The sequence below is a fragment of the Schistocerca americana genome, chromosome 3 (assembly GCF_021461395.2).
Source record: "Schistocerca americana isolate TAMUIC-IGC-003095 chromosome 3, iqSchAmer2.1, whole genome shotgun sequence".
Classification (NCBI taxonomy): Eukaryota; Metazoa; Arthropoda; class Insecta; order Orthoptera; family Acrididae; genus Schistocerca; species Schistocerca americana.
The window spans coordinates 960,939,749-961,083,927 of NC_060121.1; the positions used below are offsets into that span (position 1 = coordinate 960,939,749).

General features: G+C 43.3%; 1 protein-coding gene across 1 annotated transcript; it reads right to left on the reverse strand.

The window, feature by feature from the left end:
• Window positions 1–20,605: 20,605 nt before the first annotated feature.
• On the reverse strand, window positions 20,606–99,723 carry LOC124605699 (facilitated trehalose transporter Tret1-like). Its single transcript, XM_047137560.1, has 6 exons — window positions 99,541–99,723; window positions 75,381–75,736; window positions 70,408–70,677; window positions 52,218–52,526; window positions 41,234–41,339; window positions 20,606–21,197 (listed from the first exon to the last, which is right to left on the reverse strand). Exons 1-6 carry the CDS (start codon window positions 99,584–99,586, stop codon window positions 20,926–20,928), a joined length of 1,359 nt encoding a protein of 452 aa, XP_046993516.1. The 5' UTR covers window positions 99,587–99,723; the 3' UTR covers window positions 20,606–20,925.
• Between the last annotated feature and the right edge of the window lie 44,456 nt (window positions 99,724–144,179).

The window sequence follows — 144,179 nt, forward strand, 5'->3', positions numbered from 1 at the left end:
ATACCTGTGCTGAGTGCAGCACTGCGTGAAGAATGGGCCCAAGAAATCTGACTGAACGTATGCCTGCGAGAGTGGCAGCTGTCATCAAGGCTAAAGGTGGGTCAACCTCATATTGAATTCCAGCATTACCAACGGAGGGTGCTACGAACTTTTAAGTCATTTTCAGCCAGATGTCCGGATGCTTTTGATCACATAGTGTATATTGCACGAAAGGACCACGAAGATAAGATGCGAGAAACTAGCGCTCGTACGGAGACGTATAGATAATCGTTTTTACATCGCTGTATTTGTGTGTGGAACAGAAAAGGAAATGACTTGTAGTGGTACAGGGTAGCAGGATCGCTGATATTTTCAAAAATATCCGATACATCGATATTTAGAAAAATATCATTACCGGCTCTAGATGTATCGAAAAAATTATCGGTATATTGACGGAAGAAAATATCGACGTAACAGCCTATAAAAATATCGGCTACACATTGTAAATATACTGTCTTTTTTAGAGTTGTTTATTTAAGTATTGATATGTTATTAGATACTCTGTACATCAACCTGTCAGCAGTCTGCTTATCCCCCCTTAGAGCAAGAATTGAAATAAAAACGATACATGATCACACCTGGCGATAACCAGTTTGCTAACAACGACAACTGCTTGTCAGTGGATAAATGAAAGGTGTACGATGGGTCCGTAGTTCGGTTTCTTCACATATCACATCTGTTCGGAACACTTCATGTCGACTCCTCTGTTTTCTTCATTTCTGCCAACGCCAGCGATCTACCAGTTGTACTGACAAAATTGCGTGGTGAAGCTAAAGGTTGCAGTTTATGTTGGTACCGCCGAGCGCCGATTACGTCAGCATTTTCCCTCACACGTCTCCGCCCACCGCAAAGACCAGTCTTGTCATTCAGATTTTTGTTCTTCATTTACAGAAACTGTTGAGAAGCTGTGAAGAAATAGCACACTAGCTGCGTTAAAAATTGGCTATGTAACGCATCTGGTGAGCTAGTTCTTCACGTAGGAAATCTTGTTATTCCATTCACACCGTCACCCACCAGTACAATCGGACTTCTTCTTTCGTACCACTTACACTTGCTTCTCGCATTCAAAGAGAAAGATTGGACGTGATGAAAGCTCAACAAATAGTAATACTCCTTCACCCAGTGAAAGTAACATTATCTCTTACTACAATTTCAAAACAACTACTTGAAATATTTACCGAAAATCGTGAAAAAAATATAATATAAAAAAAATCGATACTCGAGATTGCCATTTGATATCGATACACTATCGCTCATTATTTTCAATACACTCTGGTATTTCAGATTAACAACACAAATCAAACGTTATTCCTCTCAAAATATAATTATATTAACTTCCACATCTATAATTCAAACACATTCATTAACAGAGTTGTTCCTTGCTGGATATATTAAGTTCCCTGACACATCTGTCCATTTCATCCCAGGCCATTATCAAGGGATTACAATCGAGGCTTCGGAACGGCCATTCCATATCATTCAGTGCTTTCTGTTTTTCTTTTGGTGCAATATAGTTCGTGCAGTATGCTGACTGATGCTTTGGATCATTATCCTGCTGTAAGGAGAACCCTTTCCCTATGAAGCGCAATCCACTTCGTATTGCATGATACTGAAGTATGCAGTAGTACTGCTTCTGATCCATACATCTTTCTATTTTCACGATGTCGCCAACTCTATCTCCGGCAAAACATCCCTAAACCATAATAGTGTAAGAGGTACGAGCAGATGTAATTTCGATGTATTGCTCATGCCCTGCCTGCGATATGCCAGGTATAAGAGAATCTCTGACCAGAGTGCAGTGTTGACTGCAGTAGGAACTGTGTAGCTGTAGCAGTAAGTTGTTGCTAGTCTGCAGTCTGCTCTGGTCTGGTCTGGTGTATCGTGTTGGCTGGGCCGGTCGCGGTGCAGCGATGCCGGAGCCTGAGTATTATTGTATAAGGTAAAAAGCAGCCTCGCGCATATGTAGTAATGTCATCTCAAGTCCCATGTAAATGTTTTAAAAATCTAGTAATAATAATCTTTCTCACAAAAAGTAACTTTTAACAACTATTAATTTAAAGAATTTACTAATTTCTCCCATCCATGACCATCCCGATTGTTGCAAAAGAAAAATCTTGTTACATTTTGACATCATTAGACACTTTCATTTTATTTAAAGATTGGTATGTAGTATTTCTTAAAATTTATCCACAGGTCTGATGATGGTTTTGTAAAAAGAATCGAAAACGGTTACCTATATCATTAAAACATAAATGATGTGATCAAGACTGAACTTTAGTCAAAATATAACAATTAGTTGATCACTGTTTTCCAAAAACGTTTACCAAATAAAAATCAGTTGCTTCCTTTCATAAATGACAAATCTATCGGCCAGCATTGCACAGGGCTGTGCCAGAAAACATTATTTTAAGAGCAGATATATATGTGTTATCCGGCGACTTCATTGAGGTAACAGTTTTCCTCTTTTTTATTCAGAATGATCTTTCAGGGCCATGACGCAGCACTGCTGACGTCCAAAACTTACCAGGTTAAATTCACAGTCAATTATTGAAAAATTATAAGTGAATGACAATTTAATTGAGAGGTTAGTTACATTGTATTATCACCAGGTTACTGAATTTTTTTTTTTTTTGTTGGGACATTACACTGAATGTGAACGACATAATGATAATTTTTTACTGTTGAGAGGTTTAGGAATTTTTCTGTTTTGAGGTTACACTAAACGTGAATATTATTTATGTTAATATTTTCTGTTGAGAGGTTGCGGTGAATTATTTTGTGGGGAGATTACACTTGGCGACAATCGGCCAGGATCGTATTCCTTTGTGAATTTCTGAGAAGTAGTCATATATCTGCTCTTATTTACTTAAATGTAGTTTGCATCTGGCGCAATGCATTTACTAATTTGTTACTCTTTCTTTCACAGATCATCGGCAATTTATTGCTCTTTGTTGTAATTGTGTTTGTTCCATTTTTGCTTTGTCTTTGTTTCATTTTTGTGCATATTTTTGATTTGTGAAAAATGCCGCGAAAAACTGTTAACAGTACATCGTGATGTGCAATGAGTGAAATAGCCGATTCGAATAATTTGACCGATAATACTTGCGACACTCAGTGTAATAGCGTTAATCCTCTAATTACTGATAATCAGTGTGTACCGATCACTAGTAATGATTTTAATTCTAATGATGAGCAAACAAATTCAACTATGTCCACAGTAAATGTAACAACTGATGACGCGGCACGTTCCATTACAATGAACGCTGCTCAGTTTGACACACCTGGTTTGCAAAATTTGAATTGTGAACAGATAATTGTTTCTAACGAAGGTGAACAATGTAGTCAAAGTACGTCAGATTTGTTTGATTCCGATGTAGTGGCCAACAGTGCACATCCGATTGGCAAACCTTTTCAAGATTCCCAGAATGACCAAATGGTTACACAAAACGTGACAGATACATCATCACACAGCACAGAGAATACAGTAGCTAATTTTGGTATGGATCGAGTTATAGCATTAATGCTACAACTTAATGAAAATCTCAAACAACAAATTAATGAAAATAATGAAAAACAAAACAACAATTACAAACAAATCTACGAAAATCTCAAACAGTCTAAGAAAGAACAAGACGACAATTTAAAACAACCTAATGAAAAACAAGACAACCTTAATGAACAGAACAAACAACTTAGTGAACAGATTGCAGCCGTTGCCGCGCAATGTCATGATAGTAAAGAACAATTACGTGAGGAAATTAAGGCTTGTGCTAGGAATAGCAGTGAAGAAATTAGATCTGTGGCACAAGAATTAAGTATTACACATGCAGCCACAACTAAATTACTTACAGACGAAATTAGTGCAGTCGCTAAACAATGTTCCGAAAACGCAACACAGTTACGCGACGAGTTTAAATTAATGTCAGCAGAACTTTCACGCACACTGGATGCGAAAGTAGACCCGAAATTTGACCAACAAAACAGACAAATTGACGAACGTTTTAACCACCACTTACAAAGCAGTGAAACGCGTTACCGTAAATTTATACAGGAACAGAATAAAGTAAAGCAACAAGTCATGGAAACAATTACTGCACAGAGACAGGAAGATAAGCGTAAATTGTTTACGAAAGCGAAAACATACGTAGACAACAATATTGCTACAGTATCGGACGAAATCAAACAGTTGAACACCGAATTGCATCATGAAATCTCCGATCTTAAAACAAAAACAGACACACATACATTAGACTTTCAGACAATGACCAACAGACTTGAAAAGTTGGAACTAATACAGGATCCCGATGCCATCAAAGCAGATGTTAAGAAATTGAACAAAACCACACGTAAAATACAAAAACAAATTAATGCTTGTGACACTAAAAACGACGATCACGTAAAAGCACTGACTGAAAAATATGATGAATTGGCCAGTCGTATTGACGTTATCGAAAGTAATAATGACACCAAATCAGATGATACGTCACCTGTTTCGTTTAATCAAACACCCGAATTCCAAAATTTACAGCAGACGATCAGTGAGATAGGTTCGTCCAGTAATACATTACGTAGAAAATTGTCATCTTTACAGCAAGAAGTGACGGAGATGAAAAATATTTCAGCCTTTAACACATCACAGCATACGCCACTTTCCGAACATTTGTCAGACTCACACGTCAGTATAATTTAGGTAATTTACAGAGAGTACGTGAGTTAGATTCCGAACAGTCACAGACAAATAGATTCTCATACAATCCTGAACCTGTTCAGACATACAGAGACGATAATTTTGATTACAAGCACTTTCTATCCATGAGCAAATTTAAGGTATTTAAAAATGACGGAACACAGATTCACCCCTTGGATTGGATACAACAACTTGCTTTTGAATTTTCACCGGCATTGCCTGTAACGCAGAAACTAAAATTTATTTGTAGCGCGTAATAGACCTCAGGGGATTCATTACACTTCAATGAATATGTGCCGTAGCGTGCACAGGGCCCCGAGCCGTGCTATTTCATCTTTAGTCTTCTGCACTGCTGCCTTCTCTTCTACTATCCTTTATATCTATCAAAAGAGCTCTTCGACTATCGACCTATCTACAATTAGGAATTAGTAAAGAAACCTGATACGACAAGTTTTCCCTGAAAGTGACAGTTATCATTATACGCTCCAGAAATGACAACCATCAGAACTTCAATAACAGACAAAATTTTAGTTATCAGTATCATCAAAATTATCAGCAACAGGTTCAAATGGTTTAAATGGCTCTGAGCACTATGGGACTTAACAGCTGTGGTCTTCAGTCCCCTAGAACTTAGAACTACTTAAACCTAACTAACCTAAGGACATCACACACATCCATGCCCGAGGCAGGATTCGAACCTGCGACCGTAGCAGTCGCGCGGTTCCGGATTGCGCACCTAGAACCGCGAGACCACCGCGGCCGGTTCAGCAACAGGAACCACATTTTGGTAACAATAGAGGTTTTTCCCCACAACAGCAACAAAACCAGCCGATTAGCATACCTGACCAACAATGTAATGTGCAAGGTCAACCAAGCTTTAATGTTTCGCCGCCTACACGTATAGCGTCGGCTCCGCCAAATAGCAACGCACAGCAATAAGGAAATCACTACGTACGGAAGACACATCATTTAAATTCCTATCGCAACGCGCCGTATAGCAATGATTATTATGACAGACGTAAAAGTAATGAGCACAATTTTCAGCGTACATTTAATAACAGTCGGTCTTACCAGCAGCAAAATCATCCGCAACAACAGATTATCATGAATGAACCAGACAGTAGATATCATCCCGAACGTAATACGTCAGGAAGAAATAACAGAACAGTACAAATAGTTGAAATGCCACAGCATCCTCCCGAAAATAACAGCACGTCAGAAAGAATTTGACTAGATACAGTGCAGAATAAATCTTCCAGCAACGCAAGCAATACTTTTGACACAGAGAATCTTGTTCATGAAAATGTTATTACTTTTGACGACATCTGAGACACACTTTTACATGAAAAACCAATAGTCTTAATTTTGCTAATCTGAAACAAGCTTTGTTGAACGCACCACTTTTATCACATCCAGATCTTACTAGAAATTTTTTCATTGCCACCGACAGTTCTAACACAACTTTAGGCGTACATATTTTTCAGGAAATTGAAGAAGACGGTAATACAGTAATTAAAAACATCGCCTTTGCGATTCGCATTCTGTCACCTGCTGAACGCAATTATTCTGTTACAGAACTTGAACATTATGTGTTGTATGGGCATTTACGAGATTTAGGCATTTTCTTTATGGAAGACAGATCATAGATCATAGAGCGATACAGTTTTTACTTTCAGCAAAATTTACGCGTGACAGGTCAAGCAAATGGAAACTTTATTTACAGTAAGACATCGCAACCAACTTCTGCCATGCAAATTCTAGCGTCATGTATATTCAACAAGTTGCATTCGAAAATTTTATTTCGGCATCATTACGAGATATAGCACAAGAGCAGAGTAAAGACAACGTGTGGAAAGAAATTAAACACCTTTGGCAAGATAGAAATAATGTTACCATCAGAAACCATTACACTGTACGCAATAATATTCTGTTTCGCCGCTCTCACCCTGACAGCAACAACTGGTTATTATGTATTCCTGACGAGCTTGTTAACAAATTAATTTGGTATACTCATTTAAGTTACGCACGTTACGGAGCCAGAAAGTGTTTTCTTATTCTGAGACAGAACTGTTATTTTGCCAACATGGAGAAACGTATTCGACGAGTTTTAGCGTCATGTAAAATCTGCCAGAAAGCTAAGTCAGACACGACTTCACATATTCCTCCGTTACATCCCATTGTACCTGTTAAATTGAGACACATGGCCGCTGTAGACATTTTTGGTCCGATTCCCAGAACTAATAGAGGTTTTTGCTACATCTTTGTCGCTGTTGAACTCACTTCAAAATTTGTAACCTTCACTTCGTTAAGCAAAGCTACTGCTAAATCGATTTCGAATGCATTTGTAAAACGTTTTTCATTTCATGTAGGGCATGTATTGAAAGTAATTTCCGACAATGGACCACAGTTTCGATCTGCTATATGGACACGTATGTTACGAGCAAGAAACATTTCTCCGATCTATATATCCAGGTACCACGCTTCTTCAAACCCTTCTGAACGTCTAATGAAAGAAATTGGTAAACTATGTAGAATATACTGCCATAAAAAACATATTGATTGGGACACACACATACTCTCATTCCAGGATGTAATCAACTCCATACCAAATGAATCTACTATGCTATCTCTGACTGTTATACTGAAAAGTGTTGAACCACCTAACAAAATTAAAGAATTAGTATCCTTTCCTACCTCTCGTCGACTACGACAACGTGAAATAATTGACATTGCACTCAACAACATCAAACGTGTCGCAGAGCGCCGAAGAAGACAGCAAAAGCAGGTTTGTACACGCCGTGACTTTAACATTGGACAGAAGATATTAGTACGCACACATTATTTATCCAACAGAAAAAAGAGTAGATGTAGTAAATTTGAGCTTCTATACGCAGGTCCATATCGAATTCGCAGCATTCCTCACCCCAATGTAGTACACGTCGAAACTTTGAGAACCAGAAAAAGCAAGGGCAATCACCATGTCTCCAATATTAAACCCTTTATTGAATGAACATACTTTACGATTTATCACACTGTAATGCCATTTCCTGATTTTTATATGACCACTTATGCAATTATATTTATATGAACACTTACTGATGATTATCATATTTTTTCTTGGCAAGTGCCTGGCAAGGTAAGGTTAGCAGGCCGCTTTTCTTGTCGTTACACATCAGACTGTGCACATTTTTCCAGATAAACTTACATATTTTATCTATAATTCTATCTATGTGATTACTTACTGATGATTGTCATATTTTTTCTTGGCAAGTGCCCGGCAAGGTAAGGTTAGCAGGTCGCTTTTCTTGTCGTTATATATCAGACCATGCACATTTTCCATTTTTCGTGTATGTGTGATTGTTTTCCTGTTTTGTCTGTATGCACTATGAAATGTTTAAGATGTAACAAACACCAGTTGACTTTGACATTTTTCCTTATGATATCTCAATATCTTGACTACTTTACATATTTTTTGCTGCTACTTTATGATACTCTGTGTTACATTTTTTTTTTTTGCACTTGAAAACTGTCTATGTTTTTGACTATACATTTTCTGTCATGCTATGCTGTGTGCTTAATTATATCACTAGAAACAAGTTTTTATTTAATGAGTATATGATGTAAATGCAAGATATTAATCCTTATTCATCATCTTCAGAAAGCAATAACATGTAAAAGAAATAACTTAAACAAACTACAGTGGATTACTATGAAATGGGAATTTCACCTTCGGAATGAACGAAAGAAAATGCAATACCTTGTGATGAAGAGCACATGGACCAGAATTAACAAGCATTAACAAGAATGTCCTATACACATCGTATGATAGCAGTCTTAACTAATTATTTTTCTTTCAGAATACGAGGCGATTGATGCAGGCTGTCAGACAGAACTACACATCTTAGTTTTAGTGATGAAATATGCTAGAAATAAGAAACTCTATACTATGAATAGTTGTATGAAGTAAATGGTAATATGAATAACGAATAATGAAGTGTCTTTTTTGCAGATGATAATAAATGATGATGAATAATTATATGAAGAATATACTAATATGAATAATGAAGTTTTTCTTTGCAGGTGATGATAGTAATGAAGTTATGGTAATATGAATAATGAAGTTTGTCTTTGCAGATGAGGATCATGATGAAGTTTATATATTTACTGTTAGTTAAGAAACGCTATGTAGTTATTTAAGTATTTGTTTGTTGGTTTTGACAGTATGTCTTATGTCACATGGTATAATGACTGAATGTTTTGGAAAGGACAGCTAGAGTACATACATATTGAGTACACGTTTCATTACCTGTTAATTCGAAGTTCACTACTTTTCAGCATAATATGTGTTTCTTCTTTCAGCTCAATAATCCATTTTGTATTTTTTCTAGGAGAAGCTATTCATGAAATTAATGTGCTATAAGCAGTCAGTCATTAAACCTGTTCTAGTACTTGCAGTTTTTTACCCATATGTGTGTGTCATTCATGAGTGTGATCACATATACTCTATTTGTTTCATAACCTTGCTACAGCTGACTCATGACGAATGACCCCAGCTATTACCAGTATACAACCAAATAATGCTACTAGTTTAAGAGATATTTCTAGTTGTAAATATAATGCAAATTTCTCAGATGTATTGAATCCATTATATCTATGTATTATTGGACTACAGATCTTGAGTAATAGTTACAGTGTGTTACATTTTAAATATGTCCTATGTCACTTGAATGATGAGTTCTGAGTGTATACTGAATGATGTTTTGTAATAATGCATAAATGCTATACCAATAATTTCTGTAAATAATATTTTTGTTATGACACTTGAATGATGACTTCTGAATAATACTGAATAATGTTTTATAAAACGATATGAATACTTTGTAACTGGGCAATGAGTGCCAATAATATGTTCGTATGCCAGTTGAAAGATGAAAAATGTTGTGTAATATTCAATACTTGCTATATGGTTTGTAACTGGCCAATGAATGCCACTGTTTCTTATATTTTAAATTTGTTGTAAGTCACTCACATGATATCATATATGAATACCAGTAGCTTGATGCTACACTCATTAGCTCCTGTTTTGAATCATGACTTCTGAATTATGCATAAAAATGGTTTGTAACTGGCCAATGAATGCCAATGATTACTATAATTAGATGAATTATGTAAATTCCATGCCATTAATTAACTCTTGTTTTGAATGATCACTTCTGAATATTGCATAAAAAATGGTTTGTAACTGGCCAATGAGTGCCAATATTTACTGTCATCAGATGACTTATGAATAATGTTCTGTAATACTCCATACATAGTACAGAAATATTCAGTAACTAGGCAATGAGTGCCAACAATTACTCAAATCGGTTGATAGACTAGTGTAATTCTCAATGATGACTAGCATAAGACTTAATATCCTTCACCTTCTGACCTAATTACCAGAAATTACTGCAATATCCGTTTGTCCTGTCTATCCTCATGATCATGGAGCACTATATTTGGTTTTTGCACTAATTCTATGTTGGTGAAAAAGTATGGATTCTACAAGAATGTGGTGTTGACACATCATGCTGTCCATCACCTTGAACGATGGAGATGTTATTATGGTCCCATTGTTCGGTGTACCTAATGTACTACCAAAATGATAACATTGAATATTAATACGACATTTCAGTGTCTTGGCTACACTGATTAATACTTCAGGGAAGAGAACTTCAGATTGTCTCACATGGTGTTGTGTTTCTGTAGAAAGATATGGACTTTCAGTGCCACTACACACAACCTACTGTGCTACAACCATGATGCAATCCTTCCCTTTCCTATCCTAGTTCTTGTAAAATGATTAAAAATATATACAGTGCGTGTGCACTTTATGTCATTTGTTAATATGTTTTGTGTTCATTGTGTATACATTTTGTCATTTCTTGATATATTCTGTACTCAGTGCATGTGCACTCTATTTCATTTCATGTTCTGCACTTATATATATATGTATATACTCTGTAACTGTAGACCTAGTTAATTAAGTAGATTATAGAAAAATTTGTTGCTCATGGCAAGTCCAATTGACTCACCATCACTGCCAAATTTTTGCCCCCCCAGTGGAGGGTTATGTAAGAGGTCTGAGCAGATGTAATTTCGATGTATTGCTCATGCGCTGCCTGCGATATGCAAGGGATAAGAGAATCTCTGACCAGAGAGCAGTGTTGACTGCACTACGAACTGTGAAGCTGTAGCAGTAAGTTGTTGCTAGTCTGCAGTCTGCTCTGGTCTGGTCTGGTGTATCGTGTTGGCCGGGCCGGTCGCGGTGCAGCGATGCCGGAGCCTGAGTGTTATTGTATAAGGTAAAAAGCAGCCTCACGCATATGTAGTAATGTCATCTCAAGTCCCATGCAAATGTTTTAAAAATCTAGTAATAATAATCTTTCTCATAAAAAGTAACTTTTAACAACCATTGATTTCAATTTAAAGAATTTACTAATTTCTCCCATCCATGATCATCCCGATTGTTGCAAAAGAAAAATTAGTTGCTTCCTTTCATAAATGACAAATCTACCAGCCAGCATTTCACAGGGCTGTGCCAGAAATCATTATTTTAAGAGCAGATATATATGTGTTATCCGGCGACTTCATTGAGGTAACAATTTTTCTCTTTTTTATTCAGAATGATCTTTCAGGGCCATGACGCAGCACTGCTGACGTCCAAAACTTACCAGGTTAAATTCACAGTCAATTATTGAAAAGTTATAAGCGAATGACAATTTAATTGAGAGGTTAGTTACATTGAATTATCACCAGGTTACTGAATTTTTTTTTTTTTGTTGGGACATTACACTGAATGTGAACGACATAATATATTTTTTTACTGTTGAGAGGTTTAGGAATTTTTTGTTTTGAGGTTACTCTAAATGTGAATATTATTTATGTTAATATTTTCTGTTGAGAGGTTGCGGTGAATTATTTTGTGGGGAGGTTACAATAGAACTTCCACCATGTTTAACTGTAGGTACAACACACTGTTGGGCTACAAATACATTACAAATACATTACATTACATTAATCCCTGTTCCACAGATCATGAATACGACATTTCGCAATGATGTGGAACATGTCACTTTAACATAAGTTTTCTTTACACAAAATAATTAATTAATTTTTTTACAGTTACTACTCCATATCTACGAATTCATCTATTGTGTTGAAGGAGTTGTCATTCAGAAATTCTTTTAATTTGCTTTTAAATGTTGGTTGGCTAACTGTCAGACTTTTAATACTATTTGGCAAATGACCAAAACTCTTTTTGGCAGCATAATACGCCCCTTTCTGTGCCAAAGTGAGATTTAATCTAGAGTAGTCAATGTCATCCTTTCTTCTAGTGTTGTAACTATGCACTTTGCTGTTATTTTTGAATTGGGAAGGGTTATTAATGACAAATTTCATAAGTGAATATATGTATTGCGAAGGACCTGTGAATACCCCGAGTTCCTTCAACAGATGTCTGCAAGGTGATCTTGGGTGGGCTCCAGCTATTATTCTGATTACACGGTTTTTTGCAATGAGTACTTTCTCTCTTAGTGACGAATTCCCCCAAAATATGATGCCATTTGAAAGCAGTGAATGAAAATATGCGTAGTAGACTAACTTACTGATATGTTTATCACCAAAATTTGCCATAACCCTAATAGAATAAGTAAATGAACCTAACCGTTTCAGCAGATCGTCAATGTGTTTCTTCCAATTCAGTTTCTCATCAATGCAACAACCCAGAAATTTTGAGTATTCCGTTCGTAGTCTATATTTATCAATGGTTTATACCATTTACTGCACGGAATTGTATAAACTGTCTTTTCTCAAAATTTAGTGACAGTCCATTTGCAGAGAACCACTTAATGATTTTCTGAAAGACATTATTTGCAATTTCCTCAGCTGATTCTTGCTTCTTGGGTGTGATTACTATACTTGTATCATCAACAAAAAGAACTAACTCTGCATCTTCATGAATATAGAGTGGCAACTCGTGAACATATATTAAGAACAATAAGGGACCCAAGACTGAACCCTGTGGGACACCATTCTTGATACCTCCCCAGTTAGAGGACTCTGCTGGTTTTTGCAGACTATCTGTACTGTTAATTTCAACCTTCTTCAGTCTTCCAGTTAAATATGAATTAAACAATTTGTGCAATGTCCCACTCATACCACAATAATTAAGCTTATATAGAAGAATTTCATGACACACAGATTCAAAAGCCTTAGATCACAAAATATCCCAATGGGTGATGTTCGGTTATGCAATGCATTTAATATTTGATCAGTGAAAGCATATACAGCATTTTCTGTTGAAAAGACTTTCTGAAAACCAAACTGACATTTTGTTAGTACATCGTTTTTACAAATATGTGATGCTACTTTTTCTAGAATTTTGGATAAAGCTTTCAGAAGTGAGATTGAGCAGTAGTTGTTAGCATCAGATCTACCCCATTTTTTACGCAATGGTTTAACAATAGCATATTTCAGTCTATCTGGAAAAATTCCCTGTTCCAGTGAGCTACTACATATGTGGCTAAGAATCATACTTATTTGTTGGCAACAAACTTTACATACTCTGTTGGAAATCAATTCAATATGAGCTTTCACTTTTGAGTGAATTTATTGTTTTCCTAATTTCAGTAGGAGAGGTTGGTTGAATTTCAATTTTATCAAATTTCGTAGGTACTGCCTCTTTCATATACTGCCTTGCATTTTCTAAGGAATAGCTGGATACTATTTTTTCTACAACACTTAAAAAATGATTATTAAATAGTTTTATACTTCTGACTTCTTGTTAACAAACTTACCATTGTGTTTGAGAGAAACACAGTCTTCCTGTGCTCTCAGTTGCCCTGTTTCCCTTTTCACAATATTCCAAATTGTTTAAATTTTATTATTAGATGTGCTAATCTCAGACATAATGTACATACTTCTGTAATTTTTAATAACTTTTCTTAATACAGTGCAAAGTTTTTATAATGTTTCACTGTTTTGGGATCATTACTCCTCTTAGCTATAAGATACATTTCCCTTTTCTGTTTACAACATATTTTTATCCCTTTACTAAGCCAAGGCTTTTTACATGGTTTCTTACATCCCCATCTAACTGTTGCAAGATTTCCCTAAATTTTTAAATTGTTAAATCGTTAATGGAATGCACTATTTTGCAGGACTGTTTTGCATTACTGTAGGGAGCTATATCTTATACTGTAACTAGTTGTGCATCATGATCAGACAGACCATTCTTAACAGGAAAAGTTTTTATTTGATGAAATTTATCTTGGTCTATGAAAACGTTAGCTATCAGTGTGCTGCTTTCCTGTACCACCCAAGAAGGAAAATCAATAACTGATGTCAAATAGAAAGAACCAAGTAATACTTCAAGGTCAAGTTTTCTATCGGACTCTTTCAGAAAATCTATGTTGAAATCCCCACATACAATAATTTGCTTTCCTTTGTCTGACAGCTAGCACAACAAAGAATCTAAGTTTTTCGTAAATAGTAGAAAATATCCCAATAGAGACCTATAAAAGGCTACAGTTATAAATGTGCCATTATTTAGTTTAAGCTCACATGCACATGCTTCTATATATCGCTCTACACAAAATTTTTTAGTTTCCACATTTTTCAAACTATGACTGACTTTAACATATAGTGTCTCTACTTACATGAGCTGAAAGCTTATATTCCTCTTCATTTATCAATTCCATACCAGCGACTATATGATGTTCAGACAGGCATAGTACATCTATTCCACCATCAGTTTCTAAATCTTCTAACAAACAAGAAGCTCATTTACTTTGTTTTTTAATCCCGTGATATTCTGATGCAATATATTGAAGTTATTTTTCACTGAACTGTTATGAGAATCTTGTGATATTTTCACACCTCTAGTACCTGCCTGTCTAAACTTTTCATTAAGCTTAATGTCAATCAATGTAGGATGATTGGACACTGATCTTAGCCTAAAAAAGTACTCCAATGGGTTTCAGTGCCCCCTCCCCCCTTTAAAGATTTTGCTATCATCCCAGCCAATTCACCCTTCCCTTTCCTACTGAGATGCAGGCCATGTCTTGTGAAGTCTTACCTACCAATACCATCAACAGGAATCAAACCTATGCCTGACAAAGTAACCGGCCGAAGCAGCCGATTTAGCCCCATATTGACCCTCCTGACAGAGCTGTTCAATTGGGGTCGGTCATAAGGCATGAAAGCAGGAACCAATATTCTCCTTCTGGTTCCAAAAATCTCGAACATCGATTAATCGGTGAGTAACACCTTCGTCCACTCTTCCGATGTCTAATCACGATTAAAATCTCTTCTTTTTATTTATGGGCCTTAGAAGGGGTTCCCTTACTGTGACATATCCTTTCAAGCCAGATTCAGTCAGTCTCCTTCTTACTGTTGCAACAGATATTGTTGTCGTGTTCATTTCTACCAGTTCTGCACGAATTTGAGGTACTGTTTTGAATCTATTTCTCTTACTGGTAATTCTGATATATTTAACATCACTTTTAATTGTTTACGAGCTCGTTCTGGTCGTGGTATGTCCTTATTGCTACCTGTTGTCTTCTGGCGGTGAAGCGTGTATTGCACTCCTCCTATAGACACATTGACTGTTTCGCAACTTGCGAATAGATAAACCTGCCTGGCTGAGTGCTACAATTACAGCACGTTTTTGTATGGCTGTCTCCACTCGTGGAACCATACCAGCGATGTGAACACTGCAAAGTCACGAAGGAACTGACGGGCATGAACCATATGTTAGGTATCGTAGCAATGGTTGCCGTTCGCTGCGGACATCACATCACTACAGGGAACAGCACAGGTGCACCAAATGCGGCGTCTGTCGGCAAATAGGTAAACAAATATGTCAGATAGATACACAACGTTTTTGTACACAAAATCGTTTGTTGGATACTATTGTATCTCGATGACCACAAACAAAAATCATGACATGTGTACAACTATTGTACTATTCCTTTGCTTCCTCAACCTTACCCTTATGTACAGCGAACTAGATGTCATTTATTGGGTGTGTTGAAATTAATGAGCGGTAGTGTATATCGGGAGAAAAAGTATAGCATATACACTAATGACCATTAAAATTGCTACACCAAGAACAAATGCAGATGATAAACGGGTATTCATTGGACGAATATACTAGAACTGACACGTGATTACACTTTCACGCAATTTGGGTGCGCAGATCCTGAGAAATCAGTACCCACAACAACCACCTCTGGCCGGAATAACGGCCTTGATATGTCTGGGCATTGAGTCGAACAGAGCTTGGATGGCGTGTACAGGTACAGCTGCCCATGCAGCTTCAACACAATACCACAGTTCATCAAGAGTAGTGACTGGCGTATTTTGACGAGCCAGTTGCTCGGCCACCATTGACCAGACGTTGTCAATTGGTGAGCGATCTGGAGAATGTGCTGGCCAGGGCAGCAGTCGAACGTTTTCTGTATCCAGAAAGGCCTGTACAGGAGCTGCAACATGCGGTCGTGCATTATCCTGCTAAAATATAGGGTTTCGCAGGGATCGAATCAAGGGTAGAGCCACGGGTCATAACAAATCTGAAATGTAACGTCCGCTGTTCAAAGTGCCGTCAATGCGAACAAGAGGTGACTGAGACGTGTAACCAATGGCATCCCATACCATCACGCCAGGTGATACGCCCGTATCTCGATGACGAATACACGCTCCTAATGTGCGTTCACCGCGATGTCGCCAGACACGGATGCGACCATAATGATGCTGTAAACAGAACCTGGATTCATCCGAAAAAATGACGTGCACCCAGGTTCGTCGTAGAGTAGACCATCGCAGGCGCTCCTGTCTGTGATGCAGCGGCAAGGGTAACCGCAGACATGGTTTTCGAGCCGATAGTCCATGCTGCTGCAAACGTCGTCGAACTGTTCGTGCAGATGGTTGTTGTCTCGCAAACGTCCCCATCTGTTGAGTCAGGGATCGAGACGTGGCTGCACGATCCGTTACAGCCATGCGGATAAGATGTCTGTAATCTCGACTACTAGTGATACAAGGGCGTTGGGATCCAGCAAGGCGTTCCGTATTACCCTCCTGAACCTACCGATTCTATATTCTGCTAACAGTCATTGGATCCCGACCAACGCGAGCAGCAATGTCGCGATACGATAAACCGCAATCGCGATAGGCTACAATCCGACCTTTATCAAAGTCGGAAACGTGATGGTACGCATTTCTCCTCCTTACACGATGCATCACAACAACGTTTCACGAGGCAACGCCTGTCAACTGCTGTTTGTGTATGAGAAATTGGTTGGAAACTTTTCTCATGTCAGCACCTTGTAGGTGTCGCCACCGCCGCCAGTCTTGTGTGAATGCTCTGAAAAGCTAATCATGTGCATATCACAGCATCTTCTTCCCGTCGGTTAAATTTCGCGTCTGTAGCACGTCATCTTCGTGGTGCAGCAATTTTAATGGCCAGTAGTGTATATACGGGCAGTCTTTCGAAAAAATGTCTATATATATCGATATTATATCAGCAGCCCTACGGGGTACACTCCGCCACAGGCCGTGCGGTGGATTGCGGAGTATCTATGTAGATGTAGATGTAGATGCAGACATCGTTATGAGCAACTGATGGAGTTTAGAAAGTGCCAGCTGGTGGTACTGTGCAGCATCCAGATTTCTCTGGCATTCGGATGTGACAATGACGCGAGGTTGGACTGCACGGCAGTGTGAAGGCAGGCATTCTCGCCGTCAAGATCCTGGAGAACCACGCCTGACCACCACAAGGGAAGATCCCCGTACTGTGCAACAAGGATATCGTAGCCTGCCAGCTGAGGACACGTAATGACTGTGTTATGTCGCAGCATTGGTCGGAGATTACCAGCAACCAGACTAGGAAATTATGTCCCATGCGTCCGCAGCTCATGGGCTAGTGACTAGCGTTGCTGACCTTAGATCACGGGGTCCCGGGTTCGATTCCCGGCTGGGCTGGGGATTTTCTCTGCCCGGGGACTCGGTGTTTGTGTTGTCCTCATCATTTCGCCATCAACATCGTCATTCGTGACAGTGGCTACATTGGATTGTGAAAAAGTTGGACTGTGTAAAAATTGGGACTTTGTACGGGCACTGATGAATGTGCAATTGAGCTAAGCCGGCCGGTGTGGCTGAGCAGTTCTAGGCGCTACAGTCTGGAACCGCGCGACCGCTACGGTCGCAGGTTCGAATCCTGCCTCGGGCATGGATGTGTGTGATGTCCTTAGGTTAGTTAGGTTTAAGTAGTTCTAAGTTCTAGGGGACTGATGACCTCAGATGTTAAATACCATAGTGCTCAGAGCCATTTGAACCATTTTTTTGCAGTTGAACTCCCAACAAACCCAACATCATCATCATCTTCACTGTTCCACGCGTAGGGCGCCTTCAACGCCACAACGCAAACGGCTGGTGAATGGCGGCGTTACACTGTTTTCAGGGATGAATCACAATTCTGCACTATCCAGGATGACATCTCTCCAGGAAACCTGGAGATATGTCCCAACCTTCCAATGTTTTGGAAAGACACAGAGTTGTTTCATGGTGTAGATAGGCATCGTGTATGACTTCTGGTCACGGCTGGTAGTGATCAATGGAGCTCTGACGGCAGAATAGCATGTCACGTACTCCCTCCGTTGTCACGCGTTACGTATCGTGAAACATGGTCGTGGTGCCATTTTTCAACAGGACTGTGCTCGTCCACATATGGCACGTACCTCTATGAACTTTATGCACGGTTTTGAGGTAGCCCAGTGTTCAGCACCCCAGATCTTCCTGCAGCAGAGCATGTGTTGGACAAGCTAAGCGTGGTTGACGTCATCCCTGTCCGAGTATTTAGGGTATCTAGGACCAGTTACAACAGTTGTGGGACAGACTGCGTCAGAAGAGAATGCAGTGGCTGTATGTCAACCTGTCCAACCGAATCAGTTCATGCATCCAGGTCAGAGGGAATGCAGCATCGTACTGATTAGAGGGCTGATACTGCCAGGTTCTATGTAGATTTGACTCGATTTTGTAATCACTGAAATAACGTCACATATTCTCTCAAGCTGTAAAGATTCATTTCCACCTTCGTTTCTTTGTGCTTCACTTTTCTTGGCAGACAGCGTATTTGGTACAGATGTTTGGACAACATGGTTGTGGAGTAACAGCGATTGAGCCGGCCGCGGTGGTCTAGCGGTTCTAGGCGCTCAGTCCGGAACCGCGGGACTGCTACGGTCGCAGGTTCGAATCCTGCCTCGGGCATGGATGTGTGTGATGTCCTTAGGTTAGTTAGATTTAAGTAGTTCTAGGTTCTAGGGGACTGATGACCACAGATGTTAAGTCCCATAGTGCTCAGAGCCATTTGAACCATTTGAACAGCAATTGATATAAAATTATCTTAGTTCAAAATGGTTCAAATGGCTCTGAGCACTATGGGACTTAACTACTGTGGTCATCAGTCCCCTAGAACTTAGAACTACTTAAACCTAACTAACCTAAGGACATCACACACATCCATGCCCGTGGCAGGATTCGAACCTGCGACCGTAGCAGTCGCGCGGTTCCGGACTGCGCGCCTAGAACCGCTAGACCACCGCGGCCGGCAATTATCTTAGTATTAAGAAAACAGCCTTAATCTCGTTTTTTTAAATTTATTTGATGCGAACGGTTTCAGCCCATCGCAAGGGTCATCTTCAGGGTGAAGGTACTGTGAAATTGCAATATATATCTTACACAAAACTAATGACAACGATTATGTAAATATGATGTTTTACCCACTTTTCGATTGCTGGTGGCGTCATGTCTACCAAGGTGTGGCAGGAGACTGTAAGGAATTTACCTTATGCCTGGGTTTATATAGCCTGGGTTTATATTGCAAACTTCACACAAATTGCATTTATACTCCAATTTTTAAGCCTAGACGTCTACCATTGGTCACCGCTGGAGGCGTTGCTTACGCTCACGTGCTCATAGCTTGCTATATAAACCCAGGCAAAAGGTAGATTCCTTAAAGTCTCCTGCCACACCGAGCGAGGTGGCGCAGTGGTTAGCACACTGGGCTCGCATTCGGGAGGACGACGGTTGAATCCCGCGTCCGGCCATCCTGATTTAGGTTTTCAGTGATTTCCCTAGATCACTGCCGGCCGAAGTGGCCGTGCGGGTAAAGGCGCTGCAGTCTGGAACCGCAAGACCGCTACGGTCGCAGGTTCGAATCCTGCCTCGGGCATGGATGTTTGTGATGTCCTTAGGTTAGTTAGGTTTAACTAGTTCTAAGTTCTAGGTGACTAATGACCTCAGCAGTTGAGTCCCATAGTGCTCAGAGCCATTTGAACCTAGATCACTCCAGGCAAATGCCGGGATGGTTCCTTTGAAAGGGCGAGGCCGACTTCCTTCCCCATTCTTCCCTAATCCGAGCTCGTGCTCCGTCTCTAATGACCTCGTTGTCGACGGGACGTTAAACACTTATTTCCACTCCTGCCACACCTTGATAGACGTGACGCCACAAGCAGTCGACCTGTGGGTAAAACATTATATTTACGTAATGGTTGTCATTAGTCATGGTTGGCATTAGTTTTGTCTAAGATATATATTGTAATTTCACAATATGTTCGCCCTGAACATGGCCCTTGCGATGGGCTGAAACCTGTCGGCACTAAATAAATAAAAAAAAACGCGATTAAGACTGTTTTCTTAATACTGAGTATTTGGTACAGTTACTTCACTGAAATGACTTACATACTAGTACTGCATGGAAATTTTTCAGTATTTTATTGGGCAGATGAGCAGGTACTGTTATGGAAACAATATGGTACAGAAGAAATCAGTGTTTAACATATATTTTCAGAGGTAGTCCTGGAAACATTCCAGCACGATTTATTAACAATAATTTCACACGTAATGAACTTAATAGCTACAAGAAAAATCACAGCACTTGTTTCCAATGTATCTTAGCTTAACTGGCAAGCACTTTGCCTCTTTACTGTTCTTTATTCGGCTGTTACGCGGGCGAATAGCACCACGACGTAAGAAGCTTTGTGGTGGCTTTCCAGTGATGTAGACTGGGCTTGTCGAGTACCCTTGCCACGCTGAAAATAGTACGACAGGCGTCCAGCGAGACACAGAAGTGTCGGCAGGTGGGCTGCGCGCCGGCGAGGCGGTCACCGCTTGTTGAGGATGGCCTGGATCTCCTCGAGCCGGCGGCCCTTCGTCTCCGGCAGCAGGAAGACGACGAAAAGCGCGGCGGCGATGCAGCAGACGGAGAAGAACCAGAAGGGCGTGTAGGCGCCCAGCGAGCTCGAGATCTGGCTGAAGAACTTGGTGATGAGGAAGCCCACCAGCCAGCAGAAGGACGCCGTCAGCGACGACGCCAGCGCCTTCACGTTCGTCGGGAAGATCTCCCCCATGACGGCCCAAGGCAGCGCTCCAAATCCTGGAAAAGAAAAGGCGGCATGTCAATACGGGAGCTCCTGATCTGACCGGAGGTCAGCAACGACATTTATCATAAAAATGGCTCTGAGCACTATGGGACTTAACATCTGAGGTCATCAGTCCCCTAGACTTAGAACTACTCTACTGGCCATTAAAATTGCTACACCAAGAAGAAATGCAGATGGTAAACGGGTATTCATTGGACATTTTCACACAATTTGGATGCATTGATCCTTAGAAATCTGTATCGAGAACAACCACCTCTGGCCGTAATAACGGTCCAGATACGCCTGGGCATGGAGTCAAACAGTGCTTGGATGGCGTGTACAGGCACACCTGCCCATGCAGCTTCAACACGATTCCACAGTTCATCAATCGTAGTGACTGGCGTATTGTGACGAGCCAGTTGCTCGGCCACCATTGACCAGACTTTTCCAACTGGTGAGAGATCTGGAGAATGTGCTGGCCAGGGCAGCAGTCGAACATTTTCTGTATCCAGAAAGGCCCGTACAGGACCTGCAACATGCGGTCGTGCATTACCCTGCTGAAATGTAGGGTTTCGCAGGGATCGAATGAAGGGTACAGCCACGGGTCGTAACACATCTGAAATGTAACGTCCACTGTTCAAACTGCCGTCAATGTGAACAAGAGGTGACCAAGACGTGTAACCAATGGCATCCCACACCATCACGCCGGCTGATACGCCAGTATGGCGATGACGAATACACGCTTCCAATGTGCGTTCGCCGTGATGTCGCCAAACACGGATGCGACCATCATGATGCTGTAAACAGAACCTGGATTCATCCGAAAAATGATGTTTTGCCATTCGTGCACCCTGGTTCGTCGTTAGTACACCATCGCAGGCGCTGCTGTCTGTGATGCAGCGACAAGGGTAACCGCAGACATGGTCTCCGAGCTTATAGTCCATGCTGCTGCAAACGTCGTGGAACTGTTCGTGTAGACGGTTGTTGTGTTGCAAACGTCCCCATCTGTTGACTCAGGGATCGAGACGTGGCTGCACGATCCGTTACAGCCATGAGGATAAGATGCCTGTCATCTCGACTGCTAGTGATACGAGGCCGTTGGGACCCAGCACGGCTTTCCGTATTACCCTCCTGAACCTACCGATTCCATATTCTGCTAACAGTCATTGGATCTGGACCAACGCGGGCAGCAATGTCGCGGTACGATAAACCGCAATCGCGATAGGCTACAATCCGACCTTTGTCAAAGTGGGAAACGTGATGGTACGCATTTCTCCTCCTTTACACGAGGCATCACAACAACGTTTCATCAGGCAACGCCGGTCGACTGCTGTTTGTGTATGAGAAATTGGTTGAAAACTTTCTTCATGTCAGCACGTTGTAGGTGTCGCCACCGGAGCCAACCTTTTGTGAATGCTCCGAAAAGCTAATCATTTGCGTATCACAGCATCGTCTTGCTGTCGGTTAAATTTCGCGTCTGTAGCATCTGTAGCACGTCATCTTCGTGGTGTAGCAATTTTAATGGCCAGTAGTGTACTTAAACCTAACTAACCTAAGGACATCACACACATCCGTGCCCATGGCAGGATTCGAACCTGCGACCGTAGGAGCAGCGCGGTTCCGGACTGAAGCGCCTAGAACCGCTCGGGCACAGCAGCCGGCGACATTTATCACGTTTGCGTTTTTAATCTCTTCCTTCCGGAAAACACAACTTATTTTACTTTTCCTGTTTACCAAAGCGTTTCGACACCTGTCTTAACTTCGGAGGGTCCTGGTTTATTTCTTTACAAATATTACACAGAATTGGTAGTTATTTTAGACCAAAACTACGAATTGTTGGTTTTTGATTGTTTATTTATTTACTAGCTGAGAACTTGTTATCACCCTGGTATATATTTATTATAATCTTCTATTAGCTCATCTCCTTTTTTCCCCTTCCTTTGTTCATCTCGTCCTTCACCCCCCTTTTGTCCATCTCTTTGTAATGGTTCTTTATTTACGTGACCATTATGACACTCCAACCCCAGTTCTCGATACCAGTAATATCGTACTACTTTTCTGCGAAGTAACAGACATATTTTTGTGACAATATTCACATTTGTTTTTATTAATGTGTAGGTACTCCGATGTATCGATATATTACAGTGATATGGTTCTTGTGTGTATTCATTTCTGTGAGACTGTCATAATCTTTGACTTACTTGTAACAGTTTTGGCGCGAATGCGCACAGAGCAGTCTTTGTTTCACTTTGCAGAAGTTAAGTTGTTATTTCGCTTTGTAAAAGAACAGTCAAGTCTTGTGCTTAGTTAAAGAGGAAGTTAAATGTATGAAGATTGATACAAAACTGTTTTCTTGGTGATGTGACAGTTAAGAAGAAGTATATGTGAATTTACAAGAAGTTATTAAAAATCTGGATCGTGAACACCAAGTCAAAAATTATTTCTACCATATCATTGTTCTGATCTGGGATTGTTTGATCATTAAGAATTTTCTGAAAATCGCATTTGTTAGGTCTTCAAATATTGCTAAAATACGGATCTGGACCTTCTAGCAGTCAAAGTGGAATCACCCTAGAATTAACAAGATGAGCCATAACAACTTCGACGAAATCTACGTGGGAATCCATTCAACGTAAGTGCCAAAATTAATGACTTTCTTACAGTGACTTCATTATTTCCATTCTGACGATACCAACCACAGTCAATAACTTTGTTGTTGCCCGATAAAGCAAACATATGCTGTGTGAGCAACATTATTAATCTGATTTCTAACCTACTTTGCAAGTGGTGGTATTGTTAGATCTTCCACCCTCTCTATTTGTCCATGTCCTCCACCGCTCTCGTACATTTCTTATGCCCTCTTCTTTTCCTTCCCCCCTCCCCCCCCCCCACCCTGTCCATCTGCTCCTTCCCCCTCTGCCCAACTCCTCCTCTCTCCTCTAATTGCATTTCCTCTTCCCCTAACTCTTTGTTCATTTCCTCTTCCAACCTCTCTTTGCTCATCTACACCTCACCCATCTCTGTCCATTTTCTCCTCCCCCTTTCTGTCCATCTCTCCTCCTCCCCTCTCTCTGTTCATCTCTTCCTCTTTCCTTTCTCTGTCCATCTCCTCTTCTCTCTGTCCATCACCTCCTCTTCCCTTCAAATCTGCCCACACCCTCCAGGCACTTTGTCTGTTCATCTCCTCCTCGCTCTCTCTCTGCCTACATTTTCCTCCCCCTGTTTCTGTCTTCTTTTCAGACAGTAACAAACATGTGTACCAAGTTTGGTTAAAATCGTGATTTAGAATGAACTTTTATACCCGTTGCTTTGCCCGCCTATGCTCATGTAAAATATATTGCACATCTATTTAACATTATTTTATCCGTATTTTTACACTCATTTCACCTCAATTTCTGGCGAATTTCGCCGTGCAGTTTCATTTCTACGCAGCTCAATTTTTATAGCGCCAAATCTCCTGAATTATATGTCGTAGAATGATATATTTGTTCTGTTAGATTCAGCGGTGTATGTGAATACTGTCTGCAAAATGTGTCGCGAGAAAAGTTAATAGTGAAGAAATAATAAATTAAAACGTCATGCTTGATGCCGCAGTCTTGCGACGTGAAGAGTGAAAATGAAGTAAACGATAAACTTTTTTCCTTTCATCATGTAGTGGGGATCGTCACAGAGGAAATGTTTCCTAAAGGTTTTGAAATTATGTTTAAAGTTTGTTCTAAGTCTTCAAGTACCCTAATGCTCAAATACTGGATCACCAATGTATGGGCATTCACTCATCGTGGGACAACTGCTTTTCCGCCCCTACCCGCAGCCCTTTGATACGTAGTTCATTTTACTCCCACAGCGATGGTTTCCAGACAGTGTGTGATACGTGTAACAAGTTCGGTTGAGATTGGTTCTGTGGTTTAGGAGGAGATGTGTAACATACATACATTCATATTTACGTAAATCCATTTTTATAACATGTATGGCTCCATTTATTTATGTATTTATTTATGTTGTGATCCGGCACCTGAATTACATTAATGGAGAAAGTGAATTTGTACATGTCGGCTTGATCGATGCCTTTTTACGGCTTGTCAGCACGTCATCTGCAAAGTAGTCGCAAGAAATTGCGTAAGGAGTTTTTGATTTTGAAATATTTTTGCAAGAGTACTAGTGGTATATGTCCTTAAGTTTTCCGTTCTTTTTTACATCATGGGCTTGTTTTCTTTTTGGCTGTAGTTACATACGCTGCTATTCTCACCTACCGCACTTCGCCCTGACATTGTCTCACGCTTTTTCACACACAAAACGAGATTTGGGAGTAAGGTTATTCACATTCGCCGAGAGACGCCATGTTATTTTCGTTTTTCAATTGTTCATTGTTTTCTTTTTGTCCATTGTGGCCGCTGATTCTGAATGTTTGGTGCGAGTTTGCGTGATGCGTCCGCTTAGGGAGAAACGTATGTGATGTGTGTGTGTGTGTGTGTGTGTGTGTGTGTGTGTGTGTGTGTGTATGTGTGTGTGTGTGTGTGTGTGTGAGAGAGAGAGAGAGAGAGAGAGAGAGAGAGAGAGAGAGAGAGAGAGAGAGGAGGGAGATAGTGAGTGAAAGACTAAATTGAGAAGATCTTGTTGGATAATCGAGGATGTTTGTTTGTTTGTTATGCTGTATTTTCTTTGTGGGTGTGTTTTTATATAATTCATGAAGTGTTAAGCTGTGCAAACGGGTGTTTAATTGCGTAGTGTTACGTATTCGCTTCATACTTTCTTTTCTTATGTCATCGTTTTTTGTATGAGGTAGTTCTCCACTAATGAAGTTTTCGGTAAAGACTGTTTTATTGTCTGAGGATCTTGAGATCAGTTTCAATAGTATTTGGATTGTGCCTATGAGACGATCTGTTAAATTAGTGCGTGTATTGTCACTTTTTAAGACTCTGAGAAACTCTGAATAACTAGTTTTGAAGTTCCTGCATATCGACCTATGTATACAGATTGGCATTAACTGCAAGTTATCTGAGAAATTCCAGCTTTCTTAAATTTGCCTGTTGGGATGTTGTCGACGTTGAGATTATTCTGTACTGTGTTGTCTGTGCCTTATGAACTTCTAGTCCTTGTCTCTACAGTATGAAGATAAGCACACAGATGTCGAAACATGTTTGGAAAAATAGAAAAAAGAAATACACTGAGTTTTGCAGAAGGCGGAGCTTGAAAACCCAATTTAATTTGCAAACACAGAAAAAAACGTCGACAGCAGTTTTCAAACCCAGCAAGATGATATGTATTAATCTCCATGATTTTATGAATAACATGGCTGCTTCCGTGAAAATAGTGTGCAGCAAGAAGTAGTTCCCTGCCTAATAGGCTAACGTTTGTCAAAATTGTCTCGAAAGAATCGTCCGAATTAAAGACGGAGGCCGTTTAAGAGGCTGTAAGAGCTGTTAAACGATCATGATTGAAAAAAAAAAATATAGAAAACGGAACACGCCTAGATCCAGCAGTACCAAGTCGGTCATTAAGGCGAAAATGTTGTGTACTTAAAAAAGTATTAATATGTTCGCATCAAAAAAGCGACTCACGGCATACTGATTACAGCGTACGTGGCATTTGCGGTTGGTGGGCAGAGCCATCTGTGAGCTATGCAGCTGACCACCGTGGAGCATCGCCAGGAAAGGTCACCTAAGATATATTCGACCACATCTGGACAAGAAAGGAGCACGGGAGCAACACCATTGTCGGTATTTTATACGAGCGAGATCATTTTTAGACTGTCTAGAGTCTCCGTTTTATTTAGCTTCCTTTTTTTGGCCAGGTTGGCACTGGATACAACGTAAAGTGATTATTTCTGTGTATATAGCATTTAGCTACGCTAGCAACCCGAAGCAGTTTCTTACGGATAGCACTAACAGTAAGTATCTATGTCCTGAGCACTTTTTTACAGTATATAATGATATACATAAACTTTCCTCGTGAATCACTTTATTTATTAGTGAAAACCAATGTTAAAATCCTTACAGTAGTTCCTGAAATTAGCCATAACATGCAGTTAAAAGGACACTGGAGGAGAAAATACAGCAAGAATTCGGAAAGCTTCTTTCTTTTTTAGCATTAATTTTGAAATGTAGTGGCAATTAGTCAACGGAATATTTACTTATTCTTTTATTTTGCTTTCATCGGAGCTGGCTAGGGTTTAGAATGGCTATACTGCTTAGGACTTAAACTGCTGGTAACAGTAGCCAGTTCCCTTCGTGTGTAATAAAAGAGAATAATAAGCTAGAATTCAGATTAAATACAACTGCAGTCTCCTGATCTGTAGCGCGAGATCTTGCGTTTCTTGTCTTCTTGAACTGCAAAAAATCATACAGCCAAATCCAGTTGGAAAAAAAAGTTCAGCTTATCTAGTTCTTTGGTTAGATATTAGTAACCGTTGCCCCAAAGAATACAGTTAAAGTAGAATTTAGTTCATACTGACAAGATGTCAAATAACCTTTGCTTGTGGTTTCAATCATTGTGCTAGGATGGGACAAAGAAAAATCAGTACTAAAGGAGCATCAGTTTATTGTAATATCTTCCGATCACTGGAGAAGAATGGCACACCACAGAACTTTTTTTGTTCGCTTGGGCACGCAGCACAGTGCATGCCAATTTGAAGTCTGGAAGAGGAAAGGTCCAGACTAGCTGGAATAAGTTTAATGTTCTCTACGATAACTGTTTCGGCCTTATTGCCATTCTCAAGTAAAGCCTAGTATGATTTGATGTCCATATTGCATCATTAGGAAACTGTCACTGTCAGTATCGTAGCGATTCCATGACGTATATTAATTATAAATGTACTGAATACGTTTTGACATTTATTTGATGGTTCGTTTACTAAACTGCGATTTGACTTTTATTTATTGACATATTATTTATTTATTTATTTATTAAATGCCATAGTTTATAATTAATATATCATTACGAATTACACAATGATTGTTTGCTATAGAAGGACGACAAACGAAACTTCGACTAACTTGAGAATAAAGGCAAAATCGCTGTTCTAAAGAATTTTGAGCTTGTAGTGCAAAAATAAAGAGTAATTATCTAGCTGCGCTTGAGCATCAGGCCGGTCGGTGTGGCCGTGCGGTTCTAGGCGCTTCAGTCTGGAACCGCGTGACCACTACAGTCGCAGGTTCGAATCCTGCGTCGGGCATGGATGTGTGTGATGTCCTTAGGTTAGTTAGGTAGTAGTTCTAAGTTCTAGGGGACTGATGACCACAGATGTTAAGTCCCATAGTGCTCAGAGCCATTTGAACCATTTACATTTTTTTGAGCATCAGTCACATAATACCTCTGACAATAATTGTTATATGAAGCTCTGATTTTAAAAAGACAACAGGTTTTTTTTAGCAGATTCGGGTCAGGTATCTAGTTACAGCTGTTTTTCTTGATCTCATAGCTTCCTAGTCATTTATCTGAGGATCAAAAATGCCTGGCACTATCGGTCAATTATACATTCATACAATTACAACCAGATTATAAAAGGGCTTAGCGCAACTGTTCGCATATATGTTATGTGTTAACAATACTCATGCGCTGTCCTTCAGCAAGGGCACATTACTGTTGGTGTTGTATCGTAAAAACTAAATAAACGGGCAGAAGTAACATTTCACATTAGATTGATTCTGCAGTATTACTAAGCTGATAAAGTTCAAGAAAGATAAAGGGTAGAACATTAGAAATTTCCACTACGCCTCGTCTAGTCAAAAGACTTAACATCGCTATTGAGCGGTACAAAAACTGTAGGTGAAGTAGTTACCTATGATGGAGTACGACCTGAAAATTGCATAAATATCCAGTAGAATCTCCACAAAATTTCGAAGTAGTGTAAAGATTGGAAGCTTTCTTCAAACGTTCAGAAAAATAAAACTTCAATTCACAAACTGCACAAACTTAGTATCCTATAACTATAATGTCAATCAGTCAACTCAAACAGCTACCTGTAACGGAATGGACAGTATCCCGAAAGGAGGTTATAAGATGAACATCAACAAAAGCAAAACGGGGATAATGGAATGTAGTCGAATTAAATCAGGTGATGCTAAGGGAGTTATGGGAAAGCAAAATGATGATGGTCGAAGTAGGGAGGATATAAAATGCAGACTGGCAATGGCAAGAAAAGGATTTCTGAAGAAGAGAAATTTGTTAACGTCGAGTATAGATTTAACTGTAAGGAAGTCCTTTCTGAAAGTATTTGTATGGAGTGTAGCCATGTATGGAGGTGAAACATAGGCGATAAATAGTTCAGACAAGAAGAGAATAGAAGCTTTAGAAATGTGGTGCAACAGAAGACTGTTTATGATTAGATGGGTAGATCACGTAATAATGAGAAGGTACTGAACAGAATTGGGGAGAAGAGAAATTTGTGGTACAACCTGACGAAAAGAAGGGATCGGTTGCAAGGACACAATATGAGACGTCAGAGGATCACCGTTTTAGCACTGGAGGGAAGCGTGTGGGATAAAAATAGTAGAGGGAGACCAAGAGATGAATACAGTAAGCAGATTCAGAGGGATGTAGGTTGCAGTAGTTACTTAGAGATGAAGAGGCTTGAACAGGATAGAGTAGCACGGACAGCTGCATCAAACCAGTCTTCGGACTGAAGACCACAGCAACAACAACAACAACAATAATAATTAGTAGGGTTATCTAATGCAATGATCACAAGAATCTATGATTAGTAAAGGACATGATACGTTTCGGTTCATTGGCAGCATTCGAAACGTTCTGGAAGCTGATAACAGGAATAATCCGGCTTCTTAAGTTGGGACGCCGTTCCTTTTGCTAAAACAGCGCTGCATGGAGGCGTCATCGAAAATATTAGCTTTAGCTGCACATTGTAGCATCACAGACTGTTGAGACACATTCCCCGGATGCATCTCTTTTGATGGTTCGAATAGTGTTTGAATATTGGGAATCTTCCAGATTTCATGGAGTATTTTCTTGTTTGTTTTGTTTTTGGCCAAGTTGTTGTGACAGTTGTAACTAGTGTAGGATCTCGCAGTGTCAAATAGGTCGAAATATTGCTGTGGGAGACTGTCGAAAGAGTCAGAAACGTTTGTGCAATACTGATATTTCAATTTTTTGTCTCTGAAGCATATGTCTGAGTCGCAAAATTACAAACATCTCTCGTAATCTTTATGTGACCCGCAAAAACAACAGGTTTCAAATGGTGCAAATGGCTCAGAGCACCATGGGACTTAACATCTATGGTCATCAGTCCCCTAGAATTTAGAAGTACTTAAACCTAACTAACCTAAGGACATCACACAATACCCAGTCATCACGAGGCAGAGAAAATCCCTAACCCCGCCGGGAATCGAATCCGGGAACCCGGGCGCGGGAAGCGAGAACGCTACCGCACGACCACGAGCTGCGGACACAACAGGTTTAACAGATGTGTTTATAGAGCAGAAAGATAAGCATAAAATGATATTCTCGCACTGTTTCCGCTAGTATAATATGTAGCTGTCATCGGAATCCAATTATCGCAGTCCTTCGAAAGTCATCTCTTGAGAAAAAAGCGTGTATTTTGTGTAGAAATACGGAGATTTCTGAGACGATATGAATTTGCACCTGAAATTGGGGTAGTTAAAAACGGTGTAAGGCTCTTAGAAGCATAAAGGCTGTATTAACTACACTGGTGTCCAAAATTAAAGCAACAAATGGAAATGTTGCAACGTTGCGTCTATTTTGCCACGAAACAATATAAACAGATAATAGTAAAGTAGAAACAATGTAAAGAATATAACGTAAAGACTTGCAACATGCTTAATGGCAGACAAAAATGTTGTTCGTTTTTTTTTACGATTTAACGTATTTGCACACACATTCCGACAACTGACTGATGTGCTCAGTATGGGGTGTCACCATCTCTGTCAGCAATACAGGCCTGAAAACGACGGAGCATGCCCCGAAAGATGCCATCAATCTCTTGTTGAGCTTTCCGTCTCCCTACTGCATCCCCGACGTATTCTGTAGGATTCAGATCGGGAGAGTGAGCAGCCCACGCCATGTGTGCATTATCTGCCGTTTCCAGGAAAACATCAACCACCCGTGCTCTTTGAGGTCGAGCATTATCGTCCAGCAATAAGAAGTCTAAGCCCACAGCACCTCGCAACAACTGCACTTGACGTCCCAAGATCTCGTCACTATACTTGATAGCAGTCCAACCTTGTCGATTCAACCTTTCAATTTCGTGAAGAGGTTTTCGAGTGGTCGACATGATCCCTGCCATTAGAGATTCTCAGCCCGCATCTCGTGGTCGTGCGGTAGCGTTCTCGCTTCCCACGCTCGGGTTCCCGGGTTCGATTCCCGGCGGGGTCAGGGATTTTCTCTGCCTCGTGATGGCTGGGTGTTGTGTGCTGTCCTTAGGTTAGTTAGGTTTAAGTAGTTTTAAGTTCTAGGGGACTGATGATCATAGATGTTAAGTCCCATAGTGCTCAGAGCCATTAGAGATTCTCCTCGATATCGGTCTCTTTCCACAATTTTTGGGTCCCGAAATCGTGTGCCACATTCCCTCCAGATACGTCGAGAATCACTCCCAAGACCATATCGGGACTCATCTGTGAAAAGAACATTGACCCAGTGTTCGACCGTCAGGTGCCATGTTGACGACTCCACTCTAGGCGTTCCCTCCTGTGAAGACGCGTCAGAGGTACGCATACAGAGGGTCTCTGACAATAAAGGCCGCTCTGCCGAAGCCTTTTGTACACAGTATGCCTCGATACAACTTGTCCAGTGTACGCCGCTAGGTCGAACGCCAGTTGCCGTGCATTGCCAAGGGGTTACCGTCGTGCTCTTAGCCAAATAAAGTTCCTCTCTTTCTGATGTCACACGTGGTCGGTCCTGGTTTTCGGGATACAGTTTGGATCTCTATAAACTGTCACCACATTCGACAAACAACAGAACGATTCACGTTAAGCCATCGGGCCACATCAGTAGCCGGCCTTTGTGGCCGAGCGGTTCTAGGCGCCTCAGTCCGGAACCACGCTGTTGCTACGGTCGCAGGTTCGAATCCTGCCTCGGACATGGATGTGTGTGACGTCCTTAGGTGCGGGCCTATGGGGTATCGTCTCAATTGTGCGACTGGATTCGTGATTTCCTGTCAGGAAGGTCGCAGTTCGTAGTAATAGACGGTAAATCATCGAGTAAAACTGAAGTGATATCAGGTGTTCCCCAGGGAAGCGTCCTGGGACCTCTGCTGTTCCTGATCTATATAAATGACCTAGGTGACAATCTGAGCAGTTCTCTTAGGTTGTTCGCAGATGATGCTGTAATTTACCGTCTAGTAAGGTCATCCGAAGACCAGTATCAGTTGCAAAGCGATGTAGAAAAGATTGCTGTATGGTGTGGCAGGTGGCAGTTGACGCTAAATAACGAAAAGTGTGAGGTGATCCACATGAGTTCCAAAAGAAATCCGTTCGAATTCGATTACTCGATAAATAGTACAATTGTCAAGGCTGTCAATTCAACTAAGTACCTGGGTGTTAAAATTACGAACAACTTCAGTTGGAAAGACCACACAGATAATATTGTGGGGAAGGCGAGCCAAAGGTTGCGTTTCATTGGCAGGACACTTAGAAGATGCAAGAAGTCCACTAAAGAGACAGCTTACATTACACTCGTTCGTCCTCTGTTAGAATATTGCTGCGCGGTGTGGGATCCTTACCAGGTGGGATTGACGGAGGACATCGAAAGGGTGCAAAAAAGGGCAGCTCGTTTTGTATTATCACGTAGTAGGGGAGAGAGTGTGACAGATATGATACGCGAATTGGGATGGAAGTCATTACAGCAAAGACCTTTTTCGTCGCGGCGAGATCTATTTACGAAATTTCAGTCACCAACTTTCTCTTCCGAATACGAAAATATTTTGTTGAGCCCAACGTACATAGGTAGGAATAATCATCAAAATAAAATAAGAGAAATCAGAGCTCGAACAGAAAGGTTTAGGTGTTCGTTTATCCCGCGCGCTGTTCGGGAGTGGAATGGTAGAGAGATAGTATGATTGTGGTTCGACGAACCCTCTGCCAAGCACTTAAATGTGAATTGCAGAGTAGTCATGTAGATGTAGATGTAGTTAAGTTTAAGTAGTTCTACATCTAGGGAACTGATGACCTTACGGGTTCAGTCCCATAATGCTTAGAACCGTTTGAACCATTTTTTAGCCACATCAGTTTCCGGCTGTTCTGGTTTCATTCTTCCTATGGCCCTGCACTGCAGAGAATCTGGTAGGCATCTTCCCCATGCCATACTGCGTCGTCTGGACTGTGTACGCAGCGATGGTGGAAGTGGGCAAACACTACCCCGTTTGGTAGGTGCTACAACGTCATCGTTGGTGTGATTGTCAGTTGTCTGGAATGCCGTCTTCCGAGCAGCACATGATTGTACGGACATCTGTTGACACTTTATATTATTACCTCGTGAATTAGACACGGAACGGAGAAATAGCAGTTTGTTGTTTTAATTCTGGACACTAGAGTATAATAAATGAAAAAAATTAATGAAAAGGTCTCAAAGAAAATTATCGGTAAGAAGGAAAAATCTTTTTATAAGTCCCCCGTAATAGTCAACTATGAGTAGGTCTAACAGTAAGAAAGTATTTCATTCTAAAGTACTGCTTCTTCTACCGAGTGTGTCTCCTAAGAGACGTTTTGGCAGATATTTACAATTTCCTTTTTTGCATTGTGTAGCTGGAGGCAGTCCAACAATTACTGCTCCTCACGCGTTTAATGCCAGTCCCAGCGTCAACAGAAAGCGTCGATTTTTTACCGATTACAAACATAATGATTCTTGAAGCGGAATTTTCGTGCCCATTGGATGGAGCGGTCTCGGATTAGTCTAGTGCGATATTTATTTTATCGGTATGCATCAACAGGGAGAGTAAAATACGAAGAATAAACAGCAACCCAGCAGCGACTGGGTAGCGCTGCATGTTTGGCGGTAGAATTCAGTGCGGGCCAGTGCAGTGTTGTTGCTACAGGAGTACTGGCCCTGTGAATACATATCGATAAAACAAATGTAGCACTAATCTGGGACCGCTCTATCGAATGGGCACATAAAATTCCGCCTTAAAAATTATTTTATTTGTACGGGGAAAGAAAGCTACACTTTCCGCCTGCACCGGGTTTCACATGAAAGACGCAATGCGCACTATATGTTTGAGCTGGCTCCAGCTACGCAATGCAAAAACGAAATTGCCAATACCCTTTCAAACACCAGAGACAGTGCACCTGACGACGCTTATCATGACATCCTCTGTATGTGCGAAACGTTCAATATCTCCATCTCAGATGTACTCGAGATTTCTTTCCCTCCACTTTTCTCAATGACTCCAACATATATTATTTAGTTCTGCGTGAGTTTAGTGTTAACATAGAATGGTTTTGTTAACTACATGGCTCGACAAAAAGCGATGCACACAGAAGACATGGTCTGACGTCAATATAATTTCGTAAACGTGCACCAACGGCGGGAATGTAAATGATTAAGGTTGCTATTCTCGGTAACAAGTAGAACTTCAGCCAGAGAGTATTAGTTCTCGTCGTATTTGGAGGTGCTGTCAGGCCCGGTCGGGTATGTAAGGGGCTTGGACAGCCTCAGATATTGAGTGATTGCTGCGAAGTACACGGAGACGCCGGGTACTCCTCTGAGAAAGCGTTATCAGCACCTGACTGAGTTTCAAAGGGGTCTCACTGTGCATGTCTGTACCACCGGCTAGTGGAGTCGTTCAGTATCTGGATTTGTCGTGCGTTCGGATGCAACAGTGGCCCGATGTTGGACTGCATGGAACGCGAGGGCTGTCATACTCATCGTCAGTGTTACTATCGACCACGTCTGACTACCACAAGATATCGAGGTGTTGGGCACCAACCACATCGCAACGCCTTCACGTCTACATCTGAGATCCGAGAACGAATATGGGCTCTCTGTAATATTCTGTGTTATTCAACATCACTGGTCGGAAGCTAGCTGCAACAAGACTAGGGAATGTCTGTCTTATGCTGAGACCATAACACAAACGGGAGTCTTTGACTGGGAAGCATGGACTGCTAATTAATGGCGTCGCATCGCGTTCAGTGACCAATAAAGGTTCTGCCCTGCCCTCAATGACCATCATAGGTGAGCATGGCGGAGATCTGGAGAGAAGTCCCATTCTTCCAATGTTCTGAGGAGGCACAGCAGCGCCAGCCTTGGCGTCATGGGGTCGGGAGCTATCGCATATTACTTCAGGTCACGACTGGGAGTGTATCAGAGAACTCTGACGTCACATCAGTACGTCACGGACATACAGCGTCTCGTCTTCATGTGTTACCTCTCATGGTGCTACACTCATGCTCATAAATTAAGGATAATGCTGATGCATGGTGAAACGACGCTCTGGTGGGCGGTTTGCGGGTTTAAATCACCTCGAGGTATGACCATGCGTTGCATTTGACCTGCGGTTGTCGCACGGTGGCGCTGGCAGCAGTCCACATACGTAGAGGAGTGTTGGTATATGTCAGAGTACGGTGCAGCGAATAAGTGTGTAGACGTTTTCAGACGTGCTAATGGTGACTGTGTGTTGAAAAATGGCTCATAGGACACATATTGATGACGTTATGAGGGGTAGAATACTAAGGCAACTGGAGGCTGCCAAACATAGCAGGTCGTAGCACGGGCCCTCCGTGTGCCACAAAGTGTGACCTCAAGGCTATGGCAACGATTCCAGCAGGCAGAAAACGTGTCCAGGCGCTACAGTATGGGACGTCCACAGTGTACAACACCACAAGAAGACCGATATCTCACCATCAGTGCTCGCAGAGGGCCACGGAGTACTGCAGGTAGCCTCGCTCGGGACCTTACTGCAGCCACTGGGACAGTTGTATCCAGACACACAGTCTACAGACGATTTAACAGACATGGTTTATTCGCCTGGAGACCTGCAAGGCGCATTCCACTGACTCCTGGTCACCGGAGGGCCCGTAAGGCGTGGTGTCAAGAATACAGTACATGGACATTGGAACATTGGTCCCAGGTTATGTTCATGGACGAGTTTAGGTATAGTCTGAACAGTGATTCTCGCCGGTTTTCCTCTGGCGTGAACCAGGAACCAGATACCAACCCCTTAATGTCCCTGAAAGGGACTTGTATTGAGGTTGTGGTTTGATGGTGTGGGGTGGGATTACGATTGGTGCACATAGACCCCTGCATGTCTTTGGCAGACGAACAGTAACAGGTCAGGTGTATCTGGACGTCATTTTGCACCAGTATGTCCACCTTTTCAGGGGTGCAATGGGTCCCACCTTCCTCCTGATGGATGCTAACGCACGGCCCCACCGAGCTGCCATCGTGGAGGAGTACCTCGAAACAGAAGATATCAGGCCTGCCTGTTCTCCAGACCTAAACCCCATCGAGCACGTCTGGAATGCTCTCGGTCGACGTATCGCTGCACATATTCAAACCCCTACGACTCTTCAGGAGCACCGACAAGCACTGGTACAAGAATGGAAGGCTGTACCTCAGCAGCTGCTTGACGACCTGATCCAGAGTATGCCAACCCGTTGTGCGGCCTGTGTACGTGTGCATGGTGATCATATCTCATAATGATGTCGGGGTACATGTGCAGGAAACAGAGGCATTTTGTAGCTCACTTGTTTCGGGACGGTTTTCTCAACTTATCACCAATACCGTGGACTTACAGATTTGTGTCATGTGTGTTCCCTATGTGCCTAATCTATTAGCGTCAGTTTTGTGCAGTGCCACGTTGTGGGACACCACATTCTGCAATTATCCTTAATTTATGAGCATGAGTGCATGTTTCGACAGGGCAACACGCTGCTCGACACATGACACGTGTCTCTATGAAGTGTCTACATGATGTTGAGATACTCCAGTGGGCAGCAAGATTCCCAGATCTGCCTCCGATAGGACGTGTGTGGGACCAGCCGGGATGTCACCGCTGTCCCAGCGCGTGTATCCAGGATATCAAGGACCACTTGCAACAGTTGTGCAGCCGCTTGTCTTAGAACAGCGGCAACAGATTTATGACACAATTACCAACCGAATCAGTGCAGGCTTGCTGGTTAGATGGCGTGCATAGTCATACTGATAAGAGGGCCTATGCTTCCAAGTACTTTGCAAATTTGACTCGATTTTGTAATCACTGAAATAACATCACATACCCTCTCAACCAGTGAAGTTTCGTTTTCTCCTACTCTTCTGCATGCTTCTCTTTCTTTATAAGGCATTGCATATATACACTCCTGGAAATTGAAATAAGAACACCGTGCATTCATTGTCCCAGGAAGGGGAAACTTTATTGACACATTCCTGGGGTCAGATACATCACATGATCACACTGACAGAACCACAGGCACATAGACACAGGCAACAGAGCATGCACAATGTCGGCACTAGTACAGTGTATATCCACCTTTCGCAGCAATGCAGGCTGCTATTCTCCCATGGAGACGATCGTAGAGATGCTGGATGTAGTCCTGTGGAACGGCTTGCCATGCCATTTCCACCTGGCGCCTCAGTTGGACCAGCGTTCGTGCTGGACGTGCAGACCGCGTGAGACGACGCTTCATCCAGTCCCAAACATGCTCAATGGGGGACAGATCCGGAGATCTTGCTGGCCAGGGTAGTTGACTTACACCTTCTGGAGCACGTTGGGTGGCACGGGATACATGCGGACGTGCATTGTCCTGTTGGAACAGCAAGTTCCCTTGCCGGTCTAGGAATGGTAGAACGATGGGTTCGATGACGGTTTGGATGTACCGTGCACTATTCAGTGTCCCCTCGACGATCACCAGTGGTGTACGGCCAGTGTAGGAGATCGCTCCCCACACCATGATGCTGGGTGTTGGCCCTGTGTGCCTCGGTCGTATGCAGTCCTGATTGTGGCTCTCACCTGCACGGCGCCAAACACGCATACGACCATCATTGGCACCAAGGCAGAAGCGACTCTCATCGCTGAAGACGACACGTCTCCATTCGTCCCTCCATTCACGCCTGTCGCGACACCACTGGAGGCGGGCTGCACGATGTTGGGGCGTGAGCGGAAGACGGCCTAACGGTGTGCGGGACCGTAGCCCAGCTTCATGGAGACGGTTGCGAATGGTCCTCGCCGATACCCCAGGAGCAACAGTGTCCCTAATTTGCTGGGAAGTGGCGGTGCGGTCCCCTACGGCACTGCGTAGGATCCTACGGTCTTGGCGTGCATCCGTGCGTCGCTGCGGTCCGGTCCCAGGTCGACGGGCACGTGCACCTTCCGCCGACCACTGGCGACAACATCGATGTACTGTGGAGACCTCACGCCCCACGTGTTGAGCAATTCGGCGGTACGTCCACCAGGCCTCCCGCATGCCCACTATACGCCCTCGCTCAAAGTCCGTCAACTGCACATACGGTTCACGTCCACGCTGTCGCGGCATGCTACCAGTGTTAAAGACTGCGATGGAGCTCCGTATGCCACGGCAAACTGGCTGACACTGACGGCGGCGGTGCACAAATGCAGCGCAGCTAGCGCCATTCGACGGCCAACACCGCGGTTCCTGGTGTGTCCGCTGTGCCGTGCGTGTGATCATTGCTTGTACAGCCCTCTCGCAGTGTCCGGAGCAAGTATGGTGGGTCTGACACACCGGTGTCAATGTGTTCTTTTTTCCATTTCCAGGAGTGTATTTTACTTGAATAGTAGCAAGAGTAACGGACCTATTCAGAATAATAATGAAATTAATACTTGTCACTCCCATGACGCTAACGTATCACACTTCTCTGCTCTAATACGAGGTGCGACAATAAAGTAATGAGACTGATTTTCTTTGTAAGATGTGGCAACCCTGCAGGCTTGCGTAGGCACAATATCTTTGACCTTGGTCTGTAAGTTGCTTCTAGTCCAAGCGGCACATCGATGCAACTGCTCTGTCATGAGTTGTGCTGTAATAAGTTAACACGTGTTTGTGTCTCTCGTCACGGAAATGGGACTGCATAACATTGCGCAACGGTATGCCATTTCCTTTTGGATTAAATTGGCTGAAAACACGAAGACAACTTATGGTAGGCTTCAGAAGGCTTTTGGAGATGAGGTTATGTCAAGCGCTCATGTTTTTCGTTGGCATAAAATATTTAGTGAAGGCAGAACGAATGTTGCAGATGAAGACTGCAGTGGACGACCATCAACTTCACGGACAGATGTCACCTTGGCCAGGGTGCGTGAACTCGTACGATCTGATCGAAGATTATCCGTGAAAATGATTGCAGAAGAACTGAACATCAATCAAGAAACGGTTCGTCTGATAATAACTGAAGATCTTGGTATCAGAAAGATTTGTGCAAAAATGGTTCCCAAAAATTTCACACCACAACAGTAATTTTTAACCTCACAACAAATTTCAGTACTACCACAGCCACCTTATTCACCAGATATCGCTCCGTGCGACTTTTTTCTATTTCCAAGAGTCAAAACGGCGGTCAAGGGACACCATTTTGAAGCAACACAAGATGTCCAAAAAGCTGTGACGACGGTTTTGGAGGATACGACAAAAGACGAGTTCCAGAAATGTTATCATCAATGGTAGAAGCGCTGGAAAAAGTGTGTGCAATAAGAAGGGAACTAATTTGAAGGAGACATCACTAAACTTGACTAAAACGGTAAGCAACATTTTTTTTCTCATCAGTCTCATTACTTTATGGTCACGCGTCGTATACACTTGTATAAACTGAAAACTATTCGCCAGTTTCCCGCTGTCACAACTTTGGAGTGTAACGTCTCATAGACTAGGAAAGTGTGTTTCACGTCTGCAATCTAGAAGGGGCAGTCAAATGAAAACGAGATAGACGGAAAAACGTAAGTAAACTATTATTATTTCATAAGTAATAGCCGTAATTGTTAATACATTAACCCCACTGTGAGACAAGTCGGTCAATGCGACCGTCTAAAAATGTTTGCAATTGCCTATGGAACCATGATTGTACCCAGGCGTGCATCTCTTCATTCGAAGAAAATCGACGGCCGCAAATGCGTTTCTTCACGGCTCCAAAAATATCTAAATCGCATGCGGGGACGTCAAGATTCTATGGAGGATCAGTAATGCACTTTTGCACCGTAGTTGAAACAACTTTGCAAGGTGTAGGCGGGCGTTATCGTACAAAAGAATGATGCCGTCCATCAAGATTCCTGAACGTTTGGGCGTAATTTCGCGCTTCAATTTTTGGAAAGTGTTCACGCATCCTGCATACGGTCCAAATCTCACCCCGTACGTTTTCTATATTTTTTGACCGCTGGAGGAAGGTTTTTGACAAAGAGGTGCACTCCTGCATGGTTAAATAGGGAACCGCAAGCATTTTTCCATGAAGGTACTAACCGTCTTGTCTCACAGTGGAATAAATGTTTTAACAGTTTTGGCGATTACTTTTGAAATAATAAACAGTTTATTATTCAGTATTTTAAACATAGCTGCGCAACAGCAACGGTTCCACGTAATAGGATTAAAAACAGCCGACCAGTTGCAAACGATAAAGTAATCTTTACCTAGGTTTCGATAGATTTAAATCTATCTTCTTCAGATGGCGGCAGTATTACATTAACATGGAGTGATATGTCATTGTCGTTTTTACAAACATCTGCATAGCTCCATTAGTCCAAATAAAATATAGCCCTATTCCCAGGGCTATATTTTATTTGGACTAATGGAGCTATGCAGATGTTTGTAAAAACGACAGTGACATATCACTCCATGTTAATGTAATACTGCCGCCTTCTGAAGAAGATAGATTTAAATCTATCGAAACCTAGGTAAAGATTACTTTATCCTTTGCAACTGGTCGGCTGTTTTTAAACCTATTCAGTTTATTATTGTTTTCCTATCAGTCTCCTTTTCATTTGACTGCCCTTTACACTCACTCATTCACACACACAAACACACACACACACACACATGCACGCATATAAAAACAGCGAGAGTAGAGTCAGAGGTTGCGGGAAGGCATAGCGACTAATGTTTTCGGATAAACATGACTCCCTAGAAACTGTTGCTGGCCGGCCGCTCACCTGGCGAGTAGACGAAGATGTAGACGACGAGCGACGTGACTGGCAGCCAACCAAGCGACGATGCATCCTGGTATTCCAACACATAGAAGTATGTACCCAGAGCAACCTGAAAAAACGACACGTATGTTATGATTAATTTCCTACTAATTACACATTATTATTTACAGTTAACAATGAAATGCATCTCGTAATTGTGCCAATAACTTCTGTAACAGTTATCGGTTTATTTTACTACAACGAATATCACATAATCCTATTTGAGCCGTAGTAAAAATTGCTGTTTTGAAAAGCGCGCCGCAGCGCGTAGTGTGAAGCAGTCGCCCTCCGTTTCTGGCGGTGGCGCCGCTGTGGCAATCGCAGCTTTGGTGTCACCATCTGGTGGGAAAAGGGAAAAGTTGCCTGTTCACGTGCATTTAAGGGAAGCTATGAGCTCCACAAGGGGTCAGTCAGTCTGCGTCAGTCGTTCAGTCTCGGCGAGTCTGTCAGTTAGTCAGTCTGAGTCGGCCAGTCGAGCTGAGTCTAATCGGTTGGTCAGCCGGGTCAGTGTGCGGCAGTCAGTGTCTATCTGTCGTCCGGAGTTCTAGTATGTGTTAGGCCTCCAGTCTGTTCGAGTTTGCTCAGGCAATGGATATTGGCGGTTGGATTGATCGGTAGGTCGGTCTCTTCCCGGGGAAGGAGTGTCGGGTAGCCTGAGGGCATGTTTCCTCTGCAGGGGTGAGTCTGAGTGAGTGAGCGCTTAGTCAATGTCGGGCTGCCGTCTGGAGTGCGAGGATGTCTGTCGTTCGGATCGACTTTAAGGCCGGTTGGATCGATCGGTCGGTCTGTCGCGCACTGAGGCACAAGATAACTTGTCCGTCTTGAGCGTCGGCGCATGTGAGGTCGCCACGTGAGTCCAGTGGGCCGCGCCGTATAGCGAGGAGTAGTGGCTTCGCGGCCGACACGAGAGCAACAGGAGTCAACCCACGACATCGGTCTGGCCGGCGCTAGCTGCGACGCCGTGAGTCGGGAGATGGGCGCGTCTGCGTCTTCCTGCGTCCGTTGAAGCGGCTGGCGGCGGACGGTTCGGGAGAGCGATTTGGGGGTGCTGCACTAGGTCTTCGCCAGAAATCTCAGTTTATTAGAAGTTAAGTGACTGGAGATATGTTGTGCCATTTACTTGTTAAATTCTACTTGTTTGTTGTTCAGTCTCTCGTCCCCAGCTTGCTCGTTTGTCTCTAGTCCGCATTTGTTAGGCAGTTAGTGTAGGTCTGTCTGTCTGTCGGTGTGCCGTACAACTCGCTTGAGTTGTCTCTCGCTTACTCCGTTTGGGGGCGTACGGGGATAGTTCTGTTCTTGCTCACGGCAGCCTACAAACATTTTACGCTGGCTCTGTCATGTTTGTCGGATTCGGTGTTAACGAATTTATAGAATTAAGGTAAAGGCCGAATTCCTGAAATATGTTTTTATCTTGCCTATCATCTTGCGAGGCGGTATGTATGTAATGTAGAGCATGTGGTACACTTTATGTAAGTCTGAATTTCATGGGTTTTATTTAAATAGTCATTTTTATAAAGTTGCCACCCTTCCACCGTAAGAGCCCTTTTAAAAACAAATTGCACTGTCGGTTCAAAAAATGGTTCAAATGGCTCTGAGCAGTATGGGACTTAACTTCTGAGGTCATCAGTCCCCTAGAACTTAGAACTACTTAAACCTAACTAACCTAAGGACATGACACACATCCATGCCCCAGGCAGGATTCGAACCTGCGACCGTAGTGGTCGCGCAGTTCCAGACTGTAGCGCCTCGAACCGTTCGGCCACACCGTCCGGCCAGCTCCCAGGCAGCACCGTCGTGATTCGTCTGTGCCTGACATCTCTATGGCTTCTGAGCCTCCAGTCACGCCTCGTCGTAGGTCACGAGGGCCGCTCTCTTCGTGCCCACGGTGTTTTTCGACATCCTCCTGGGTGGACTGTCCAGATTTTTTTTTTTTTTTTGGGGTGGGGGGCTGCATGCTTTGTGGTAAGGAAGGACACCCACTCCTATCCTGCCCCATCACGACACTGTACATGCCTTGTAGCCTGCAGTTGTACTGGACGACCCTTTCATACAAAAGTTATTTCACACACCCCACCTTTATGAACGTCCGTTTCCAGGTGGATACAGGGACCAGCATTTCTCTGATCAAGCTAGCAAAGTATGCACGACTGAACTCGAGTTGTCTCCTCGCTCACTCCGTTTGGGGCGTACGGGGACAGTTCTGTTCTTGGTCACTTGCAGCCTACAAACATCTTACGCGGCTCATTACGCTATTCGTTGTCGATCAACATCAGCTACTAACATTTTTGGCCTCGATGTATTTACATTGTTTGGGTTCTGTATCTTCAATGAAGTCAAGGTTGTAGCCAATGCCGTCATTTTCCAGGAACTGCATGATCTTCGCTCCGCGTTTTCATAGCTATTTAAATCGGATTTGGGTTGCATATTGGGTTTTCAGGCATACATTACCCTTTAGCCAGACGCCACGCCTCGTTTTTATCATGCCAGGGCCGTTCCAGTAGTCTTGCATACTGTGGGGAGGCAGGAGCTTGATTGTCTCCAGGCTGCTGGAGTTACCGAACCTGTGAAAACTAGCACATGGTGCACCTCCCCCTCCCCTCTCCCTAGTGGTACTAATATATGGGGATTTCTTGGCTACCATCGCTGGCTGAAACTTAGCCTGTACTCCAGACACAAGACCTCCTTACCAAACTTATTGCTGGGGAACACTAATCAAAGATCTACCTTACCAATGCTTATCTTCAGTCGCCTTTAGACGAGGAATCTCAGAACGTGGTTGTCAACACGCTCTTCGGATTCCATAAGTACACACAACTCCCATTTGTCATTGCCTTGGCGCCAGCAATTTTCGAAAGGCATCTGAAACAACTAGAGCAGAGTATTTCAGCTGATGTGAATTATCTTGATAATTTCATTGTTACAGGGACCCTCTCATGAGGAGAATTTGAAAAATGTCCGCACCCCCTGTACCACCCTGCAGGACGAAGGTCTGCGTTGTCTTTCGGAGAATTGTAGATTTTTTCATCCAGAAGTACAGTATTTGGGGCACTGTTCACCAGAGATGGAATCAGGTCTACTGATCGAAATGTTGGCGCCATAGATTCTCATCTCCACCTGAAGAACCTAACAAAACTGCAGGTGTTTTTGGGTAAAGTCAATTATTACTCCAAGTTCGTCCCCCAGGCAGCCCACGTTTCGCAACGTCTCGATCAACTGCTTAAGGAAGGAGTGCCCTACAACTGGACTCCTGCCTGTAATCAGGCTTTTTTCCTATTAAAAGCTATGCTGAAATTCGCACCTGGTCTCACACCTTTTTCTTCTGGACGTCTGATGGTTGTGGCAATCAACACAACTGCCTATGGCATGGGGCGGCTCTGGCGCACAGGAACGAGGATGGCTTTGAACGGCCAATTGCTCATGAGACCAACACAACTATTCACAGTTCCAATATAAGGCATTATGAATAGAGTTTGCCTTAAAATATCTCATGTCTACCTTTTTGGGGCAAAATTCTCGTTACAGATCACAAGCCCTTGGTTCCCTTCTTTGGGCCTCGGTCAAACCTTCTAGAGTGAGTGCCCCAACGCTTACAGTGCTGGGCATTGTTCCTGAGTGCTTACAATTGTACCATACTGTTTAAGACCATGGAAAAACATTCTAATGCTGACACCTTGTAGCATGTACCCGCTGGATATGACCTAGACCTTGATTTTGACAAACAGGAGGTCCTCTGTTTTCACGCTGATGCTGCATGGCAGCTTGTATTGGATAGTTTTCTCTTTACAGCCGCACGTGTCACCACCACCACACATTACGATGCCACCCAGTACTGTTGGGAATGTCTCACATGAGCACTATGTCAAGTGAGCTGTCCATGGTGTGCGCAGCACCAAGCAGCACCCCAACAGTCATTTGCACCCTGGCCTATACCCTGCTACCCCTAGGACAGTATCCACCTAATTTTGCGGGCACATATTTGGGATTGATGTGGTTGCTCATTGTGGATGCCTACTCGAAATACCACTAAGTGGTATGCACGACGTCCACCACTACCGATATCACCTTCACCGCTCCAGCCCAGGTTTTGGCCATCGAAGGGTTACCCCATTCTTTAGTTTCTGATAATGGCCTCCAATTTATGGTGTCTGCTTTCAAAGAGTTCTGTGTGGCCAATGGCATAGAACATATTCTCAGTGTTCCATTCCATCCTTTCTCAAATGGTGCAGCAGAAGGTCTCTTTCAGACCTTCATGCCATCATGCAAAAATGAAGAAGGCTGTTGAATCCTATGCCACTACCTTAACCCTCACCCCGTTTTTGAGCACTTGCCACTCCATGCCAATTGATGCTCATATCCCTGCCAAGCTGCACAACCACAGACACTTCAGTTTATGATACTGACCCTCCCGCAACTCGCTCTAGGCCGTCGTGGCGTTACACACCCTGTGCAACTGTGAGGGCCCACTCCGCTGGTAGTCCTGTGGCTTGGACGCCAACAACCTTAATGTGTGTTGAGTTACATCTGTCCAGACACAGAAGGGGCTTGAGTGCCACCGCCACCACAACCAGCCCCGACCTCAAGCTCAGATGGAACACCCATCATCACCCCTTCCCCTATCACTCCGTATTTCAGTGATCATGGGGCTGTTGCCATTTGCAACTGCCTGCAACTCTCTGTAGGCGCTCCAGCACCGCTTTCTGCTTCTGTGGGAATCGGAGGAACCCTCGGGTCCCTCACCACTGACCACTATCCCTTTACCCATCTGGCAGTCTACGTGATTACTCTGCTATTCAGAGGGTTCAATGAACCACCTTCAAGCTGTCTCTCTCTACCTTTCCGCTCTCGAAAGGCGCACTGGAAAAACGAGCAGTTATCGTGATGATGATTTCTCCCTATGTAGGTGGGCCGCCAACAAAATATTTTAACAATCGGAGGAGAGACCTCAGCAACAAGTAAGAAGAAAAAGAAAAATCGTCATATCGACAAGCTCAAGAAATAGGTCATCGGCACTCCTTGCCAGTCCAGATCCAACCACCAGTACAGACAGAAGTTTCTACAAGATTCCCATGGGAGTACAGGCCAACAGGCCACAAACTTCGACTCGAACCTCCTCACAGTGAGGAAGTCATAATAGGAGCAGCAGCCAGCAGCCGGAGCCGGCACGCACTCCGCTGCTCGACTCGCTGCGGCTCACATCGTTACCGGCGCTCGCTCGGTCGCGCACGCCAACGCCACTAGCCCAACGCTATGCCCGGACGCAGAAAGGGAGGCAAAGTCAAGGGCAAGTCAAAGTCCCGCTCAAGCAGGGCTGGGCTCCAGTTCCCGGTCGGCAGAACCCACCGCCGAGCGCGTCGGCGCCGGGGCGCCCGTCTACCTCGCCGCCGTCGTGGAGTACCTCGCGGCTGAGGAGCTCGAGCTGGCCGGAAACGCGGCCCGCGACAACAAGAAGACGCGCATCATCCCGCGCCGCCTGCAGCTCGCCATCCGCAACGTCGAGGAGCTCAACAAGCTCCTGTCGGGCGTCACTATCGCACAGGGTGGTGTCCCGCCCAACATCCGGGCCGTCCTGCTGCCAAAGAAGACCGAGAAGAAGGCCTAAAGAGAGACCGTAGCGGCACGCGGCCCGGCCCCGCCCCGCCCAGCAGTGCTGCGTGCTCCCTGCACGCAACGCGCTTTGCCGGCCCGGCTCAAAACACTTATCGTGATGATGATTTCTCCCTATGTAGGTGGGTCGCCAACAAAATGTTTTAACAATCGGAGGGGAAAACTCGTGATTGAAATTTCATGACTTGATCCCGTCGCAACGAAAGACGCCTTTGTTTTAATGATGGCCACTCCAATTCACGTATCATGTCTGTCGCACTATCTCCCCTATTTCGCGATAATACAAAACGAGCTGCCCTTATTTGAACTTTTTCTTTGTCATCCGTCAATCCCACCTGATGGGGATCCCACACCGCACACCAATACTTCAGAATAGGACCGACAAGTGTGGTTAGGCAGTCTCTCTTAATGTTCTGCCAATGAATCGCAGTCTTTGGTTTGCTCTACCCACAGTATTATCTATGTGATCGTTTCAATTTAGGTTATTTGTAACTGTAATCCCTAAGTATTTAGTTGAATTTACAGCCTTCAGATGCGTGTGGCTTATAGCGTAATCGAAATTCATCGGATTTATTTTAGTACTCATATGAATAACTTCACATTTTTCTTTATTCAGGGTGAATTTCCACTTTTCGCACGATACAGATATCTTATCTAAATAATTTTGCAATTGTTTTTGGTCATCTGATGACTTTACAAGACCGTAAAAGATAGCATCATCTGCAAACAATCTAAGACGTCTACTCAGATCGTCTCCTATGTCGTTAATATAGATCAGGAACAATAGAGGGCCCATAACACTTCCTTGGGGAACGCCGGGTATTATTTCTGTTTTACTAAATAACTTTCCGTCTTTTACTACGAACTGTGGCCTTTCTGACAGGAAATCGCGAATCCACTCGCATAACTGAGGCGATAATTAGTCGGCACGCAGTTTTGTTGGAAGACGCTTGTGAGGAACGGTGTCAAAGCCTTCTGGAAAATGTAAAAATAAGGAATCAATTTGACATCCCCTGTCGATAGCACTCATTACTTCATGAGTATAATGAGCTAGTTGTGTTTCACAAGAGCGATATTTTCTGAATCCGTGCTGACTGTCAATAAATCGTTTTCTTCGAGGTAACTTATAATGTTCGAATACAGTATATGTTCCAAAACCCTACTGCAAATCGACGTTAGTGATATGGGCCTGTAATTCAGCGGATTACTCCTACTTCCCTTTTAGGGTATTGGTGTGACTTGAGCAATTTTCCGGTCTTTAGGTACGGATATTTCTGTGAGGAAGCGGTTGTATGTAATTGCTAAATATGGAGCTATTGTATCAGCATACTCTGGAAGGAACCTGAATGATACACAATCTGGACCGGAGGCCTTGCGTTTATTAAGTGATTTACGCTGCTTTGCTACGCAGAGGGTATGTACTTCTATGTTTATCATCTTGTCGGTTGTTCTTGATTGGAATTAAGGAATATTTACTTCGTCTTCTTTGGTGAAGGAGTTTCGGAAAACCGTGTTTAATAATTCTGCTTTAGTGGCACCGTCATCAGTGATTTCACCGTTGCTATCGTGTAGTGAAGGTATTGATTGCGTCTGGTGTGCTTTATGTATGACCAGAATCTCTCTGGGTTTTCTGCGAGATTCCGAGACAGAGTTTCGTTGTGAAAATTGAAAATTATTGAAAGCATCTCGCACTGAAGTGCATGCTATATTTCGGACGGGTCCAAGCCGTTACCACACCTTCTTTGCACGCCCCCCCCCCCCCCCCTTCGCAGCACAGACTGGGGCGCTTCCGCGCATACGCGCTTGAGGGGGGGGGGGGGGGGGAGGGTTCAGGTATTCGGCGCAGTAGAGGTTGAATGCCCATCGAAGCAGATGGACCTCGATAGCTGATAGATAGGGTGTCACTTGTCCTCAGTTCATTTCACACTGCTAATAAGTCTGGAATTTAATCCAGGACTTTGGCGCAGATACTTGTGGTCAAAAAGTTTACGCCACCACCTCTCAAAAATGGTTCAAATGGCTCTGAGCACTATGGGACTTAACATCTATGGTCATCAGTCCCCTAGAACTTACAACTACTTAAACCTAACTAACCTAAGGACATTACACAACATCCAGTCATCACGAGGCAGAGAAAATCCCTGACCCCGCCGGGAATCGAACCCGGGAACCCGGATGCCACCACCTCTCCTTACCTTACTCTGGCCGAATAAGCTCGTGTCCAAAATTAAAGGAGCAAACGGAAATTTTGCCAGGTTCCGTTTATTTTGCCACAAAGCAATACAAACAGGTGATAGTTAAGTAGAAACAATGTAAAGAACTTAAACAACTACAATATGCGTAACGGTAGTGAAAGATGTTCTTCCCTTTTTCCAACTTAACGGATTTACATACACATTCTGACAATTGGGTGAGGTGCTCAGTATTGGGTGTGGCCACCTCTGCCAACAATACAGACCTGACAACGATGGGTCATACTGTGAACGATGTCATTAATCTCATGTTGAGGCAATAACTCCCACTCTTCCCGCAGAGTTGCTCGCAAGTCTTGGAGAGTGGTTGGTGGATGCTGACGTGATGAAACCCGTGTCCCCAGACGTGCTCTGTGGGATTCAAATCGGGAGAGCGAGCAGGCCACGCCATGCATGCAAAATCTTCCAAGAAAACATCAACCACCTGTGTCCTATGAGGCCGAGCATTGTCGTCCATCAATACTAACAAGGGGAGGCCGCCAATTGTGAAATTCAGATTCGATTCATACTGCGCATAATAAAAGCTCATGGCCAGAGGTGTAATGTGGCAAAGCACCAAGATGCACTTCTCAGCCGTTGTCGAGAAAATCGGCAGTTAAGAGAAACTGTTGCAGTGAAATACTCTCTACGATTAGTAATTTTCCACAGCGTCGTGGCACAGCAGTAAGCGCTCTGGTTTGTAATCCGAGGTCGCCGGGTCGAATCTCGCACCATGCAACTTTTTTTTTTAGTATTTGTTTTTTGTAATTCAAATGTGTATACACACACACACACACACACACACACACATATATATATATATATATATATATATATATATATATATATATATATATATATATATAATTCCCGGCAATCAGTTGCAACAATTATGCATATAATAAGTTGTTGAATGTCGTTTGTCGTGGAAAAACTGGCGACTTCGAACATCGTTATGTTTTCCGCAAACAAAGTTGTATTTCACAAATGTTATTAATTGTCTTCATAATGGTTCAAATGGCTCTGAGCACTATGGGACTTAACATCTGTGGTCATCAGTCCCCTAGAACTTAGAACTACTTAAACCTAACTAACCTAAGGACATCACACACATCCATGCCCGAGGCAGGATTCGAACCTGCGACCGTAGCAGTCCCGCGGTTCCGGAGTGAGCGCCGGAACCGCTAGACCACCGCGGCCGGCGTCTTCATAATGTTAACCACGTATAGTTAACGGAAGACGTAGAAACGATATTCCGAAACGAATACGTATAGCGTAAGTCAAACGTTCGAATTAGAATAGAGACCCCACGAACACAAATTCGCTGTGGCAGGTATGAAATATAAACTCCGTTGCTCGCTCGTTACACTTGAAGGACAGATGTTGAATGGGCCGAAACGAGCCGCCGCATAACAGCGTAGTTGCCTGCTAACTTCGAAAGAAGGTAGATGCGGTCCCTAGCGCAACATATAACATCGTTGAAAATCAGTGCGGACGGGAGAGCTTTGGTACACCCTGTTAAAAAAAAGCGGAAAAATGGAAGCGGTACAATTGGAGAGCGATCCGCCTTCACCAACATGCATAAGCAATTCATTAATACTCATATATATATATATATATATATATATATATATATATATATATATATATATATATATATATATTTGAATTACAAAAAACTAATAATAAAAAAAATTGCATGGCGCGAGATTCGATCCGGCGACCTTTGGATTACGAACCCAAGCGCTTACCGCTGCGCCACGACGCTGCGAAAAGTTATCAATCATAGAGAGTATTTCACCGCAACGGTTTCTTTTAACTGTCGGTTTTCTCGACAACGGCTGAGAAGTGCATCTTGGTGCTTTGCCACATTACACCTCTGGCCATGAGCTTTTATTAAGCGCAGTATGAATCGAATCTGAATTTCACAATTGGCGGCCTCCCCTTGTAAGTCTATGCCCACAGCACCTCGCGTCACCCTCTCATGAGGTCCCAAGATCTCGATACCTGACAGCAGTTAAACTTTGCCGATTCAACCGCACAGTTCCATGAAGAGGTGTTCGAGTGGTCAAAATTATCCTTGCTCACACTGTCAGGGACCCTCCTCGGTCTGGAATTCTTCCCACAATGTTTGGATCCTGAAGTTGTGTTAAATGCGAATCCGTCGAGAATCGCACTCCAGACCAAATCGCGACTCATCTGTGGGAAGAACGTTGTCCCACTGTCCGACCGCCCAGGTGGCATGTTGACGGCTCCACTATAGACTTTCCCTTCTCGTGAAGACGCGTCATACATACAGCAGGTGTACGACAATAAAGGCCACCCTTCTGAAGCCTTCTGTACGCCGTTTGCCTCGACGCAACACGTTGAGTGGAGGCTGCGAGGTCGGGTGCCAGTGTCATGCAGTGTCATGGAGTGCCCTTACAGCCAAATAAAATTCTTCTCTTTCTGATGTCCCACATGCTAGGTTCTGATTCTCGGGATACAGTTTTGGTCTGTATAAACTGTCGCCACATTCGAGAAACAACAGAACGATTCACTTTAACTCATCGGGCCACAACATTTTCAGACTGTCCTTGCTCCATTCTTCCTACGGCCCTGCACCGCAGAGAGTCTGGTGGGCATCTCCCATATGCCATACTGCGCCGTCTTGACTGTGTACACAGCGATGGTGGAAGTGGGACTACCCAGCAAACACTACCCCGTTTGATTGGTGCCCTGACGTCATTACTGGCGTGGTTGTCTCTTGAACTAGAATGCCATCTTTAGAACACTATAGTACGGACATCTGTTGACAGTTTGTATGAGTATATCATGAATTAGACACATGAAGGGGAAATAGCGGTTTGTTGCTTTAATTTTGGACACTAGTGTACCAGCAGTGAAAATTTCATCCACCAGCAGGATTCGAACCGGCTTACTTCCGAGTCCGGTGCTGCTGTACAGTCGAGTCTTAGCGTCCTCGAGTACTGACGTGCGTATCTTTCCTATTGTTGCAAGCTTAACGGCCAACAATTTACTTTGTTAATCATTTTAAATTGTGATGTGGTTGCATGTGGTGACGAGATGGAGATACTTGAGGGATCTCGGCTGGTACTAGCGCAGCTGCTTACGTCAGCGATGGCCATGCCCACGGCGGAGATGAGCAGCAGCGGCTTGCGGCCCAGCCGGTCTGCGGCGAGCGGCGTGATGCACGAGGCCACGATCATGACGGCTCCCACCACGATCTGCGACACCTCCGCCCCGAGGCCGGTGTTGGCCTGCTGGAAGATGTCCTGGCCGTAGAAGAGCACCGCGTTGATGCCCGACAGCTGCTGGAACAGCACCAGCCCCAGGGACAGGCACAGCGCCAGCACGTTGCCGCGCACCTTGAACAGGTCGCCCATCGACGCCTTGTTCCGCCGCAGCTCCTCCGCCGCTTCCTGCCGACAACACACACACCGTCACACGTTATCGGTATTGGGATTTCACAAATCGATGTTTCAATATCGGTAATGTATTCTCTGAGACATCATAACACTGGTCTTATACAGGGTGAGTCACCTAACATTACCGCTGGATATATTTCGTAAACCACATCAAATACTGACGAATCGATTCCACAGACCGAACGTGAGGAGAGGGGCTAGTGTAATTGTTTAATACAAACCATACAAAAATGCACGGAAGTATGTTTTTTAACACAAACCTACGTTTTTTTAAATGGAACCCCGTTAGTTTTGTTAGCACATCTGAACATATAAACAAATACGTAATCAGTGCCGTTTGTTGCATTGTAAAATGTTAATTACATCCAGCGGTAACGTTAGGTGACTCACCCTGTATATATGAAGATAGTAACTGTTCTCGAAAGAACAGATACCATTGATGTCCGTGCAGCTTCTCTAGAATAAATGATAATTAATTCAAAACCCACAGTTGCCGATAGGTGTTGTTGATATACCTCGATGGGGACAGCTGAAAGCTGTTCTTTCGAGAACAGTTACTTTCTTCATATATATATAGTTAAAGGCTACCCAGCCACTGACCTTCTTCTGTGCGAAAGCGCACAGGTTGTCCGAACTCTTACGGGAATCGTCACCTTAGTGTGCGCGAGTAATGAGTGGACGGGCAAATATCAATTAGGTACATTACGTATGTGGATTGTGGACAGTTGGGAATGTGGGTCCCACGGGAAGCGTGCAAGGGATAAGTCCCTGTAGTCGCGCTATTGATCTGTTATTCAAGACCTGCTCTCCTTTTTATACTCAGATTTGGATCTGAAGACAGTTTGGAAATTTCTGGACTTATTTCCCCCTCATTTGATTTGACAGTTCTTATAATGCTACAATGATATTCCGGGTAGGGATTGTGCCCTTTTAAACAGTCAACAAGAACAGCTGTTGCCTGAATGAAGGATTTGGAGTCTCTAGCAGTCATCTGAAATGAAACAATGTATTCACTTCCCAGTGACAGAGATGTCCCATATTTCTTGTCATAAATCCGTAATATGCTTCCTGATTGACATGTGCATGTCTACTTGAGTACTTAGCATTTTATTCATTTTATGTGGCCTGCCTTTCTTCACCCAGCCCATAGTTGTTCTCACTCATACATACAGATCAACACTAAGGACTCCAAATACAACTTACAGTGCACAATTTACTGTACCTAATGCATCTGGTAAGGTAGTTCCTCTTTCAGCAGCCTTACTCTATGCATCCTTAAGTTCAGACCATAGTCCACTATGATTCCTAGTCCTGCCTCAGTGTAAGAGATGAATAATTAACTATGCATTACTACCAATTTTGTCAACAATACCCCAATTTTTAAGCATGGTACAATTGTGTGTGTATTAAAGCTTGATTTCTCATCTAGATGAACCACAAGTAACAACTGAGGCTACTGCACATAGGCACATCATTTAGTCTGGTTACAGGATAACATAACATATGTATACTTGTGAGAAATGTAACAAGTTTATTTACTCTGCGCCATCCCTTATCTGTGTCAAGTGGCACTGTCACATTCATTTCTAGTTGCAATTTACTGTTCCCCTTGGCTAGTAGCAGCACAGAGCAACCACTCTATGCACACACCAGTTAATACAATCTTTAAAGTTGACCTGGACATTTAAGATGCTTCGCCTGCACAAAATATTCACTGATGATCCAAAACATTATGACCACCTGCTTAACAGCTTGTTTGTCTGTGCTGAACATGGGAATGTAGGTGAACAGGAAGAGAAGTTCCGAAATCATAACAATCAGAAGAGCCGAAATTTGACTCCTTATTTGCTATGTATACAGCAGTTCAGATTTATAAGCCAAAAGAAGACGAAATTGGGAGAAGAGGGTGCACAAGTGTTCACACGATATGAAGCATCAGATAAAATGAAAATTACAGAAGTTTAGTCAATGAAGCCCCTATTAGTTTGACACGAGTAAGAAAGAGAAATGTTAGGAAATAGGACCAACAGTGTAGCATGCTAGTGCGTTACCCAGCTTGTAGGCCATATGATCTCACGCTGTTGTGGCAAGTGCGTCCGTCGGTTGTCAACGGGGTCCTCAGTGATGGTCACGTTCGCTACGCGCTGTATGCTTCAGAAAAACGAGTCTGAGTGACCCTGCTGGGTCGTATTTGAAATTTCGGTCCCACCAGACTGTCAGGGTAGGCAGTATTTTCTGTCGCCACCCTAAATGGCGCTGCCTACAAAAGGCTATGTCTGTCTTACCAGAAAGTTATGGGGGAACTTTCGGAACTGTGTGATTGCCATTACCTGGCTGGTTCTAACAGGAATGTGACCCTAAGTTACTGATGTTCTTCTTCAAACCAAGGGGTTTCTCTAACGGCCACCGCCATCCAAGTGACCACCAACAACTGCCGTATCAAAACCATTGCCTTTATATACTATATACTTAGAGTCATCAGTATTTTGACTGGTTAGATGCGAGTTACCACGAATTCCTCTTCTCCACCCTACGTCCTCAGTTACTTGTTGAATGTGCACTACTGGCCATTAAAATTGCTACACCAAGAAGAAATGCAGATGATAAACGGGTATTCATTGGACAAATATATTATACTAGAACTGACATGTGATTACATTTTCACGCAGTTTGGGTGCATAGATCCTGAGAAATCAGTACCCAGAACAACCACCAACCACCTCTGGCCGTAATAACGGCCTTAATACGCCTGGGCATTGAGTCAAACAGAGCTTGGATGGCGTGTACAGGTACAGCCGCCCAAGCAGCTTCACCACGATACCACAGTTCATCAAGAGTAGTGACTGGCGTATTGTGACGAGCCAGTTGCTCGGCCACCAATGACCAGACGTTTTCAATTGGTGAGAGATCTGGAGAAAGTGCAGGCTAGGCAGCAGCCTAACTTTTTCTGTATACAGAAAGGCCCGTACAGGACCTGTAACATGCGGTCGTGCATTATCCTGCTGAAATGTAGGGTTTCGCAGGGATCGAATGAAGGGTAGAGTCACGGGTCGTAACACATCTGAAATGTAGCGTCCACTGTTCAAAGTGCCGTCAGTGCGAACAAGAGGTGACCGAGACGTGTAACCAATGGCACCCCCCATACCATCACGCCGGGTGATACGCCAGTATGGCGATGACGAATACACGCTTCCAATGTGCGTTCACCGCGATGTCGCCAAACATGGATGCGACCATCATGATGCTGTAAACAGAACCTGGATTCATCCGAAAAAATGACATTTTGCCATTCGTGCATCCAGGTTCGTCGTTGAGTACACCATCGCAGGCGCTCCTGTCTGTGATGCAGCGTCAAGGGTAACACCAGCCATGGTTCAAATGGCTCTGAGCACTATGGGACTTAACATCTGAGGTCATCAGTCCCCTAGACATAGAACTACGTAAACCTAACTAACATAAGGACATCACACACATCCATGCCCAAGGCAGGATTCGAGCCTGCGACCGTAGCAGCCGCATGGTTTCGGACTGAAGCAACTACAACAGCTCGGTCACAGCGGCCGGCAAAAGTCACAAAATCGGTTACTTCCCTGTTACTCCGTCTGTCTCGGCCAGTGCGTATATACTGGCGAGTGATTGCAGCAACACGCCAATAAGCACCTGAAGACGCCGAGCAACTGCGTCGTTGAAATATTGTGCAGCTTCCACATTATCCGACGCGAAGCTCGTGAACTAGTGAAGCAGTCACTACGTCGGGAAAGTCTCAAACACGACACTACACTGTTTCATAATGCGACACTGCACACACTATCAACTGACACCAGGACCATTGCATCTCCATATTGAGAGAGAGGTTGAGCTCGGAAGGGGGACAAAATATTAATATTATCCACTGTATAGCTTTGGAGGAAGGTTTTCGGGCAAAGAAAAAGAAAAGTATGTGAAAGTTTGGTGTGAAATGTTACCCAAATACTCCTATACTATATAGAGCTTATTGTTAACAGGTACTTTTTAATTGCCTTTTTAAATGATTTTGTTTCAGTAATAATAATATCGTTGTGTGACCAAACGGTCTGGTACAAGCTTTGCAATTGGACGCCGCTTCAGAAACTTAACGTCTGCCAGAGCCAACGGCCCTGTTATTCCCACGTTTTTTATTTCGTTGTTTATATTTTGTTTTTTCTTGTTTTCGTTTTTTCGCCCCTGTCATTCCTTTCTGCTCGCCATAAATGTCTTCTTTGGACTGGATTCTGTCTGGCATGGTTGCACTTAATTTCTCCTGAAAGTATGGTTTCTTCTCCTATGTACAACAAAGTATCCTCGCAGACATAAAAATAGCTGTTGCGTTGTAAGTACTGTCTAAACGAACCTAGAATTCGTAGTACATCTTCGTGACAAGAAAACAGCGGTACAATGAGAGTGCACTTTTGTACTATAAAGTGAATTGTTGCAGACATCGACGCATTTGGAATGACTGAATTGAAACACTTCTTTTTAAAAAACTAAAATTCTTAATGTAAATAGTAAAAAATAAATAAAAAGGCCTCTTCATTCGTCATGAACTTAAAAGCTTTGTCAGTAACCTATTTTCACTGAAAAACGGTTCTCCTTTTTCTTGAATGGAAAAGTGTGTGTGTGTGTGTGTGTGTGTGTGTGTGTGTGAATTCCTAAGGAACCAAACTGCATAGGTCATTGGCCCCTAGTGTTACACACTACTTAAACTAAGTTAAACTAACTTATGCTAAGAACAACACACACACCCATGCCCGAGGGAGGACTCGAACCTTCGCCTTGAGTGGCCGCGCATCCCGTGACAAGACGCCTTAAACCGTGCGGCCATTCCGCGCGGCTGGAAAAGAGAATCCTTAACATTTTCGCAAACGGAAATACGCCTTAAGACAAGAAAAGTGACGCTCCACGAAGGAATTATCCAAATTGGACGGAAATCGGTAGATGTGACGTACATGTACAGACAAACAAATGATTAGAACTTGAGAAAAATTGGATGATTTATTCAGGAGAAAGAGTTTCACAAACTGAGCAAGCCGGTAATGTGTTGGTCCACCACTCCTGGCTGTCGAGCGTAACGGCGGGCGACATTCCCATTGATATCCCACCGCTATCCATGTTGTCTCCAGATAGGTCTTCAGCTTGGAATCTCATTGTCTGTAGCAGAATTGCCTTCAGTGAAGCGTCCCGCTCAATTGAGCCACGATGTAGCTATCTATTTGGGACATATCGACTGGTCGCAGTCGATCTCTGATTTGTGAAAAGAGCGGTGAGTTGAATAGAATTATATCACAAGCTGAATAGCCACAAGCTGAGATACACATTGGGGTCCCAACACTTCATAAATATCTTTCAGCCACAGTATGAACTCGACTTTCTCGCGGACTGATATTTTTGATGTCAATGGTAAACGTGGAGTGTACATGGCTATATACAAACGAAATGCACCAATGTTTTGAGGTAGGTGACCTTTGAGACACCCCAAGGGCCGACCGTTGTGGCCGAGCAGTTCCAGGCGCTTCAATCTGGAACCGCGCGACCGCTACATTGGGGTCCCAACACTTCATAAATATCTTTCAGCCACAGTATGAACTCGACTTTCTCGCGGACTGATATTTTTGCTGTCAATGGTAAACGTGGAGTGTGCATGGCTATATACAAACGAAATGCACCAATGTTTTGAGGTCGCCGGCCGAAGTGGCCGTGCGGTTAAAGGCGCTGCAGTCTGGAACCGCAAGACCGCTACGGTCGCAGGTTCGAATCCTGCCTCGGGCATGGATGTTTGTGATGTCCTTAGGTTAGTTAGGTTTAACTAGTTCTAAGTTCTAGGGGACTAATGACCTCAACAATTGAGTCCCATAGTGCTCAGAGCCATTTTTTTTTGTTTTGAGGTAGGTGACCTTTGAGACACCCCAAGGGCCGGCCGTTGTGGCCGAGCGGTACCAGGCGCATCAGTCCGGAACTGCGCGACCGCTACGGTCGCAGGTTCGAATCATACCTCGGGCATGGATATGTGTGATGTCCTTAGGTTAGTTAGGTTTAAGTAGTTCGAAGTCTAGGGGACTCATGACCTCAGATGTTAGGTCCCATAGTGCTCAGAACCATTTGAACACACCAAGGCAACAAACACGTTCACTGTTTCACCAAGGGGGTGAGAGAAGATCTTCGGAGTGTAGGAGGACAAGGCGTCGCAGTCTGCAGTAAGCTGAAGGCTTGTTTCGGTGCCCCAGGCGTGCTCGGGCAGAGCAAATTGTTTGCGAAGTGCGCGCTAATCACGAGTAATGGCTTCACGGCCTCTCTCCGGCATACAGTTTTAACGTGGTGCACATTATCAAAGACCGACCATATACCAAAGATTTCTTTACTACAGATAGCCAGTTACTATCTGTGTGATTAGAGGTGCTATTAAGTTCTGTGCTTCTGACATGACAATTCATATTGCACTGGTATCAGATGTCATTCTTATCTTGCAGTAGGCATACTGAAGTTTCAAACGAGATTGTGTTAAAGTAACGTAAGTTTGTCATTAGAACAGTAAACAGATTAAAAATGACGCCAGACCGCTCGTTGAGACAGTGGTCTTCATGTAGGCTCATTAATTTTCACTACTGTTTCTTTCCATTTCCTTTTAGCTGGATATTCAGAGTTCAAGTACTTGCTTCTGTGGCCGGAAACCATTGATGTCATATAGCCTTCATTGTCAGAGAGGAACGTCGTGTGAAACAACTCTCTATGCTCTTCGTACATCCATAGCTGAAATGGAGGACAGTGGGACGTCAGCTGGTATAAATTTATATTAAAATGTAGAAATTCCTCCAGCTGTATTTCAGGAGTCAATTTTATTTTGGCAACTAGTTTCAACGTTGTAACGACGTCATCTTCAGGCCCATACACTTGTTGACGCCAACTGCTTGCGGCTGATACTAGCAGTCAGTGGTGAGATACGGACGTGCTCCGTGTGGAAGGTGGTTAGTAACTCAACAAGTGTTTGGGCCTGAAGATGACGTTGTTACAACGTTGAAACTAGTTGCCAAAATAAAATCGACACCTTAAATACAGCTGGAGGAATTTCTTCATTTTAATACACTACTGGCCATTAAAATTGCTACACCACGAAGATGACGTGCTACACACGCGAAATTTAACCGACAGGAAGAAGATGCTGTGATATGCAAATGATTAGCTTTTCAGGGCATTCACACACGGTTGGCGCCGGTGGCGACACCTACAACGTGCTGACATGAGGAAAGTTTCCATCCGGTTTTTCGTACACAAACAGCAGGTGACCGGCGTTGTCCGGTGAAATGTGGTTCTGATGCGCGTGTAAGGAGGAGAAATGCGTACCATCACGTTTCCGACTTTGATGAAGGTCGGATTGGAGCCTATCGCGATTGCGGTTTATGGTATCGTGATATTGCTGCTCGCGTTGGTCGATATCCAATGACTGTTAGCAGAACATGGAATCGGTGTGTTCAGAACGGTAATACGGAACGCCGTGCTGGATTCCAACAGCCTCGTATCACTAGCAGTCGAGATGACAGGCATCCTATCTGCATGGCTGTAACGGACCGGGCAGCCACGTCTCGATCCCTTAGTCAACAGATGGGGACGTTTGCAAGACAACAAACACCTGCACGAACATTTTTCGGATGAATCCAGGTTCTGTTTACAGCATCATGATGGTCGCATCCGTGTTTGGCGACATCGCGGTGAACGCACGTTGGAAGCGTGTATTCGTCATCGCCATACTGGCGTATCATCCCGCGTGATGGTATGGGGTGCCATTGGTTACACGTCTCGGTCACCCCTTGTTCGCACTGACGGCACTTTGAACAGTGGACGTTACATTTCAGATGTGTTACGACCCGTGGCTCTACGCTCTATTCGATCCCTGCGAAACCCTACATTTTAGCAAGATAACGGACGACCGCATGTTGCAGGTCCTGTACGGGCTTTTCTGGATACAGGAAATGTTCGACTGTTGCCCTGGCCAGCACATTCTCCCGATCTGTCACCAATTGAAAACGTCTGGTCAATGGTGGCCGAGCAACTGGCTCGTCACAATACGCCAGTCACTACTCTTGATGAACTGTAGTATCGTGTTGAAGCTGCATGGGCAGTTGCACCTGTACACGCCATTCGAGCTCTGTTTGACTCAATTCCCAGGCGTATCATGGCTGTTATTACGGCCAGAGGTGGTTGTTCTGGGTACTGATTTCTCAGGACCTATACACCCAAATAGCGTGAAAATGTAATTACATGTCAGTTCTAGTGTAATATATTTGTCCAACGAATAACCGTTTATCATCTGCATTTCTTCTTGGTGTAGCAATTTTAATGGCCACTGGTGTAGTACTGTGCCACACACCGCGGAATCTACAGCTGCTGTTGCCGAGCTAAAAGTAGTCTTGAAATAGCTTCATAAAAAACGCAGGCATTGTATTCTGTAAGTTTTAGACTGACATTAATCTCTCACTGCTTCAGGCCAGGTTAATTAACGTTAATGTTGAACGAATTTATTGAAAGATACTTAGTTGTTATGAGGCGCACTCAATGTATATTGGTCTGGAAGAATACGTGGGCTATTTTGGGGTCAGCGAATCATTGTTTTTCTTTTACAAGTTTGAAAGTTGTCTGTGTGATGACTGGTTTTCAGCTTAGTACGTGCAGTGAGACTGTATCTGTTTAATCACCGAGAGAGGTGGCGCAATGGTTTGCGCACTGGACTCGCATTTGGGAGGACGACGGTTCAAACCTGCGTCCGGCCATCCTGATTTAGGTTTTCCGTGATTTCCCTAAATCACCTTCAGGGAAATGTCGGGATGTTTCCTTTGAAAGGGTATGGTAATGCGGAAACTGAGCGACTCTTCAGACGTTCAAAAGCGCACAGAAATTGGAAATTTCGACTAGGATGGTATCATTTTCGAAACGGATAAGTTTATACACTACTTGCGTGCAGCTGTGGTTAAAGTGGTTAAAGTCTACCGTGCATGACAAATGATGGTATCCAGAACTGGTGCAGAGACAACTGTGGTGCACCACAGGCCATAGATGACAGGGGTGAACTACGGCTGTGCATATGCGTACAGGCGAGGAGATGTGTAAATGTTGAGCAACCGACCGTCCAGATGGACCAAGGGGCAATCAAAAGTGTCTCCTCAACGACTGTTCAACGAACGTCGCTGCCTATGGGACTCTGCAACAGACGCCTGATTCATGTACCCGTACTGACTGCGCTTTATCGGCAATGAAGGCTGGCATTTGTACGCCAGTACCTCAGCTGGACGTCCGGTGAGCGGCCTTTTCAGAAGAATCTCGTTTTGTGCTCCAACTGACAGATGGGCATTGGCATGACCAGAGTGAAACGTCTGAAAGTAAAGGGGTCCAGCATGGAGGAGGGAGTGAGCGTTTGGCAGCACTTAGCTGTTCCTTATCTACATAAGCGATTTGGGAGACAATCTGAGCAGCCGTCTTAGGTTGTTTGCAGATGACGCTGTCGTTTATCGACTAATAAAGTCATCAGAAGATGCGAGGTGGCGCAGTGGTTAGACACTGGACTCGCATTCGGGAGGACGACGGTTCAATCCCGCGTCCGGCCATCCTGATTTAGGTTTTCCGTGATTTCCCTAAATCGCTCCAGGCAAATGCCGGGATGGTTCCTTTCAAAGGGCACGCCCGAATTCCTTCCCCGTCCTTCCCTAATCCGATGAGACCGATGACCTCGCTGTCTGGTCTCCTCCCCCAAAACAACCCCAACCCTCATCAGAAGCTGAAAACAAATTACAAAACGATTTAGGGAAGATATCCGAATGCCGCGAAAATTGGCAATTGACCCTGAATAACGAAAAGTGTGACGTCATCCACATGAGTGCTATAAGGGATCAGTTAAGCTTCGGTTACACGATAAATCAGTCAGATCTAAAGGCCGTAAATTCAGCTAAATACCTAGGGATTACAATTGCGAACAACTTAAATTGGAACGAATACATAGAAATTGTTGTGCGGAAGGCTAACCAGGACACCTAGAAAATGTAACAGATCTACTAAGGAGACTGCCTACACTACGCTTGTCCGTCCTCTTTCAGAATACTGCTGCGCGGTGTGGGATCCTTAGCAGATAGGACTGACGGAGTACATCGAAAAAATTCAAAGAAGGGCAGCACGTTTCGTATTATCGCCGAACTATGGGAGAGACTGTCACTGAAATGATACAGGATTTGGGCTGGACATAATTAAAACAAAGGTTGCGATGGAATATTCTCACGAAATTCCAATCACCAATTTTTTCCTCCGAATGCGAAAATATTTTGTTGACACCGACGTACATAGGGAGAAACGATCACCACGACAAAATAAGGGAAATCAGAGCCCGTACGGAAAGATATAGGTGTTCGTTCTTTCCGCGCGCTATACGAGGTTGGAATAATAGAGAATTGTGAAGGTGGCTCGGTGAACCCTCTGCCAGGCACTTAAATGTGACTCACAGAGTATCCGTGTAGATGTAGATGTAGATGTAGAATGTTTCCGTGACATTGCCTGGATGATATGGTCATTCTGGGAGGTACAACGGATCAACACAATCAGGCATCTATCCTTGGGGACCATCCCTGTGCACGATGGCATCTACCAGCAGGACAATGCTACATGTGACACAGGTCACGGTCTCTGTGCGTGGTTCGAAGGGCACCAGGCCGCGTTTACCGTACTCCCCTGGTCAGCGAACACCGAGGACGTAAGCCCAATGAAGAATTTGTATGACCACCTCGATCGGGCTGTTCGCGCCATGGATCCTGTCGAGAAAGCAAGCGCAGCTGGACACGACACTGGAGTCGCCAAGACTCCAACATCCCTGTCGGTACCTTCCAGAACCTCACTGACCCTTTTCCTCGCGCGTCTGTCAACGATTGTTGTTGTTGTTGTTGTCTTCAGTCCTGAGACTGGTCTGATGCAGCTCTCCATGCTACTCTATTCTGTACAAGATTCTTCATCTCCCAGTACTTACTGCAACCTACATCCTCCTGAATCTGCTTAGTGTATTCATCTCTTGGTCTCCCTCTACGATTTTTACCCTCCACGCTGCCCTCCAATGCTAAAATTGTGATCCCTTGATGCCTCAGAACGTGTCCTACCAACCGGCCCCTTCTTCTTGTCAAGTTGTGCCACAAACTCCTCCCCAATTCTATTCAATACCTCTTCATCAGTTATGTGATCTACCCATCCAATCTTCAGCATTCTTCTGTAGCACCGCATTTCGAAAGCTTCTATTCTCTTCTTGTCCAAACTATTTATCGTCCATGTTTCACTTCCATACGTGGCTACACTCCATACAAATACTTTCAGAAACGACTTCCTGACATTTAAATCTATACTCGATGTTAGCAAATTTCTCTTCTTCAGAAACACTTTCCTTGCCATTGTCAGTCTACATTTTATATCCTCTCTACTTCGACCACCATCAGTTATTTTGCTCCCCAAATAGCAAAACTCCTTTACTACTTTAAGTGTCTCATTTCCTAATCTAATTCCCTCAGCATCACCCGACTTAATTCGACTACATTCCATTATCCTCGTTTTGCTTTTGTTGATGTTCATCTTATATCCTCCTTTCAAGACACTGTGCATTCCGTTCAGCTGCTCTTCCAAGTCCCTTGCTGTCTCTGACAGAATTACAATGTCATCGGCGAACCTCATCGTTTTTATTTCTTTTCCATGGACTTTAATACCTACTCCGAGTTTTTCTTTTGTTTCTTTTACTGCTTGCTCAATATACAGATTGAATAACATCGGGGACAGACTACAACCCTGTCTCACTCCCTTCCCAACCGCTGCTTTCCTTTCATGCCCCTCGACTCTTATAACTGCCATCTGGTTTCTGTACAAATTGTAAATAGCCTTTCGCTCCCTGTATTTTACCCCTTTCACCTTTAGAATTTGAAAGAGAGTATTCCAGTCAACATTGTCAAAAGCTTTCTCTAAGTCTACAAAAGCTAGAAATGTAGGTTTACCTTTCCCTAATGTCAACGATGGCAGGTGATTATTCACGTTTCTGACAGGTGGTCATACTACTACGACTGGACAGAGTATTATTGCTTCATTGTTGCGGATTAATCTTTTCGTTATTACAAATTTGGGGCGGAGGAACTTTTGCTATCGGATTTTTATGTTAGGCCCTATTATGGCTGGTTCACAGGAGCTAAAGTAGCAGAAGTGACATTATATGTAAAGTTAGCGCTGGGAACTGAAGGGTGAAACTACTGAAATACCAAAATCGCCACAAACCCACCTCTTGTTTGATAATGAGCGATCGTAATGCATAAAAGGATTATATTGGTTGGTTGCGAGGAGGGGAGCAAACAGCGAGGATATCGGTCCCATCGGGGAGAATGGGGAATTAAGTCGGCCGTGTTCTGTCAGAGGAACCATTCTGGCATTTGCCTGAAGCGATTTAGGGAAATCATGGAAAACCTAAATCAGGATGGCCGGACACGGGATTGAACCGTCGTCCTCCCGAATGCGAGTCCAGTGTGCTACCACTGCGCCGCCTCGCTCGGTCAGTTGGTAAGGACTGTATTCAAATTGACACTGACCGTGAAAGTCTAAGCACTTTTATCCTTATTTCGTGTGCGCGGTTGAGTTTTAACACCTAAATACCTAAATTAAAAATATGTTAATTTGTTTTGTATCATAACCTACAGTGTAACAATGATTTTGCTACTCTATTTATGTTCAGTTACCAAATTATAAGTTAATTTTTCTGTGACTCACGATACAGGTTTAATGTTCCAGTCAGCTCCCACTGGTGAACAATAATTCAGTAGGCAATTTCCCGTGCTGATAATCCTTCCTGTTGTAAAACGACTACCCACGTAGGTCCAAGGCTTTACAGGGATGCAAAACGTGTTTCTTGCACTTGTTGCTCACGGTGTAGATACTCGTATGCATGTGTAGTTATCCCTGTGGGTTCAATGGTAATTTCACCTCGCAGTATATTTCTGACTGCCATTGTCTTAATGCAGTTTCAGTATGAATTGTGTCACGATTAGTGAACGTTCAATATGTCATGTACATTAACTGCCAACTGCCACAGTTTGTGAACGACGGTTGTAGTCGCTCTTATCTTCAAATGTGGACAGCACATACATTATTGTGGCTAAATGAAACGTCCTCACTTCCGTAGGGTAATAGTACCTCAAGCTATAAGTCCTTAGTGTGCTGTGTAGTCATTGTCGTGGCCTACCAGTAGTCGCCATGGGAACACTGCGCCTCATCCATCATAGTTAACTGACTGCTCACATTTAGATGGTTAGTAAGCCCTCTCATTGGCTGTTAATGTCGGGATTCTCATTATTGCTACACTCCTGTCGTGCAGTCTTCACAGGTTTGTACAGTACCAAAAGTAGTCTCCGTCACACACAACAATATAGCTTGCGGAGTATAGATACATCCAATTTCCCCCTTTCGCTCCTTCAAGTCTGTCCGTTTGGCTTCCACAGTTAAAATTTTACTGCTTATTCCTTCATCAGCGCTGAAGGTCATTGTAAGTAGCACAGTTAGATCGTCTTCAATGGCTGTAGTTAATGCAATAATACATTCGGTTTATAAACAAATTCTGCCTGAATATAATTTCCTTTCAATGGTTTCCGTTGTCAGAAGAAACACACAACTCGATTATAAGTAGCGGCTGTTGTCGATTGTACACGCACTTTGATTTCTGGAACGTATATCCCAAAACGCTGAGAAGTACGTGGAGAATTGATTGTATCTTTGTAATCTTCCATATTTCACGGAAGACCTCTCCTCTTGAAAGATTAACGGTTGCTACGCGATCATCAAATACCAGTCATAGGCATTTCCACAAGGACTGATTTTATCAGCTGCTTTGTCGATTGTAAAAGAGAACAGTAAAATTCCCGAGGAGTCAGTTTAAAGCGCTCGACAGCTGGAAACGTGCAGAGATAACTGTATTCTGATAAACGTGGGAATTCAGTCGTACGGCATTGTATTCCAGCGCAGACAGATAATTCATGCTTCAGTGAGAGCAGAACGCAGTTATATAGTCAACTTATTATTTCAGAAACCCCCACGATCAAAATGCAGTACTTTGTTGGTACTAATTGTTAGGTAGCTAAAGTGAAAATAAGAAAAACTAAATTCTTCATTTCATAAATTAAATATAATAAAGGGAGGTTACCAGTGATTGTTTTTACCCTTGAAATCCACATTGTCTATTATGATAGAATCTTGAAAATACTCGGTCATTTTCTGGATGATTTATTAAAGATAAAGAGCTTCATTTGTTGAGCAAATCAGTAATGCGTTCTTGCAAGTCTGGCCCTTAAGCAAGCAGTTACTCTGCTTGGCGTTGATTCATAGAGTTGTTGAGTGTCCTCATGAGGGATATGATTACAATTTCAGAAAAAATCGATGATTTATTCAAGAGCAAGAGCTTCAGAAAGTGGAGCAAATGGAAAACTCATTGGTCCAAAAAATGGTTCAAATGGCTCTGAGCACTATGGGACTTAACATCTATGGTCATCAGTCCCCTAGAACTTAGAACTACTTAAATCTAACTAACCTAAGGACATCACACACACCCATGCCCGATGCAGGATTCGAACCTGCGACCGTAGCAGTCCCGCGGTTCCGGACTGCAGTCATTGGTCCATCTCTGGTCCTTATGCAAGCAGGTATTTAGTTTGAAACTGGTTGACAGAGTTGCTGAACGTCCTTCCGAGGGCTATCGTGCCAGATTCTGTCCGACTGGGGCGTTATATCGCCAAAATCCCGAGTTGGTTGAATGGCCCAGCCCATAATGCTCCAAACGTTCTCAGCTAGGGAGGGATGTGGCTATCTTACTGACCAAGATAGGGTTTGGCAAGTACGAAGACAGATAGTAGAAACTCTCATTGTGTGCAGGCTGGCATTATCCTGCTCAAATGTAAGGCTACGATGGCCTACCATGAAGGGCAACAAAAGGGACGTAGAATATCATCGATGTACCGCTGCACTGTCAGGGTGTCGTGGATGACAACCAAAAGGGGTCCTGTTACGAAAAGAAACGGCAACCTAGACCATCAGCTCTGATTTTCAGGCCGTATGGCGTGCGACAGTCGAGCTGGTATCCCGCTGCTGCCTGGGACGTCTCCAGAGAAGTCTCCGCTGTTCACCTGATCGCAGTTCGAAGCGGGAGTCATCACTGAAGACAATTCTACTGCAGCCAGTGAGATTCCAGGCCGAAAGTGCCCGATACCACTGCAAATGGGCTTGTTGCTGTACGGAGGTCCATGATAGTCGGCGCAAGGAATGCCATGGACTCAGTCCTCTTAGTGTGAGCCGCTTTTTAAGGCTCCTCGTGGAGACTGAAGCGCCAGTTGCGCGTCGGAGCACTGATATTGATGAATTTGGGGCTCTGAGAGCCTTTCTGACGATTGCTTAGCCCTCACGTTCTGTCGTCTCCCTAGGTAGACCACTTCCTTCTTGACGCCGTGTTCGGCCTTTGTAAACCCAATCCTACAGACTTCATCGAGAAGTGGCATCGCTCCTATTCAAGTGTCGATCGAGTAGCCGATTTCTCCAACCGGCGTCTTTGAGCCCAACTACACATCCTTCCTCAAATGCTGACATGTGGGTATATTGTTCACTCTTCTGTCTGCGAGGCATCGTTACTGCCCAACTGAGTACGAGGAAGGAAATTGGCAAACGCTTTACACATTTGTATCGCCATGTCCCCTGTTTGTTATTCTTGCCAGCAACACGTTGACATTACGCTGCAGCGTCACAATCATCCATCGTTCGACATGACTAGAATTATACATTTTGCGTTGACCCCTGTATGAATGTCAATATGTGACCAATTTGCATAGCTCCATCGCGGTACTTTCTTTTTTGTCTTACAGTGGGATTATTTCTTGCCCCCAGGGACGGATATTTAATTTGTCTGGTTTGTGTGTTTGGAAATTAGTAAGGTGTCGTTTTCGGAACAATACTACCTTTTTTTGTTGGATCGTATGCTCTAGTTGATTAGCCAAGATTCCCGATTGTTTATGTAGGCAACTGTTTATACAGGCGTTCGTCTGCACGATAAGGAATGAAAACATTTTTTTCGCAGTTCCCTTATTTTTTGGCGAAATGACCCAGCAGGCTGGGAGTGGGGAAAGGGAATTCAGGATGGAAAGATTTTAGAGGGGATTTTACGACTTCCAGTTCCAGAAGCCGCCTGATGATCGAAGAAAACCTAAAGAAGACCTCGGGACTGGGGGCTTGGAACTGTTTTAAGGACACTGTCACGGGCAAAAATTAAAACATTATGAAGATGGTGTTGCTATTGACCTTCTTCTGTGCGGGTGCACACGCATTGCCCGAACTCTTACGGGACTCAGTAAGATTGTCTGCCGCGAGTAATGAATGTAATGGGCAGGGGCACTACGAATGTAGTGTGTGCAGATTAAGTTGGGAATGTGGGTCTCACGGGGAGCGTGCAAGGGATTCATCCCTGCAGTTGCACTTTCCTCTGTGCCCTCGGTGGCTCAGATGGAGCAGGCACGGTAGCTCAGCGTGTTCGGTCAGAGGACTGCGTGCTCTCTGTAATAAAAAAAACTGAGTCAAGGAATCAACGATCAACTTGAACGGATGTCCTGCGACGTCCGGTCAGACCAAACGCAACGAACTATATCTAAAAAAAAAAGATGGATTGAGCGCCTGCCATGTAAGGAGAAGATCCCGAGTTCGATTCCCCGTCGAAGCACAAATTTTTTTATGTCCCCGTTGATGTATATCAACGCCTGTCGACACCTTAGGGTATTGATTTAACTGTCATTTCAATTAAAGCTTTGCCTATACATATGTTATTTATGGAATTTTTGTGTGTGCTTTTTTTGCTGTATGAAGTGATGTTTGAGATCACTCGAGCATCGAGATTTATTTCTTTCCTATTTCATTTTTTTTGGTCCTGGTGGAGGTTCGAGTCCTCCCTCGGGCATGGGTGTTTGTGTGTGTATGTGTGTGTGTGTGTGTGTGTGTGTGTGTGTGTGTGTGTGTGTGTTTGTCCTTAGGATAGTTTAGGTTTAGTAGTGTGTAAGCTTAGGGAGTGATGACCTTAGCAGTTAAGTCCCATAAGATTTCACACACATTTCAACATTTTTCATTTTTTTTAACTGTTACGATCCGTAACTTTAGTTCAATAGAAAAAACCTTACGTTTAGTATCGCTTTTTTTACGGCCGTTTGGGGTATGGAGCTGACTGAACCTTACATTTTCACGGCTATCTCGTACAGCGCTAGATTACTGAACCATCATCGAGCGAAGTGGCGCAGTGGTTAGCACACTGAACTCACATTTGGGAGGACGATGGTTCAAACCCGCATCCGGCCATCCTGATTTGGGTTTTCCGTGATTTCCCTAAAATCGCTCCAGGCAAATGCCGGTATGGTTACCCTGAAAGGGCACGGCCGATTTCTTTCCCCACCCTTGACACAATCCGAGCTGCAGCTCAGTCTCTAATGACCTCGTTGTCGACGGGACGTTAAAAACTTATTTCCTCCTCCTCCTCCTGAATTACCGTGCTATCGAAAAGTACACACCGAGCGAGGTGGAGCAGTGATTAGCAGACGCATTCGGGAGGACGACGGTTCAAACTCACGTCTGGCCATCAAGATCTACGTTTTCCGCACTTTCCCCAAAATCGCTCCAGGCAAATGCCTATATGGTTCCACTGAAAGGGCACGGCCGATTTCCTTCCCCACCCTTGACCCAATCCGAGCTTCAGCTCAGTCCGTAATGACCTCGATGTCGACGGGCAGTTAAACCCGATCTTCCTTCGTTCTAAGTGCACACTCTCGGAGTAGAGGGTAGTAGGGCGGTTCGGTACCTGCATGACTTTGAGCTCGCCGGAAGTGTCTGCGCCCTCGTCGCGGAACCACTGTAGCGCCTTGTCGGCGCCGGCGACGTCGTCCTTCTGGAGGAACTGGTAGGGCGTCTCGGGCATCCAGAAGAAGGCCGCGGCGAACAGCAGCGGCACTACCAGGCTGATGCCGCCCAGAGCCAGCGTCGAGATGTACGGCCCGGCCCCGTACATCACCATCATGCCCAGCGAGATGATCAGCTGCATCAGCGTCCCCAGGGCGCCGCGGATGCTCGGCTGCGGAAATAATGGATACACCGTCAACTCGGTTGTTATAAAGCACTCGTCTTCTACGACTAACGTTAGAAACTAAAGCAGCAAAAGAGAAAGCATGTTACTAACAGGGTGGGGAAAAAAATCAAGAATGTTAATAATCACAACTGATGAGAACGTAGACAGGTGTTCCTTGTTTTAGAAACGCATCTTGCAACAGTTTTGGAAGAAGGAGGAGGAGGAGGAGGTGGAGAAGGTGGAGATTAGTCAGTTACGCAAGGAAATTGACATTAAAGCCTTTCGGATTCTGCACTCATCAGCATTTTGAAGAGTGTGCTGTAGAGGTATAAATTCATGGGACGTTCACAGTAGTCACGATATACTGGATTTCAGATAGTAGTTTTGAGTCGTTTATGAAACAGTCTGAAGCATTATTAAAGTTTTCAACCTCTGTTTGAAATGAGATAATATCAAGCCGATATTTTAATTCAGAGTGTTAAAAGCACACCTAGTCCATAGCTATACTATAGTCTCTTGTCATTCCATGCAATGTAACTCTCCCTCTTACAACTGGCATCAAGAGTTACGGAAGGTAGCAGTGCTGCTACTGAACACATTTCTATAGACACATCGTGCTTCTAAAACCATTATGAAAATACTTCAAGTTACACTACAACGCTAATAAACAAAAAACGAACTGCGACCTTTATGATGTATTTGAGAGTTACTGATTGGAAACCTGTACACGACTCACTTGGCGTTAATGAAAAAGGTAATGTTTTCTGTGTTTCACAGATTTTAAGTAGCAATGTTTTATATTTTATTTTTTGCTAAATTAACGTGTTCAACAATTGAACACACGTCTATACTATGAAGGTACTAGCAAAGCGTCACTGGAAAGCAACTATAATGATTAATTCGAACTCGACGGACAAAATTTCAAAGGTTGTTGAAGGATGATTCAGCATGATGGACCCAAGGTCTCCGATGGGTCGTTACAGAGTGACAATGTAATTCGATTTGGTTTGTTACTCCTGATATCTTTGCCTCTGTGGTAATATCTCCACAACAGTGAAAAAGTCTGCAGTATGAATCAAAAGCTGTGTAATATAAATCACAGAGTACTGCGAAAGCCTCAGATAACGTATCGCCTCATGTGACACTTCCTTTCAACCAATAGTAGTATTGAGAGCATTAGGAACACAAGCTAGTCAAACAAACATGAGAGGCACCCAGTGAGATCTGTGACGGAAAATGGAGAGATTAGACTATTACGGGAAAAGCGCTAAGCAAGGAAGACGTCAGAAATAGATTGGTGGAGAGGAAGAAGGCTCTCATCAAGCAGAGAGACAAACAGGTATTAACTGATGACAGGAAACTGAGGAAACGTTCTTGAAACAGTGCGTATGAAACTTGGCCGAGCACATACCTCGAGAAGAAGAAACTGGAATTATTTCATGTCTGGCAGTTTTGAAGGATGTTAAATATTAACTGCCACTCTTGCTATATACAGGGTGATTTACGAAGATATAGAAATATTTTAATATGTTATTCTACAAGTGAAACTAAAAAAAAGTTCATATAAACATATGTCCGAAAATGTTTAATTATGGACTTACGGCTAATAAAAGATTTTGCCTGAAATTTAGCAACTTCGCTAATATGAAGCCGTCGCAAAACTGTACGAGGTTAAAGTAAAGCACGAGTTCCATTTATTTGGTTGTTATCGGTCTGGTGAATCTAATAAAACATGTCCCAGGCGTGTATCTCCAGTAGTTTTCTAGAACATCCAGAAAAGCAAAAATATTATACAAGTAAATTTGTCTACTTTCCATTAAGAATGTAGAAACGTTTACGTCATTGTTGGCAACCGTTAGTCAGTTGTTTCAGACGTTTCCTTTATTGTGAATGTACTGTGAAATTTTATGTACAATGTACAACTTCCTTAATACTGACCTTCGTTTTTTCCGGTGTAACATGAATTCATGTGTGCTATGGTATTAATAAAAGCAGATTATCTGACACATTCATACAGTATCTGTTAACGTTATTACCATCATTTTTCCAAAATTAACTCTTTACAAACTTCTGTAAAAAACTTTGTGCAATTATGTATAATTCAAAAAACAAAATGAACCACGTTGTTAGTAAATTAATTTTACGAAATTACTTCCTTGCTTCTCTGGATGCTCTGGAAAACTACTCCAGATACATGTCTGGGACATATTTAATTAGATTCACCAGACCAATATCAACAAAATAAACGGAAATCTGCTTTACTTTAACCTCGTACAGTTTTGCGATGGCTTCATATTAGCGAAGTTGCTAAATTTCAGGCAAAATCTTTTATTAGCCGTATCTCCGTAACTAAACATGTTGTTATGAACTTTTTCCTTTCGCTTTACTTGTAGAATAATATATTAAAATATTTTCATATCTTCGTGAATCACCTTACATACACTACTGGCCATTAAAATTGCTACACCAAGAAGAAATGCATATGATAAATGGGTATTCATTAGACAAATATATTATACTACAACTGACATGTCACTATATTTTCACGCAATTTGGGTTCATAGATCCTGAGAAATCAGTACCCAGAACAACCACCTCTGGCCGTAATAACGGCCTTGACACGCCTGGGTATTGAGTCAAACAGAGCTTGGATGGCGTGTACAGGTACAGCTGCCCGTGCAGCTTCAACACGATATCAGAGTTCATCAAGAGTAGTGACTGGCGGATTGTGACGAGCCAGTTCCTCGGCCACCATTGTCCAGACGTTTCCAGTTGGCGAGAGATGTGGAGAATGTGCTGGCCACGGCAGCAGTCGAACATTTTCTGTATTCAGAAAGGCCCGTACAAGACCTGCAATATGCGGTAGTGCATTATCCTGCTGAAATGTAGGCTTTCGCAGGGATCGAAGGGTAGAGCAACGGGTCGTAACACATCTGAAATGTAACGTCCACTGTTCAAATTGCCGTCAATGCGAACAAGAGGTGACCGAGACGTGTAATCAGTGGCACCGCATACCATCACGACGGGTGATACGCCAGTATGGGGACGACGAATACACGCTTCCAATGTGCGTTCACAAGTTCTAGGGGACTTATGACCTAAGATGTTGAGTCCCATAGTGCTCAGAGCCAGCCCGATGTCGCCAAACACGGATGTCACCATCATGATGTTGTAAACAGAACCTGGATTCATCCGAAAAATATGGCGTTTTGCCATTCGTGCACCCAGGTTCGTTGTTGAGTACACCATCGCAAACGCTGCTGTCTGTGATGCAGGGTCAAGGGTAACCGTAGCCACGGTCTCCGAGCTGATAGTCCACGCTGCTGAAAACGTCGTCGAACTGTTCGTGCAGATGGTCGTTGTCTCGCAAACGTCCCCATCTGTTGGCTCAGGGATCGAGACGTGGCTGCACAATCCGTTACAGCCCTGCGGATAAGATGCCTGTCATCTCGACTGCTAGTGATACGAAGCTGTTGGGATCCAGCACGGCGTTCCGTATTACCCTCCTGAACCCACCGATTCCATATTCTGCTAACAGTCATTGGATCTCGACCAACGCGCGCTCGCGATACGATAAACCGGAATCGCGATAGGCTACAATCCGACCTTTATCAAAGTAGGAAACTTGATGGTATGCATTTCTACTCCTTACACGAGGCATCACAATAACGTTTCACCAGGCAACGCCGGTCAGCTGCTGTTTGTGTATGAGAAATCGGTTGGAAACTTTCCTCATGGCAGCACGTTGTAGGTGCCGCCACATGCGCAAACCTTGTGTGAATGCTGTGAAAAGCTAATCATTTGCATATCACAGCATCTTCTTCCTGACGGTTAAATTTCGCGTCTGTGGGACATCATCTTCGTGGTGTAGCAATTTTAATAGCCAGTAGTGTAATAGGTCATATTCTGCAACGGGACTTCTGGAGGTAGTTGCGTTCGTAATACTGACTGAAGTTGGTAAGGAAACCGCTCGTGTGTCGCGAGGCCTACGCCAGGGACAGCTTCCCTCTCGTTGTTGTAATTATTTTCTTTACAAAGAGTGTATAGAAGTCAAGTAGGTAAGACCTAAAAAATCATACAGACACGAAGGCTGTTGGCAGAAATCACGACCAGTGCCGGTGAACGACTCCCATAAAGCAGTAGTCGGGGATGCTCTAGCCACGGGTCGAAATAGGTTGGTCGGAAGTCCCGCGATACCTGCAGCACCTACAAAAGGGTCGTAAACATCACGGCCGCAGAGCCAATGTGGCCGGAGGCGTAGTTCTGCGGACTGGTCCACCTTTGTATTGGGGCCGGGTTGGGTTGGGTTGGGTTGGTTGGGGTTGGGTTGTTTGGGGAAGGAGACCAGACAGCAAAGTCATCGGTCTCGTTGGATTAGGGAAGGACGGGGAAGGAAGTCGGCCGTGCCCTTTCAAAGGAACCATCCCGGCATTTGCCTGGAGCGATTTAGGGAATTCACGGAAAACGTAAATGAGGATGCCCGGACGCGGGATTGAACCGTCGTCCTCCCGAATGCGAATCCAGTGTCTAACCACTGCGCCACCTCGCTCGGTTTTGTATTGGGGCCTTAACAGACAAGATGCGGACGGCAGACCAGACTGTGGAGTCGTCGACCAAGCACGTGACGTCAGGTCGGGGTGCACCGGCCTGCCAACCCGGACCGGCTGCAAATGGTCAGCTCTAGGGTGGCGCGGCCGGCCTCCGTTTACCTGCGACATCTCGCCGATGTACATTGGCAGCGCGACGTAGACGACGCCGACGGCGGCTCCGCTGATGAGGCGGGCGGCGTAGAGCAGGCCGATCTTGCCGTCGTGCGGCAGGTCGGGGTGCTCGGCCGCCATGAGCATGGCCCAGCCCAGCGTGGCCGGCACGGCGCTCCACAACAGCACGCCGCGCCGCCCCAGCCGGTCGGCGCCCCAGCCGCCCAACCAGGGGCCGAACGCCGCCCCCAGCGCCGCCAGAGACCCCGCCCACGACTCCTCCTCCGAGCTCCACAGGCCCAGCTTCCCCAGCGCCGGCGACGACCAGCTCATAACCATGCCGCTCATCATCGCCGCCAGGTTGCCTGCACAGTGGGGGCACACGCCGTCACCACTCGAAGGGCTGAGACAGGCTTCCACAGCCCACCATTATGATTGCACCACCATGAAGGCAACATGCAACAAACATGGAGTCTGAGGATTTAATTTATACAATCTAACATTCTGCGTGGTTTCTGTTTGTTCTAAGTCGTGTCTTCCTGCCACTTTCGCACAACGACGCCCTGAGCGTGTTTTTTAGGGAATTGACTAGTTTGAACGTGGGACCTGTTGCTGGTAAGGAGGCGCCAGACCGCACATGACATGTAGAGTTCGGAAGGGTTCAGTGAGACCAGCGATGATGAATTCTGTCAGAGACAGCAAAGGACTTGGAAGAGCAGTTGAACGGAATGGACAGTGTCTTGAAAGGAGGCTATAAGATGAACATCGACAAAAGCAAAACTAGGATAATGGAATGTAGTCGAATTAAGTCGGGTGATGCTGAGGTAATTAGAGTAGGAAATGAGACACTTAAAGTAGTAAAGGAGTTTTGCTATTTGGGGAGCAAAATAACTGATGACGGTCGAGGTAGAGAGGATATAAAATGTAGACTGGCAATGGCAAGGAAAGCATTTCTGAAGAAGAAAAATTTGTTAACATCGTCTATAGATTTAAATGTCAGGAAGTCGTTTCTGAAAGTATTTGTATGGAGTGTAGCCATGTATGGAAGTGGAACATGGACGATAAATAGTTTAGACAAGAAGAGAACAGAAGCTTTCGAAATGTGGTGCTACAGAAGAATGCTGAAGATTAGATGGGTAGATCACATAACTAATGACGAGGTATTGAATAGGATTGGGGAGAATAGGAGCTTGTGGCACAACTTGACTAGAAGAAGGGATCGGTAGGTAGGACATGTTCTGAGACATCGAGGGATCACCTATTTAGTATTGGAGGGCAGCGTGGAGGGTAAAAATCGTAGAGCGAGACCAAGAGATGAATACACTAAGCAGATTCAGAAGGATGTAGGTTGCAGTAGGTACTGGGAGATGAAGAAGCTTGCACAAGATAGAGTAGCATGGAGAGCTGCATCAAACCAGTCTCAGGACTGAAGACCACAACAACAACAGAGATGATATAAACAAATATTTAATGATTTCAGCGTCAGCTCGACTGCACTTCCTGTAAAAGAATCTTAATACTAACTAAATTTAGTGGAAGGGGTTCAAGCCTTTACTGTTTTTAGTTGCCTGGTAAAATAACGTCCAAAAAACAGTTAAGTTTACCACTGTGATAAAAACCAACTGCGTTCAAGAAAAATGTGAACGAATATTCCCTGAATGGGTTTCCAAGTTCTATAATGGATCGAAGGATGACCTATGCCATATCACATCCATAATCTAGGTTTAAGTTAAGTTTCATAAAAGAGAAAACTATCAAAAATGCTCTACAGTGACCCTCAATTATCTTTCATTACTTATTTAGCTTGTCGTAAATTACAATGGGTGACGTGGCTTCTCAATAATTATATAACAGAAAAACCATCGTGTTTCAGATTTTAACTTCAAGTAGCAAATGTGAATACCTTGAGCTTTAATTGACAATCGACACTAGTATTACACAAAAAGGGGATGTAATAGATGAGACTTCTGCAGTTATGAGTGAAGCCTTATGCGCTCTTATGCGGCATTGCGTGCGTTCATTACCTTGTCGGTGGTTAGTCAGCGCCAGGGGGCGGCGGGCGGCACAGCTCCACACACCTCGCCGTCTCGGAAGCAACTCTCTCGAATTTCTCTTTACTACAATTTTTCGAAGTTGGCATCTAGCTGTGTTTTCAACTGACCAATTAGGGTCTCAATGTTAACCTTAAGCTCCGCCTACAAAAATTCTGTCTATCCAATGAGAAATGCTATACTTTTCATGGTGGGGCAATGTTTATAATGTTTGCTACGTAACAAAGACGCGTATAGTCTCACGCTAAAACTTGCAGCTGGTGTGGCCCTTTTAGTGTTATCGTAAGATCTATACTGTTCTTCTGGAGGACTCTATCTTTTAACATGGGCTGGGGGGTGGTCTTGGCCGTCGGCGGGCGATGTGGGTGTCCGTCCCTTATCGTAGGGCCTCCTAGCCTACACGGCTCTGCTCTCGGCTTCTGTTCTCGTTTCTCCCCTCGGAACTGCGTCTGTTTCACGGTGGGAAGGTATGACATGCATTTAGGCGTTGTTGTGTTAGTCTGTGGTATTCCATCTGCTCACTCGTTGATCGTCTTACTTTGGTTAATTTAATGTCAGGATTTATTCGGAGCTATGTGACATACTGCCGGATTTGCTGTCATGTCAGGGTTTTCATGGAAGTTGTTGGATATGCCTGACATCTTACAACAATGGTGAATTCTGTGAACAGGCTGACGGCCTTGCCATTGGCTCACCCGTTTCGCCAGTTGCAGCTGGCGTTTTAATGGAACATTTTGAGTTTGAGCAAAAAGCGTTAAGTAATGCTCCTTTGAAGCCTTCTTGCTGACTCCGCTATGTGCACGATACATTTGTTATATGGCCACATGGCGAAGAAGAACTTCATGCGTTCCACAATTTCTTAAATGGAATTCAACCCCAAAATCAAATTCACCTTGGAGGTTGAGAGTGAGGTCGGTCTCCCGTTCCTAGATGTGTTGGTACACAGAAGATCTGGTAACATTCTAGGTCACAGAGTCTACAGAAAGCCGACTAACACAGATATGTAGATGCCACTTCGCACCACCACCCAGCCCAGAAGCAAGCAGAACTCAACACTCTGTCTTCACATGCCTTCCGTATCAGCGATGACGACAACTTAGAATCGGAGTTGAATTTTTTAAAGACGCCATTGAAGGCAAATGGGTATGATAGTTATTCAATCGACAGGGCTTTAAGGCGGAATATTTATACCGCTAATAAGAATGACGGGAAATCGCCTTCTCACTCCGTCAGGTTACCGTTTGTATATGGGGTCACTGACCGCATAAGCAGAATTTTAAAGAAAAATGGTATTCAGACATCCTTCTTTAGTCAAAACAAAATAAAAGACTTTTTCCGACGGAACACGGATGCACCTGATTACCTCCACAATGCAGGCGTCTATCAAGTGTCATGAGGCTGCGGCAAAGTGTATATAGGCGAAAGGGGAAGAACTGTTAAAGAACGCATTTAGGAACAAGAACGGAACATGCGGTTAAAACAAAGTGCAAAATCAGCAGTAGCGGAACATCATGACAATTGTGGTTGTTACATCGATTTTAATAACGTGCGTGCACTGGCTAAAGAAACAAACATTTATAGAAAAAAGGTCCAAGAAGCGGTTGATTTCTAAGAATGCATCTAATTTCAATAGAGAGGACGACTATAGGCTTCCGGCATCGTGACTCCCCGCCATCAAGGAAGTAAATACGCGGCAGCGGTGTGTGAGCGGCGTAAACAACGTGCTGCAAGTGAACTCGGCGGACAATAATATTTTTGGTAAACATTCCCTCTCTCTTGCTCTGTGGGTTTCGAAACTAGCCACTGATGACGACCAACCAATAGCGGTAGCGGGCATTTCAACCAATAACCCTTCTCCAGCATAAGTGTGGAATAGTGCCTTTCTATCCCATGACGATGACCGCCAGTGGTATCCACAGGAGATGAGCTGCCAACGCCCCTTCTTCTGTATTAGCCTATGACTATGGCCCACCAGTGGTAGCCATATGAATTTTAACCAATACTATCACTTCTCCAGCTTGAACGCCAGAAAATTCCCCCTTTATAAGTGGACGCGACACTCGTCTCTGACAGTGTTCTAGCAGTAGTGGACACCAAAAGATCCCGAGGAAGATCCCAGCAGAGGGATCGAAACGTCGAACATTTTAGAAGAAACATGACGCGTCCTGATAACCCAGAAGATTTTAACTTCAGTAATTTATACAAGTTGTTGCATGAAGAGAAGTCACTATTCAGGGATGTGACAGGAACGATCATTAGAAGCAAAGACGTCTATTTGACATGGGCTCTAAAATGCATACCTCAAGAGTTACTACTACTTCTTCATCTTCGACATTGTGAAGCAAATACACTGATGAACCAAAACATTACAACCATCTGCTTCATAGGATGTTGGCGTAGCGGGAAGCTGTGCAAGAGGCTGGTTTTGCTCCACGACCAGTCCATAGCTCATTCAGCACAGGACACAGTCACACACAGTGTTTCCTCGAGCTGTCAAATTTTGCCTCACTTATTTTAATCACTAGATGAGACAAAACGTGCTCTCTTTGGCGGTCTGCCAGTCTCGATTAGAGTGTTTGAAATTTTTCCAGCGACAACTCCGGGAACTTGCAGAATTTCTGCAAGAGTTTAGGAACTTAACGATCTACCTCTGAAACGTAGAGCGGTGCACTCTGAACAGATATGTGGCGAGCTCGTGAATCAGTCAGTCATTGCAATCACAATTTTTAGCGACGATTCAATAAACAGGCGATTACTGAACAGTATACAGCTATTTTAGGACTTCGTCCACGTCCCCCAACCAGAATCCTGTTGGAAGTTTAGTCCAGTTATAAGACATTAGTAGAATAATAACAGGATAGTTCGAAAGTTGTGTGGTCGTACCTTAGACACCTATGAAGCCAACAAGCTTTTAAAACCCTGACGTGCACTTAGTTAACACTTTTGCACGAGGAGAGTACGTGAGGAATTAGTGTGACGCAAGGCCCACGTGAATTCCTCCATAACAAAATACTATCCCCATGACGTGAGCTTGTAGCATGGTGCATGTTTCGAATAGCCGTTCGCCTGGATGGTAGAGTGTCCAGACACTGCCATCGGCCCGGCGTAAAAGGAAATGTTATTCACCCGACTACGTGGCACGTTTCCATTGATCCACCATCTAATCGCTATGATGTGCACACAGCAATCGTAATTGACGAAGTAATTGTTTCAACATGATAACACGTAGGGGTCATCTGCTGCGGAGCCATGTTCGACAATGTGCTGCAGAACACTTGTGCTTGAGTCAGTCTGTGGTTATAGGTCCCACAAATCGCCGCCTATTCTACGAGGAGCATTCAAGCTCTAAGGCCTCCGATTTTTTTTCTAATTAACTACTCACCCGAAATCGATGAAACTGGCGTCACTTCTCGACGTAATCGCCCTGCAGACGTACACATTTTCCACAACGCTGACGCCATGATTCCATGGCAGCGGCGAAGGCTTCTTTAGGAGTCTGTTTTGACCACTGGAAAATCGCTGAGGCAATAGCAGCACGGCTGGTGAATTTGCGGCCACAGAGAATGTCTTTCATTGTTGGAAAAAGCCAAAAGTCACTAGGACCCACGTCAGGTGAGTAGGGAGCATGAGGAATCACTTCAAAGTTGTTATCACGAAGAAACTGTTGCGTAACGTTAGCTCGATGTGCGGATGCGTTGTCTTGGTGAAACAGCACACGCGCAGCCCTTCCCGGACGTTTTTGTTGCAGTGCAGGAAGGAATTTGTTCTTCAAAATATTTTCGTAGGATGCATCTGTTACCGTAGTGCCCTTTGGAACGCAATGGGTAAGGGTTACGCCCTCGCTGTCCCAGAACATGGACACCATCATTTTTTCAGCACTGGTGGTTACCCGAAATTTTTTTGGTGGCAGTGAATCTGTGTGCTTCCATTGAGCTGACTGGCGCTTTGTTTCTCGATTGAAAAATGGCATCCACGTCTCATCCATTGTCACAACCGACGAAAAGAAAGTCCCATTCGTGATGTCGTTGCGTGTCAACATTGCTTGGCAACATGCCACACGGGCAGCCATGTGGTCGTCCGTCAGCATTCGTGGCACCCACCTGGATGACACTTTTCGCATTTTCAGGTCGTCATGCAGGATTGTGTGCACAGAACCCACAGAAATGCCAACTCTGGAGGCGATCTGTTCAACAGTCATTCGGCGATCCCCCAAAACAATGCTCTCCACTTTCTCGATCATGTCGTCAGACCGGCTTGTGCGAGCCCGAGGTTGTTTCGGTTTGTTGTCACACGATGTTCTGCCTTCATTAAACTGTCGCACCCACGAACGCACTTTCGACACATCCATAACTCCATCACCACATGTCTCCTTCAACTGTCGATGAATTTCAATTGGTTTCACATCACGCAAATACAGAAAACGAATGATTGCACGCTGTTCAAGTAAGGAAAACGTCGCCATTTTAAGTATTTAAAACAGTTCTCATTCTCGCCGCTGGCGGTAAAATTCCATCTGCCGTACGGTGTTGCCATCTCTGGGACATATTTACAATGAACGAGGCCTCATTTTAAAACAATGTGCATCTTTCTATGTGTTTCCAGTCCGGAGAAAAAAAATCGGAGGCCTTAGAACTTGAATGCTCCTCGTACTTTACTGACCTTTCTGTGATGAGGTGTGGACGTCCAACACTTTGTCGCGTTCTATGGTTTCACCGCCATTCTGCCAGTTTGTATAGATGGTGAGTGCAGTACCACGCAAACAGGCGTTCAGATTCACCATTTCCGAAGACTCATTCCCAGAAGAAGGGCCATGCGATTTGCCCTTTGTCAAAATTGCTTATGTCAGCGGATTCCCCTGTTTGTGACCCATATCATTGCTAGAGTGCCTGCAACGCCATCAGTCTGGTAGTGTGCGGTGGTCATAGTGTTTTGACTCGCAGTCTATGTGATAGCTCCACATCCAGTCTCTCTGCACAGAAAGGCAGAACTTCGAGGTTGTCACCCACGTATTCGAGAGATTGAACACATTATATCATACGTTTGTTTTTGCTGACAGGAAAGTTTTATCTCTTACATGGTTTACCACCGTGGTAACTCACGTGATATCGATTTCCATGGTGGGCCCAAGATGTGTTAATTTGTGTAACACCGAGACCCTCGTTGGCACCAAAAATGTGATAAACAACCTTATATCAATGTGCCTTCGTAGGCTTTCCCAGCGTAATAAGTCTTGAAAGTCTCTTTGGGTTTGCTGCTGGATCATAAAATCAACTCAATTCCATATCTCGTCGATGAGACCTGCTGAGAAGGGACTCAGCAGCAGCAGCAGCAGCGTACTCCTGAAGATGGCGAACAGTTGGATGGCCGAAACATCGAATCGAGTTGATTTTAGGATCTGGCAGCAAACCCGAAGAGAGTTTCAAGCCTTATATCAAGCTCATGTTGGATACTAAAAATGCTTAACTTCCAAAATTTTAAGTGCCGAAACGCACTTCTGAACCATAAACTCCTCTTACCACCCCTCTTCCCCTCCCAGCTACAAAAATCAAAAGTTTCGAATTGTGAAAACTTGCGATAAAACTCACAATGAGAAATTATTTTCTGCAGTATACTGTCCTGAAATTCTGGTTTCTAAAACCTGATTTCTTATAATCAAAACAATAGAAACATAAGATTTAATATAAACGATAAACGCCCTTGTTCTCGTAGCAGTTTCACTTTGCTCCCTAGTTCTGCTCGATACATATCAGCAGAAGTTGGTAGTCTCTACACTATGGCGTCATTTTTCAAATGCTGCCAGCCGAAACTCTCAAACAGTTGCGCTGTAGCTACTCGTTAAACTCGTGTCCACTATTAATTAATGAAGAATGTATTGATGAGTGACGATGAGGATAGTTCTGGCCCATCAGAGTCACATACAGTTCCGACTTCCCGAAGAGTTAGGGAAAACAGAATACGAAGTGTCACGAGACACAGTTACAGGGTGTCTCAAAAATGACCGGTATATTTGAAACGGCAATAAAAACTAAACGAGCAGCGACAGAAATACACCGTTTGTTGCAATATGCTTGGGACAACAGTACATTTTCAGGCAGACAAACTTTCGAAATTACAGTAGTTACAATTTTCAACAACAGATGGCGCTGCGGTCTGGGAAACTCTATAGTACGATATTTTCCACATATCCACCAAGCGTAGCAATAATATGGCGCAGTCTCTGAATGAAATTACCCGAAACCTTTGACAACGTGTCTGGCGGAATGGCTTCACATGCAGATGAGATGTACCGCTTCAGCTGTGCAATTGTTTCTGGATTCTGGCGGTACACCTGGTCTTTCAAGTGTCCCCACAGAAAGAAGTCACAGGGGTTCATGTCTGGCGAATAGGGAGGCCAATCCACGCCGCCTACTGTATGTTTCGGATAGCCCAAAGCAATCACACGATCATCGAAATATTCATTCAGGAAATTAAAGACGTCGGCCGTGCGATGTGGCCGGGCACCATCTTGCATAAACCACGAGGTGTTCGCAGTGTCGTGTAAGGCAGTTTGTACCGCCACAAATTCACGAAGAATGTCCAGATAGCGTGATGCAGTAATCGTTTCGGATCTGAAAAATGGGCCAATGATTCCTTTGGAAGAAATGGCGGCCCAGACCAGTACTTTTTGAGGATGCAGGGACGATGGGACTGCAACATGGGGCTTTTCGGTTCCCCATATGCGCCAGTTCTGTTTATTGACGAAGCCGTCCAGGTAAAAATAAGCTTTGTCAGTAAACCAAATGCTGCCCACATGCATATCGCCGTCATCAATCCTGTGCACTATATCATTAGCGAATGTCTCTCGTGCAGCAATGGTAGCGGCGCTGAGGGGTTGCCGCGTTTGAATTTTGTATGGATAGAGGTGTAAACTCTGGCGCATGAGACGATACGTGGACGTTGGCGTCATTTGGACCGCAGCTGCAACACGGCGAACGGAAACCCGAGGTCGCTGTTGGATCACCTGCTGCACTAGCTGCGCGTTGCCCTCTGTGGTTGCCGTACGCGGTCGCCCTACCTTTCCAGCACGTTCATCCGTCACGTTCCCAGTCCGTTTAAATTTTTCAAACAGATCCTTTATTGTATCGCTTTTCGGTCCTTTGGTTACATTAAACCTCCGTTGAAAACTTCGTCTTGTTGCAACAACACTGTGTTCTAGGCGGTGGAATTCCAACACCAGAAAAATCCTCTGTTCTAAGGAATAAACCATGTTGTCTACAGCACACTTGCACGTTGTGAACAGCACACGCTTACAGCAGAAAGATGACGTACAGAATGGCGCACCCACAGACTGCGTTGTCTTCTATATCTTTCACATCACTTGCAGCGCCATCTGCTGTTGAAAATTGTAACTACTGTAATTTCGAAAGTTTGTCTGCCTGAAAATGTACTGTTGTCCCAAGCATATTGCAACAAACTGTGTATTTCTATCGCTTCTCGTTTAGTTTTTATTGCCGTTTCAAATATACCGGTCATTTTTGAAACACCCTGTAGATGTTCAGTAAATGCATTAAATGTCATTGTGTTGCAGGACAATTGAATTGATTTATGTTCATATTCACTTCTACAAGTAAACAGCTTGGGAACAAAACTGAACTTAATTGGTTATACTGCAAATCTCTGAGGTTGCTGGCTGTCATAAGCAAAGACAATCGACACGAACGTTATCGATATGTACTGGTCGCTGCTCCCGAGCAAAGCTCAACTTATCTTGGATATGATTCAGACACACACGCAATATCCTGCCCCACCCCCTTGCCTATCGCATCACGTTACTCACCCACTGTCACGTTTACTCGTGCCGGCGCAGCGGCAAATTGCAATTACGTTGCGATTTAATATACGCGTACTGTTTTAAGCCTCCGGTGTCCACTTTCTCCAGCAAGTTCAAAGAAATGCTGGAACGCCGTTCTGGTGCGTTACGACCGAAATTAAGTCCTGGGTTAACGGGAAATTTTAGTGGGGCTACAGGAAAAAAAGGTTGATTTCTTGCTTTCTGGGCGCCTGACTTAACCAACATTAGTGAAACCGAAAGTCAAATGGTTCAAATGGCTCTGAGCACTATGGGACTTAACTGCTGAGGTCATCAGTCCCCTAGAACCTAGAACTACTTAAACCTAGCCAACCTAAGGACACCACACACATCCATGCCCGAGGCAGGATTCGAACCTGCGACCGAAGCGGTCGCGCGGTTCCAGACTGTAGCGCCTAGAACTGCTCGGCCACACCGGCCGGCAAACCAAAAGTCATCTCTTCACTGGATGTGTGCGGAACATCGGGATGACTGAGAGGTCAAAACATATAGTAATACTGAAACAATACGTTAAAACAACAAAAAACAAAACAAATAATCATTAAATACAGGGTCTTAGGGTGCTTGGACTGGGCAGAAACTGCGCCATTGGACTTTCTGGGGAGATGGCTTGTCAGTTAGATCTCATCATTTAAGTCTTGGATCCGACGCCGACAGTGCAGTGTTGGCTGTCGGCGGGCGTCGATATGTGGCGGCATGTGTCTTGGGCTGTAGCCTTGCCTGTCAACTTCGCTAGTAGACAGTGCGCCGTAGATAACTGACAGGTATTGGCTGTTGACTGGTCTGTTCCCTTTGTGCAGACTGAGAGGATTAGCACCGCCGTCCAGTGGCGAGGGTTACACAGCCGAGCGCTCGCTTGGCTGCATTGAAGGGGTCTGCACTCTGACCGACCACGGTGTTTAACCTGCGGTTGAATTACGAAGGTGGCACCCGAGGAATCAGATTCGAACTGGAGGACGGTGGTCATGAGAACGACTCGTTGGCAGCGGTGTCAACCCTCGGATCAGCACCGCAATCGGATTGCAACAAAAGTAGCGTCAGGTGACGGACGGAAGACTTCAAAGAAGGAAACATAGTCGAATCCTCGTGAGAGTAAGCATCAGCTTGGAATGAAATCCTGCAAAAACTGGAGTGGGAAACAAAACAATATGCAAATTGCTGAAGCCATCATGGGATCGGATCAGCACCAAGGGCAAAGTCTTGAGATGAAGTCTCAACACGAAGTTTTCGAAAGAATCATTACGAGGTCTCTTATCATTGAGCGTCTCCACTGAAAAAGTTCACCGAATATGAACACCGAATCTCATCACTCTACTAAAGAAAAGGTCCCCAGCTCCCCAGCTCTCTGGTTGTCGACACATATTATCATTGATCAAACAGTCCTCAGGCGTACCATCTATCCAATTGGACAACGGGCATAATATTTTGGGTATCACACATGTCGCTATCATCAGGTACTGTTGTTGATAATTCTTCCAGGTTATATGGCCGTGGTCCATGGAATACTTCTATTCCTAACGTTTCGTCCAATACTATGTTGGACATCCTTAGAGGTATAGCTGGTCCTGTTGAGTCCTGCCGACTGAGGACCAGCCATGCCTCTGAGGATGTCCAACGTAGGATTGGACGAAACGTTAGGAATTGAAGTATTCCATGGACCACGGCCGTATAACCTGGAAGAATTATCAACAACAGTACCATCCGGTCGTGAAAGCCTTCAATGTATGATCATCAGGTACGTTACGAACTGAGTTCCTGAGGGCACGTAGCCGACTTATATCCTCTCTCACCATAAGCCGTTCCCTTCGTGGTCCGCTCCCGAAAGCTGGCCTTGGCAGACGCCTGGCGACCAGGGCGTACTTAGGGACTACATCGACGCTACCACAGGCTCCGACGGAAGCGTCTTTGTTATTGCCGACACTCTCCCTCGGGCGGTAACAGCGGAGGAAACTGCCTGGGGTGGATGGGGATATAAGTCGACCGCGTGCCCTCGGGAGCTCATTTCTCAACACACGTAGATGGTGACATGCCTGATCGCCGAAATATTGTGTCAATTGCCACTAGTGACCGGCAGTACACGCATGGACCGTTTGATCAACAAATACGCCAGCTGAAGCCGAAGAATCACACATATTATCATTGGCTGACTGTATAGCAGTGCTAGCCGATAGACGATGAACCCTGAGGAATTCTCTTTGATTCCTGTTCGAGGCTGGCAACTTTTCTGCTAAAAGCTGACCAGACTTTCAGGTACCCGAGTACAGAAAGCGTTTTCGCGGTTTTGTCCGGCTTGCGGCGTGTCGGAAACGAGCTCATCCACTCGCGAAGCCTTCAGGTGGCTTCATGACTTCAGGGTGGCCACGCACATGGAAGAAGGTTTTCCTCGTAATGTTTCTCACGGAGGTGTGAGTTTAGCGAAAGCATTTGTTTTCCTAGCGCAGTCATAAGCCGTACACAGTAAGGTCTCTCCAATGGGAAACAATGCTCTTGTCGGCACGCCCACATTGTCCATGTCTTACATTTCGAAGAAGAATTTCTACAGACCACCAACAAGCAATTATGGCTCCTTTCGTGTGTAAAGGCGCTACGCATCCCAGTCACACGCCTTCTGCTATACTTTGCCATTCACCACCCCATTCAAATGTCCGCCCCGCTAGCTGAGTGGTCAGCGTGACAGACTGTCAATCCTAAGTGCCCGGGCTCGATTCCTGGCTGGGTCGGAGATTTTCTCCGCTCAGGGACTGGGTGTTGTGTTGTCCTAATCATCATCATTTCATCCCCATCGACGCGCAGGTCGCCGAAGTGGCGTCAATTCGAAAGACCTGCACCAGGCGAACGGTCTACCCGACGGGAGGCCCTAGCCACACGACATTTCCATTTACCCCATTCAAATATGTACCGGCTGACAGGTATATGTTCCAAGAGTTTGATAAACTCTGGGCAGTTAACCCTCCGTCGGTCGCACCCTTGAAAAAATGCACAGCTGCAGCTTTTCGGTTGGCTCCCCTGCGACAGGTGGCGCCCCCCTCCCCACCTTCCACCGCTGTCATCGCTACGTCGCGTCGTCACAGGGAAAGGAGCCTGGTTATATTTCACCAGTTTATAAGGTTATTTTTTGGATTTATAGAACAAAAGGGTGCTTTAATGACGTGTACATGATTTTCACACTGCAAATGAACCCGTTATGGTGAAACTATTTAATTCGTTTGTCCTTTGTTCCAGGTTTTTGGATAATATGGCGAAGAGCGCGCTCAGTTTGAGTAACGAGGAGGATGTCAAGGAGATAACAAGACTTTTGACAGCTGATGATGATGAGGATGCAGTGCTCAAAGAAGATTTAGATGAAGAAAGCTATATTTCGTCAAAATATGGGGATGAAGAAGAAAATGATATGTCTACTGAACAACAGTATAGTGACTTGATTCTGACGATGAAGAGGTTTGTGATACTGGGGAAGAAGATACACCCTTCGCTCTAGGGAAGGATAGGAAGACCAAATGGACCAGGAAGCCACCGAATAGGGCAGGGGCGGGCAGGAATCCTGCACATGTGCGGTGCACTTGCACGCGTGCAGTTAACAGGTGTTCTGCGTGCACACAGGGGCAAGCTGGCCACCCGCTTATCTCCCAACCCAACCATACCTTCTGTCCGCTCCTTCCTCTGTAATGCGTTTTGTTTCCTAGCTTGCTTTATCGAATGAAGGAATAAGATTAGTAGGAGTGCTTGAAAGAAATCATGGTTTGAAAGAGTACCTATTACCTACGATACGTTTTATTTAATTATCACAGGTGGAGTTTACAACACGTTTAATATCTGGAACAAAATTTCTACATGCAGACAAACACAAACAGTTACGTAAATTTTCATCACTGATGTTTGCTCATAACCGAGACTTATTAATTCAGCAAATGGTTTTCCAGCTCTCGCTATATTGAGCGCAGTCTTATAACTTGCACATACCGCTGGGCTATTATTGTTGTCGTCCTGAAAACTTGAAAACAGTGCTCCATAAAATGTTAAACCAGTTAGATGAGAGACATGACGAGAGAAAGTCGCAGATCTCTCGTGACAACAGCAACTACGACAAATTCAAATGGCTCTGAGCATTATGGGACTTAACTGCTGTGGTCATCAGTCAGCTAGAACTTAGAACTACTTAAACCTAACTAACCTAAGGACATCACACACATCCATGCCCGAGGCAGGATTCGAACCTGCGACCATAGCGGTGGCGCGGTTCCAGACTGTAGTGCCTAGAACCGCTCGGCCACTCCGGCCGGCCAACTACGACAGATTCATCTGGTATCGTCAGATCGCTCTTCTTAAGCTCAGTCAATTCCCCATCCACTCAGAATCCGACAATAAATTGTACTCGTCCTTGTAAAATTTATTATAATGACCTTCAATACTAAACTTCCGTTGACCAGCGAGAATACTGCCACATATTAAACGTTTCGAATTTTCACGTTTTTGCACAAAGAAAAAAAGATTCTCCCATTACTTTTTAAAAGATAGCAAATCTTCACTTCTCCGTTTCTTGAAATTCAACGTTCACTACATAGTGCTCGCTTCGCATCAACGTCCGCAGCTTAGCCTGGTACTACACTGCCGCAACCTGCCGGCTGTCGCCACTGCCCCATTCGACGACTGCACGCGAGCAGCACACGTGCAGCGCTGTGCGCTCGTGAGCCGCGTGCAACGTTTGCCCGCCCCTGGAATAGGGGTAAGCACAGAGGACCAGAAAATATTATCACTCATCTTCCAGGGGCTCTGGGAACAGCTAGACCGAGCAAAATCACAGCTGAGTGTTGGAATCACTTTTTCACTGATACTATGCTAGAAATAATGGTGAAAAACATCAGTCAATATATGAAGAGCATCAGCGGGACTGCTGCACGAGTGAGAGACATCAGGCCAATAAATGTGACTGGAGTTCTGGCGTTTAGTGGTTTACAGTACCTTGCAGGAGCCTATAAAGAAAATCGTAAAAGTTTGGAAAAGCTCTGGGGTCGTGAGAACAATGAAGTTGAAAAATTTGGCCCGGTCATGAGCCTAAGACGCTTTAAAACCTTGTTCAGGTGCCTTCGCTTCGGCGATTGCAATTCCAGAGAGCGAAGGAAAGTGTATGACTGGCTATGTTACATTCGTGAAATCTTTGAAATTTTTGTCGAGAATTCTCAAAACAATTATTCTGTTGGAGAGAAAGTCACCGTCGAAGAAATGTTCGCAGGTTTCAGAGGAAGACACCCTTTCTGTCAGTCATTCCCTCAAAACCCAACAAGAATGATATCAAACTGTTAACCCTCACGGCTGCAAAGACGACCTACACCCACAGCTTGGAAGTGTACAGGATGGTCCATTGATAGTGACCTAGCCAAATATCTCACGAAATGAGTGTCAAACGAAAAAACTACAAAGAACGAAACTTGTCTAGCTTGAAGGGGGAAGCCAGATGGCGCTATGGTTAGCCCGCTAGATGGCGCTGCCATAGGTCAAACGGATATAAACTGTGTTTTCTTGTATAGGAACCCCATTTTTTTATTACATATTCGTGTAGTACGTAAAGGAATATGAATGTTTTAAATGGACCACTTTTTTCGCTTTGTGATAGATGGCGCTGTAATAGTCACAAACATATGGCTCACAATTTTAGACGAACAGTTGGTAAACAGGTAGGTTTTTTAAATTAAAATACAGAACTTAGGTACGTTTGAACATTTTATTTCGGTTGTTCCAATGTGATACTTATCATTTCTGAGAACGCATGCTGTTACAGCGTGATTACCTGTAAATACCACATTAATGCTATAAATGCTCAAAATGATGTCCGTCAACCTCAATGCATTTCGCAATACGTGTAACGACATTCCCCTCAACAGCGAGTAGTTCGCCTTCCGTAATGTTCGCACATGCATTGACAATGCGCTGACGCATGTTGTCAGGCGTTGTCGGTGGATCACGATAGCAAATATCCTTCAACTTTCCCCACAGAAAGAAATCCGGTGACGTCAGATACGGTGAACGTGCGGGCCATGGTATGGTGCTTCGACGACCAATCCACCTGTCATGAAATATGCTATTCAAGACCGCTTCAACGGCACGTGAGCTATGTGCCGGACATCCATCATGTTGGAAGTACATCGCCATTCTGTCATGCAGTGAAACATCTTGTAGTAACATCGGTAGAACATTACGCAGGAAATCAGCATACATTGCACCATTTAGATTTCCATCGATAAAATGGGGGCCAATTATCCTTCCTCCCATAATGCCGCACCATACATTAACCCGCCAAGGTCGCTGATGTTCTACTTGTCACAGCCGTCGTGGATTTTCCGTTGCCCAATAGCGCATATTGTTCAGGTTTACGTTACCGCTGTTGGTGAATGACGCTTCGTTGCTGAATAGAACGCGTGCAAAAAATCTGTCATCGTCCCATAATTTCTTTTGTGCCCAGTGGCAGAACTGTACACGACGTTCAAAGTCGTCGCCATGCAATTCCTGGTGCATAGAAATATGGTAGAGATGCAATCGATGTTGATGTAGCATTCTCAACACCGACGTTTTTGAGATTCCCGATTCTCGCGCAATTTATCTACTGCTGATGTGAGGATTAGCCGCGACAGCAGCTAAAACACCTACTTGGGCTTCATCATTTGTTGCAAGCCGTGGTTGGCGTTTGACACGGGGCTGAACGCTTCCGGTTTCCTTAAATAACGTAACTATCCGACGAACGGTCCGGACACTTGGATGGTGTCGTCTAGGATACATAGCAGCATACATAGCAGACGCCTGTTGGGCATTTCGATCACAATAGCCATACATCAACACGATATCGACCTTTTCCGTAATTGGTAAACTGTCCATTTTGACATGGGTAATGTATCACGAAGCAAATACCGTCCACACTGGTGGAATGTTACATGATACCACGTGCTTATACGGTTGTGACTCTTACAGCGCAATCTATTACAAAGCGAAAAATGTGGTCCAAGTAAAACATTGATATTTCTTTACGTACTACGCGAATAAGTAATAAAAGTGGGGGTTCCTATTTAAAAGAACGCAGTTGATATCCGTTTGACCTATGGCAGCGCCATCTAGCGGGCGAACCACAGCGCCATCTGGTTTCCCCCTTCAAGCTAGACGAGTTTCGTTGTTTGTAGTTTTTTCATTTGATGCTTATTTCGTGAGATAGTTGGCCCGGTCACTATCAATGGACCACCCTATATACTGACACACAGCCTGAGGATCCTTGCAGAGTGAGCAACAAACCACCTGATTTTGTCAAATGAATGGTTGTACCCTTAACGGTAAGTGGACAAAATAACACGTCAGACAACTTGTTTACCGACTTTACTCCTGTTGATGAACTCAAAAAGCATAATTTCACCTACTTTGCTATGCTAAAGGAAAACAAGAAACAGTAGCCACCAGCTTTTGTGTACGTGTCTGTATGTTCGGGTCAACAATGGGAAAACAGTGGTCTCATACTGCCCCAAAGAGCAGAAAATGTGATCCTCTTTTCTTCGCTTCATAATGACGATACTATTGAGACTTCATCTGGAATGGCCAAAAGGCGAGAGATCATAGCATTCTACAACTCTGCAGAGGGTGGAGTGGACACTGCAGCCTAAATGTCTTCAGCAGATGTGTACAGAAACAACATGCGTTGGCCAGTGGTAATCTTTTATTCGACGATGAATGGGACTGGGTTCAACTCCCTGTTCATCTGTCTTGGCAATGATTTCGAACCATTGCACAAGAGGGCATTCTTCAAAAAGTTAGCCCATGGGCTTTCTCTTCCAGAGCTGCAGAGAAGGAGCCAGAAGAGCCATGGAATCCCCTCCAGCGTCTAAATCTGCCTGAAGAAGTTCGGCCCCACAAGGCATTTTGGTAACTACGATCGTAAGATCGAACCACCCTTCAAGAGGCGAAGGAGTATTCCCAGCCCGACCTAAGCTGGTCTCAGGAGGCTTACCGTTACGAGATGTCTGTCTCGTGCCAAGGCGAACTGCAATAAACACGCAAACGGCGTCTGCAGTGAGCGCAAAGTTGCCATCCTTCCAACTTTTCGTGAGGAGCCTAAATCCAGCAAATCTGAGGACTGAGCTCACTAGAACCAGACTGAAGCGCCTACATGTTTTTTTTATGATTTCTTTTAACGTTTAGGTCACAATTCAGTCAAAATTTTAAAGCAAGTACAATGGAGAGCTGAAATATGGTTATTTTCAGAATCGTGTGTTTTGGGTAATAAAAACTTTTCTCCTTCAATTACTTTATTAATTCGTTAATCTCGATCCTAAAGAAGGTAAATACGAAGGAAACTTCGCTAGACCTAAAAGGTGGTGGGTGTTATTTCAGGCCGCCCTGTGTGGCTGAGCGGTTCTAGGCGCTACAGTCTGGAACCGCGCGACAGCTACGGTCGCAGGTTCGAATTCTGCCTCGGGCATGGATATGTGTGATGTCCTTAACTTAGTTAGGTTTAAGTAGTTCTAAGTTCTACGGGACTGATGACCTCAGAAGGTAAGTCCCATAGTGCTCAGAGCCATTTTAACCCTTCTTTTTATTTCAGTTTGAAATTGTTTACTTTTTTGGCACATTGCGACCGAACGAATTTACGAAAAGGTTGCCACCGACGGAGGGTTTAGTATGATTTCTTTCGATAAACCTAGAGTTATCGTTCCAGGACGTTATGTATTTTGATGCAAGAATCTGATGTCTTACAATCCGATAATTTGCTACTGACGTCCACAGAGTTCACTACCGCAATTTATCGATCACTTGGAGTCAGTGCGCTCATCGCAGACGCCAAAGAATTGTAAGAATTTCCCTTGAAACCTGTATTTGTACGACAGTTTCCTATGAGTAGACCACAATTTATGTATATCACAGCGGATGACAATTTGGTCATCTGCTATAAAAGAAATATAAACCCAGCAGGATGCCTCAATGTTTCTTCAATATTCTACTTGGAAGCGACCACTAAACGATCTCACTCACTTGAGCCGTGTTAAAACGGAAGTTGGATAGGAATCATGTTTTTCACTACACATTTCAAAAATTCTCGCAGTAAACTGAAGTCATTTATTTTTCCTTATCAGCAATTACTTGATATGCACGTTTCATTTCATATCGCTTCGTAACGATATCGAGCCAGCTACACACTTGTCGAGGCGTTGCGTATGATTGTATCTTTATTATCAGTCAATGGTTTCGAAAGCCTTTAGGAGATCGCAGCACGTGAAATCAGCTTGTTCGCTGCGTCAATGACGTGCGAGATATAATGTGTGACCACCTGTGTTTCATACTCCTCCGGGCGCAAAACTTTATCGTTATAGGGATGTCATTAAATCGTAATTTTTGTGTCCTCTTTAGAGAGACCGGAGTGATCGACGGTGATTTTTTACCATGAGAAATAAGACTTAAAGCGACAATTAAGGAATTTTGGGTGCAGCGTATGGCAGTGTGAGGGTATCTCTATCTTGTGAAGCTTGACATAATCTGGTTTGCGCACGCGATCTCAATATTCATTAAAATGTGAATTGTCTTGACTTCAATTTACAATTCAGATGACTAAGCATCTTCAGAACTTGGACAGATGGAAAAATCTACAAAAAGACAAACAACAGAGAAGAGCAGTTATAGTTACGTGGGGTTACTCTGCGTGGGACGTGTAATGTGTTGCAACATTTGTACGGTATATTAATTTTTAATTGTTTCACATTCTGTATGTTTTTTTGTGTTTATGACATTAGGAATTTTCTCTTCTGCCTCTTCTTCTGTGAAGATGATTCGCTTAAAAATTGATATTGGTAGAAAAAAATATATCATTATTGTACAGGTCGCAATAGCCACGTTCTTGACAATGCTGGGTGACGCAGACGACGCATGACGCTTGATGATTACACTAATAAATGAAGTGACCCTGAAAAACTATAAACATAGCGCAAAGATAGGCACGTAGCTCTTAGTTGAGAAAATTATTGACGTGTGCATCTTACAATAACTAGCAGTTTTTCGTTAAAATACTACTTTATGTAATCGCACTGCTGACAGCAGTAACACGGGTTTTGGTTCTTTTGCTGCGGTTTTAGACGTACTGAACAAAAATCTAATAAAATATCTGCAGTTTTTTTACAAGTTAGTAATACGGTACAGTATAAAGTTCTAAGTTACTGCAATGAACTGCAATGTAGAATAAAATTAAAATAATTAAAAATTAATATACCGTACAAATGTTGCAACACATTACACGTCCCAGGAAGTGTAACCCCACGTTGCTTTAACTGCACTGCTCTCTTGTTTGTCTTTTTTCAGATTTTTCTATCTGTCCAAGCTCTGAAGATCCTTAATTATCTGTTGTAAATTGCAGTGAAGACAAATCATACTGGAATATTTTAACTTAGATTTGAAAATGTTAGGTCTGGGAGTCTACCGAAAATAAAACTTGTTCAATTGCGTAAACGCAGTGGCATGCTCTGGAAGAAATGCATCTAAAAAGGCGCTGAAAGCTATTTAAAAAAGTTTTCTGGATGGAATTTGTTTACAGGCCTACGCCTTTTGGTCCCTTTCTAGTACCAACTGTAACATGGGTGTATGGGCTTCGTCCGCAAAGGGACTTTATCGGAGGAGCCATATAAGTATTTGTCTTAAGTAATTTAGGGAAATCAAGCCAAACCAGAATCTAAAAGAGTGCAAGCAGTTTTGAAGCTTGGTTTTGAGAAATGTGAGTCCAGCTGATACTGATCCAACTTGTCCAGTTCGTGCCTTGGATATTACACAGCTACGAACAGCAGAGATGTTGATTTACTTATATGAATAACAAACACATTTCTTATTTCTGTCTGGGAATATTTACCGCCTTGTATCATATCTTACTTCCCGAATAACCTTGTGCATTTAAGACGCCAAATTATGTAGCTAATGACAACCTTCAAGAGAAACAGCAGGACACTTTCGTTTGTAGAAGCTGCGCATACTGTTTATGCACTACGCAATTGAATTCTGATTTTGTTCGAACTAACGTCATGCAGTTGTACAACTGGTGATGCACTCTATCTAGTCAGGAATTTTTGTAGTGCCCCCTTATCTTTGGTTGCAGTTACCTTAGATCTTTCTTCCTGAGAGTTTCGTACTGAATGTTTTTACGAGTGTGTAAAATCATATGAAAAAACAGCAATGAAATATATGAAATCTTATAAATCTATCCAGCTGCTGCCAAAAAAGGAAAAGTGCCACTCCTGTTACGTTGTGGAAAACTAGACTGGTTTTTTTTAAAAGAAGCTTTTTGTAATGATTTTACTAGCTGTCTATATCGGAATCTTATATAATAACCTTTTTTCGGGCTGGTACATCCAGTTTCGTACCTGCAATGTTATGAGTTAGGAGTGCAACGCGTTAGTGGCTGTTTAAACAGCCTAACGAAACTTGTAACGTTCAAGTGGACTTAATGATGAGCTTCACAATTAACCCATAAAAGGAAGGAAAGAAGTGTAGTGTTTAAACTCTCCTCGATTACAAGGTCATTGGAGAGGGAACGTAAGTTCGGATTGAGGGCGGACGGGAAAGGAAACAGACCTTTCCTTTTCAACAAAATCTGTTTGTGAAAACTGATGGAAACTCAAATCTGGACTGTCGGATGGGTATCTGAACAGATGTCCTCGCGAATACGATTAAATTGCGCCATCCCTTTAGTATGTAACAAATTTGAAGACGGCAATACCTAGACGAAATCGCTATTATTGTGTTACACCAATTCTAGGTGATTAGAAAAAATCTAGAGTGCCCCAGAACTATCAATATATAACAGTCCATGATGATTTCAAGGTGAGAGCGATAGACAGATAGATAGATAGATAGACAGAGAGAGAGAGAGAGAGAGAGAGAGAGAGAGAGAGAGAGAGAGACCTACCAACTGAAGCGCTTTTGTCATTACTTACGGAGACATGGGTTTGTTCTTACCAAAAACCTGACTCCAGATTCTTTAAAGAACCGAGCTCCCATATATCACACAGTATCGAAGGCCTGTAATCGAGAACGTTCAAATGGTTCTGAGCACTATGGGACTCAACTGCTGTGGTCATTAGTCCCCTAGAACTTAGAACTACTTAAACCTAACTAACCTAAGGACATCACACACATCCATGCCCGAGGCAGGATTCGAACCTGCGACCGTAGCAGTCGCACGGTTCCGGACTGCGCGCCTAGAACCGCGAGACCACCGCGGCCGGCAATCGAGAACGTTTTAGAAAATGTTTGAAATCATTTTTTGAATTTGGAAGTCGCGAAGTGCTCTCATTATCAAACACTGCGTAAAATCGGGATTATTTGTGCATCATTTTAAGAATAGCTAGTTTTTCAAACATCTCAATGTTTACGACGTTATATCTCCTGGACTTTGTGTCGTACACTGATATAATTTTGCAGGAACGTTTAGTGGTATACGTGGATACCATCTGGAAAACGGGTTGAGAACAGAGTTAGTAGTAAAGAAGTACATTTACATCCAGAACTACATGACTACTTTGCAACGAATACTTAAGTGGCTGACTGTGGGTTCTTCCAACCAATTTCAGACTGTTTTTCTACTGTCCCGCTCTCTAAAAGCGCATGGGAAAAATGAACAGTAAAATCTCTCTGTACGAGCTATGATTTCTCTTATTTTATAACGATGATAATTTCTGCCTAAGTAGGCTGGCAAAAATAAAATATTTTCAATTAGGAGGGAGGAGAACTTTGGTGATCGTAATTTCCTGAAAAGGTCTCACCGCAACGAAAAACACTATTGTTAAAAAGTGATTACCAATGCTTGACGCTCTGTCTGCTAATTCACGATAATACAAAACGAGCTGCCCTTCTTTGGACTTCTTCGGAACCTTCCGTCAATTCTGTGTGGTAAGGATCCCACGCCGTACAGCAATACTCTAGTAGAGGAGGGATAATCATAGTGTAGGCAGTCTCTTAAGTAGAACAATAGTTGCAACTTAAGTTGTTCGTAATTGTGATTCCTAGGTATTTAGGTGAATTGATGGGCTTTTCGATCTCGCGTAACCAGAATTTGCTTTTCGTACCCATATGAATGTCATCACAATTTTTCTTATTCAAAAACAATTTCAACTTTTCGCACCATAAAAATACCGTGTCTGAATCATTCTGCAATTGGTTTTGACCTTCTAATAACTTTAGTAGACGGCAAATGACAGCGTCGTCTGCAAACAAGTTAGAGGACTACACATATTGTTTCCTAGATCGTACATATAGATTAGGAACAGCAGAGGTTCTATAAAACTTCCTTGGGGGAACGCCAGACATCACTTCTGTTTTATTCAAAAATTTTCCGTCGATTACTACGTTAGATGACCTTCCTGTTAGGGAATCACGAATGCAGTCGCCATGCTGTATTGGCACGCAGTTTGAGTAGAAATTTCTTGTGAGAAACAGCGTCAAAGCTTTCGGGAAACCTAAAAATATGAAATCAATTTGAGGTTCCCTGTCTATATCATTCATTACGTCCTGCGAATGAAGAGTTAATTGTGTTTCACAAGAAGTATGTTTCTGAATCCGTTTCGACTATGCGTCAACAGACCGTTTTATTCGAAGTAATACATAATGTTCGAACACAGTATGTGTGTCAAAATCCTTCAGAAAATTGACGTCAGTGATGTGAATATTAAACTATAACGTCGTTTCTGATGCTGAAGTTCTACTTGCATGAACAGCGACAATGTAGTAACTGGAAAACGTTTCACTTTCTCTTGTTTTGTGGGGCGTGATGGTTTGAAAAATTTCGAAAAGGTTTAAAATCATGTGTGTAATTTGTTGGGAATTGCTAAGTGCCCGTCTTCTCAGGTACTGAATGAATATAGTCTCTTTAATGTGCGCGCCGTGAATTTCACTGCCTAAAGACACGTAGACGGTTACTGAGTTTAACACTTGACTTATTGCGTTGAACCTTTAACGTTAGATTATGCTTCTTAATGGAAAGGTTAGACGGCATTTTTTAAATTTCTAAGTCCGGTGAACAGATATATGAAGTACTGAAAATCAAAGTTTTGTTGCCGCTAGAGTTCCTTAAGCAGGCAGCCTGACATTGGCATCAGCTGATCTTAGCCGTTTAGTAACACAGATTACGCTCTTCCGCAATGGTGCAAAGTGCACAGTGGTTGAGCCTCGGACCAGTTACATAGAGAGAGTAGTAACTGGTTAGTTATATAGCACAGTACACGTTGGCCTATCCATGGAGTAATTAATGAGAGAGGAGAGTTACCGGCCAGTGCGGCAGCATACTGCTTGGTGACGCCACTGGCGACCATGGTGGTTGGTGGTTGGTGGTTGGTGGCTGCGGTCGCTTCCGCGAGGTGTCCCGGCGCCACGGAGACTGGAGACTGACCCCTCCACGCCGGCCGTCGGCCGCGACTGTCCAACGGGCCGCCCGTGACGTATGTGCGCGGCGGTCAGCGTTTTATGTAAGGCTGCCTCTTTCCCGAAATCAGTTCGCCTGCCGATGATAAAGCGCGAGATATTCTGCAATCGAGAAAACTTGCTGACATTTATCGTCAACAAAAACAAGCTAATTACGCTAGCACCGAGGCACGTTGCCAGAAATTGTATTTCCTGAGGCCTACGTATGAGGATATCACTTGGATGCGTGCCAAACCATGGTGGCTGAAACATTTCGACTTCCACGGATAGAGTGCTAACGCCGTCTGGGATATGTCTTTGTCACTCCTTCTCGGGCGTTTCTTCTCGTGTCCTAGAGTCTTATCGACGCAAACGAGCTGCATACGTAATGAAGCTTGTATCTAATGCATCGCGTCTGTTTCGCGGTGTTTATAGCTGTAGCTGTTTCTCTATAGCAACTGCAGTTCAGACAGAACGTTACAAATAAAGAAACTTACATTGTGAACGTCAATTTATCCATGTTCTATGGAAGTGGTCGAGATAAGTGACTGTATAATAAATTTATGAATTAATTTTTATTGCTTGAGCTACTTTTCCCTAATATTTTTTTGTCAAGACGGAGCTGATGATGACGATGATGTTTCGCTAGTGGGGCGCTCAACTGCGCGGACATCAGCGCCCGTACAAACTTCCAATTTTTACACAGTGAAACGTCCCCTTTAGAAAAATTTATACAAGTGACTGTGCTTAAACTGACACACAATATTTTGTTAGCGCAACGCAATCTGACTTTCAATAATCCCTACAAAAGAATGGGCCCTGACTAACAGTAAACTATACGTTTCATAAATCACTTACCTCACAAAAATCTTCGCTACTCAAGCTAATGCAATACAGCGAGCGCCACTACTGCCAGCTAAATAAAAGATTCAAACTATGGAAGGCACTAACTACTGATAGGGATAGTTAGCAAATGAAAGATATTAATAGAGAACAAACAATGTATTTACCTTGATATCATCATATATAAATATAGCAGTTCATGACAAATTTCAAAACTCCACCATCTCTCTCCCCACATCCACCACTGTTGGCGGCTCACCTCCAACTGCGCAACGCTACGCGCTGTTCACAGCCAGCTGCCTAACACTACAATGGCGAGTATTACAACAATGCAAAGCAGCCACAGACTGCACACAGCACAGCCAGTGATTTTCATACAGAGGTGGCGTTACCAATAAAAAAACCTAAACAGCCTACTTACAACAGTCAAATTTTTTACACAATCCAGTCTAGCCACTGTCACGAATGCCGCTGCTGCTACTGATGAAATGGCGAGTACAACACAAACACCCAGTCCCCGGGCAGAGAAAATCTCCAACCCGGCTGAGAATCGAACCCGGGACCCCGTGATTCACAGGCACCAACGCAAGCCACTAGACCGCGAGCTGCGGACGCAGGGACCTGATGATGGTAGCACGTTGCCGAAACTCATCGTGCTAAAACATACGAGTAAAAAGTGCCCGAAGTTGTAAACATTATGTGCGGCTGGTCCCGGCGGAGGTTCGATTCTTCCCTTGGGCATGGTTGTGTGTGTGTTTGTCCTTAGGATAATTTAAGTTAAGTAGTGGGTAAGCTTAGGGACTGATGACCTTAGCAGTTAAGTGCCATAAGATTTCACATACATTTGAACATTTTTGTAAAAATTAATAGTGAAAATTTCCGTTTGAGGGCGCTGCTGCAAAGTACACACAACGTAGCGTGACTCCGATAAGGATATATAATCAAAAAGTAGGCAAGAGATTAATGTGGGATTCGTGTCTTTCCAAAGCGCTTGTGGTAAATGCCGAAACGTGAACTATGGCGACGTTATTACCAAACGCATCCATACAGGACCAACACCGGTAGATCTCCATCGTAGAATGAAGAATGCGTACGGGGCAGCATGTCTGTCGAGAACAACCGTTGTGGAATGGTGCTGCTGTTTCGTTGTCACGCACGTGTCCGTATCGCAAATGTCGTCACGCAGAAGTTACGCCGACTCAAGTGGAGACACTCGAACAGCCGCCCTGTTGTCCTGACCTTTCCCCATGCTACTCTCACGCCTTCGTCCCTTAAAAAAAAGGCCTTGAAGGATCGGCGATTGCTTTCGGGCGCGGATATGCAGCAGGTAGTTGCGGACTTCCTCACGCAGCACGACAAGGTGTTTTACGAAACGGGTATCTACAGCCTGATGCTCCTGTGGGATGATTGTCTCAAATCTAACGGCGATTTTGCCTGATTAGCATGCCGATTCTGGACTGTACTGCCTTCGAAATGAAAGTTTTTAATAGCTCCTTATATTTCATAAATTTACACGGCGGATGTTCCACTGTACATAATTTCGCAACTGACAGTCGCAGTCGTCGGAGTACTTATGTAGCTTATCGCGTAGCACGATAGCTTGCGAGATCGGGAGGTGAGTCAGATCTCTGGTCGATTCCTAGCGGCCAGTTAATGGCCTTTGGTCTGGTGCGCCTACCTCCCTGAGTGTGGTTTTTAGGGGATTTCGCACGCTCGTTTGGGCAAATGGTCCCAAATCACCCTCTCAGAAAAAAGCAATGCATAAATAGTTAATATTTGACAACACAGGACACAAAGCTTACAGAATTCAGATGGTTCCCATGACTTCACTGCCTTAGGTTAACTGGCGATTATGGTGACACGAAGGGCACCCAATCGCAAAGTTAGAAACAAATTTCCAAATCACGAAAACTGTGGACCGCGAACGACGGCTTAAACAGAGGCCCATAGAGTCATTAACGGAAAATAAGTGACTACGGTCTTCAGAAATGTTAGAATGTTGGTGAAAAACTTTGGAAAGAAGTATCATAAACAAAACGAAAGCTTAAAAAAATTGTAGTTGCAAAGTTACTTCATTAACATATCCAGTATAATAGTAGATAACTTAGCGCAGATTTTTTCTTTTTTTAATGCATTTCATCCCTTAGGAACTTTATAGCTAGCATAATTCCGCAGGAAGATAATGATTATTGAAGATATTTAATAATACAGGCGGTTTCACGTACGATTCAACCACTGCGCCTGAACTATTACCCTAGTACGAAGTACGGTATTATCAAAAACACCTTTTAATGCTGTCAAACAAGCTTTGACAGTACTATCAAATACTGTTGTGAGAATGAGGTACAAGGCGAGACGTGTTAAGAGTGAACTAGAAATGAGTTTTTAATTGCTGGTAAAACTCTAGTGTTCAATAAATATGACAAAAAATTTGCATTACAGGCTGCAGGCACACCATTTATCCAGACAGCATAAATCACATCCAGGCCTATCAATAAATGAACGAAAGATGGTACACAAAAAGTTGTGGGTCACAAAACCACCTTACCTCCAATTGCTGAGTGTCTTTTCATACCTAGGGTTCACAATCAGTTAAAAAATTTAGGCCGCGAAATAAGGCTGTTAGTAGCCCTTGGGGAGACCAGTGCCCTTTCCATCGGATTAGATTATAAAAGTTAGTGTCCCTGCCACATAATATTTTATTAAAATTGTAAACCTTATCAAGGAACAAGAGTGGCAAGATGTTTATAGTGCTGATACAGTAGACGATAAATATAACGCTTTCCTCAAGACTTTTCTCGTGCTCTTTGAAAGTTGCTTTCCGTTAGAACGTTTAAAACAGGGTACTAGCACAAACAGGCAGCCTGGGTGGCTGACTAGAGGGATAAGAATATCTTGTAGAACAAAGTGGCAATTATATCAAAACGTTAGAAACAGTCAAAATCTAAATGCAGCAGCCCATTACAAACAGTATTGTAGGGTGCTTAAAAAAGTTATTAGGAAGGCAAAAAGTATGTGGTATGCAGATAGAATAGCTAAGTCTCAGGATAAAATTAAAACCATATGGTCAGTCGTAAAGGAAGTGGCTGGTCTGCAGAGACAGGTCGAGAATATAGAATCAGTGCGTAGTGGGGATGTCCGTGTTACTGATAAGTCGCAAATATGTACAGTACTTAATAATCACTTTCTCAATATAGCAGGTGAACTAAATAGAAACCTAGTCCCAACAGGGAATCATATAGCGCTCTTAGAAAAAAGTGTTCCGAGACTGTTACCTGAAATGCTCCTCCATGATACTGACAAGAGGGAGATTGAGTTAATAATTAAATCACTAAAGACCAAGAACTCTCATGGATATGACGGGGTATCTAGCAGAATACTGAAGTATTGTTCCACGTATGTTAGCTCAGTACTTAGCCATATCTGTAACTTTTCCTTTAGGAGTGGTCGGTTTCCTGACTGATTAAAGTACTCGGTAGTGAAGCCACTTTATAAAAAGGGAGACAGGGATAATGTTGACAATTATAGACCTATTTCTATGCCATCGGTGTTTGCTAAAGTTATCGAGAGGGTTGTATATACAAGGTTACTGCAGCATTTAAATTCACATAATTTGCTGTCAAATGTACAGTTTGGTTTTAGAAATGGCTTAACAACTGAAAATGCTATAGTCTCTTTTCTCTGTGAGGTTTTGGACGGATTAAATAAAAGGTTGCGAACGTTAGGTGTTTTCTTTGATTTAACGAAGGCTTTTGACTGTGTTGACCACAAAATATTACTGCAGAAGTTGGAACATTATGGAGTAAGGGGAGTAGCTTACAATTGGTTCGCCTCCTACTTTAAGAACAGAAAGCAGAAGGTAATCCTCCGCAATATTGAGAGTGGTAATGATGTTCAGTCCCAATGGGGCACTGTTAAATGGGGCGTTCCCCAAGGGTCGGTGCTGGGGCCACTGCTGTTTCTTATTTATGTAAAAGATATGCCTTCTAGTATTACAGGTGATTCAAAAATATTTCTGTTTGCTGATGACACCACCTTGGTAGTGAAGGATCTTGTGTGTAATATTGAAACATTATCAAATAATGTAGTTCATGATATAAGTTCGTGGCTTGTGGAAAATAATTTGATGCTAAATCACAGTAAGACTCAGTTTTTACAGTTTCTAACCCACAATTCAACAAGAACTGACATTTTAATCAGACAGAATGGGCATGTTATAAGTGAGACGGAACAGTTCAAGTTCCTAGGCGTACGGATAGATAGTAAGCTGTTGTGGAAAGCCCATGTTCAGGATCTTTTCAGAAACTAAATGCCGCTTTATTTACCATTAGAACAGTATATGAAATAAGTGACATTTCAACACGAAAAGTAGTATACTTCGCATATTTTCATACGCTTATGTCATATGGTATTATTTTTTGGGGTAATTCTTCTGATTCAAAAAGGGTATTTTTGGCTCAAAAACGGGCTGTTCGAGCTATGTATGGTGTAAGTTCGAAAACCTCTTGTCGACCCCTATTCAATAGTCTGGGAATTTTGACATTGCCCTCACAGTATGTATTTTCTTTAATGTCGTTTGTTGTTAGCAATATTCGCTTATTCCCAAGAGTTAGCAGCTTTCACTCAGTTAATACTAGGCAGAAATCAAATCTGCATGTGGAATGCACTTCCTTGACTCTTGTGCAGAAAGGAGTGCAGTATTCTGCTGCATCCATTTTCAATAAGCTACCACAAGAACTCAAAAATCTTAGCAGTAGCCCAAACACTTTTAAGTCTAAACTGAAGAGTTTCCTCATGGCTCACTCCTTCTATTCTGTCGAGGAGCTCCTGGAAGAGCTAAAAAATTAAGCAAATTCCAGTGTTACATTCTTGATTTTCTTTATTTAAACTAACGACTTGTCGCCTGAATATGTTTCTTATATTTCATTTTATCTGTTTCTACAATCGTGTTATAATTTCATGTATTGACTCGTTCCATGACCATGGAGACTTCTCCTAAATGTGGTCCCACGGAACAATAAATAAATAAAAAAAAAATTGATTAGCGAAGTTGCCAAGATATTGAATTTTATAATCTAAATATTTAGAAGACATTATTGTCGCGTTTGGATGTTGAAATTACTTTATTTAAAAGTCTGGAGAAGGAAGACGACCGTAGACTGACGTCTACTGTTGTTGTTTTGATGTCTGGCTGCATCTCGCTGTTCGCGGAATTGCACAGAGCAGCCTGTGTTGGATACATTAAAACATTTTGCCATTATTTAGTATTCTGCACTAACAGTTAAACATCGTCTCTGTATGGTAGGAGTTTTATTTTCGATTTCTACGTTCCAAAAGCCGTCTGTCATGTATTTCGTGACTGAATCTCTATATTACACTGCAGAATTGCGTCACACCACTGTAAGTACCGAGCACTATGCAGCTTGCATTATTTAGCTGACCACTATAAGTGGATGCGTAACAGACCAAAGACGCTCTTTAACAGGGAATAATGAACTGTTAAGGGTAGTTGAAACTTTAAAACACGCACAACACTAGCTCGACCACACCCGTACCACAGCGTGTCTGATTGGCTATGCAATCAATGCAGCCAAACCAACAGTTGTAACAGGGAAGCTAACAACAATGGAATCTTAAACAAATCTCAGGTGATACATTACAATGAACGGCTTATTTCATAATCAAATTAATCACCACAATGACTTTGATGTTTTACAGGATCGAGACCGCTGAAATTGGCCCAAGAGACAACGGTGATGCATAGCAATACTACTAATAATGCCATTAGCACCCTGCGCGAACTGTCATGTCAATCCTAAGGGCCCGGGTTCGATTCCCGGCTGGGTCGGAGATTTTCTCCGCTCAGGGACTGCGTGTTGTGTTGTCCTAATCATCATCAATTCGCCGGCCGGAGTGGCCGTGCGGTTCTGGGCGCTACAGTCTGGAACCGAGCGACCGCTACGGTCGCAGGTTCGAATCCTGCCTCGGGCATGGATGTGTGTGAAGTCCTTAGGTTAGTTAGGTTTAATTAGTTCTAAGTTCTATGCTACTCATGACCTCTGAAGTTAAGTTGCATAGTGTTCAGAGCCATTTGAACCATTTTTGAACGAACTGTCGCTGTCCAAGTCCGCCAACAGCCCGAGCACGCGTCGAGACAGTTGCAGAGGTCCCCCCCCCCCTCCCCAAGGCTCGCCGTGGCACTGCTTCCCTCCCCCTCCCCCCTCAGTCCTAAAATGTTATCTTTCAAATGTGTCTGTGTTCGCTCTCCAAGATGGTGCCTTATTAATGGGCGATGGCAACCCGACGTACGGACAAGATCATAGACCCGCATCCTACGATCCTTCCAAAGAAATACTAACCCTTTTCACAGAATTGACCGTAGAACGTTTTGTGATGATCGGCAAGCAAGTGCGGCGAGCAGGGACTCAACTTCTTTTTGTACCTTTAATTTTTTTTCTATTGGATTTTTGTATACGTGGAAGTAAATTCGAGAACTGACAAACCTATTACCTTCTTCTATTACGTCATTATGTTTTTGACAGGTGGAGATCTCCTCCATTTCCTCCTGTCCTGTGCTAATATTTTCAGGTGTACCTCTCAACTTTTTATAGTATTCTTGAAATTCTTTTTAATGTCTTCAAATTTCTGTCTCGCCCTACACTATTTCCTCCGTAGCTCCTTCTAGTGTTAACTATTTCTGATTCTTTTAGCACGTATCTCACAAATTTTTTCCGATAGCGATTTCGTCACAATCCTAATCTAACAGCTCTTGATTGTGATCATAATAAATGCCAAAAGTGTTTTAACGAACTGCAGACCTACTGATGTTTAACGCAAGCGCGACTGATTGCGGTAACGTCCAGCATTAATGGGTTTCGTCTGTGTTTCGCGTAATACGAGAAACGCGGTCAGCTGCTCTTGCGATACGCGGCTCACGTTACTCGGCGGAGATAGCGGTAGGGTGCATGTGTTGACAATAAACGCAAGCGCGAAATACTTGCACAGCCTTCTGCGTTAGAAAATCGTGGGTTTGAACTGTTGGCAGTGTATTACTTGATTTGAGGGTTTCATCGCCCAAAGGCGGCGATTTATTTCCTGAAACGCACAGCGATTTCATCAACAAATCGTGACTGAAGCGATTACTTTGATACTTTACAAATATACCAATACACCAACAGCTTGCTCCCCTGTCAGCTTGGGATTATATGTATAGCAATTAATAGAATAAATAGTATAGCTACTGCACATTTTTAAAGCATAACAAATTTATTACTCCATCCTTCACTTAGTTATAACCTGTAACGGATATAATCTTATTAGGCTCTTGCTCCGGTAAACTTATCTCTCCTTCAATCATTCATTTCACCCTCTCTCTCATTGCCTCCATTCTCCCTCTCACTTTTGCATTGAATTTAGCTATTTATTTTCTCTCTGCCTCCATCACTCCATCCTTCCATGCATATTTTTCATGAATTATTGTATCCTTCCCATGTTTCCTTTGATATTTTCCAAATGGACAATATTTTCCCTTAGAAAATTCGGTAGATTAATCCAAATGAAGCCTGCAGTTTGTATCCATGTCAGCCTGATATTACATATATCTGTTTACATCATCGAGTGTATATCTATCTGCGTATCTTTAATTCGGTATCAGTGTATTACTTTAGCGTTTACTTAGTTATAACATGTAACAGATGTACATTTAACAAACCTACAGCTCTAGCATGTCCAAATCTTAGCTCTTTCTCGCAGTCCTTTCATCCTCTGTCTCTGAATCGCAGCCAAAATTGTTATTTATGTATAATTTTAGCACTGTTGGCAACATAATTATTGCGCTTAGGGTTCGTAACATGTCACCTGATTACATAAACGCTTGCGAAATCTGAGGCATATAGTCTTCATAGAAAAGGATTTGTATCTCACTTGAAGTATTTCCTCTAACATATGTATTCATCAAATCTTAAAACTTACTCTGATATAGTAGTGCTGTTTTGCTATATGTTCTTTGCACTTTGATATAATGTTGCTGTTTTTGTTATATGATCTTTGCACCTGCTAGTTTCCAGATACCATCTTCATTTACATAGAGTGTGACCTTATATATGAAATATTACAACAGAGAAAGGAGTCCGAAACCACTGGAGATATTCTATTTTGGTTGTTTTATTTTCACATTTACATTTGCGCCTAATTTTTAATCAAAACCTTCTCGAAAACCGTGTTCTGAGACAGCGTTTTGTTCCTCCACTAGACAATGCCACAGATTACACTAAAGTCGTAACACAGCACACACATGTCGTATTAACACACATAAATCTACCTGACGATGCAGGTTCAAACCTTTGAAACGGGTTGTGCACATAAATAAACAGTGACTGATAACAAAAAAATGGTTCAAATGGCTCTGAGCACTATGGGACTCAACTGATGAGGTCATTAGTCCCCTAGAACTTAGAACTAGTTAAACCTAACTAACCTAAGGACATCACAAACATCCATGCCCGAGGCAGGATTCGAACCTGCGACCGTAGCGGTCTTGCGGTTCCAGACTGCAGCGCCTTTAACCGCACGGCCACTTCGGCCGGCGACTGATAACAGTGACCTTGTTGTTTCTCTCGGTATGACTTCTTGGTTAGATAGTAAGTGGCATGGAATATATACATCTAACGTAAGTCGTTGTTTAATGGCATCTTTGACTCTAGCACCAAATTTCCTGATACATTACACAGTTCTTCTGTTATGTTATTCTGTATTCTCCTACTTTCAGCCTGTTTCGACTTCTCTGAGAGATGTTAATAGTAAGATTGTGAGATTTTTCTGGAATATTCTCGTGAATGAACTTCCCATCGGACAATATACACTGGTGTCCAAAATTAAACCAACAAAGCGCTATTTTCCTGTCCTGTGTCTAATTCACGATATAATCATACAAACATATGTCCGTACAGTTGTATTCCTCGCAGAAGATGGCATTCCAGTCAACGGACAACTACGCCACCGATGACACCAGGACATTTATCAGAGGGGGTATTGTTTGGCGGGTAGTCCCACATCCGCAGTCGCTGTTTACACAGTCACAGTCAGTGAAGTATAGCACAGAAACATTCCTACCAGATTCTGCGGTGGAGCGCCATAGGAAGAATGGAAGCAGGACCGTAGCAAACTGATGCGGCCTTATGGCTTCATGTGGATCGTTCTATTGCCTCTCAGATGTGGCGACAGTATCCCGAAGACCAGGGCAGAGCCGACCACGTGTGACATGAGAAAGAAACGGCCGTTATTTGGCTGTAACACCGTAACAGTACCGACTTAGTACTGCACGGACGTGTTGTATCGACGAAAACGGTGTACAAAAGGTTTCGAGAGAGTGGCCTTTACTATCGGAGACCTGCTGTGTGTCTACATCTGACACGTTTTAATATATTTTTTTTTTAATCTAAAAATTTTAAAACTCTCTCACACCGGCCTGATTTAGCTTCACTGATCAGGATTGTAAAACATGCGTATATTAAGGGAATTTTCATTCACAAAGCAGGCTTATCACATTCACACAGTTCAGTACTGTTCTACCCTGGTTAAATTGAGCTTAACTTAAATTCCATAAGGCAGTGAAGCAATTTCGAAGTCTCGGTGCGACGAAAATTGTCAGTCGATCTCCTGGAAACATTTGTAATAATTATTAACTTTCGGTGATCACATGGGGAAGACCGGAGATCTGCTGGTAAGACCGTGTTAGCCCATTTATTTGAAGTAACTGGATATCTTGAGCATACAAAACGACAGGTTCGTCCAGTGTAAATCAGACGTTCCCCACTGATCCCGTGCAACACAGCGTAGTAAGCAGACACTGTCAATAATAATCAGTTAAATAATACGCGAACACACTTACTTTAGTTTAGTTCATGTATTAAATTCCTTCTCATACAGAATCTCATCAAGATGGCGACTAGCCCAACAATACATACATATACATCGTCCTTCTCTCACGACTAATCGGCAAGAAGTCCTCCATTCTTTTCCTAAGAGAAAACATATATAGCAGAGAAGCTATTCCATGGAGTAAATGGACGCTCCAAGGAATAATTGGGCTTGAAACTAATTTGCATTGATAATCGGTGTTAAGATAAGAAGAGATATTTCGAGATATGTACTCAGTTATATAATTTATAAAATTTCTGAAAATATCGCGGAGAGACCGCTGCAAGAGACATTACAACGTCTTCGGAGAATAATGGTGCTGGTAGTAAGTTCCTACCGGATCAAGCTGCTGAGGTCCTCGGTCACTAGGCTTACACGCTACTTAATCTAACTTAAACTAACTTACGCTAAGGACAACACACACACACACATGCCCGAGGGAGGACTCGAACCTCCGACGAAGGGAGCCGCGCGAACCGTGACAAGGCGCCTGAGACCATGCGGCGTCCTCACAGAAGGGAACGTCTAGAGTGGAGTCGTCAACATGCTCTTAATGATGTAAACAGATATACGTGATATCACGCTGATATGGATACAAAATGTTGGTTTTATTTGGATTAATCCATTGAATTTTGTGAGTTAGGCAAAGTATTGTCCATTTGGAAAGTATCAAAGGAAACATGCAAATGAAACATTAATTCATGGAAAATATCTATGGGAGGATGGAGTGATGGAGGCAGAGAGAAAATAAATAAATTAATCCAATGAAAAAGTGAGAGGGACAATGGAGGCAGAGAGAGAGAGATTCAGATACAGAGGGTAAAGTGAATTACTGAAGGAGAGAAAAGTTCTTCGGAGCAAGAGCTTATTATATCTGTTACATGTTATAACTAAGTAAAGATTGGACTAATACATTGATTATGCTGGACGGTCGAAAAGTGGGAAAACGTTCTTTTCACGGATGGCTGGTTCAAATGGCTCTGAGCACTATGGGACTTAACATCTGAGGTCATCAGTCACCTAGAACTTAGAACTACTTAAACCTAACTAACCTAAGGACATCACACACATCCATGCCCAAGGCAGGATTCGAACCTGCGACCGTAGCGGTCGCGCGGTTCCAGACTGAAGCGCCTAGAACCGCTCGACCACTGCGGCCGGCTTCACGGATGGGTCTCGATTTGGTCTGGAGAGTGACTCTCGACTAATTCGCATCTGGAGCGAAGGTGGAACACGATTTCGGGACCCGAAGATTGTGGAAAGAGGCCGATGTAGAGGAGGATCCCTAGTGGTGTGGGCAGGGGTTATGTTGACCACTCGAACATCTCTTCATGAAATTTTACAGGTGAATCGGCAAGGTATAACTGCTGCCAGGTGTCGTGACGAGATCTTGGGACCTAATGTGCAGTTGGTTCGAATGGCTCTGAGCACTATGGGACTTAACATCTGAGGTCATCAGTCCCCTAGAACTTAGAACTACTTAAACCTACCTAAGAACATCACACACATCCATGCCGGAGACAGGATTCGAACCTGCGGCCGTAGCAGCAGCGCGGTTCCGAACTGAAGCGCCTAGAACCGCTCGGTCACAGCGGCCAGCAATGTGCAGTTGTTGCATGGTGCTGTGGGCCCAGATATCGTATTAATGGACGATAATGCTTGCCCTCATAGAGTACGGGTGGTTGACGTTTTCTTGGGAATGGAAGATACTGCACGCATGGTGTGGCCTGCCCGCTCTCCCGATTTGAATGCCATAGAGCATGTCTGGGATGCACTAGAGAGGCGGGTTGCATCACGTCAGAATCCACTAAACACTCTCCAAGACTTGCGAGCAGTTCTGCAGAAACAATGGACGTTATTGACTCATCATTAGACTGATGACATCATTCACAGCATGCACCGTCGTTGTCAGGCCTGTATTGCTGCCATAAGTGTTCACTCCACATACTGAGCACATTAACCAGTTGTCGGAATGAAGGCAAATCTATTAAGCTGGAGAAAAACGAAGAACATTTGTGTCTACCGTTGTGTATCTTGCAGTTATTTATGTCCTGTATTCTTTACAGTGTTTCTACTTTCCTATCAACAGTTTATACTGTTTTGCTGGAAAATAAACGCAACCGTGCAAAATTTGTTGCTTTAATTTTAGACACCAGCGTGCTTAGCCTGCTTACGTTACCCGTAGTGCCTTTTAAATAAACCAAAAGGGTGTCCAAATGCATACGTTAGTTACTTAGTTAGCTCGTCCGATATTTTGTGGAAATACTATGGAACGAATCATTTAATAGGAGACGCGTACACGATTAGTTTCAACGTTAATGAACGTAAGCTCACTGGATAAAAAAATTAGTCAGCCCAGCGCCCACTCACAGATGAACACTGTGCTGTTCCCAGTGAAAATATTGAAAAAAAAAATTTAATAAATTCAATACGGACGAGAGCTTTTATCTCGATGCGAAATATTATATTGAGCGCGATACTGGCAGCATAGGCGGCATAAATTTTTCTCGTGTGTATTATTATTACACTACTGGCCCTTAAAAATGATTACACCACGAAGATGACGTGCTACAGGCGCGAAATTTAACCGACAGGAAGAAGATGCTGTGATATGCAAATGATTAGCTTTTCAGAGCATTCACACAAGATTGGCGCCGGTGGCAACACCTACAACGTGCTGACATGAGGAAAGTTTCGAACCAATTTCTCATACACAAACAGCAGTTGACCGGCGTTGCCTGGTGAAACGTTGTTGTGATGCCTCGTGTAAGGGGGAGAAATGCGTACCATCACGTTTCCGACTTTGATAAAGAACGGATTGTAGCCTATCGCGATTGCGGTTTATCGTATGGCGACATTGCTGCCCGCGTTGGTCTAGATCCCGTGACTGTTAGCAGAATGTGGAATCGGTGGGTTCAGGAGGGTAATACGGAACGCCGTGCTGGATCCCAACGGCATCGTTATCACTAGCAGTCGAGATGACAGGCATCTTATCAGCATGGCTGTAACGGATCGTGCAGCCACGTCTCGATCCCTGAGTCAACAGATGGGGACGCTTGCAAGACAACAACCGTCTGCACTAACAGTTCGATGACGTTTGCAGCAGCATGGACTATCAGCTCGGAGACCGTGACTGCGGTTACCCTTGACGCTGCATCACAGACAGGAGCGCCTGCGACGGTGTACTCAACGACGAACCTAGATGCACGAATGGCAAAACGTCATTTTTTCGGATGAATCCAGGTTCTGTTTACAGCAGCATGATGGTCACATCCGTGTTTGGCGACATCGCGGTGAACGCACATCGGAAGCGTGTATTCGTCATCACCATACTGGCGTATCACCCGGCGTGATGGTATGGGGTGCCACTGGTTACACGTCTCGGTCACCTCTTGTTCGTATTGACGGCACTTTGAACAGTGGACGTTACATTTCAGATGTGTTACGACCCGTGACTCTACCCTTCATTTGATCCCTGCGAATCCCTACATTTGAGCAGGATAATGCACGACCGCATGTTACAGGTCCTATACGGGAGTTTCTGGATACAGAAAATGTTCGATTGCTGCCCTGGCCAGCACATTCTCCAGATCTCTTACCAATTGAAAACGTCTGCTCAATGGTGGCCGAGCAACTGGCTCTTCAAAGTAGGCCAGTCACTTCTCTTGGTGAACTGTGCTATCGTGTTCAAGCTGCATGGGCAGCTGTACCTGTACACGCCATCCAAGCTCTGTTTGATTCAGTGCCCAGACGTATCAAGGCCGTTATTACGGCCAGAGGTGGTTGTTCTGGGTACTGATATCTCAGGATCTATGCACCCAAATTGCGTGAAAATGTAAACACATGTCAGTTCAAGTATAATATATTTGTCCAATGAATACCCGTTTATGATCTGAATTTCTTCTTTGTGTAGCAATTTTAATGGCCAGTAGTGTATGTAAAATGTTAATTACAATATTTGAGTGCAAAGATTACTAATTATGCACAATATAATCTATGTAAGTTTAATGTGAAGAAGAACAGCGTTCAGTCCGAAAATCTATGGAGGAAAGACAGTACATTCTTCCTGAAGAACCGAAACCTGATAGGTTAGTGATATTGGACGGGACGCAGGGATTTGCGGCGAAGTCGACGATCTAACTCATCCTGAAGGTGTTCCAATGCTCTGGGTATGCCAGTCCATTTCACGAATGTTATTGCTAACAAATCATTCCCTCAATGTTGCTGCTTCATCACAGGATGGATTGTCATGTTGATACAAACAGTTGCCTCCTTTGAACAGTTCTTGTATTCTACGCATTACACGACGCTGTAAAATGTTTTCATATCCTTCCGCATTTAGCGATTTTCTTTAGCGCAGTAAGGTTACCATACTACGAGAACGCACAAGCACGTGCTCTGTCGAAACCAGAGCGGACCACAAATTTTCTTCCTTACACGTTTGCGTTGCAAAAGTTTTGCACCATCCCGGTTCCCAGAACTCCTGAAGACGGACGTCAACTGTGGATATTGTATCACAGACACAGTCCTTTTGACTGTACAGAGATGTCACTAAACCCGCCCGAAGATGTAAACAACCACGCATGAGCAGCGCCTATTAGACGGAGGAGGTCCGACAGCCTATCGGTTCCAGGCATTCCACCAGGGAGGAGGTACACGCCTCGTGTTGCCTGTAGTTCAACCACACCTAGACGGTCAATACCGCGGTTCGATCACGTCCGCTTTGTTACTGTGTGCTAGGAAGGGCTCTCAACTAGGGAAGTGTCCAGGCGTCTCGGACTGAACGAAAGCAATGTTGTTCGAAAATGGAGGACATACAGAGAGACAGGAACTGTCGATGACATGCATCGCTCAGGCCGCCCAAGGGATGACCGCTACGTACGGGTTATGGCTCGGAGGAACCCTGACAACAACGCCACCAAGTTGAACAATGCTTTTGTGCAGCCACAGGACGTCGTGTTACGACTCAAACTGTGCGCAATAGGCTGCACGATGCGCAACTTCGCTCCCGACGTCCATGGCGAGGTCCATCTTTGCAGCCATGACACGATGCAGCACGGTACAGATAGGCCCAACAACATGGGGAATGGACCGCTCAGGATTGGCATCACGTTCTCTTCACCGATGAGTGTCGCATATGCCTTCAACCAGACAATTGTCGGAGACGTGTTTGGAGGCAACTCGATAAGGCTGAACGCCTTAGACACACTGTCCAGCGAGTGCAGCAAGGTGGAGGTTCCCTGCTATTTTGGGGTGGCATTATGTGGGGCCGACGTACGCCGCTGGTGGTCATGGAAGGCGCCGTAACGGCTGTACGATACGTGAATGCCATCCTCCGACCGATAATGCAACCATATCGGCAGTATATTGGCGAGGGATTCGTCTTCATGGACGACAATTCGCGCTCCCATCGTGCACATCTTGTGAATGACTTCCTTCAGGATAACGACATCGCTCGACTAGAGTGGCCAGCATGTTCTCCAGACATGAACCCCATCGAACATGTCTGGGGTACATTGAAAAAGGCTGTTTATGGACGACTTGACCCACCAAACAGTCTGAGGGATCTACGCCGAATCGCCTTTGAGGAGTGGGACAATCTGGACCAACAGTGCCTTGATGAACTTGTGGATAGTATGCCACGACGAATACAGGCATGCATCAATGCAAGAGCACGTGCTATTTGGTATAAGGGGTACCAGTGTGTACAGCAATCTGGACCACCACCTCTGAAGGTCTCGCTGTATGATGGTACAACATGCAATGTGTGGGTTTCATGAGCAATAAAAAGGTCGGAAATGATGTTTATGTTGATTTATATTCCAATTTTCTGTACAGGTTCCAGAACTCTCGGAACCAAGCCCAAGGTGATGCAAAACTTTTTTAAATGTGTGTATAACAACGAAAAACAACTTCATACCGCAACTCCTTCATACTTCACTTTTGGCACCAGACACGTTGGCAGGTAACGTTCTCCAGGCATTCACCATACCCAAACACTTCCATCGGATTGCTACAGGGTATAGCGTGAGTCATCACACCAAAACCACTCGTTTCCAGTCATCCACTGTCCAGACGTCCTCAAGCGTGACTCAGCATTGACTACATAAATGTGTGGCTTTTGAGAATCTGCTTGACCTTTGTGTTCCAGGCGAATGGAGAATGGAGAATAGAAGTCGTGGGCTTTAAAAACTGCAAGGAAATAATATGGATGTTGGAGGTAGATTAATACTAAACAGTAAGTTTATGGAGCTCTGTTATTAGATATGAAATTGAAAAACCGAAGCAGAAATGAGACGGAAAGAGAAAAACAATAGCTGGAGAACAATATCTGGAGAATATAGTTTGTCAAATCTACTCAAAATGAGGGGTCAGTTCTAAAATATCTCAAAGAGAATTCAGTCCTTATCTCTGACTTTCAAAATCCTTTGTATGTCCTCAAAAGATGAAATGCTTTGGCATACCAGAAATACCGGCGGCAGTTACAGGGGCCGGTATAAAGAACATAGCAAGAAATATACGAACTATTGATTCAGATTTGTAGCATTGAAGGAGATCCATTAGATTTCGAAAATATAATTATTTTGCTTCTGAATAAAGAAGAAATTATAGCACAAGCAGCCTAATATGGCATATATCAAAACTATTCACAGATTTAGGCCATGGCTGGCAAAGTGGCCACTGGGATCCTGGGGGCTATAAGGTGATGGTACGGTGCTTTAACTTGTTCTCTCTCGAGGGCTCAGTCACTCCATGAAGTCTAAACTGTCTGCTGTGCCGCTCCTCGAAAGTATAATAACTTTTGTGAAGTTTACTTGTACTGATGGAAGATAAGTGGTTAGTTTGTGTATTTATTATGAAGAGGAAATGTGATTTACGTCTTTTAAATGCAGTTGTGTTGAAAGTGTCATATCTCGACTCCGTAATCCTACTTTAGTTACGGAAAATTCGATCTGCTATTAGAAGAGGGCCACCCCGATAGCTGAGTGGTCAGCGCGGCGGTCTGTCACGCCAGGGGGTCCGCGTACGATTCCCGGCTGGTTCGGAGATTTTCTCCACTCAGGGACTGGGTGTTGTGTTGTCCTCATTATCATGTCATCATCATTGGATGGCAACGGGAAACCGCAACTGGAATCACTTCCCTCGACGCTCATGCGGAGGACCTCTCTAGCGAGGCTTCCCCCATCACAAGACCTGACGTAAGGCAGAACACTAAGTTTTAAGTAAGTTAGAGCGGATGCAGCTTTTTGTAAAGGCGACTGGGCGGTGGTTTCTGGCAACTTTACGTTGAGGGAAAACGTGAAAGCAGAGGAGGCAATAAGGGTTACGTAGCGATACTTACGGCAAGTCCTTGTGCGATTAACCCAGAAGCGGTAAATAAAGAAGAAGAAAAAGAAAGTAAAAAGGAGGAGAAACAAAAAACAGCAAGAGAGAAGAAAGGCAATAAAAAGATTGGTGCGTAGAACGGGAAACCCAATCCTAGCTCAGCCCTTTTCGACGATAACAAGGATGCATACAGAGAGCGCATGTACCGCGACGAAAAATTTTCACATTCAAGGCCAGAAGAGCAACGGATTTGTGTCAGTTTTGCTCCCTCTGCGCCCACGAAAGTTGTGCAGGAGCTGAGGAACACAGTTTTACTTTCATTTGTGAAAAGAGTAATTCTGATGATGTTTCACTGTATAATATATTTAGTTCTATGTTAAAAGAGCTTTTTATCCCTTGTTTTTGAGTTTAAACTTAATTGGCCACTTTGCCTGCTAATGTAGGGCAAAGAGCTCATTTTGTCACCTTGTGAAAACTGAATTATTTAAAGTAATTAGTTTGGTCCTAAGTTAACGAAGCTATTCGATATTACACTTCAATAGCTGCAGATTATAATCATTCGTTTCTTTGCATTTCCGTCTATTGCTAACCAGCTAAAAAATGGGAGTATCTTAGCCCGGCCACTTTGCCCGGGTCTCCCGTACGTTGTCGAAGAATTTAAGCAAATATTGAATTTAGATTACAAGAGGATGAGTTTAGTTTTATTAGAAGTAAATGCACTCAAAAGTGGTTCAAATGGCTCTGAGCACTATGGGACTTAACTTCTAAGGTCATCAGTCCCCTAGAACTTAGAACTACTTAAACATAACAAACCTAAGGAGATCACACACATCCATGCCCGAGGCAGGATTCAAACCTGCGACCGTAGCAGCAGCGCGGTTCCGGACTGAAGAGCCTAGAACTGCTCGGCCACAACGGCCGGCTAAATGTACTTGAGAAGCAATTTTAGGACTCGGACTATTAACAGGGAGCAGATTTGAAAAGCGAGGCCAAATTCCATTTATAGGTTCGGAGAAGGTGTGAGAAAGAAAACGTTTCCCATTCGTAAGTAAGACAGGATCTATAGAGACATGATACACGTCTCATTTACTGAACGGGTTGCACGACAGTATTTTACACAAAGGACAAGTCCAATGGACAGAACAGAGTCCATGTGAAGAGGTCAGCGAATAGAACGCGAGACTCCGGCCAGCGCAACGAGCTTTAACATGTCCTTGGACTTACTAGTAGTCGTGGGAAGAGGAGCGGCCGGACCGTAGTTGATGGTCATTAAGAGTACAAACACACTAATCTGCTAGAGCTCGCCTCGCTGGCCTCCATACGCGGTCGAAGGAGACCACGGGTGCGCTCCACGTGAACACACGTGATGCTGCGCCGGGTGTGCTTGCTGCATACAGCGCCGCCCCCTATGCAAGCATCCGAACAGAGCGACGCTGGAGGTGTCATCTTGTATACATCGGCGTTGGAATCGCTGTCGCAGTCGCCGGCGCTTACAGACAGCATGATCAAGTACGAGGATACAAGGGTAATCCATTCTATTAACACGATAATGTGTGCCAAGCTGGGAGTCGTTCTTGGGAATTTTCTGCTTCCAGCGAGTACCCGCCTCATCCGTAAGGCCAGCTCAGTCTGCCTTTAACCCGGTCACAAACTGTCTTTGTCACTGGCCATCGCATTCCGAATATAGCTCTTAGAAATATTCGCATGGACACTAAGGGTAGCACGACAGGGGAAACGTCGTCGGTCGATATATGTCATGGGCTAGCGAAATGCACATATACACTACTTGCCATTAAAATTTGCTACACCACGGAGATGACTTGCTGCAGACGCGAAATTTAACCGACAGGAACAAGATGCTGTGATATGCAAATGATTAGCTTTTCAGAGCATTCACACAAGGTTAGCGTCGGTGGCGAGACCTACAACGTGTTGACATGAGGAAAGTTCCCAACCGATTTCTCATACACAAACAGCAGTTGACAGGCGCTGCCTGGTGAAACGTTGTTGTGATGCCTCGTGTAAGGAGGAGAAATGCGTACCATCACGTTTCCGACTTTGATAAAGATCGGATTGTAGTTTATCGCGATTGCGGTTTATCGTATCGCGACATTGCTGCTCGCGTTGGTCTGGACCCAATGACTGTTAGCAGAATATGGAATCGGTAGGTTAAGAAGCGTAATACGGAACGCCGTGCTGGATCCCAACGGCCTCGTATCACTAGCAGTCGAGAGGCAACTTATCCGCATGGCTGTAACGGATCGTGCAGCCACGTCTCGAGCCCTGAGTCACCAGATGGGGACGTTTGCAAGACAACAAATATCCGCACGAACAGTTCGACGACGTTTGCAGTAGCATGGACTATCAGCTCGGAGACCATGGCTGCGGTTTCCGTTGACGCTGAATCACAGACAGGAGCGCCTGCGATGGTGTACTCAACGACGAACCTGGGTGCACGAATGGCAAAACGTCTTTTTTTCGGATGAATCCAGGTTCTGTTTACAGAATCATGATGGTCGCATCCGTGTTTGGCGACATCGAGGTGAACGCGCATTGGAAGCGTGTATTCGTCATCGCCATACTGTCAGATCACAGGGCGTGATGGTATGGGGTGCCATTGGTTACACGTCTCGGTCACCTCTTGTTCGCATTGACGGCACTTTGAACAGTGGACGTTACATTTCAGATGTGTTACGACGCGTGGCTCTACCCTTCCTTCGATCCCTGCGAAACCCTACATTTCAGCAGGATAATGCACGACCGCATGTTGCAGGTCCTGCACGGGCTTTTTTGGATATAGAAAATGTTCGACTGCTGCCCTGGCCAGCACATTCTCCAGATCTCTTACCAATTGAAAAACGTCAGGTCAATGGTGGCCGAGCAACTGGCTCGTCACAATGCGCCAGTCACTACTCTTGACGAACTGTGGTATCGTGTTGAAGGTGCATGGACAGCTGTACCTGTACACGCCATCCAAGCTTTGTTTGACTCAATGCCCAGGCGTATTAAAGCCGTTATTATGGTCAGAGGTGGTTGTTCTGGGTACTGATTTCTCAGGATCTATGCACGCAAATTGCATGAAAATGTAATCATATGTCAGTTCTAGTATAATATATTTGTCCAATGAATATCCGTTTCTCATCTGCATTTCTTCTTGGTGTAGCAATTTTAATGGCCTATAGTGTACATATGACGGTAGTATCACGTGAACTATGTACGAGGGCAGTTCAATAAGTAATGCAACACATTTTTTTTTCTGAAACAGGGGTTGTTTTATTCAGCATTGAAATACACCACGTTATTCCCCAATCTTTTAGCTACACAATACTATTTTTCAACGTAATCTCCATTCAATGCTACGGCCTTACGCCACCTTGAAATGAGGGCCTGTATGCCTGCACGGTACCATTCCACTGGTCGATGTCGGAGCCAACGTCGTACTGCATCAATAACTTCATCATCAGCGTAGTGCCTCCCACGGATTGCGTCCTTCATTGGGCCAAACATATGGAAATCCGACGGTGCGAGATCGGGGCTGTAGGGTGCATGAGGAAGAACAGTCCACTGAAGTTTTGTGAGCTCCTCTCGGGTGCGAAAACATCTGTGAGGTCTTGCGCTGTCATGAAGAAGGAGAAGTTCGTTCAGATTATTGTGCCTACGAACACGCTGAAGTCGTTTCTTCAATTTCTGAAGAGTAGCACAATACACTTCAGAGTTGATCGTTTGACCATGGGGAAGGGCATCGAACAGAATAACCCCTTCAGCGTCCCAGAAGACTGTAACCATGACTTTACCGGCTGAGGGTATGGCTTTAAACTTTTTCTTGGTAGGGGAGTGGGTGTGGCGCCACTCCATTGATTGTCGTTTTGTTTCAGGTTCGAAGTGATGAACCCATGTTTCATCGCCTGTAACAATATTTGACAAGAAATTGTCACCCTCAGCCACATGACGAGCAAGCAATTCCGCACAGATGGTTCTCCTTTGCTCTTTATGGTGTTCGGTTAGACAACGAGGGACCCAGCGGGAACAAACCTTTGAATATCCCACTGGTGAACAATTGTGACAGCTCTACCAACAGAGATGTCAAGTTGAGCACTGAGTTGTTTGATGGTGATCCGTCGATCATCTCGAACGAGTGTGTTCGCACGCTCCGCCATTGCAGGGTCACAGCTGTGCACGGCCGGCCCGCACGCGGGAGATCAGACAGTCTTGCTTGACCTTGCAGCGATGATGACACGCGCTTTGCCCAACGACTTACCGTGCTTTTGTCCACTGCCAGATCACCGTAGACATTCTGCAAGCAGCTATGAATATCTGAGATGCCCTGGTTTTCCGCCAAAAGAAACTCGATTACTGCCCGTTGCTTGCAACGCACATCCGTTACAGACGCCATTTTAACAGCTCCGTACAGCGCTGCCACCTGTCGGAAGTCAATGAAACTATACGAGACGAAGCGGGAATGTTTGAAAATATTCCACAAGAAATTTCCGGTTTTTTCAACCAAAATTGGCCGAGAAAAAAAATGTGTTGCATTACTTATTGAACTGCCCTCGGATAAGAGGGTAGTGCATTGGTGGAGCTGTGATTTGTACTCTAGTGATTCATGTGAAAAGGTTTCCGACGTGCTTATCGCCGCCCGACGGGAATTAACATACTTTGAATGCCTTACGGTAGTTGGAGCTAGACGCATGGAACATTATGTTTTGGAAATCGTGAGGGAATTCTATATTCTGAGATCCACAGTGTCAAGAGTGTACCGTGAATCATAAATTTGAGGCATTAGCTCTTATCACGGATAACGCAGCGGCTGAGGCCTTCAGTTAACGACCGAGATCAGTGGCTTTTACGTAGAGCTGTCAGTGCTAACAGACAAGCAACACTGCGTGAAACAACGGCAGAAAGCAATGAGGGACGTACGACGAACTGATCCGTTAGAACAGCGCGGCCGACACGAGTGCCTTTGCTAACGTCACGACATCGAATGCAGCGCCTCTCCTGGGCTGGCGACCGTATCAGTCGGGCCCTAAACGACGGGAAACCGTGGCCTGGTCAGGTGAGCCCCCAATTTCAGTTAGTTAGAGTTGATGGTAGGATGAAAGTGTGGCGCATACCCCACGAAACCATGGACACAAGTTGTCAACAATGTACTGTGTAAGCTGATGGTGGCTCCGTAATGGTGTGGGCTGTGTTTACGTGGAATGCACTGGGTCTTCTGGTCCAACAGAATCGATCATGGACTGGAAATAGTTATGTTCGGCTACTTGGAGACTATCTGCAGCCGTTCATGGACTTAATGTTTCATTTTTATGGATGAGAGTGTGCCATGTCACCGAGGCACGATTGTTTGCGATTGGTCTGCAGAACATTCTGGACAATTTGAGCGAATGATTTGGCCATCCAGATCGCCCGATATGAAACCCATCGAACATTTATGCAAGATAATCGAGAGACCAGAGAATCACGAGAACGAAGACTTGATTGTCTTACTACCCGACAAAGGAAATGCTGCTGTCGTGCTGAACTCTGGTCTACCGAATGAATCAGTTTCAAATGTGGCGCCGGCCAGAAGCGCCATCGGACGTCACTCGGTTCTGCTGCAGGACGGAGCTGCTACCAGCTCCCCAACTCGTCTTCCGTTCAAGGGTCGCTTCGGCCCTCTCTGATTGGTACCAGAAGCCACAATCGCGGCTATATAATCGGAAAACCTTGCCATCCCTGGACACGTCAGTCAGTTTGGAGACATCAGAGTGTGTACTTGCATGTACGTGCGCGTCGTTCGTTGCTGTCACGAGTTCCGCTCAGCGTTGTTTAGTAGTAGTGTCTGAGTCAATGATGATTTGTCGTTCGTCTAGGCGACTCTTCCGCCGCCCCTCCGCGCTGCAATGTGACACCGGCCGCTCGACGACATTCCCGGCAATGTGCTGGAAGCTCTGATACTGACACTATCCTACGGGATAAGGAGCGATCGCATCGTACCTCCCATCACAAGTCAGTGGCCACCACGGACAGAGCTGTCGATTCATGTGACCCAGTCTACAGCCTCGCACAAGGGACCGATCTTCCTCTTCGTTTCCTGACGACTCGCTTGGGCGCCTAGTGACAGATCTCACCCAGTGACGGTCAAACCATGTGGGCTCCAAACACTGATACAACTGACCACCACATGGACGCCCCGTCGGGTGCTGTTTCGTCTACATCACCTCATCTTCTGGCGACTCTGACGCTGTCGATCCCCCCCTGGCCGAAAATCTAAACGGTCCTCCGCTCGGCCCCATGGAAGCGGCCATGATTCGGATTCAGATGCCTCCACACCTGGAGCAGACACACCCGTTAGTGCCATGGACCAGAATTGTGTTGAACTGAACCCTGAACTGCAACGCCTAGTTGCAAGCCAACTATGGGCAGTTTACCAGAAAGACCATGTCAAGTAACTGCTTGACGCCGGCCGGGGTGGCCGAGCGGTTCTAGTCGCTTCAGTCTGGAACCGCGCGACCGCTACGGTCGCAGGTTCGAATCCTGCCTCGGGCATGGATGTGTGTGGTGTCCTTAGGTTAGTTAGGTTTAACTAGTTCTAAGTTCTAGGGGACTGACGACCTCAGAAGTTAAGTCCCATAGTGCTCAGAGCCATTTGAACCATTTGAACTGCTTGACGTAAAGGACGATTATCTCCAAGTCCTCAACTTTGTGAAGTCGAGGGCTATGGACTACTACACTCATCAGGCTTATAGCGGCAGAAGAACAAAAATCTTTTTCAAAGATCTTCCCTGCCAAGTTACAGAAACAGATGCACGGAATGAATTACTCCATCTCAACTTTCTGGACCCTTTAGTCCACCAACACAACATGAAGGACCCTGAGACACAGAAGTTAATCCCTATGCCCACCCACACTGTCTCCCTTATTAGGAGAGAGAACGTCAAACACATTTACCAAATCAGGTATCTCCTGTGCACCAGGGTGCGTATTGGATCATATGACGGCCACAGTGGCCCCTCCATCTGCCATAGGTGTCAACGTTTGTGAAACTCCGGCGATTACCGCTCACGACCTTTGCGGTGTGTCAAGTGTGCCGGCTCATATTCGTCAGAGGACTGCAAACTCCTGGCCTCAGAAGATCCCACATGCGCCATCCGTTTCGGCACCACTCACGACCTCTACCATATGGCTTTCTGGAAGCCTTACCCTTTATACCAGAAGGCTATGAAGTCTTCCCCCCCCCCCCCCCCCCAAGAAGGAAACCAAGGAAGAATCAGCCACCCCCGCCATCGCGGGAACGCACCCTTTTCCCTGCCTTAAGAGGTAAACTTGACGACGTCAAACCATTGAGGCTCAGTCGCCTGCCACATCTAGGATGCAGGAGCCCTCTCCCACTCTATCCCCTACAACCACGTTCCCTGCTGCAGCTCAGTCTACTTCTGCTCAGCCGTCTCCTGTGACGAATACCAATGCCCACTAAACAGAAAGACTGTCTGGAGCCTCCTCACGCCCACCTGTTGAAGTGCCACAGCCCTCCACGGCGGCACATTCTCCACTGGTCACCACGCCCACCCCTGCCTGCCACAGGGTCAAGTAGCCCACCCATGATATTCCCCTAGTGGTGGAGACATGCTTCTTTTTGTTCATACAGCCCCACACCAGGGCTGTCATTCGTGAAACAGCTCAAAAACTCCATTAGTCAGAGGACAGCCTCACTAAGGTCATTGCCCTTGTTGACGAGCTCAGCCAGATTTTGTTATAATTGCGAGTCGTCCACTGCACAACCAGCAGCCCCATAAGGATCTAGTTGTCTGTATGTTTAATGCTAATGGCATTAAACATATGAAGACTGAACTGAACACCTTCCTCTACAACCACCATGTGAACATTTTACTTGTCTCAGAAACCCACCTGAAACTCACAGACGACTTTTGTTTCTGCAATATGGTTTGCTATCGCACAGGCTGTCTCCATCGCCAATGTGGGGGCTTGGCAGTGTTCCTACATTAACACTCATCCATAATCATGAGGCTCCCCAACCACTTGAATATACAGAGGCTACGGCAGTCATTGTTTCTACCCGACTTGGTGCTATTACTTTTGCTGTGAGGTATTTGAGCCCTAACTTACCACTTCTTGAAGTGGACCTCTGTATGCTGACGTCATTTGACGAACTCATAGTTGGACCCGATCTTAATGCCAAGCCTCTGGCTTGGCGTTCTCACATTGCTAATCAAAAGGGCAGACTCCTGCTTGAACTGGAATACCTCTATATTGTAAGTCTCTGCCCCCACACTCCCATCCATATAACAGTTCGCTCCAACTGCCAGCCACATGTTCTTGATGTGGCCATTTTCAAGAACTTGCGGTACAGTTTTCATTGGAAACACTCCATGAACTGGTCTCTGACCGTGACCCCATTCTCCTGCACCTTACCAATGTTGCTCTGTCTTTAGACATCCATTCTAGCTTGACCATTATGGATTGGGGCAAATTTTCCGAGATCCTCGACAACACTACCCAGCAAAACCTTGACCTGATAAACGTCTGCCAGTCTGATTAATGCTGTTGATTACCTAACCACAAAAATGTAGAAGGCAGTGAGAGCCCCTACTTCCATTGTCCCAAGGGCTATAACCCCACTGGACGACTTGCCTCCCCTATAGGGCAAACTGAAATTCCAGAAGAACTGCTACTGCAGGTGGTGGAAGCAGCTTTGAGACCCTGGGGATAAGCATAACATGAGACGACTGCAACGTGAATTCTGCCACTGTCTCGCCAATTAGAAAACAGAGCAATGGGAGGACAAGATGTCTGCCTTTCTCCTCTAACATCAGAATGGGGTGTTGTCCGAGCCCTATGGCACTCTGCAGTGAAGACCATCCCATTTGCACAGTCGATGGCTTAACTTATGACGCCATCCATATGCTTGAAACTTTGGCTGATGCATTTGAGGCCCATAACCAGTTGCTCGTCCAGGACCTTACACCTGGTGAACTATAGGATGAATGCGATATTCTGGCGGCCGTTACCGCTTTCAGACTAAGGTCACCTGTTTCTGCCTCTCACGTTCCTGGCAGAAGTCCAGCGAATTCTCCAGTGGGCAGTCGGCTCCAGGCTTGGATAGCATCTTAAATGAACACTTCTGTTGACTCCCGTGTAAGCCACTGGTCTTATTCACCAGCATCCTGAACTGTTGTCTCACAACTGGCCTTATCCGCCACAATGGAAGCAGGCCAAACTGATTGCCATCCCCAGGCCCTTGAGGAATCCTACAGTCCCTACTAACGAAAGGGCCGTTAGCCTTCTGAATACCATGGCAAAGGTCCTCAAATCTTTGATCCTCCACCGCATTTCCCAAACACTGCCAGCAGATGGGACAATCCTTCCGGAGCAGTTTGGATTCGCTTTCCTCCTATAAGCCGAACTCGAAGTTCTTGGAATCAAGGAACATGTCTGCAAGTGCTTTAACACTGCCATGTCGACTCCAGCTGTCTTCCTGAACCTGTAAAATGCATGCGACAAGATATGGCAGGACAATCTTGTGTACAAAATGCTGACGTGAACGACCACCCCAGACGTCTATGTCAAGATCGTGGACAATTTCCTCCATGATAGAAGATTGGTGAAAGAACTGGAAGCGAGGTGTAGCAAAGCTAATGCAGTGAGCGCTCAGCTACGATCTACTCCCTTCTGCAAGAAGGAAGTCAGTACCAAGACTAAGTTATCTGTGCACTGTTTAATCTTTCGACCAACTTTGTTGTATGGGAGCGAACGGTGGGTGGATTCAGGTTACCTTATCAACAAGGTTTAGGTTACGGATATGAAAGTAGCTAGGATGATTGCAGGTGCTAGTAGATGGGAACAATGGCAGGAGGGTGTCCACAATGAGGAAATCAAAGAAAAACTGGGAATGAGCTCTATAGATGTAGCAGTCAGGGCGAACAGGCTTAGATGGTGGGGTCATGTTACACACATGGGAGAAGCAAGGTTACCCAAGAGACTCATGGGTTCAGCAGTAGAGGGTAGGAGGAGTCGGGGAAGACCAAGGAGAAGGTACCTGGATTCGGTTAAGAATGATTTGAAAGTAATAGGTTTAACATCAGAAGAGGCTCCAATGTTAGCACTGAATAGGGGATCATGGAGGAATTTTATAAGGGGGGCTATGCTACAGACTGAACGCTGAAAGGCATAATCACTCTTAAATGATGATGATGATGACGATGATAGAAGATTGTTAGTTACTCAGCAAGGCAAACGATCGAACTTACGTCACATGTCGATGGTTGAATCTTTAACATTAATGTTAATAATATGCTATTCATCTTGGGATCTACATCCTTCTACCATTATCCTCACTTATAAATCCCTCATCTGCCCCATCCCAACCTAAGCCACCGTTGGCTGGATCTCCGCCTCGCCTAAATTCTACAAGTCCCTTGAAATCCTGGAAAGGCATGCACTCCACCTTGCTTTCTGGACCCGCCTACCTTCCCCAGCATGCATCCTGTACCCTCTCATCTACTTCCCACGCCTTCTTCTCTTCCTAGAGCACCTTCTGATCCCATACATTAATCACAAAAGCTAATCTCAACACCCTGTTTCCCACCCACTGATCATCAATCCAGCTGTCCTGCTGCGCCACTACATCCATATTCGATCATCCATGTCCCTGCAAGCCTCATCCACGCTCTCCCACCGGAATTTTAACCAACTGCTCTTTTCAACCCTAATCACAACGCTTCTCCTCGTACCACCCTCCAGTTTTCTACTTCTCTCTTCATGCACCTTGCTGACCTCTAGTCGCTACCTGGGGTTCTACAGGGCCCCATAGTCGCACTCACTATCGCACCTTCATAATGAGAGTTTTCTCGTGTGTCACTTCGCATCACCATTACACCATGCCATCATTCACCTTCAAGAGCGACTTTACTTTAGTCACAATATAAAATGGTCAAACGAGTTTAAAAAATCATGTCCTTTCCTCTATGTGTATTTTACAAATCCTCGTTTATTGTGACTTTTTAATGTAAAAATCGTCACTACCTTCCACTTATGTATTTATGCAAAATCATCTGTTATTGTCACCTTTTATATGTTTTAACCATTTTAAATACGGTTTTTGTAATGTAATATTTGCCAAAAGAGACATTTTTGTCCGTTGCCACCCCCACCCCCAGCCAGCCCCCCACCTCCCCACCCCCTACCCCACTTTTGGGAAATCGAAACAACAATAAAGAAAGAAGAAACAGCCCCATTCGTTAGTGGTTTTATTCCTGACGACGATGGCGGAGACAGCCATCGATATCTCAAGAATTTTATTCGAACTGACGCGGTTTGAAAACCGAGATTTTATTCAGACATGCCACACTGGTAGACTCCGAGGACGATTCTTTGATTCACAGTACACCAAAAGACACGAACAACATTTACAGTGACACTGGAAGATGGGATTGCAGATCGGATTCCAACATGTGTAAAATAAAAAATAAAAAAATTGTGAACGTGGGCAAAAAGTGCATTTTCCTGTGTAATAGTTTCCTGTTTATTCGAACCAGAAATTGTTTAATGTGGCTCACAGAAGTAACGTACAATGCCATTACTCGCTTGTAATATCAATATATATTTTCGACACGTAGCTTTTTCATGAACTGTAGACTGTGACGAAATTCATTGTGGTCTTGTATTTTTGAACAAAAATCAGTGGAAAGTAGGCAATGGAAGAAATTGGCCTAGTATGAGTGAGGTTTCATAAAAGACCATCAAAACTGATCACTTTACGTTAGAGGTAAAAATCACTAGAAATTTAATTAATTGTTGTCGAAGCTACCACGTGATTCTACATTTTGGTCCTCCCAGAAGTGGACAATATTGCCTGCCACACGTCGCAATGTCGATCGAATTTTGCCGCTGCATCTGTCTCTGATGCATCTTACGAGTCAGCACCGTGCTAAAACAGTAGAATCTGAAATAAAAGGTATGTATGCATAGGGAAGGGGTAGCGTAGGCAACATTAGCAGCTTAAGCTTCACAGATAGCATTTATTCTTTTTTAACAAAAAGCTGCACTTGTAATAAAACTCCATCCTTAAGTAGCCGATTGCATAGATAATTTCATACTGACCATATCCAAATACCTACGTTTGACTGCAGTCAGCATGCCTCTAAGAATAATTATATTTTTCTCATTTAGAGAGAGTGCATTCGTGTATTTATGGCGACACAGTTGCTGTGCAAACGATGTGTACAGTGTTCATTATCAACAGTTAATAAAACCGTTTCGCGTCACGAAATATAGAGTCTTTAGCAATAGATATTACATTACTTGTACATGTAAAGGTAATTTTTCTTTATGCCGTTATTAGTGTGCTGATTGTTCCATTGTCTCAGACAAACTTCGGCAACGACCTGCCTCATTTTAATGAGAAACGCGCACGCATCCCACCCTTGACAGGGCATGTGGCCTCTGTACTTGGGAAATGGACGGACCTGGACGCTAGAACCATACCTCACAAACACTCAAACATTGAAGTTCTTCAGACGCCATGATGCAAGTGTCAAATAGATAATTCGTCTTTAAGAATTCAGGTAACTGATCACGCGCGGTGTATTCGAGTTCGACAGCCCTCGAAGAAACTGCAATATGTTAGACAGTTCGGTTTAACTTCGTTTGGTAGGGCTTTTATTACACTATGGTTAGAAACACATGAGGGTGTATGTATCTTAACTCATTTCTTCCCAGTGTTGCATACACGCAACATGAAGTTTGCAGTAATTTATTTGTTTCATGAATTATTAGACTAATTTTGAAACATAAAAAATATTAGAAGAGTTTTTGTGAATTTTTTTTTTGACACGTTAATGATGAGTTTTGTCTAATAGTTCATTATGACTACATTTTTTGAAGTTAATCATCGTGATGCATGTACACGAAACTGGGAAGAAATGGAGTAAGATCATAATTTACAGTATCACTTCTAGTTGGCGAGGATTTTTCGAAGACATCTGTAAGCATAGGAATGGAATTAACATTGATTCTTCCCGCAACTGATTTGATCTGTGTCAGCGGATTACTTATTAGAAAAAAAAAACAGTTTTGTGAACAATCTTCATTGTGTCAGAAAATCTCACATGAAATCTCAAACCGTCTTTTACGTACCTCAATGCCATCAGATAATCTTGAATGGCAGCTCAATAGCTTGGTGACAGTAGTGTATCAATCACAACTGATAACAAAAAAGAAGACAGATACAGGTTGCAAAGTACAGAGATGCTGTGGGAATATCAAACGAGTCAGCGTCTTGTGACGGTGTGGACTTCTCCCTCTCCATTATCTGTTCGTAAATCCGGTACAATTGTGACGGTATCCTGCACTACTAAGTGATCCCTGATACGTGGGTACAAAAACAACACGTTTAAGGCGCTGGTGCTAGCTGTGGACTGCTCAGAAGATGTGAGGTGTGCACGTCATCTTGGTCGTCACAGAATTACTTAACTTCTTACTTTCGTAAATCGACATGCACATGTCTAGGAGCAAGCCGTGTTGAACCCACGACATTTGATTGGTATACCATCTCTGCCTGAGGGCGCTCACCCAGAGAGCATTATTGTTATTAGTCGAGATTTATTGGTAAGCAAACGTGGAACTGAATGGTTCGGAAATTTTTATCCAGAATTGGAAAGAGTTTTGTGGCGAATTGTGATTCAAGGTAAATCCGCAGCTTTCCATTCTTGCACATAGTTAGCACTCTGTTGTAAAATTAATTGTAGCACCAAAATTTGGTTCAACTATATCTCGCAGATTGCTCATGGCTAGGGAAGTTACTTCTCCTCTCCCATATACACATTTTTGTGAAAGAACAGAGATCATTTTAAGTAGGTTAATCTTTATATAAAGTAAAATTTTTGAACAATCAACCTGTTAAAAATCATTTTTGTATATAATCAGTATTGTTGATGATCTTTAAACCTTTTATTTTGTTTATTTCTTTAGGTTACAAATGTAATGACAGCTTCAGTCTCGACTGGCAAGAAACATCTGAAAGAAATTGTTGAAACTTAGCATTACACTGCAGTATTATACAAATATCTCTTTTTATAAAGCCACTATTGTTCACGATCTTTAAAGTCAAACTATAAAGGAGTTCTCTGCGACAAAATTGCTTCAGAAAAATTATTTGTAGAAGATTAGCACCCAAAATTATTTCCACGCAACAAATACAATGTTGCTTGTGTCCACATTGCGCCTAGGGGTATACGCTCTTTTGAATGTCGTTTTTAGTTTATCATTTTCATTTAGCCTTGCTGCGACGCTGCTTGGTGTGCTCCACTTTCGAGACACTTTTACTGCACTAAGGTAAGTGCAAGAACAGTTCAGTACACTTGCGCTATACACGCAGAACAATGTCATTACACAGATAGTCAGTGGTTAGGTACGGTAGCTTATACTCAGTTTGGAAGTTATTTTCTTGTTATACACAGAAAATTTCACTGAATAGTGCCATATATCGGTGTGTTAAATATTTTTGGTATTCTGAATTTTGCTTCGCAAGTTAGCAACGTAAATCTGCAGTGGACTTTAATTAAAATAATTTGGATAATTTATTCAGACAAAAGTTAGCGGTTCTTTTGAAGTGTAACTTTTATGGCTTTATGTTGACACATTTTTGAGATGTTGAAAACTGTCCAGTGTGTATCATATCATTGTTCACTCGACTGTACAATACAGGGCTTAACCCTGGGATGCATATACAGGGCCTCCGAGGCCCTTGTACGTCTTCATTTTTTTTTTTAAATCGTTAATTTTTGTTTGATTTCAAACTGCTTTCCAGTACTCTTTCACTAACACTGTGACATTCCTCCTATCAAGTCTGAACGAGACACCTTTTTAAGTTTTTTGTATAATTCAATACGTTTACCCATACACCGTGAATGCATAAGCAGGGCTTCAGAAGCCCTCACACATTTATAAATGTTCTTTAGCCTATATTGTCTTCAACATTTGTTTGGCCGCAGTTATTAATTCAACAATAACTGTTGTGGTATTTACAGCAACAGGAGTGCCAACAACAGCAGTAGCTGTAGTAGTAATAGTATAACTAAAAAATGACACACACTACTTTCACATATTGGCGATGTCGGTGTATTATTGATATTTTTGCCATCAAATGTGTTATTATTGCATAGTATTGTTATCCTGTGTTGCTCTTATCAGCTTCATTGTTACTGTAGTTTGTTTGTTGCTGCAAGGTCCATACTGTTATGAGTATGACTCGTTTAGTGCCGCACAAGCTGCTGTTCGAGGGACACCCCTTTTGCTATGGCTTCGACACGCAAGGCAAGAGAGTCAGTACGTGCAAATGCAGCTAATTTTGAAAGTGTTGTTGCTCAGTGGTTAGAAAAAGATGATTCTTGTGAGGAAGGAAATATTTTTGAAGATGCAAGTAGTGAAGAATCAGCCAATGTAAATATTGAGGAAGATGACAGTCCTTCCGATAATATTACTTCGTCAGAGTCTGAAAATGAAGAACCACCACAAAAAGGTGTAGAAACCACACATACATTAGTCGGAATGGAGCGATTAGTAAATTAGATCCTCCTGCAACTTTGTGTACGCCTGTCCATAATATCGTAAAGAAGGCACCTGGTCCAGACTGTGGTTTGAAAACCTGTAAACCTAAGAATGCCTAGAACTATTTCATCTCCAAGGAAATACTAGAAGAAATCATCAACTTCACAAATATTGAAGGCAGAAGAGTGGCTGCTTTACGTGGTAAAACGTGGAAAAACGTTTCCCTTGCTGAAATGGAGGGTTTTCTTGGTCTTTTACTGCTTCCTGTTGTTGAGAAGAGTTGGGATGTCCATATTAGAGAATTATTCTTGGATGAAAAGGCAAATCCTACATATATAAGGCCACCATGTCAGTAGATAGATTCGAGGATATAAGGAGAATGATTAGATTTGATGACAGGCGTATCCATGAAGCTCGATCTGCAGATGACAAACTTGCAGCTGTTCACTATGTATGAGAACTATTTCTTGACAAGTGTAGAAATGGAATGATTCCCAATGATTCGCTCACAGTTGACGAACATCTAGTCTCATTCCGTGGAAGATGTAACATCACCCAGTATATGCCCTCTAAACCAGCCAAGTATGGCATAAAAATATTTTGGTTTTGTGATGCTACACCTGCATACGCTTTAGACGGAATTGTTTGCATGGGAGGGAAGCCCAATAAACCTATTCAGATAAATCTTGGATTTGTGGTGACAGATCTTGCTAAAAGCATTGAAGGATCATCAAAAAATATTACTGTTGACAACTTCTTTACTAGTGTGCAGCTGGCAGAAGAGATGCTTCAGAAGCAAATTACAGTGGTGGGAAGAATCAAAGAAAATAAACCAGAAATTCCTAATGAGATGAAACCATCTGCCTCAAGAGCGATTCATTCCTCTTTGTTTGCATTTAGAGGTGACATTACAATGGTGAGCTATGTTCCCAAAAAGAAAAAGTCTGCAGTTCTCTTTAGCACAATGCATCACAACAGAAACATTGATGAAACTCATGCAAAAAAGAAACCAGATGTAATAAAGTTCTATAACTCTACAAAGGTTGGAGTAGATCAAATTGACCAGAAAATTCGTTATTACACTTGCAAGAGACAAACAAGAAGATGGCCATTTGCATTATGGATGAATATGATGGACGTCGCAGCAATGAACAGTGAAATTTTATTTTCTGCCCAACATCTGACATACCATAGTGGAAGAAATGATAAAAGGAGTTTGTTCCTAAGAGATTTAGCAGAAGAAATGGTAAGACCACTAATGGAACTTGCATTAGGTGTAAAACCAACATTTATTAGGAACATAGTGGCGTTCTTTGTGCTTCTTGTTTGTCATGTGTTGAAAACTAAGAAAAGTGCAATTTTATGTGAACAGTGAATAATATCTTTTTGTCAAAATATTGCCTATATACATAACATTGTGAATAATGAGTATGTTTTAATTAAAGATATTGGTTGTAATAAATGTTATAAAATGTAAACTGCAACTTATAAGTGAATTAATAAAATTATTTGTATATGTTGTATGTAAGTGGATGTAGCTAATAAAAATTCACTCTTAGAGTTTTAAAAAAAAAATAATAAATTGTTAATCAGGCCCACCAGATCCTGTTACTGCATCTTACGAATCTTTCAATGTGACAATAAATTTGACAGAAATAAATTTAACTCCAAAGAATGATTATATGAAGAGAGGAAAATTGTAAATTAGAGCAGGGCCTTGGAGGCCCAGCATATGCATTCATGTGTGTTTTCGGCTCCATGCATCCTAGGGTTAAGCAATCACATTTTTCAGTAATTAACTTCGTGCACTCACATCTAAACAAACACATAAAGAGCTTTTTTAAACAGAAAATTTACATTTGGCAACCCTCTAGGATGCTATATTTTAAGAACTACTGATAATTTTACAGTCAGATCAGGGTATGATCTCGACAGTGAGGCTATACCAACCATACTTTCGTTCATGTGCTGCTTTGTTTACTAATATTAGTGTGAAAATGTTGTCTAATTTTCTTTGTGTATTGTCATTTGTATTTTGTCTGAATTTGATGATGTTTTGTGGCATTTTCGCGGTTTTGATTAATAGCAGTTGTGCTTACTGAGGTGGTAATTTGTGTGTTTCAAGTGGATTGTGTAGGACTTTTATCAGTGATTCACTACTTGGTATAATATATGCTCCTCATAAACAGTGTGTGACTGTAAATTCATTTTGTAGGTGACACAAATCTATTTGTTGTATTTTACATTTGTTACTTATCAGTATACTGACTACTAAACCTGTACCTGTGTTGCCTTCTGTCGGAACTTCTGTTGAATCTGAGAATGCAATTGTTGTAAACTCGTGCTACAGTTAAAGAAGAGTATGGATGAGTGTAATAGGTAATCGAAAGAGAAGACGCAAACGATGAATAGGTCAGTGCAAGAGACATACTATTTAATAAGTAAGTCACTCGGTGAGTATAATAAATCACAGAAAGAATTTATTATGTCACCGAGAGAGACAGGTATGGAAGGATAAGAAAATACTACGCCTTGGGCAGAAAATACAGAGAATCACAAAGAAATGATAACGCCACAAGAAAATATATAAATATGATTCGGGAGAAAACAGGCGAGTTAACAGCCAAAGCTATACATTTGTTAAACAGTACAGAGAGTACGTCTGACAACACTTTACTGCTTCGCTTTTCGGAAGAGTAGAATGCAATGTTTTAAAAAGAGTTAATCATGATCACACGCAAATCAACCGAGAACAGAAATACGAAGTAAATACTGAAACAAAATTACTCAACACGAGTTTAAGCAGTGAAACAAATCTGCACAAAGACAAAGAAGAACAACTAAATACAGAAAACATTGTAATATCCTGTACCATTATAGCTCATGGAGAACAACAAATCGATCGTCTTGCTATCTCAACACGTGAAGAACGCGAGTAACATTAGCAGAAACTCAGATAACATTTTACTAGTTTGTTCTTCATGTACACAGAAATGTAAAACTGTAAAACAGCATACAGACGATCATGTAAGTGAAAGAAAATGCAAATGTGATGATTCTGTTTAATCTTATTTACATCTTGGCACTTTCGGTATATGTATGTATTCATGACACTTATGTGACATTTCAGTAGAACAAAATTTCACTAGCAGTCGAAACAGTGAACATCCCTGGCTGCACCAAAGTAGTCTGTGGGAACAGAAAGGTTACTCTTACCATTACAAACAATTTCATACAGTCAACTTAATCGATTATTTTCTTGTACGAAAATGCACTTATACACAAGACAGTGAACAGTCCGCGCGTTATTATACTGAACATCTGAGTAAAAGAATTTGAAAGAGAAGTAACATTCTGAATTCCATGCATTTTCCTACGTTCAAAAGGTAGGTAGGGGATCCACTATACTTTTATGGACACATCGACTGGTGAACGATGCCTCCCCAGCCTAGGTGCTATTGTTTTTCCGTTTTTTACTACAGTCGTCTTCTCGTAATATCCTTTTTAGTCGATAAGTGCAAGAAATTTTCTTCTGCTACCTAATATAAATATATTTGAAGTAATTTTAGTGACTGAGCTATGGTTAAGAATGTGTCAAGTTGGCTACAAAGTACATTCCGATACGAACAAAACAGTGAACTCCGATTACATGCATTTTATGTCGTGTATATTTCATCCAATTAGGAAAGGATGTGAAGAAAAACAAATGGCATTTCATGCCACTTAAGTAACAACACGACAGGAATATACTACAGAACAGTGACTTGCAGTTCTGGCAGTAAACAGTGCATCATATTGCTCAGAATATACTGCTGCTACAACTCCAAACGTTCTTCACTGAAAGAAATATCTGGAACATCCCATTGATAATTCTAAGCATGACGTTAATCTGCCCACCTCCCACAAAGATTAACATTTTATATTCCGAAATTTCTGGAAGTGAAACAAATACTGACAAAACACGTATACAGCTTTGAACACTATCATTTTTATATAGAGCGGTAGCAGTCATGAGCTATAAAATGAAATATTTAATACAAGTTCTGATGAGATATAGATTATTGAGATTTTAGTTATGTTGTCCAAATGGAAATTCAGTTATGGAAATGGTAGTGGTATTGATGCATTGCAAGTAGATGAAGGATACAGTGACAATCATGAAAATACTAAATGGAGTAAAGAATATTCACTATCAAATTAAGTTATACGCTACTGTTAAGGAATTTTGAGAAAATATGTGCCTTCTTACCTTCCGTCTTACAATGCCAAAAGTTCAATAACAGCGATTTTACAGTTACAAATCTCCTTGACATGCAATGATTTTCGATGACTAATGTAAAACGCAGTTGTGACAAAATTATCCACCGAGTTAGCATGACACAATTTTCTTATTGCAAAATGTTTCTTTGAATATTTTGTGTTTCATTTTTATGATCAGGCATATTTTCAACGTGTACAGACATGTTATTCTGCTGAACAATATTTTTATTTTTTATCCACATGAACATTTTTCAGTGCAACAGGTCTCTTCGGGCATTTTGTAATGAATTTTAATAATGATGTCTACTTATGTTCGATCCTCGTGTATAGGCACATAACTGCACAATTTAATTAGATTTTACTGTACTGATTTGTGTTATTGTAGAGTATTAGTGTTAGTACTCCATATAAATATTTATTGTTTACAAGTCCTTACATATCTTTAATGTGATGACTAGACTCTAGACTGACTGTATGACAGACTTTGGTAAACCCTTCCTTAGAATGCAGTCAACACTTGCTTTTAATTATGCGAATCATCATTACCCTCTTATTTGAACTTTGCTTTTTGTTCTTTGTCTTTATGTGTTTAGGTTTTCTCCTGACTACATATTTGTACTTTCCTCATTCATGTTTATTTCCCATCATTATGTGTTTATTCCAGCACTGCTCTCTATGCTTACAAATATTTGTAGTTTGTAATTGGTGATGATGCAGATTATAGTTGATTGAGTTGATTAAACATTTTCTTTTATAGTGCACACATAATACTGTATGTTATGATTTTCTGGTAATTCTCACAGATGTTCTTTTGCTCTATGTCTTAAAGTTATACTACATGTACAATACATGTCCATGATTTACTTGCTTTTATTATCAGTTCTTCCTCTGATCTTTTCTATGTTTTATTTTATAACACGCTATATTCGTAATTGATGTCTTCCGGGGAGAGACTCATCAGTTAGTCGACAAGCACTTGCCATTCATGCTCTGAAAAAGTGACAAAGTCCAAAGACATACAATGAAGCTATGACGATTTTAAAAACTGTACAAAATGTGCCACATATATCGTCATTTTCTTCAAGAAACGAGTGTGTTGGCAGTTGAGAACATCAATACATCTCACTGTGTGCGCCTCTCATTTGTTCACCAAAAAGGAATATTACATTTTTCTGTGGTATTGGGTTGTCAGTGCAAATAAATAGACACTGACTCTGCCTGTTATTTTTCTATACTATAATATTTGTTAGCTGATTTACAGTGTTGTGTGTGCTCAGCTGGAGAATGAAGTAGTCGCTTTACCCCTGGGCAGAATAACGCTTATACATTTTCCCATGTGATGCAAAGCAGTGGTCTATCACTCTTTATGTTAGATATTGCAAAATGGACACACAGTAAAAGGAATACTAGCTTTCATTCACTTAGCGCTTACACCACATGACTCATATATATGTTATTTGTTGCATATATATTCTCTTACCAGCAGGATTTTCATTGTCAATCTATTACTAAGCATCAACAAATGCTATTCAGAAATCAGACTTTTGTAATGCAATTTTCTTTACACTTTTTTGGAATTTGTTGTGGCTCACTTGCCGTTTACAAATCAGCCTCCAACAACGTCTGATCTGGAAAGGGGGGAGACTGTGAGATGTGCATATCATCATGGTCATTACATAATCGTTAACGTCCTACGTCCATACATCAATTTGCACATATCTAGGAGAAAGCCATGTTGATCCGCGATCTTTGGTTGTGTTTTTATGCCATCTTTGCCTGAGAGCTTTTTTATTATTACTTGAGATGTGTTGGGAAGCAGACGTGGAGCTGAATGGTTAGGAAATTTTTATCTGGAACTCAGCTGCTAAATATTGAATCCAGTTGTTGTAAATGATTGAATAAGATTATGAAGAAAGTATTTATGGATTTTGAAAAGAGTTTTCTGAAGAATTGTCATTCAAGGTAAATCCTCAGCTTTGCATACTGGTGCGTTTAGCTCTCCGTTTTAATATTAATTGTAGTACCGAAATTGGTTGAAATTTATCTCACCTACTGCTCACAGCTATAGAAGTTTGTTCTCCTCTCTCACATCTACATTTTTGTGAGAGAATAGAGACCATTTTGAGTAGGCTAATATTTATGCAAAGTAAAAATTTTGAATACCGGTAATCAACCTGTTAAAAAATCATTTTTGTGTAAAGTCAATATTGTCAACGATCTTGAAAGTTTTTATTTTATTATTACTTCAGTCTCGACTGGCAAGAGCCATCTGAAAGAAATTGTTTAAGCGTAGTATTACACAGTAGTATAATATCTCCCTCTCCCTTCTTTTTCCTTTCAGAAGTATATGTAATAATTTTAATTTAATTAATTTGTTGTTAAAAACAACGATATCCAAACGCATCGTCTGAATTTAATGAAAAAGAATCGCGCCTGTCACAAAGTGATGTGATGCAGCTATTTACTTGTAAACATATAACTTTACATTGAGTCTCAGTAAGAGTAATGGCACAGAGCACAAGAACTCGCATGATGCATGAACGTGCAGAACCTTATACAGAGAAAGTGGTGAGACGCTACACTGTGGCGAGGGTGTTGCAAAAGCAGAAATGACCAGAATGGGTACAGTATCTGGCGCTTGGAAAGCTTCTTTCTCGAATGTCCTAGAAGATTCTTAGCGCGTGTCGACCTTCCGTAACGTGTGAAAAGCTCGGAACGACTCTCTGGCCCGGAAATACCCGGGGGTCTGCACACCGATATACGAGTATTGAAATACCAGTGACGTCAGAAATTAGTACTATCAGTTCACAAACACTTCAGATTTTACAGGGTGGTCCATTGATAGTGACCGGACCAAATGTCTCACTAAATAAGCATCAAATGAAAAAACTAAAAAGAACGAAACTCGTCTAGCTTGAAGGGGGAAATCAGATGACGCTATGGTTGGCCCGCTAGATGACGCTGCAATAGGTCAAACGGATATCAACTGCGTTTTTTTAAATAGGAGCCCTCATTTTTGTTACATATTCATGTAGTACGTAAAGAAATATGAATGTTTTAGTTGGACAACTTTTTGTGATAGATGGCGCTGTAATAGTCACAAACGTATAAGTATGTGGTATCACGTAATATTCCGCCAGCGCGGACGGTATTTGTTCGTGATACATTACCCGTGTTAAAATGGACCGTTTATCAATTGCGGAAAAGGTCGATATCGTGTTGATGTGTGGCTGTTGTGATCAAAATGCCCAACGGGCGTGTGCTATGTATGCTGCTCGGTATCCTGGACGACATCATCCAAGTGTCCGGACCCTTCGCCGCATAGCTCTGTTATTTAAGGAAACTGGAAGTGTTCAGCCCCATGTCAAACGCCAACCACGACCTGCAACAAATAATGATGGCGAAGTAGGTGTTTTAGCTGCTTTCGCAGCTAATCCGCAAATCAGTAGCAAGCAAACTGCGCGAGTATCGGGAATCTCAAAAACGTCGGTGTTGAGAATCTTACATCAACATCGATTGCACCCGTACCATATTTCTATGCACCAGGGATTGCATGACGACGACTTTGAACGTCGTGTGCAGTTCTGCCACCGGTCACAAGAGAAATTACGGGACGATGACAGATTTTTTTGCACTCGTTCTATTTAGCGACGAAGCGTCATTCATCAACAGCGGTAACGTAAACCGGCATAATATCCAGTATTGGGCAACGGAAAATCCACGATGGCTGCGACAAGTGGAACATCAGCGACCTTGACGGGTTAATGTATGGTGCGGCATTATGGGAGGAAGGATAGTTGGCCCCCATTTTATCGATGGCATTCTAAATGGTGCAATGTATGCATATTTTCTACGTAATGTTCTACCGATGTTACTACAAGATTTTTCACTGCATGACGGAATGGCTGGCCGTGCGGTTAAAGGCGCTGCAGTCTGGAACCATAAGACCGCTACGGTCGCAGGTTCGAATCCTGCCTCGGGCATGGATGTTTGTGATGTCCTTAGGTTAGTTAGGTTTAACTAGTTCTAAGTTCTAGGGGACTGATGACCTCAGCAGTTGAGTCCCATAGTGCTCAGAGCCATTTGAACGGAATGGCGATGTACTTTCAACGTGATGGATGTCCGGCACATAGTTCACGTGCGGTTGAAGCGGTATTGAATAGCATATTTCATGACAGGTGGATTGGTTGTCGAAGCACCATACCATGGCCCGCACGTTCACCGGATCTGACGTCCCCGGATTTCTTTCTGTGGGGAAAGCTGAAGGATATTTGCTATCGTGATCCACCGTCAACGCCTGACAACATGAGTCAGCGTATTGTCAATGGATGTGCGAACATTACAGAAGGCGAACTACTCGCTGTTGAGAGGAATGTCGTTACACGTATTGCCAAATGCATTGAGGTTGACGGACATCACTTTGAGCATTTATTGCATTAATGTGATATTTACAGGTAATCACGCTGTAACAGCATGCGTTCTCAGAAATGATAAGTATCACATTGGAACAACCGAAATAAAATGTTCAAACGTACCTAAGTACTGTATTTTAATTTAAAAAACCTACCTGTTACCAACAGTTAATCTAAAATTGTGAGCCATATGTTTGTGACTATGACAGCGCCATCTATTACAAAGCGAAAAAAGTGGTCCAACTAAAACATTCATATTTCTTTGCGTACTTCACGAATATGTAGTAAAAATGGGGGTTCCTATTTTAAAAAAACGCAGTTGATATCCGTTTCACCTATGGCAGCGCCATCTAGCGGGCTAACCATAGCGCCATCTGGTTTCCCCCTTTAAGCTAGACAAGTTTGGTTCTTCGTATTTTTTTCGTTTGATGCTTATTTCGTGAGATATTTGGCCCGGTCACGATCCATGGACCACCCTGTATAGCTCTTTGTTAATCACAAAACAAAGCAGGTGGTGTAGTGGGGGACTTAAACTCCAGTTTAATAACAATCATATCTAGTCAGCAGTTTATAAATTTTAAGTTATTGTGCGTAATGTTCCTCTCACACGCCTACGTAATGTGAAGAGAGGTATAATTACTTATAGTCCACATATTACGAAGCACTGTTCTTAGGTTGTAATAACTATCTCTCGGTTTGAATAACGTCAAAATATATAGTAAGAACAAACGCGTTATATTTGCACATAAATATTACTTATCTTACAATGCTGCTCTCAGTGTCACGGCAGGTTTTTTTGTTCCTGTATAACCTATTGAAAAGATTTTATGCAGGTTCTTCTTTTATTTACATGTTCTTGAAACAAAATTTACCATATCATATTTGACACTTTTCAGATATACGTTGTACAACTTCCTTGAGCGATACAAAGAACACGGTCGAGTAGAGAACAACATGTGAAAAACTCAATAAATGCTAAACCCACCCTTCGCCATCTGACTCAACTCTTACGCTCTCTGAAGCTATTCTGATGCGCTTGGAGCCAAATCCTGCGTATAAATTACGAACCCTGCTTCTGGTACGTTCTAGAACGGGGTATAGCCAGTTTATTATTAATAAGTTTCTCTGAAGTTTTTTGTTTTCTGAAAATAGTTATTTAATTGAAGATTTATAGCCTTAATGGTTAATAACAAAAGTTGCAGATTTTGACAATATGAAAAATAGTAGCTTCCTGTTATTTTATAAATCGATTTCATTATTGATGGTAAAATTAGAAAATATTATAAATGAGGACAGAAATTTTGTTTACATGAAAACTGAAGCATAACAGTATTATATTTACTATAAATTTGTTTTTTAATCATTTGCGTATATAATTTTGATTACTAATTTTCATGATACAAGATCAATATTACGAAGTGGATTGATATGAATAACAAAAATGTATTGTAAGGAAAATAGTTTTTGGCGACCAGATATGTTCAGAAACATCTACACAAGAGAAATATATAATTTCAGTAACAAAATTGACCCAAGTCTGTCAAACTTTATACGGAATCGAAAATTTCGGTTAATATGTGAAAGTTTCGAGAATCCTAGGTACATTACAGAGGTGGAGTCTCGATAGCTGACTTCCCTAGCAGACTCGGGTGTGCAGTAACACTCCTTAAAATTGTTACCCTTAGTGCGAACAAAATTCTTTCGTAAGTTCTAACGCAGTTTGTCCAGTACGCTGAGTGTTCGAAGCAATTTTTGAATAGTAACAGGTCTTACTGTTAGTTCAACACAGATAGCTTTCGATCTGTCTTACTGAGTGGAACAATATAATTTTTCCTGTTAGGTTATTTAGAACGTCGGTAGTTTGACACTCTATAGACAAGAAGCAGCATCATCAAGGTGAGAAAGAGATTCTGGCGCTTGGCTTCGCATTTGCGTTGGTTTCGATGTTTGCTCTAGTTTCGCTCACGCCAGTGACCCGGTGATCGCATGATGATGTTTTAACTCACGTTCAGTCGTTAAATCGAGAAATTGCCTTTCAGTCTGAAGATTAATTTCGCGTTTTGCTTTGGAAGGAGATAGAACTGCGTTGCAGTGCGTTTTCTGTTACTGTTGTTGGTCAATTTTATAGCAACATATTCATAGTAAGCCCATAATCCTCTTAATGTTTACTTTCGGTCACATTTAGGCTAACATGTTGTAA

Coding starts and splice junctions, on each gene's coding strand:
- LOC124605699 (XM_047137560.1), bottom strand. CDS start 99,586: ATGGTCGCCAGTGGCGTCACCAAGCAGTATGCTGCCGCACTGGCCG. Junction 70,678..75,380: donor ACATCGGCGAGATGTCGCAG/GTAAACGGAGGC, acceptor TTATTTCCGCAG/CCGAGCATCCGCGGCGCCCT. Junction 52,527..70,407: donor GCGAGCTCAAAGTCATGCAG/GTACCGAACCGC, acceptor TGTTGTCGGCAG/GAAGCGGCGGAGGAGCTGCG.